General features: G+C 32.4%; 3 protein-coding genes across 4 annotated transcripts; 1 reads left to right on the forward strand and 2 right to left on the reverse strand.

Moving 5' to 3' along the window:
- Positions 1–23,350: 23,350 nt before the first annotated feature.
- Positions 23,351–114,737, forward strand: LOC124539273 (protein wingless-like). 2 transcript variants are annotated; one of them, XM_047116598.1, is made up of 8 exons: positions 23,351–23,800; positions 100,913–101,060; positions 107,747–107,867; positions 110,848–111,005; positions 111,765–111,872; positions 112,272–112,418; positions 112,945–113,072; positions 113,709–114,737. In XM_047116598.1, exons 1-8 carry the CDS (start codon positions 23,733–23,735, stop codon positions 113,908–113,910), a joined length of 1,080 nt encoding a protein of 359 aa, XP_046972554.1. In that variant the 5' UTR covers positions 23,351–23,732; the 3' UTR covers positions 113,911–114,737. The 2 variants fall into 2 exon arrangements, with proteins under 2 accessions (XP_046972554.1, XP_046972555.1); XM_047116599.1 differs by lacking the exon at positions 23,351–23,800 and adding an exon at positions 100,511–100,794.
- A 940-nt stretch (positions 114,738–115,677) lies between these two features.
- LOC124539272 (chitin deacetylase 8-like) lies at positions 115,678–118,153 on the reverse strand. Its single transcript, XM_047116597.1, has 6 exons — positions 117,945–118,153; positions 117,539–117,851; positions 117,200–117,467; positions 116,763–116,949; positions 116,270–116,407; positions 115,678–115,808 (listed from the first exon to the last, which is right to left on the reverse strand). The coding sequence occupies exons 1-6, from the start codon at positions 118,107–118,109 to the stop codon at positions 115,734–115,736; spliced, it is 1,146 nt and encodes a 381-aa protein (XP_046972553.1). The 5' UTR covers positions 118,110–118,153; the 3' UTR covers positions 115,678–115,733.
- An 8,719-nt stretch (positions 118,154–126,872) lies between these two features.
- Positions 126,873–130,074, reverse strand: LOC124539441 (chitin deacetylase 8-like). Its single transcript, XM_047116837.1, has 6 exons — positions 129,859–130,074; positions 129,111–129,423; positions 128,553–128,820; positions 127,899–128,085; positions 127,233–127,370; positions 126,873–127,006 (listed from the first exon to the last, which is right to left on the reverse strand). The coding sequence occupies exons 1-6, from the start codon at positions 130,027–130,029 to the stop codon at positions 126,932–126,934; spliced, it is 1,152 nt and encodes a 383-aa protein (XP_046972793.1). The 5' UTR covers positions 130,030–130,074; the 3' UTR covers positions 126,873–126,931.
- Positions 130,075–144,179: the final 14,105 nt, after the last annotated feature.

Raw genomic sequence — 144,179 nt, forward strand, 5'->3', positions numbered from 1 at the left:
CCACACTACACCGGACCTCACGCGTAAATATTTGACAGGACATACCCAAAGAAAATTTCCGAAACATTTTTTTCCGAATGTAACAAGACATTTGAATAAACATGGGCATGAGAAATTTGCCCAATTGCATATAAAAATATATTACCTGATTACATAAATCTTAGGATGCATCATGCATGTTGTCGGTAACTAGTGCGAAATATTTTTGACTCGTATAAATACGTTGGAATTCTTGAAGCTAGCGTGGCTAGCTGTTAGGTACGCCTACACATTTTATCTATCATTTAGAAAATTTATTTCACTCAAGAACCCAATGAACGTTTCCGTTTCATAGCTGATAGCAGTGATGACCGACTGCGATGTCTAACATGTTTCTCAGTAATCATTTTGTTTAATAATACCTAATCTCAGAAAACGTTCAAAAATATTCAATTCTAAAATTTAAAATACTCGTTACCTAACGTTTGTGAGCACACCCTCGGAATGAGAAGATTGTTTCCAGTTTGATATCAAATAAAGAAAATATATTTATTGTCAGTGTATGATAACAATTATTGTAAAATATGACATTTAAAAATAATCTCCTATTTTTTCGCCGATTACTCTCAGGTCCGAGGTGTTTATTTCCGAACAGGTGGAAGATTTTTGACTATCAATGAACAAGTGATAAGCAGGTGTAACACTTCTATATTGAATAAAGATTTTTAGCTTTGACTTTGTTTATAGAAAATGGAAATGATTATTTATAAAAAAGTCTACGAATTAATTGGTAAGGCATTTTGGGAGTTAAATAATCAGGCGGTACGATTTTGAATGGAAAAAATATCTGAACTGCTATAGATCTTATTCAGATCTCAAATATTTGTCTGTAAGTACCTATTAATGTCAGTAGCGGTCGGAATGTTGGTACTTAAAAGTATTTGCAATCGCGTATCTCGGAAAGCACTTACAGACGTTTGGCTTGATTATTAGAGCGAGCTAATGAGTACCTGTGTTTGCACACGCACTTATGAACTGTAATTTCTTCTGCGAGATTGTATAGTCCCCTAGGATTGGTCAGCAAATCGGTCATGTGGACTTTCAAATGTCGAAAATCAGAAATAATTTATTTTAGGCTTTAAAGTAACATAACAAATACCGTTTGTGTCTACTCTTTTATTTACCTGTCAAATAGCTGGTGATACTACTACTATGCTATGCAATGGTGATACGAAATATGCTACAGATTTTTTGATTTTAAATGTTTCCCACTGCTAGGCTATTGCCTCCATTCCCTTTTAGGAGAGGGTTTGGAACATATTCTACAACGCTGTTTCAATGCGGGTCGGTGAAATGCACATGTGGCAGAATTTCAATGAAATGAAACATATGCAGGTTTACTCACGATGTATTGATTCCTTACTTTATTGTCCATGTATTTTAAACCAATACATTCCTCTGGATCTCTATCTAATAAAAAAAACTGCAACAAAATCCGTTGCGTAATTTGAAAGCAGCATACATAGTGACAGACATCGGTTAGCGACTTTGTTTTATAGTATGAAATGATGATGGTTTCGATAACACATCAAATATACAAAAAACAATACGAATAAAATCGAAACATCAATTATGAATTCCGATTACATGGATTCGTATTCGTCGCTATTCGATTAGGATCAACATTTTTTATTCAGAGTCGCTTTGGCGTGTAATTTTGTCTGGAATAGTTTCATTTGAAAATAATTTAACGTCGCGGACAGACTTGCGAAACATCTACGCTAAATTATCGTCGTGCATTAGAGAATGACGTTCGTCCTAATAAGTCAAAGCGTGCGAGAGATGATTGATGTATGAATAAACACCCAAAAAAATACAACTTAGGTTATATTAGTAAGGTTAATTTGAGTTGGTGGTCTCCGTAACTAAGATGATTTATACACGACTCAATACTTCCTTCTTTCGCCCTTTTCTGATCGGACAATTGGTCCGGGATAGTATTAAACCGCAACCTCATTCACATTCGCATAAAGCTTATTTGCACATTTCAGACGTCGAAAAGTTTTAAGCATCTCTATGTATCCTAAACACATCTAACTATAATTAAAATTAGGCTGATGATCAAATGGATCATCGCCGCCCATAGACAATGACGCTATGCTATTAACCACTCCTTACGTCGTCAATGTGCCACCAACTTTGGGAACTAAGATGCCTCTTGTGCTTGTAGTTATCTACACTGTCTCACTCACCCTTCAATCCGCAACACAACAATACTGAGTAATATGTCTGATGAGTAAGTGATACTCACTGTCGCGTCGCAATATATTTACAACAATATTATGTATATTCACAATAACATTGATCACTTTGATAAAATCAGTCATAATCATTGTATGTGCACTAGGAGTAAGGATAACCTTATAACGCCAAGTTTCCGACTCCGCAAAGTCAATCAATCCTTCTTGGGGCAAGGTATCCATTTCTATAATAAAAATCCGCAGAAATTTTTAACTTTGCCGTTTCGTAAATTCAAATCGTTTGTAAAAAATACATTGGTGGAAAAAGCTTATTATTCGATACAAGATATTATAGATGATAAAAAAGCGTGGAGTTAATACCTGTTGAATTCCAAGCAGGATATATTAATTTAAATAGTTGTATTTAACATGACTGTATTTTTTAAATGTTAAAAAAGAGTAACTACTGAGTTTCTTGCCGGTTCTTCTCGGTAGAATTTACTTTCCGTACCAGTGGTAGCTTCACTTAATTGTAAAATGACGATTCAAAAGTGCTTGTAAAAGCCTACTTGAATAAAGTTTATTTTGATTTGATTTGATACCTACCCAGTCCGCTTAGCATAAAACCCTACTAGCACTAGGCGTAAACTATTTATTACTATTTTTATTGACATTCGGTTGTTTTTATAACGAGGCGTGTACTTGTAACGATATCTACAAACAAACAGGACGTTCCTTATTTTTATGTTACAATATTTGTTAGCCGACTGTCGCTCACAAAATTAATAAGTAGGATATTATTTTTTTCTCATTTAATATTCCTTTTTTTAGTACTTCGATCGATTTTGGTTGAACTGTCTTTCCATTTACATCAATTAAAAACGATTAATAATATTTCTAATATGGTAACACATATTGGATTTACATTTTTTCAAATTGATTAAACGCCAGCTACAATTGTCATCGCTTTCGAATTGGTTGATAGAAATAAATCGGATTGAGTCAACTTAAGTAACCAATCATAGAAAGTATTCTTTGAAATATCATAAAATAATTAGATCTACATATACAAGTCTCTAAACCTTCTTGATTTAAGTATAATATGACTTATAAAAGGGTGTGTGTGTGTGTGTGTGTGTTTATTTTTGGTATAAAAACTGAAACTAACCGAAAAAAAGCTAAATAAATATACATACCTAAAAGTTATATCAGAAAACGCAGCGCGTGTCTGAGTGAATCTTTTATAAATACTAAATACCAGCTGTTGTCGTAGTATACATTTTTAGTAATTGTAATTAATATTTAATAAATTTACCAAAGAGTTTTTACTTAATTTATTAACTTGGTAACGATTTATGTGTTTATAGAATTCCTGAACGTGTCACGGAATCACTTTTCATTGTCGGCGGTTTAACGTTATCGCTGGACAAATATTTGTTCTTTACATTTGTCGGAATGGATGAAATGCATATCGTATACAATGTCTTGCAGTCTATTTACTTTCTTGTAAATAGTTAAACTTAACATAACTGTTAGCGTTTAACGAGTATCCGATTTAACCGAAATTTTACAAAAGTTACACAACGTGTACTTGGTGGTAGGGCTTTTTGTAAGCCCGCCTGGGTAGGTACCACCCACTCATCAGATATTGTACCGCTAAACAACAGTACGCAGTATTGTTGTGTCCCGGTTTACTTAAAACAACACAACTAAACAAGGATTTACAATATAACTATTGATGATAGTTGTCAAAACAAAAAAAAACAACATTTTTTGGTATGCTTTTTAAAATGTTTTTTTTTTTAACAGTAAAAGATATACCTTTGTAATAACATTTTATTACACTTTTCTAAGGTTTAAATGTTTGGTAAGATGGGAAATAAACAAATAAAATTTATAATTTTTTTCATTTTTATTAAGAGGTAGGTACACTGTTTTAATGCAGATGACACACTATGATTTATCCGACACAGAAAGATTTCCTCACGATATTTTCCCTCATTGACGATTAATAAACACAAATACACACACATTGAAAAGATCAGAATTGCTTGAAACCGTAATCATTTGTTCTTTCGCTATACCTCGTGTTAACACAGTGCTGTCACAGAATCTCTTCATTAATTATTATATATATTTTAAACCGAAACTATGTACTTATGTCACATAATTAAATATAAAATAATTATCGTAATTATTTGTTTAATAATTAAACATTAAAATTGTGGCATTATATTTAAGATTGCCACACTAACGTATTATTGATTTTTTTTTAAACGAAGGATCTGTCATGATCTGTAATTATATGATTGCGTATTTAGAAAAATATTTCTTGAAGAATTACTACATGAATATATTTTGTCATTTTCATGACCTCTTCTAAAGATAATATTAATTCGCTTTATAATATAGCAGGGTAGTGTAGCGTAGTGGCTCGTAGGACACAATTAGCATGTGAAATTGTTTAATAATTAAACTTATTCAAATTGTGGCATAATATTTAAGATTGCCACAATACCGTATTATTATTATTTTTTTTTTAAGAAGGTTCTGTCACGAGCTGTAATTAGATGATTGCGTATTGAGAAATAAATTTGTTTGAGAATTACTTGAATATATTTTGTCAAACATAATATTAATGTATTAAAAAATAAATCGTTTTTGAAATTTCGCTTCATAATATAGCAGGGTAGTGTAGCGTATTGGCTCGTAGGATACAATTAGCATGTGAAATTGTTTAATAATTAAACTTATTCAAATTGTGGCATAATATTTAAGATTGCCACACTACCGTATTATTATTTTTTTTTTAAATGAAGGATCTGTCACGAGTTGTAATTAGATGATTGCGTATTGAGAAATAAATTAGTTTGAGAATTACTTGAATATATTTTGTCAAACATAATATTAATGTATTAAAAAATAAATCGGTTTTCAAATTTCCCTTCATAATATACTAGGGTAGTGTAGCGTAGTGGCTCGTAGGATACAATTAGCATGTGAAAACATTCCGCCGTCCCGCCGCCGCGGGCGCCGTCTAATTGGCCTTGTGTAAACTCGTCCTGTTATCGGGACGCCCCGGGCGACTGTGATACGTGTGGAGGTGGCTTATATTACAGGGAGGATATTTAATCATATTTATTTTAATTAATAATAATAACACAGTTTAAATGCGTCTTAGTAATAAGTACAATTGTGTGTGCAGACAGGAGCTATACGTAAGTTGGTTGTCCTGTGCTAAGGATTTTTAGGCCTCTAGGATACTAACACTAGGACAAAACAATTTCTATTTGACTTCACATAAATTAATTGAATATTCTGTATCAACAAATATATTTCACTATAATATATTTGTTGATTATTATTTTTAATAATAACTAATAATTTAATGTTATATAAATAATTTAATAATAAAATCTGTTTATAGTCTATTAAAATAACAAAAAGGTCAAATAAACAACTTAAGCCACGTTCATGAAATAAGTGATCGAGATTTAAAATCATTTATGGTTTTCAATATGTATTCGTGAAAAAATGGCGTTATAAATATTTGGGGTATACCCCATAAACCTATCTGGTATTGGAACATCCTAGAAATGTTATTATTACTATATACATTTTTACTGCTATTTCTGCAAATTGTTTACTTATCGCAACAGTATGAACAACTCAATATAATATAATTAATGAAAGTAGCTATAGTTACATAAGTAATATAAATAAAAAAAAAATAGTAACTAGATTTTAAAGTTATAAGTTGAGGGGCATTTTAACATTTTAATTCGAATGAGAAATTATAATTCCCTGTTTTTTATTTCCTTGCATTAAATTATTTAAAAAGAGTATTTTATTGTAAGTAAATGCGTCGAATTTAATTTACAAATCTGTGGTAACTTTTTATTTAGTTATTATTTTAATTAATGGCAATTCAATGTTCAAACGCTTGCTACTTGAATAAGATATTTACATATCCCGGATGTTATATAAGTATATCCTTAATTGAAGCAAATAAATAGTCACTGTTTTGGTCGATATAAATACTAAATCCTAATAAGTACTTCTTACAATAATACTAAATACATACAGAGAATTACGTGGATTTAATTGCTGCTTTCATTTTGTGATATATGTGATAGTCAAACAAAGCGTAGGAGTGACACTCAACTTAAAATCTTGTTTAATTTTATAAAACATTATAAAAGAGTAACTACTGAGTTTCTTGGTGGTTCTTCTCGGTAGAATCTACTTTCCGAAACGGTGTTAGCTTCACTTAAAATAGTTGTTAAATGACGATTTAAAAATTCTTGTAAAGGCCTGCTTGAATAAAGTACATATATTTTGATTTAGATTTTTTATCATCCATATCTAAATATTGTAATGAATATGTATTAAAACTCAGGGAATGGAAAAATTAAAAAAAAATACTGTTTTAAATAGTTACTATAAAAAGCTTTCTCCATACAAAAATATCCTTGTCAAATCCGCCCGCCCAGCGCTAATATTGACTTCTTATTACCGCACGGTAACCGCACCGATCGTGGGCACTGGCGTATCACAACAAATTTCACTACCCTGCCAATGACAACAACAGCCACATAACGTTCTATACACAATACACACTATACATCGCTCGCACAAAAGTACAAATGCACAGGAGTTTAATATAAAACCAGCAATGTATTGAATGGTTGGTAAAATTTCCGATATTTATAGTAACAGAGTACAGGTAGGAATAGTAGACAATGGTTAATATCGTGAAGTAGTCGGAGATAGCGTCCGGTAGTTTAAATATAGTGCAGGGTTTAGTGTGGCTGCTGTCACAGTTCAGAGTTCAGTCTGCGACGGTTACGGTGAAATGAAACGACTGAAACTTTAAACGTAACGATATCACGTTGAAAATCATATATTGGTTAAACTTATCTTAACTATGGAGGAGTAAGGGTTCTGCAAGAAAGTACAATCTTATTTTATATGCCGTAATTATAAGACACTTCATAAAACATCAAAAGTTGTAATGGATGATGAGCCAGTGTAAATACAGGTACAAGCGATGTGAAATATTATTTCTTAGGTTAGTGACGCTTTGACGATGTGGAATATGGTCTATGGCCTATGGTTTTGTCCACTAAAAAGTGGTCCATCAATTACCATCAAATGGCCCATTTGCCTACCTATATAAAAAAAGTCATGAAATTAGGAATGGCACAATACAATTATACCTCGTTCATGACATCATCGTCATGGTTAGTAAACAATACACATGATGTTTATTGGTAGGTTATCAGAGGCATTCGTGCATAGGAAATGGTAAAGCAATCTACCTCTAAACAATACTTTGTATTGCTTTGAGAGAGTTTAAAGAAAGGAGGGCGAGTCAGTGAATACTATAGCACAAGGGATGTAACATCTTACTTCCCAAGGCTAGTGATGTATTGGAGATGAAAAAGATGTTTAATATTTCTTATTGCATTAATGTGTCTGTGCTGATCCCTACTTATCATTTACTTATGACAAAAGCGGTGTGTGACACTCGATTGGAATGATGTTGCTTTCTTTTATTAAATGACAGGTACGATGGAATATGTGAATGTTTGAGAAAAACTGAATTAATAGAAATAAAAAGTCCGTGCGAATTAAATTATGGACAAAATATAAGTTTAACTAATATTAGTTGTCATAAAAAGAGATAGAGATAAAAAGAGAAAGAGAGTAAAGGACGTCTGGTCGTCGATTTCTGTCATTTACTGCCAGTAATGTTAGCCGATTGTTATTGTTTTACTAAAATCTTACATAATTTTACTGAAATCTTAACATAGGTTGGTGAGATTATGAGAGTACCTGTCACTTTGTCATCGTTATTTTATATTTTGTTTTTTTTTTTTTTTTTATAATTAATCTATTAGACTTTATTAACAATGACTATAAGTTTCTGTTATTCCACTTTAAATTTGACTGAAACTTTTATACTCTGACCCAGATAATGTAAAAAATATTAATATTATATTTATTTAATCCCTTATTAATTATCATCAACATCCCTAATTAGAATAAATTTTACATAAAAATAAAATTAGCAAAAAATTAAACTGTTAAAATGAATGTATCCATTCCTATGACATTATATTTAATCACAATTAAAAAAAAAAACATTCCCAAGCACATTAAACGTCATCATTGAAAGATATACCGAATAGCGTGGTGTCTATTTATAATGCTGTTATTAAACACCAAATTAGCGTTATGGTGCTTGATTTTCATTCCCCCATTCAATCGAATGGATCCTTTGTTCTCACTATGGGTTTCAAAACGCAACCCGATGCAAAATGGCGTCTTATAAACGTCATGTACACAACATGGCGGACGACGGTTATTGTTCTAAACGCAATCTAAACGTCGAGTGCTTCGATGCTAAATAGTTTGAACAACAATATACTCGAAATTAAATCCGATAATGTAATTTATTATTTATTCCTTTACTTTTATTAATGCAATAGCTTTTTATTATGACGTAATATTATTTTATGTTAAAGGCAATTGTATAAATTTGTCTTATTTTAAATGTCTATTCGCACCACAAACGGACATAAGTCAAATAAGCAACATTGACAGTTTACCACAGTCGAGAGCTTTATTATCATTAATCCTTACAGATTTGGGAGAAAAATTAGTTTTAAATGTCAACAAAGCTGTTCTTTTAACTGAGGAAATAAAATAATAATAGTGTTGTGTTATAAATAAAAAAACATTAATAGAGAAATGCTACTCTTATATCGGAGTATGTCGGAAACGGGGGGATGTGAGGAGGACATCGCCTCACGGATCGCCAAAGCCCGAGCTACTTTCGCGCAGTTGAGACCTGTTTGGCAGTCACGACAGCTGACCCGAAGGATCAAGCTCAAAATCTTCGGGTCCAATGTCAAAGCCGTACTGCTTTACGGGTGCGAGACGTGGAAGGTCACAAAACTCATCTCACGCCAAATCCAGGTCTTCGTCAACCGATGTTTGCGCCGTATTCTCGGAATGTACTGGCCCGAGACCATCTCCAACTCAGAACTGTTGGAGAAATGCCGCGAAAGCCCCATTGATCGACAGATTAAACGCCGCAAATGGGGATGGATTGGCCACACACTCCGAAGGGATCCCGACCACATTCCCAAGCAAGCCTTGGATTGGAATCCTCAGGGGAAGAGGAAGCGTGGCCGTCCTCGTCAAACCTGGCGTCGCACTGTGATAGCTGAAGTGGCGAGCATCGGTATGACGTGGAGCGAGATGAAGCATGAAGCTCAAGACAGATCGAGATGGAGAACCTCTGTGGACGCCCTCTGCCCCATCTAGGGGTCATAGGACTTTAAGTCAGTCACTCTTATATAATAAAGCCGAGCTATTAGAAAAATGCATAGAATATTTTAACGGGGAACTTTATCATCAATCGAAACTGACTTGAGAGTCAAGGTCAATAAATATGACATTAATAGTATAATTATATGGAGCGCGGTTGTGCCTTTGTGTCATTTATGTGTGCAGATGATATATATATGAACATAAACTTGACAGAAACAGCTATGACGATGTAAGCAGTGCTCTGTCACAGGTTCTTGATTGGCTTGACATAAATAATCTAGTCTACATTATTTTCCCGCCAAATATTAGGCTTGTGTTCTATCACAAGACAGATTGAACAATAATTGTGTTATATAATAAGATTATTGTAAATCTATTTATTTGTAAGGAGAGACTATGCAAGTTTCTTGCCGCTTCTTCTTGCTGGCAGCTGCTGTTGTAAATTGAGGGTAGGGAGATGAAATACTTAAATAATAATTAATAATGATTTCAAATTTATTAACTGGCAACATTAAAAATGGTAATGAACAATCGCAGAATGAATTAACTGAATCGTTCTCTTCATTCCTTGGGCATGTTCGCTAATAAATCGCCTCGCTATTAAATTTCTAGCCCACCATAACATATATTCCAGAAGTTTAGTTACGGTTTTTATTACAGCCGTAAATTAGTCAGCTAATAGAGTTAAACATATTAAAATACAGTTAAAATGTAAAATTTAGACGTTCGTGTTTACACTCGATTTTATAGAGACGGATGGTTCTGCCTCAAAGCGTTGAGTGATTTGAAAATACCGCGATGATTGAACACTGATACAAGCCAGTATATTGATAAATAAATAAAGGTTTAGTGATGGCGGGAATAGGGTAAATTATGGACGAAAATATTAATGTAGTCGATATTATTTATCATTAGAGATATAACTAGTTTTCAGTCTCAGTTTTGCCTGTATTTTTTTGGATAGGTCTTCGTGATAAATTTAATCAAATTCCGAATGATGATTTATTTATTATAGATAAAATAAAATATTATATTCGATTTTTAATAATAAAATTATGTTATACAACTTTCTAAAAACTTAAAAAAAATGCGATGTTTATATCTTTCTATACAAAGCTGTGGTATATTTTTAACCGACTTCGAAAAGGAGGAGTTTATCAATTCGCCTGAAAACACGAAATTAATCTCCAATTATGTTATTACAATAAATTGACGATAAAAAATACGCAATGAATATACATAATATATTGCTTAAGGAGCGTCTTATGTCCGTCCCGAAGCAATAAAATATTTAAATGCATTTAAAATGTAACCGTTTCATATGTTTCATGGATAAAATATTATCGATATCGATAGTCGATAGTATCGCGCACTACTACAAATCAGTACATGTAAACGGTGCAAGTTTACCTGAACGCAATGTTTTTATTCGGCCAAGCTCAACGGGCGATGACGTTCGCGCCAGGCCACCGTGTGATCAATTTAAAAAGTATAAAACGCTAAATGGCGCCGTATCCGCTGACCGCGTTCCTTTTTCAAATGTTTGACGTCTTTGACATTTATCGATAATTTGTTTTGTATTTAAGATGACTTGAATCTTTTACCTTATTTAGTTATTATAAATTAAGTTTTAAATAAATATAGTCACGTCGAGAAAGTTGTTCAATTTATAAATTTTTCATTTTATTTATCACTCGTTGATAGTTAATTATTATTTATTGGGTAGAGGTTAAATAAATGGGGTAATTGTCGCTTATTGAGTGCATGGTTACTCAAAAACTTAGCTTATTATTATCCGATTTTAATAATTTAATAGACTGGCAATACCGTTAATATTATGAATAAAATTCAAACTATAAGTCCCACCTATAAAAGCCGGAATATTGTCACAGAATGTGATTCTGGAATCACGGGCGGTTTCGCCATTTTATCAAAAGAACTTTTACAATCCCTGTTATTATTCATTCATCCTTTCATCATTAACTATATAAGATGGGTCTATTCAAATCAAATCAAATCAAAATAAACTTTATTCAAGTAGGCTTTTAAAACCATTTTTGAATCGTCATTTGACAATAAAGTGAAGCAACCACCGGTTCGGAAAGTAGATTCTACAAAGAAGAACCGGCAAGAAACTCAGTAGTTACTCTTTTTTAACATTTAAAATATTCAAAGTCATGTTAGTTAAATACAATTATTTAAATTAATATATCCTGCTTGGAAGTCAACTGATTCTACATTACTAACATTATTAAAATAAGAAGTCTTATAGCATAACTACAACTTTGAATGATGAATGTATGTTTGAATGTTTGTACGAAATTAACATTACGTATATCAGTTTAAAATGATGAATACAGCCTACAGTTTTAAATCGAGCTGAATGAATCGTATGTTATGTATCAAAATGTTTAATCTTTCATCGTATAAACGTTTATCATAATATATAAGAGTACAATGCAACAATAAATAACGTACGAATAAATTTATGTTCCTATAATGGGCCAATATTGCTTGCGAAAGTAATTTCTATACTAAATATTGTATCAATATTTATTGACCACGTTTTACTTATTTATTATACTATTGTTTTTTTTCTTCATTTATAAGATGTATTTTTATTATTGATTGTTATAATGAATGAGTTTTTATTACAGTAATAGTGATGTGCAATTACTCGATATTTCGAATTGTTTTTGCACGGAATAATCGACGTGATAATCTTGCAACATTATATATTGAGTTGTGAGGATGTTTAAATGTAAAATGCTTGTATACATAATAGGAAGCAATCAATTAAAATAAAGGAAACCTGTTTGTTGGTTCAGATTCGTAATAAGATTAATGTCATCATTATTTTAATAACTTATCTGTATTAAAAAATGAGGAGACGTTTTACTGTGTTGCCTAACCAAAAAAATACTTAATCATTATAAATAAAAAATAAACACAGCTTTTTTCGGTGAAGATTTTAGTTGACTCTCTGCAGATGACGTCTGTCGACGGTTTTCCTTGTCTAGAATATTTGATAAAGTATTTTTTTTTAATCTTATACTTAGTACTAATTTAATATTTCATCATCATCATCATCATCATCATCATCATCATCATCATCATCGGCCCGTACTCGTCCACTGCTGGACATAGGCCTCTCCAAGTGCACGCCACTGTGGTCTTTCTCCGGCTACTCGCATCCAGCTCCTGCCTGCCGCCTTGCCTAAATCGTCACTCCACCGTGCCTGAGGATGTCCTACAATACGTTTGCCGAATATTTCATAATAATCTATAAGTAATAACAGGGTATTTTTTGCAATGTTTATAAAACATTTCACACTAAACCGAAAACATTTAGTCCTTTGTCTAAGTAATGAAAAAAAAAACAAAGTATCAATGTTAACTTCACTGCTCGAGTAAACAAAGGAATAAAGATATGTGTTCTATGAATAAAATAAAAATATCATCAGATAATATCGTCGCAATGAGCTGAGTATGGAATATGCCGACTTATTATACCTACTCTAATAACAAGATCGTATTAGCTCAGATAAAGACTTACAAATGTATTAGAGAGGCAATTAATTTTAAATATTTTTTAGCTTAATATTTACTTGTTATTTAGAAAATCATTTTGCCTAATTGACTATAAACTTTATTAACTAAATATGTATTTCTGCTTATATTCACGACTCACCGTAAATTCGAGATTGTTATCGTTTTTATTAGTTATAAATATCTTATAAAGCTATGTGCACATTATACATGGTGCTTCACACAACAATTCCGTACGTACGTAGCAGGATTTCGTTGTTGATGTCTCAATAGCTCTATGAAGAAGAAAAATCGCGTTCTGTTCTTGCCAATCCTTCAAAATATATGAAATTGCTGTTTTTTCTGTGAATCAAAGTTGCAAATTGATTTTTTAAATAATTGGATTTGGATGAAGTAATGGAATGAAACACCTGTCATACATCTGATGAAATACCTTAATCTCATACAAAGAAAAATTTCAATCTCATACATAAGAGATCATGGTCTTCCAGTCCCTTGAATTCAACTCCTAATTTTTGGGTATCTCATAATCTTTGTAAATAAACCATTGAAAATATTCTAATTAAGGAGAATATTAATTAAGAGATTTTCAACAAAATAATTACTAAGCGGTGGATACATTAAATTGTGATGCGTTAGTGGTAATGTACGTAAAGGATTTTGTTTATACAATTTATACATTGCGGTTCGGCGGTGCGGCTGCGGTGCGGTTGCGGTGCGGCTCGGAAAGTCATAGCCTCCTTTAATGTTCTTTAGGTACATTTTATGTAAGAGTAAAACTAATACTTTAATGTAATCATAAGTACTGGAATAATTTAATTACAGCGCTGCTGGTGGTCGAATCATATTGACCATTAGGGAACTAGCATCGTTCGTGGGCGACTTTAGTCGATGAAGTAAGATACTTGCTTAACTGTGGATCGTTTCATTTTCTAGAATTAACTTTATTAGAAGTATTGGAATATGAGTTTCAATCTATGTGTCAATAATACTGGTTATAGCCCGCGGATTCGCTCGCGTTTTAGGGGTGAGTTCTCAAATGTTAGGTTCAAAAAAGTATAGCCAATGTCCTTCCCTGAAGTTCAAGATTTCTTTACACCGAATATCATTAATTTAGGTCCATTGGTTTGGTAGTGAAAGAGTGAAGAACAGACAGTCCGACAGAGTTACTTTCACATGTATTATTTTCGTATAGATTGACTAAACTTAGTTGTTATCATGATAGGGGAGGGTAGTAGATAAAATAGTACAACCTTTTTAATCAGTCAGCACGTGGCCACCGAAGTCATATAATCCATTTTGGACATAATTTTTGCGATCTGGGAATCTAAGTCACTTGTGTCTGTAATTAGGCTGGGCCCCGCCCCGATTCAACTAACAAATAATCGAATCGACACGTAATAGTCACCCTTCGGTCTGGCCTACAATCACAATGACCCAGGTGAAGTTTCGTCAAATTTGGAACGGATTATAATCAGAATAGTTTCGATTAAGCTCAGTTTAAAATTCTTGGATCATAACAGAATCAGGTACGCATCATTATCGTTATATTCAATAGGCTCATCACTATCGTCTTGGGACAAACGTTCATTTTAAATGTTTCGTTTTTTTTTATAAGTACATGAATAAAGTTTTTACTGTATTAGTTTATCTATATATATGAGATTTGGAGGAGGAGAGATGGAGATTTTATCTCCTGCGTGCACTATCGTGTCAGTAGAACTACACTATATAAATGACTTCGCTTATTATTTCATTTTTTGTTTAAGTAGGACAATTACTGTTATTACCTAATATTAACCTATCCTAACATTGCCAATGTGAAACTATGAGAATAAAGATTGTATGTCCGTGTTGCTGTGACGACCTGAGATAGCCCAGTGGTCAGAACGCGTACATCTTAACCGATGATTGCGGGTTCTAACCCAGGCAAGCATCACTATATATGTTCTTAATTTTTGTTTATAATTCATCTCGTGCTCGGCGGTGAAGGAAAACATCGTGAGGAAACCTGCATGTGTCTAATTTCATCGAAATCTGCCACATGTGCATTCCACCAACTCGCATTGGAACAGCGTGGTGGAATATGTTCCAAACCCTCTCCTTAATGGAAGAGGAGGCCTTAACCCAACCGTAGGAAATTTACAGGCTGTAATTTACTTTACTTTGTCCATGTGTTAGGCTCACCCTTCACCCTTAACAGAACAATAATAAGTATTATATCAGCGGTAGAATATGAATGAGTGGGTTGTCTACCCAGAAGGTCTAGCACAAAGCCCTACGACGGAGCATATAAATAGTGCATTTTATGTGATATATAATCATACTAAAATTGTAACCTTGCCTTCCCCGCTTCAATATAATTAATACAAATTGTTTCATTAATAAAGTTCGAACATATATAATTATACTGATTAACATGAGATTTATGCAAATGTAATCAAAATAATGCAATCAACATTTTATATTCATAAAATATGGAAGAATTTATTTTTTAATTGCAAAATTAATTGATTAAAACTGGTAACAGTATTGAGATTACTAACACGATTCATATAACTTGATCTGTTATTAGAGCTATGGAGACATTTTTGAATTGTAAAAAACATGAAATCATAATCGCATGTGAGCAAGCATTCATCGCATAAACTTACTATTTAAACAGAACCCGTATCGAGCTGAGATGACACAGAGGTTAGGACGCGTGCTTTATAACGGATGACTTTGGGTTCAAACCCAGACAAGAACCGCTATATATATATATGTGCTTAATTTGTGTTTAAAATTCATCTCATGCTCGGCGGTTAAGGAAAACATCGTGAGGAAACCTGTATGTGTCTAATTTCTGTTCTATTGAAATTCTATTCTATTAAATGAAATTCTGCCACATGTGCATTCCACCAATTGCAACGGCGTGGTGGAATATGTTCCAAGCCCACTTCTTAATGGGAGAGAACGCCTTAGCCCAGCAGTGACAGTTACAAGCTGTTACTGTAGTAGAGGAATTATTAACATTGCTTTATTTTTCTTTAATTATTAAATCTAGTTTATTCATCATTTTTTTAAACAGTTTCCCTATCTTAATTAAACTGATGCGTTGGTTGGTTAATAATGTATATATTATATGAGTAATTGCTTGTATTGGTGACAGGAGGCTGGTCCGTTTTTTGTCCAGAGGATCGGAATTGCGATTCAACGGGGAAATGCTGCTAGCATTCTTGCCAACATTGAACGCGGTCGACATTTATACAGTACGATTTTTAAATCATATTTTTATATATTTAGTGATTTAATGTTAATTAAGAATTCTTATACTACTATTATTGGAATATGTCTGTATTTTGATATCAAAAAGTACTATATTTATAGATAAATTTACCTAATACATATTAATAAATAAACTACAAATCTATCCAGGTAATATATACTTTTTAATTCTTATGGAAACGTCACTGACAAAATTACCTAGTTGCGTATAGTTCCTTGGGTCGTTGACGTCATAATAGGGTAGGGTATAAATTGGTAGAACATTTATTTTATTACTTCAAGGGCTGATGAGCCAGTCAATTAAATATATTTATGGCGCTAAATTGTCACTAACGTTAGGAATATAAACCACTTATTGACACGGTTTTTGCAAAACAACATACATACATAAATATGAAAGTCCTAGTTTAAAATGTATAGCTATAGCACTAACAAAATCGTTAAGCGTCAAAACAAAATAATAGGCTGATTTTTCGATTAAATAAATATTTGCCACTTCTATTCCCTTCGTAGGCTTTATTATCAATGTCTTTAAGGCATTTATAGATTATTCATTTGTATCTCGCAGTATCGATTCTTTTATGTTATTGTTTGGCTGTCGTTTTGTCTACTCTTCGGATATGAAACGTAATTGCTAGACAAGGATTACAAACTGGCTTATCCAGATAACAACAATCTTATATCTATAACAATAAAGTCGCAATTTCCTTGTTTGTTATCCCGTATATATTTGTAATAAGCTTCTTGCTTATGGTACGGAGGTTGTATTACCTATTTTTTATGTTTCTCATTTTGTAAGGTCAATTGCATTATACATTTTTAATATTAGTTACATATTTTTTAATGTTGACAAGTATTTATAACGAAATAACGTTAAGTAAAATAACGTTATTTTTTAATGAACAACGTTTTTTTTATCAGCATGTGTTATTTCCTATTTAATTTTAATAAGTTAATTATATGTCATATCGTACTGGTTAAAAAAGTTAAAAAATGAAAATTTAATTGTGATATGCTTATTTGTATTCAAAGTTCATGTGTTCCATTGTGGTTAGAAATATGTATTGTCATTTTTTAATTTTACATTAATTACGTAATGAAGCTCTGATCCCGAGTATAAGCTCTTAACTGAATAGATAAAGACCATTTTCTAGTAGTGTTAAAACAAGTTTTTTATTTTCCATTCTTTAATTAAAAAATAATGTGTTATCATGAATTCGTAATATGAATAAAATTACATTATAAATCAGCAATTTTCAAGTCATTGGGCTGACTGTAGCACGCATTCCACAGGGATACTAAAATGGCCACGCATTCCACAGGCACACACAAATCACAAAATATGACGCAATATTTAATTTCTGAAGCCTACATCTATTCTGAAGCCTAATGAAATAATGTTCAAAACAATTTAATATCATTTGTACATCTTGAATTGAAGACAATGACTACAATTGAAACTATTTGTGGGAATCTCAGCATGTCTAATTTTAGAATTAGATTGATAATTGCTTGATTGACTAGACAATAAAGGATTTAAAAAAAATCTGATTTATAATTAATAAATGGACCTCCTTGCTTGTACTTACTAATCTCTCAATTAATAGTTACTATAAGAGAGTTACACAGCTGGATGCGAGTAGAAGGAGAAAGCCCAGATGATAAAAAAGCGTGGAGTTAATACCTGTTGACTTCCAAACAGGATATATTAATTTAAATAATTGTATTAACTAACATGACTTTTTAAATGTTGAAAAAGAGTAACTACTGAATTTCTTGCCGGTTCTTCTCGGTAGAATCTACTTTCCGAACCGGTGGTAGCTTCACTTGATTGTAAAATGGCGATTCAAAAGTGCTTGTAAAAGCCTACTTGAAAGTTTATTTTGATTTGATTTGATTTGAGTGGCGTGCACTTGGAGAGGCCTATGTCCAGCAGTGGACAAAAACGGGCTGATGATTATGATTATGACGACATTAAAATTAAATTAAAACTACATTATATTTCCACCAACCCGCATTGGAACAGCGTGGTGGAATATGTTCCAAGCCCTCTCCTTAATGGAAGAGGAGGCCTTATCCCAGCAGTGGGAAATTTACAGGCTGTTACTTTACTTTATTTTACTATTTTTTATTTCGATTGTATTTTACTATAAAATGAAATCGCCTACGCGCTGTTTGCTGAAGCGCATTCGCTGTATATGCTCTAATTACTGAGTAAGTGATGTCCACTTACGATAACGACTGAATGCGGCGATTGCGTTTTACTTTGAACTTACGAACAAGAGGCTGACCGAAAGTGCTGTACTAGACTGAAGTATCGTGTCATCGTATCGTAATTCTGTCTCTGTCGTTGGTCTCACGGTTGCCAGCGCATTGGCATTTTAAGGGTTACATCTGCCACTGATACTATACTGATACTAGTACTAGTAGTATTTTAAGGTAGAGCGGGAAAATTCCTAAAATGTTCCAATAATAGGAAAAATTTATTGAGTTATCAAAATAGTATAAATAATCATACTAGTAGTCGCCCATTGGGTTCGTTCGCGTTTTGCGGTGTTTGTCACGTGTCAGGCAAAAAGTAGCCTGTCCGTTGTTGGAGTTCAGAGCTCAGTTTGCTTACCAAATTTCATCATATTCGGTTCAGCGGTTTGGTCGTAAAAGAGGGGCAGACATACAGAGTTACTTTCACATTTATAATATTCATATATATAATTATATTCAATATAGATTCGTGAAAATAATTGTGAAGTTATATTAAATTTGATATAAGGCGTTATGTGGAATAGTTCCCACAGCTGGGCTAAAGGCCTCCTCTCCCTTTGAGGAGAAGGTTTGGAACATATTCCACCACGCTGTTTCAATGCGGGTTGGTGGAATACACATGTGGCAGAATTTCTATGAATTTTGTCACATGCAGGTTTCCTCACGATGTTTTCCTTCACCGCTGAGCACGAGATGAATTATAAAGACAAATTAAGCACATGAATCAGTGGTGCTTGCCTGGGTTCGAACCCGCAATCATCGGTTAAGATGCACGCGTTCTAACCACTGGGCCATCTCGACGATTTTTTTCATTATAGTGACTAAGAACCAGTGACCGTATAATTACAGCTAAAAGCGCTTTATAAATAAAAACTCAGTTGGAAAAGGATTTGAAGTGTTTGGCTGAAGCCGCTATATATCACACACTAGAGATATTCTATAATAAAAACCTCTTAAATCAGGTAATGTAAAAGTGTTATGCGAAATTGATTGTAATAATAATACAATTTAAAGGATATACGTGTCAAATTAGCGTATTATAAGAAATGGTTTTTCAAAATTAAGATCGATGCGTCAACTATCTTAGAAAAAGACATACTTCACATAATTTCATATCTTGCATCCTTGTTACACTTTATCAAAGAAGTATGCTGTCTTGCTCTAAGCAGAATCAAAATATACTTTATTAAAGTAGGCTTTTACAAGCACTTTTGAATTGTCATTTTGCAACTATATTAAGTGAGTTTCGTAGACTCTACCGAGAAGAACCGACAAAAAACTCATTATTAACTTAATTACAATTATATATGTATGTAATTTATCCTGCCTGGTAGTCAACAAGTATTAATTCCACGCCTTTTTATCGTCTGCATAATCATGTATTGAATAATATGCCATCTGTACCAATGTTTTTTTACAAATTATTTAAATTTACGAAACGGCAAAGTTAATTTTTTTTGTGGAATAGATATAACAAGTTATTTATGATATGTTTATTGTTTTATTACAGTTAGTTTTTTTATTATTTATGGCTACAAATTGGGTGTATTGTTTAGTAATCAAGGAAAAAATCCCAAAAGAAAATGACCCTTTTTTACATTTGACTTCTTAAAGGTAACTAAGTAACAACTACTGTATTATTAGTTATAACTATGGAGTACTAAGTGTTATCCAATAAAAAATCGTGGTATATTTCATAAATAAAACCTCTTTTTAAAACTCATATATTTGATACTAAGTGTAATAACAACTTAAATCATAATATTATACTTTTGATGGATTAAATGAAATCACGGTGAAATAAAAAGTGTTAGCTCTGAATTTGATTGTTATAAATAACTTTGTCAATTGAAAATCAACCTTAGTTCTAGGCATAAAAGTTCATATTAGTTTGATGATTTCGAGAGATGTGCAAAAAGTGCATTAGGCTAGTACAGTTAACAGATAAGGCTGCGTGCATACCTGGCTTGTAATCATTTGGATATATAACATATTTTTGGTATAAAAATATAAAAAATATTTTTTCTTATAAAAAATGTTATATACCGTCGCTTGTATGTATGTAGATGTGCTTTAGAAAAGAGTTCAAATTAAAATGATATTATATTTATTATAATTTCTATAGAGATTTATGTATTATGCATTCGTAATTTGCTAAGCATGCATATAATAATAAATAAATAATTGTAATTATTAAAAATTATAAAAAGGTGATGTCATCAGTCAAATAATTACCGATGACGACGGTTGGCGGCCATTTGAAAGAAGTCTAGCCAACGCAGGATATTATACACCAATGATTGTTCCAACATTGGCGCACTATCTGTAGCTATATACGCAATCCACTAGAGTCTAGTGACTAGACTAAGAAAGCTTTCAAAGCTTACAATCCTAAGATACATTTATCGAGCGGTTTGGTCGTAAAATATTATTCAAATTAAATACAAAACCGATAACGATATCTCTCAGTACACAACCACCTTAATAATCGGTCGGTACGTTTGATCTGTTGCAATTACAGTTTTACTGCGATCGTAAACACGACAGAATGCCAGGTAAGCCCTATTGTTGCCTATGTTTTTACCCTCGTCTGTGAATACAGGAACATTTAAAAGTTTAGCCCTTATTACCTTATCGATTAGGATCAATTTACTTTAAACATTCAAACGTAAACTTATTTCGCTGACCATACAGCCGATAAGTTTATTAATTCTGCTAATTTAGTCCTTATTATCATGATATATGGTTTGTTATTGTGTGTAGTATTTTATAATTATGAGGGTACAGGATATATTTTAAAAATTCGTTACATTCGTTTGTAATGAAATTAAAGCGTGATGTGGAGAAATTGCATCTCCTTGCGACGTTACCTGTCTTTATTCATTATAGAAATGCATTACTTAAATTTATTCTTTTATATATATAAGACTTCGCACGGGTGCAATACTGATGCTAAATATACTACAGAATTTGTTTATTTACGACATCACATTAAAAACTTCTAAAATGATCGGTGTTTCTTTACTATATTGTCCATGTATTATATACGAAAACCTTCCTCTCGAATCACTCTATCTATTAAAAAAAATCGCATCAAAATCTGTTACGTAATTTTAAAGATATAAGCATAGGGACAGACAGCGGTAAGCGACTTTATTATATACTATGGAAAGATTATTAATTATTGTGTTTGTAGTTCAGAGTGTAAGGTATGGTAATAATATGCTCAAGATAACATCTTTGATCCTGTAGCGTATTAGTCTACGGGCTCGGCAATGTAAAAACTCACAGGTTCGATTCTGACCTGATCTAATACCCTTCCCAGCACAAGTTAAAGCTTAATTTGATTGGTAATTAGGAATATAAGTAATTCTTTAAAGTGGGGTATTGTAACTTACTTTTATGTGATTTTACGATGTTAGTACATTCTTAGTGTGCTAGAAGCTTTGGAAGATAAATCGATTAAATAAATTGATTTTGATTTATTAAAATAAATTATATGTTTTAGGCAGTAATTATTGCATTCTAAATAAATAAATGTACGATAATAAAAATTTTGGTTATTAAGATTTATGTATGACTTGATAATGGATTATAAAGATTAGAGTAGCATTTTTTTATTGTCTTGCAATATAAATGAAAATTCAATTATATTTGATTACATATGCAGTTTGTCAGAATACAACTGTGTTTCTTGTTGATTCTTCTCGATGGAATGTAATTAATCTTGTAAAAGAACTAATCAACGCAGCTTGTAAGAACCTACTTCAATAAAGTATATTTTGATTTAGATTATTGTTTAGTGTTCCTATTTATTATTTACTTAAATTTCTATGACTGTAATTTATATAAGAATTCATTTTGGCTCTACCTTAATATTTAGTATAATATTATAGATACTTATATTGTTTACATATAAAGATCGTTAGTTCGATCCTAATTATGGACGCTATTCTTTTTCAAAAAAAATATTGCCTATACTATATCAAATACTGTTTCGATATTGTTTTGTTTTATTCTCTTTCTTATTTTTAATGTTTTTTCTTTTTATATTGTATCGCCTTAAATTGACAAAAAGTAATATCGAATGCTGCGAGTATAGATCAGGTTAAACGAGTAAATATGTCATAGTCTTATCTTAAACTTAATGCAAATCTGCAGTTACCTCCACAATAAGTACAACGGGCACAATAAAGTACATTTCTTTCGTTTAAATTTAGCCTCTATACCATTGTAAATAAGATCTATGCGCCAACACTGGACGTCTGTATAAATGTATGTTTACTGAGATTAAATTATTATTTATGAGATCACTTGACCACTTAAGTATCGGATTTTACTGATTTCCGTAATAAATAAAATTATGCTAACTCGACAACCGTTCACCCTTAATCTCGCTTCGATCAAGCGATCAATTTGAATGTAATATTTTTGCATACAACCTCTTTTTAAGCCGTAAGCTCACAATTGATTATCTGTGGTACATATATTTAAATTACGTTGGTTTTACAGTTTTTTTACGATTCAAAAATCGAATTTTAATGCGTCCAAGTTGAGTAGGCTAGCTGATGCTTATGGTTGGTAAGGGTTTTGAAGGATGAACTAGTGCAGTATTGCATTTACACGCCCTCCAAAGCGACCCTTCCCCTTACAGCGAATCCTATGGAATACTTACAAACGACTTAAAAGCAAGCCAGTCTGGTTTTGTATTTCCAACCGCGCGGATCGCAGGCGCGTCGTGAGCCACAACTATTAATCTTTTCGAATTTCATAAAAAGAACGCTTTCATTGTATACGAATTCCGCTAATTCGATACGCTTCTAAATTCTTCGTAACTATTCTCTGTCAATAGGAACTTTTGAAAAAGTTTGTTTTAAAAAAGTTTTTACTTATTTTTTTATTTGTTCGAAAAAATATATATATGTCGTGATCGCATTATGTTCCTGTTCAGTTCTGTGTTTATGTTTTAATTATTTACGAAATGTCAATAATATTTTGGTTATTTTTTAAATTTTGTCGTGTTGTGAAGTGTTAAGTTATTAAAATATTTAGAGAGGATATATTTTTGTGATTTCGTTTTACATTTTGAGCAGAATGAAGCTTTTTTGGAAAGTTTTGTTTTCTCTACACCTTCTGATAGAGACTGTTATGGGCAACTGGTGGTAAGTAAATAAGTCTTAAGATTAGATTTTTTATATTAACTTTGTATTTAATTTCATCTCGTTAAAAAATAAATACTCAAAAAAAATGTAATATTATTGAACTTTCTATGTATTTTCTTAGTCTCTACGATTGACGTTTTATTAAAAAAAAAAAGTTATAGCACTTTTTTGAATAAAGAATGCTTGCATGTATCGTTCAAAATCCACGAATAGGAAAGTCAATGAAGCTTCTTGAACGTTGAAGTAAAACTACAAGTGATTTCAAGACGAAAATAGTTGGCAACTTTTTGGGTTATCTAAAAATAGTGTTTCCGATGTAAATAATAATGTTTACATTTCGCTAGTGCTTGTGTTTGACATGTGGTTTGTGAACCAAACAGGATTTATTATACTTGCAACACGTGTATTTCGAAATATCAATTTAAAAAAAAAAAAACGGTCAACCTCGCACATTGGTCAAAGTGCCTGGATTTGATTGCTGAGTTGGATTCGTCTTCGATGCCAGCTTGTGACAATCGTATAGCTCATCAACATATAAACATATCGTATTGATATATTACGCGTAGTCCCATAACATTGAGTTATTCTAATAAATATATTGCATCTTTTTGATATTCATAATGTATTTATCAAAATTATATTGATTCTTTTTCGCAATAAGTACATAAAATTTGTATGCGAAAACTACTCTACATTTTAATTAATTAAAACAAATGAACGTTACAGATGAATAATTCTTATAAAGATTCGTGTTTGTCTGTGTGAGTTACACACTAAGATAAGATTAGTGTGTGTATAAAAAGTCGATAATGTTCATGATTTATATTAAAATAGGTTAATAAAATATTGATACAGCAACACTAAATATTAATTATCTGTTACATATATTTTAATACAAATTCAAATGAATAGTAATACCTACTTCAACTTGAAATGATCTGGAATCTCGCTTTTATATGTTACTTCCAAGAGGTATATAATTCGTCAATATATACCTTGTGAAAGCACTGAATAGTTTTAGTTATTATGTGTCTCGTTTGTGTGGGACATCGTAAGGATGCATGGGTAGGGTGAAATTTTGCGCCATGTGTCTCTTCTGAGCTAAGATAGCCATCTCGATTAGAACACATACATTATCGATGATTGCGAGTTCAAACCTTAATTTGTGTTTATAATTCATCTCGTGCTCGGCGGTGAAGGAAAACATCATAAGTAAGCCTTCATGTGTCCAATTTCAACGAAATTCTATCAAATGTGAATCCATCAACCCGCATTGGAGCAGCGTGGTGGAATATGCTCTTAACCTTCTCCTCGAACGGAAATTAGGCCTCAGCCCAGGAGCTGGAAATATACAGGCTGTATATGATGTGTAACTATATAAACTAAACCTGAGGAGTGCATACTTTTAAATATATGAGCGTACTTTATAAATGATATACAAAGTTATTTAATGGTAGATATATGTGCAAGTGTGTTGCACACACACATACATGATATATTCTACCGCCAAACAGCAATACTTGTATTTGTGTGTGTAATATTACGGTTTGACTGTGTGAGTGTGTTAATACACAAGGGTCATAGTATAGTCGTTTCAAGATTGGCGGTGCATTGGCGATTTGGCGTGCATTAAGGAATTGTTAATATAACTTACAATGCCTATGTGTGGTAGTGACCACACAGTAACCATCAGGTGGCACGTTTGCTAGTCTACCACCATTGGAAATAAAATGTATAGTTTCTTACTTTGAATTAAAACGATCTATGTGTAATAATATATTATATGAAGTGTGTTTTATGTGTCTTTGTTTGTGTGCGTTTTCTAATTTATATAATTGTTTTTATGGAAAACAATATAACGCACGCAGTCACTTTGATATGCGTCTCTGTGTGAACATTATTTGCAATTAATTTCTTCTGTATTTTAAAGTTAGAGAATTGTTATATTATAAAGAATATTAATAATTTCAGTTATGATTATTATAAGTTATTTAAGTAAGGAATAATTATATCGTAACGCATGGGTCGAACCTGTGACTTATCGTTAGACACGTTTATCTTTAAGCAATCTGTGCTTCAATATACATATGGCTTCATACACAAAATTCAATAGGTTATATAAAAAAAAATTGTTAGTAATAACTCCTTTCCTTAAAAAATAACTCTGTCCTAGATAATAACTTTTTTTTATTTTTCAACGCAATCTTCGTCCAACGTATGTATAAACTACTGCTGGAAGTACATACCTGAAAACTACTATTTATTCTGATAATGCACCGCTTACTGTAGAATTGCATAGTATGTTCTATGGGCTTGTAATTACACTGGCTGACTTGCCCTTCAAATTCAATCACAGAAATAAACAATTGGACAACATCACATAAATTAATTTCTCTGATCCCAATTAAAGTAACTAAAGCACTTGTGTTATGGAAAATCAGAAGTAACGACGGTACCACAAACACCCAGACCCAAGACAACATAGAAAACCAACTTTCTTACATCGCTTCGCCCGGGAATCGAACCCGGGACCTCGGAGCGGCGTATCAATGAAAACCGGTGTACACACTGCTCGACCACGGAGGTTGATTTAACTGAAGATTGTGTTAATGAGTTGAGCTTGTATAAAATACGACCAAAATAAAAATCTAGATATACCTTAGAGAAGTAGACTACTTTAGGTACCTTTTAATTAAATCAGTTAGTTTACCTATTTTAGAAACCGTGATAGCCTAGTGGTTTATTGATTCTTAACCGTTTGAGCCCAACCTGTGTTTTATGTGCTTAATTTGCGTTAACATCTTGATCTTCGCCGTGAAGCCAGCCACGTGTGTCAAATAGCTTGTAATAGAGAAATGTCGTGCAGTAACCAAATACCTGAAACTTTTAAACCAGGATATTATCAATCCATACATATAATAAAATTGGAGTGTCTGTTTGTAATATTAAAATAGCCCTTTTTTACTCAATACATATGTACGTATACCAAAATAACACTTTTTACAACTCTTGTCTGTGTGTTCCGGCTAATGTCTGGAACGGCTGGACCGATATTGACGGGACTTTCACTGCTAGATAACTAATATAATAAGGAGCAACTTAGGCTACAACTATTTTTTTTTGTTAAATTCAAAATCGTAAGATGTCGCGGGGACAGCTAGTGTAGCATATAACTGTATTTCTAATAACATCTTATTAACGACATTCTCCATCGTTCAGAGTTAGCTACATACTCAAAGCGGGTTCAAAGGGATGTCATGCCTACCTCAGTTTACTTAAGGCGTGTGCATTGTTTTAAACAAATCTTGTCCAAATACCAAAGTTAACTCTCAACTTATAGAAATGGTCACGTCTCGTACGCGCCGCACACGTAGTTGAAATATACATTTAATTTTAAACATTCGAAATTCAAATAGTTTAAAAATAAATATCTTTAAGTTTTTAAAAGGAGGTTCATTTAATGAGGTTTTATGTTAATAGAGTATTCAAGGAATGAATACACTAAAGTAAAAAGTAAAGTAACAGCCTGTAAATTCCCACTGCTGGGCTAAAGGCCTCCTCTCCCTTTGAGGAGAAGGTTTTTGGAACATATTCCACCACGCTGTTCCAATGCGGGTTGGTGGAATACACATGTGGCAGAATTTCTATGAAATTTGTCACATGCAGGTTTCCTCACGATGTTTTCCTTCACCGCTGAGCACGAGATGAATTATAAAGACAAATTAAGCACATGAATCAGCGGTGCTTGCCTGGGTTTGAACCCGCTATCATCGGTTAAGATGCACGTGTTCTAACCACTGGGCCATCTCGACTCTCAATATGAGATAATGATGAATAATATGAGATAATAATGAATACACTAAATAATATATTTTAGTAGTAAGATATTAAGCCTATATATTTATGTTATCCTAGTAACTAGCTGTGATGGCTCAGTGGAAAAATTGGAGTCTCGGACAGGGATTCAAATCCTTGTAAGCGATATTGATTAGTAATGCTGTTTCTCTGTTGCTCTTTCACGGTCAAACCACTAAACCGATTTTGATAGACTTTTGTATGAAATAAGCTCTAAGGAAAAGCATATATGTATACCTTTTTTAACGAACATCTGACGATCAAACGCGATCATCGTGATCATTTGTAAAAATTTCAAGCGACTAACTTTCACAGTTCATGAGATACAACGGTGACGGACGGACAGATGGATGGAGAAAGGAGTCTCAGTAATTGGGTCCCGTTTTATCATTTGCTTACGGAACCCTGAAAATCGCCGGCGTTTAAAACAATTTGGCAAATGTGACGTAAATGATTCATAGAATTCTGATATTATAGAATAGAATATTTCGAGCGTTACACAGAAAACACGTTTAAAACATAAACAATTTGAAATATAAAACAATATTCAAACAACCTGACAAGAATATCTTCAATTACTTGGAAAGGGTAGATTCAGAGAACATACTTTAATACTATCGACACTGTATTTAATGAAACAATATTCCATAACCGTTAAAACCAATACTATGGTTTTTTAAGCCACTCCGAGGTCCCGGGTTCGATTCCCCGGCCGTATCGATGTTGAAAAAGTTCATTAGTTTTCTATGTTGTCTTGGGTTTGGCCGTTTGTGGTACCGTCGTTACTTCTGATTATCCATAACACAAGTGCTTTAGCTTACATTGGGATCAAATAATGTATGTAATATTCAGATGAATAAAAACATATAAAAATCACTGATTGTTTGGGACTGAATCCGCAATCTTCTGTAAAGGTAACGCTTTAACCACTGTGCCGTGTAGTTGTAATATAAGCGTTTAACATAAAAAGTCATAATAGCAAATTAGTTCGACACCTAACGACTAGCTTACTCCATGTTTGTCAACCATTCTTTGATGTAAGCGATTTCCGCGCACTAAAATTATTTATACCCAAGCGCGAACACAAAATAACTTCGAACGGCTTTTGTTAACCATTTTGTAAACAACACCATGTTGAGTTAAAATTACACGATTTATTTTAAATTGCAGTTAAATTTTTGTTTAGAATGTTTTATAGTTTTCGCTGCGTAAATAAATTTTGAACGTTAGTAAAGAATTGTTGAATTTCTTAGCGGTTCCTTTCGGTGGAACATTATGATGGTAGCTTCACTTGATACAGTTTGTTAAATGACTTCAAAAGTGCTTGTAAAAGCCTACTTGAATAAAGTATATTTTGATACATATATTCCTTCTCTATTAATATATTCATGGAAACGTTTTCGAAAATCGAAAAAGGTCATTCACCTTTAGATATTTAGTGCGTCTGAACAAATACTCAACAGATATTCTACCGCCAAAGAGCAATTAGTATTGTTATGTTCCGGTTTGAAAATAGAGCCAGTATGACTACACACACAAGGGATATCATCTTACTGAGGTTACATTTTTCTTGGGTGTCGTTTTGTTCCTGTCTGGGTAGGTTCACTCATCAGATATTCTACCGCCACACAGCAGTACAAGAGTTTCGTATTATTGTGTTGCGGTTTGGAGACCGTGTGAGCTGGTGTAACTATAGGAACTAAGGACTATCTTATATAACAACGTTGGTGACATATTGGCGATTTTGATTGGTTAATATTTCAAAGCCAATGTCTAACGGTTATCGATCACTTATCAGATGGAGCATTTACCAGCTGAATGAAATCAAACTAAACTAAAAGGTAAACTACGTCACGGATAAGAAATAGCTTTAAATAAATGAAGTGTCATATAATCTGCGTCAAATGCGCATGCGCCTTTGATCTCCCTCTGCTATTCTCTGAGTTGTTGTTTCTTAATTACGGGAAATTATGTTGTTGGTCGCTTAAAATATGGTCTAATTAGTATGGTCGGTTTGCGCGAAACGTCAGCTGTGACTGAATGATATATTTGCTATGTATACCGATTATTTTGGTTTCTTTTTGATTGAAGCAATATGCGTATGTGTAGACTATATATTACCACTTTCTATTAAATTATCAAAATAAGCTGTTGCTTGTAGTTATATATATAGATACTTTTATAAATAGTATTGATGTTTGTAATGTACATATATTCTTGCTTGCATTAAGAGCGACTATATATGCAATGAATTCAAACGGCGTTATATTCTGAGACGTCATCATATTCTCTCTCTCGCTCTCAACATACTAATAATAAAAAATTGATGTTATTGAAAACAGATATTTTGTTTCGAAGATTCGTGAAAAAGAACTATTTTAAACACTAGGTTAAACAATTTTTGGATAACCAAGCTAAACACAAGCTATTTAACATTTTGCTTTAGAATCGGTTTTTACAACTACAAATTTAAAAGAAGCACTAAAATTTGATCTCGAAGATTTTATTTTATCTCAAAACATATGTAACCTTTTTTCATAATTTAAATCTAACATAATGAAAGTTACGAATTATAACACATAATATACTAGTGTGCGTGCTAACTCAAATGATTCTTACAACAAAATTTGTTGACGTTAAAGAGAGCTATTACTAGAAATTACCAAGAAGTTTTTATATGTTTCTATGATTCCAGTATCTCAGGAATTAATTCAAGCGATAAAACGAGGAAAGATTAAAAAATTATATAACAGAATTGCTTTCATATCAAGATTAATACTAAGATCATATTGGTGTCAATGTCTTAATCCATTAAAACGACAGGGCTATAAACTATGTCTATGGTCTTTGTATTCGTTTATCAAACTTAGAGCTACAAGTTAAATTGAAGAGCTACGTGCTTATAGAGATGGCATTGAATAATTTGAATTTCGAACATCTGTTTAAATTACATAAAATGTCGTTGTTTTATTATAATATAGACGAGTATATGTACCCACGTATGGTATAAGTGGTCATCATCATCATTGGCCAAACAACACCATTTCGCCACTAAAAACTTAACGTAAAAGTACTGAGTATTGTTGTTAGGCGGTCGAAAATGTGATCAGTGGATGGTACCTACCCAGACAAGCAATCATCAATTGCATGACAAATAAAATCCTAAACCAAGTAAAGATGTTAATTATTTCTAGACAAATTTTTACAAGTGCCTCCTCGTAACACAGTGAGGATAGCGAATCCAACCGGATATGGTTTTACTGGCATACCAAGTAGAGGTGTAAACACTGTCTATTGATAAACTCCGGGGTGCTATTGAATATTTATCGACTGAAAAACTCAACAACTTTTTCATTGTCTTGACGCAGTATGATCCTGAGAACTGTCAATGTAGACACTAAACAACACTAGACAAGTCAGTATTTTTCATACAATATGTAGAAAAATATATATTGGAAGCGCATGGTTCACTAACGCCTAGCGATGTAAAAAGACCTGACACCTTGGGTGTCGTCCCCACCCCTATCATAAGTGATAAGTGATGAGGGGTAAATAGGAATATTAGTACCTTAATAAATATATAATAAAAAATTAACATGCCACTTCTATCATTTCGTGTTCTATGTTGATAGATGAATTACAGAGTAGTTATAAAGTATGCTACATTAACAGAGACATGCGTTCAACACGATACATGAATGAACGCTAACAAACTCGGTTCTAGTTTAGCGCTTGTGTAAATAATGAAATCACTGAGATTATCTCATCGAAAAAAATAAATACATAGATATATAAATAGATAGATAGGTACAATTGATTGTTTTGCATGCAAATCTGAATAACTGTAAACATCTTTATTATTGTGAAAAAAAAAATTAAACTAAAGTTTTTATAATATCTATGTCGAGGTGAGCTCAGTGGTGTAAATACCTATTCTTATATCCTCAATGATCGTGGGTTCAAATCCAATTTTTGTTTATAATTTTGTGTCATGCTTAATCGTTATAAATGCATGTGTTTTATCTCCCAACAGAATTAGGGCTGCTCGTAACTTACGCCTCAAACTGCGAGCCCTAAGCCCAGCAGGGGTGCTTGCATATATTTCTGTTAATTAGTCTTTAAAGATACATATCTTAGTACTTCATCACGAGGTAAGTTCTTGTATTGAGCAATTAATGTCTTCGATTTATTTGTTTGTTAACTATTCTTAATTGTTTTATTTCTTTATATGTCATAGTAATAAAATTGATTGCATAGAACCGTAATAGTTGATTAAGTTATATTGTATAACTAGCTGTGAGCTTGTACGTGTTTGAATTTAACAAAAAGTGTATATTATTATACCCTAAGTTACTCCTCATTGTATCAGTTATCTGCCAGTGGAAATCACGTCAAAATCGTTCAAGCCGTTTCAGAGATTAGCCGGAACAAACAGACAGACAGAAAAAAATTGTAAAAAATGTTATTTTGGTATATGTATAAATACATATGCATTGAGTAAAAAAGGGCTATTTTAATATTACAAAGAGACACTTCAATTTTATTGTATGTATAGACTAGTGACCTCTCTCCGGTTTCGCACGGGTGTAATCACAGATAATACATATAGGGTGCCATGCTGATACTAAATATGACAGAATATCTTAAACGTTCACAGTTTTTCGATCGTCAGACATAGTATGCAATGTAAGCGAAAAAAATGTGTTTATTTACTTTATTGTCCATGAATAATATATTAAAACCTTCATCTCGAATTACTCTATCTATTAAAGAAATCCTCATCAAAATCCGTTGCGCAATTTAAAAGATCTAAGCATACATAGGGACAGACAGCGGTAAGCGACTTTGTTTCATACTATATAGTGATTAGCCTATTTACAGAATCAAGAAAGCAATGTCAAAATACGTCTACATGAAAATTGTGTGATCAGTAAAGTTAAGTATGGCTGATCACAGCGTAAGAAAAAGATCCCTTAAGTAACTCCAATAATAAGCGATCATAAAATTGTCTTATTAATTATTCGTAAACGCTATCGAAACCGGTTAATTAAAATTGTATTTTGGTACGAAGAGGCGGTACGGTAGGCGTTAACGATCATGTGTAATGAAATATGCATTGTTTTCGTTTATTTGACTTTTTACTTTTGTAAAGTAAAGTAACAGTCTGTAAATTTCCCACTGCTGGGCTAAGGCCTCTGCCATTAAGGAGAGGATCTGGAACATATACCACGCTGTTCCAATGCGGGTTGGTGAAATGCACATGTGGCAGTTTCGATGAAATTTGACACATGCAGGTTTCCTCACGACGTTTTCCTTCACCGAGCACGAGATCAATTATAAACAATTTAAGCACATATATATAGTTGTGCCGACCCGTTTGAATCCGAAATCATCGGTTAAGATGCACGCGTTCTAACCACTGGGCCATCTCAGTTCATTTATTGTTGTATTATTATTTAAAATTGATTTAGTCTTGTGTGTGTCTTTCTATATATATTAAATATGCTCTAATTTTCAAAGATGTGTGTGTAGTGTTTTTAAATTTGGAATAAGATAGGCATGCAAATGTGTGTGTGTATTGTCAATGTGTTTGTGTGCAAATTTGAGAGTAATAAATTTATCTTTACAATGAATTGTGTATGGATTTGAGCTTGCGTTCTTTAGTTAAATCCATATATCTTATCCGCTTGACCACAGCGGCTTATGAAATCATTAAAATATGTTAAAATATTTTTACATTCATGGCATATAGTTAAAATCTATTAAGCTATACGTATATATTTATACCTACCTACCTCAAACTTGGAGGCCTTAATTATAATTTTGCAATAAAATTTATAAACATATAATTATGTTTGCTATAAAATTGAGTCATGATTATTACCGTACATTATGGATTTCACGGTTCTATGTATAATGTTATGAAATAAAACCGTTATAGTTAACAGATGTGGAAAAAAAAGTAGAGTAACAGCCCGTAAATTTCCCACTGCTGGCTAAGGCCTCCTTTTCCATTAAGGAGAGGGTTTGGAACATGTTCTACCACGCTGTTTCAATGCGTGTTCGTGGAATGCACATTTGGCAGAATTTCAATGAAATTAGACACGTGCAGGTTTTCTCACGATGTTTTCCTTCACCGCTGAGCACGAGATGAATTATAAACACAAATTAAGCACATATATATAGTGGTGCTTGCCTGGGTTTGAACTCGCAATCATTAGTTAAGATGCACGCGTTAACCACTGGGCCATCTCAGTTCTAACAGATGTAGACTAACTTACTAACTTTGAAGATGGACAGTTCTAATTTTAATGTACATTCTAAAAGGAAGTATTATCAGATCACTATTTTAGCGATAAGGTCGACTCTTGTGCATCTTTCTTAATTGTGTCTAAATGATTTATTTATTGGTGTACAATAAAAAGTATTTTGATTTGATTTGATTTGAAGTGTTATCATATAAGTCCAATAGATAGCTGGACAAAGATTTCTTCCGCTTATAAGGATGAGATTTGCTTGCCATCTTATTTTTTTTTTTTATATAAACCTCGTCGTTTAATTCATATACCGAGTATACGTAGATATGTTACTGTAAGGCGGGTTGATGTGCAAATAGTATAATTTTAGTAATATAAGACACATGCCATACCACGGGTTACCTTAAGAAGTTTCTCTTCAAGAGATGAATTATTAATACAAATTAAGCTTATGAAGCTGTAATCATTCTTTAAGTGCATTGGTTAATTGCAATCAAGTGCAATTGCAAAAAATGCATATTAATTCTAGTTAGGCATCTTCATTCTCATCATTTACTTGCTTCTATTTGGTGTTGGTCAAGTTGTTTGGAAATTGGCCCAACGCCATTGTCTTGAGAATGCTATAGCTGACATATTCGTTTTTCATCACCAACAGGTGGATAATACTTAAAAATGTCTTAAGTCGACTCGACTTGCCACACGACACTTACTTTGACTTGCTTATATAGAGCAACAGAAAAAGTTTCCTACAAAAATAACTTATTACTCATCTGTTTAAAACGAAAACGCCAAAATATAACACTTAAAATTTAACCATAACAATATTAGAACAAGCAGATTCTTGTTTTAGTTTAATGGTGTTCGAAATTTAAAACTTGTGTTTTTATAATTAGTCAACATTTAAAAAAAAACTGCCAATGTAACTGCAAAAGTTATAGAATAAAGTTGGTCCAATATAAACCAATGTTTGAGCCAACTTTGATCAAATGTTATGTTGGAGATTCTATAATGATATTAAATGCAATGGAATAAAGGCTATAACAGCGTCTATATAATGTGTATAGTCTGACTAAATTGAAAAGACACCAGATTGTTCTATTTTTAAATGTACTAACGTACTACAACCCTTGCCTCATTATACGAATAATAACCATATTACATTGGGGAGTTTGAAAGCACATGTGTTCATCATATCGTTCAGATTGCGACCAATTCAATTTTCCAAAGTAATATTTCACACAAAACACGCCGGATAAAATCATTTATAAAGGCGTCACTAAACATTTACATATCGGTGCTCGTTTGAGGGTTGTCGCGTTCTAAATTCAAAATATTCGAATTTATTTGATGCCAATATATTTATATGGAATTATGACGTAATAATATCCGCCCGAGGCTTCGTCCATGTTTGTGGTGAAATGGGAGTGTAGGTATAAACAAAAAGTAAGCAATGTCCCTTTCTTTATTTGACTATAATGTATTTCTATGCCATTTTCATTCAGATTCGTTCTGCTGTTTTCTCTTGATTGACTAAGAAACATCGTTTTTTTTTATAATGTTAGTAAGATATTATGATGGAATATATCAATAAACACAGTCGAATAACAAAAAAAGTACGTAAGTACAAACTTGAAATTTGGCAGGTGGGTTTCAAAATTCATCCCTAAGGGGATAAAACAGGCGTTAAAATTTTGTGTTTCATAAATTTCGCGCGGGTAGAGCTGTAGGTTCAGCTAGTATTTATTATTATTTTCTTACTAAATCGAGGTTTATTTACGTCATTTTAAATTGAATAAAATAGTTATAATTTGGTAAGTGGCAACCCTGAAACAGCCTAAGGGCTAGTGCACAACGCTCGGCTAATTTGGTGATGTTATACAAGTCGCCTCACTCTTTACCCTGTCTATTACGATATTGGACTGCCCTAGTGATGAATATATTTAAATCTATCGATTAATTATTAAAATATTTGAGAATACATTGTTTTATAATAATTTAAATGTATTCTTTTTTCAAATAATGTTCTAAATGGAACCTGACATGTTTTAGAGAAATAAACATTGATGGCGAAGTTAAGAGTTTGAATTATTTAATTGTGTGAGTATCTTTATATCTAAACATATAATATTATTTAAAAATAATTTCTGTCTGTCTGTCTTTCTATATATTAATCTTGCACGGCTAAACTACTGAACCAAAATTGATGAGATTTGGTATAAAGCAAGTTTGAAACCCAAGGAAGAACTATCTCGGCTATTTAGGCTATTATTTATACGGAACACTTGACGACCACGGATCAACATCTATAGCGCTGGCCAAGAAGTTACTTATAAAAAAATTATACTCATAAGAATAAACTATATCAATGTATCGTTGAAACAATGTCAAATTATCTGTTATTATCGATATAAGGTACATCACTAACCATATGAATATTTAATTTCACCCCTTTCGTGTTTATTTATTGGGCGTATATTTCATAGCTCGGGGTGATGTGCATGTTCAGTTGAAACAGCTGGGGTGTTGCAACTGCGTATTATAGAACGGGCTGGTTACATGCGATTAAAACAAATCTAAAAAAAGTTTTAATTTAAAAAAAGAACAGACAGATATCTTACTAAAAATATATTGATGCTGGATGCAACGTTCCTATGTGACATGAAAAATTTCTGACACTAAAATTAAATTATGTCATGACATGAATTATCAAAAAAAAAGTAATAAAACATGTCATTGTATGCAACGTTTTTATGTAACATTAAACATTTCTGACACAAAATTTAAATAATGTCATATATTTTTTGTGCTTAACAGATAATATACAGTGTCAGAGGTCAATTTTTTTATAAATAAATGATAGTATTTTTTTCTAGTATGTATAATAGGACGATTAATAACAGTTTTGCTATAAATAAACAAGTAAATACCGTTTAAATACAAGGCAAAGTAAATACTGAATATATATATATAAAAGTTATACTAAAAATATTCTGTGAGAATGTGGAATATTTCGAGCATCAATATCGGCTTTAACCGACTTCTAATAAAAGGAGGTTATCAGTTTGACATATACGTGTATGTAACATTATTGGAATTGAATAATATTTGGGTATTATGATCTATTTAGGCTTCCTAGCACGTGTGCTTTCGTATACTGTATGTTTGTCCACGAATTTCTCAAAAACTAAAAATCGTATTGACATGAACATTTTTATTATAAGTTAGGTACACTTTAACTTAATACTGTTCCCACTGTATAAGTTACATAAAAATCGGTCTAGTAGTTTCATAGCTATATTTTTTTTTATTTCTAGTTGTATTAGCTGCTTCTTATTTTGTTTTTTGAAGTCGATTTAATTGTTTTATAAATTCCTTATTAATAAGTTATTGTTCTGTATGTATGTATCTGTAGTAATATGATCGTTAACGCAATTGTGCATCGTTCCGTTCACACGCTATTCGTAGAATTTGTAGCGCTTAGTTATATTATAAATTGTTAAATTTTAATAATTGTGTAAATATGCTATAAGTGTCAACACATAGTATATGTCTTAAAATATATATATATGATATTTGCGGAGCGTTTAGGGCTCGATTATGTTGTTTGTTAAATAGGATATAACATACAAGTATGTTTGATGTGTTATTTTCTCTTAGTCGAATGGGAGTAATTGGTATTATCGAATAGAGTTTATGCATGGAGCCAAGGACTAAGGTACACATTGCATATCGAAACATTGCCGTCTTCCAAACTCCTATTCTACTGCTTTGTGACTTAGTGTTACTGCTGCAGCAATGGATGTAGCATGTTAGTGACACATTGACGTTGGTTCCTGTCCCAAGTTCCAAAAATTCCATTTTTTTTTTATTATTTATAAAAGACAACATCACATACATTACTCTGATCCCAATGTAAGTAACTAAAGCACAAAGCACTTGTGTTATGGAAAATCAGAAGTAACGAGGTAGCACAAACACCCAGACCCAAGACAACATAGAAAACTAATGATAATAATCTACATTGACTCGGCCGGGAATCGAACCCGGGATCTCGGAGTGGCGTACCCATGAAAACCGGTGTACACACCACTCGACCACGGAGGTCGTCAAATTGTAATCATTTATTCTATACCAATTTTATTATGAATATATATCTAATTTTAATAAAGTATACCTGTATAGTGAACAGTCATTACTATTGAGTAATGACTGTTAGAAAGAGGTAGCTTATCGTTGAAACAACTTGCGAAAAAGAGTTACCGAATGTATAGTTTCATAGGAATTGTGGATATTGGGCTTAAATTATAATGGCGTGGAAACTAGAGAATTAAAAAAGCAAAGAGGTAACTAAAGAGTTGTCTTGATATCCATTGGACCTATTTGTTTGTTTTTTTTTTTTATTTGTGTTTATTTGTGTTCAGCTTCATTGGTGTGTTTTTGTAATTTTATTTATAATTTAAGTGTATTGTGAACTGTTTGTGCCTTAATAAAGCAAAATAAAATAAATAATAACTAGCCACCTCTCTAAGTTTTAAATGAAAGCAACAGGAAGAGACTGATACGTGACTGAGGACGTTGATAATAAGATTAAAAACAATTAAACTTGCTATTAACCAAATCAAATCAAAATTAACTTTATTCAAGTAGGCTTTTACAAGTTTAGTACTTTTGAATCGTCATTTTACAATTAATTGAAGCTACCACCGGTTTGGAAAGTAGATTCTACCGAGAAGAACCGGCATGAAATTCAGTAGTTACTCTTTTTTAACATTTTAAAAAATACAAAGTCATGTTAGTTAAATACAATTATATAAATTAATATATCCCGCTTGGAAGTCAAAAGGTATTAACTCCACAGTTTTTTGTCATCTATAACATATTTAGAAGCAGAAATTCAGGCTTTATTAATCGTCGGTGAACACAAAGACTCATTTGATCGTAATAGAAATGTTTTTGCAGTTATATGAACGCTGAATTTTTAGCTCCAAGGAGGTTTTAATAAACGTCGGTCTTTTGTAATTCAAATCATGCCCTTATGTGTTAACAGCGGACAAAGAAACAGAATGACAAAAGAGTTGCATAGACAGACGCGTGTCTTTTAATGTATTTAATTGATGAAACTAATTACAATTTACACGACGCTTTTTAATTTGCGAAAGTTAAACATATCCTGTTTCAACAATAAAAACAACAACAACAATAGCCTGTAAATTTCCCACTGCTGATTTAAGGCCTCCTCTCCTTTGAGGAGAAGGTTTGGAACATATTCCACCACGCTGTTCCAATGCGGGTTGGTGGAATACACATGTGGCAGAATTTCTATGAAATTAGGCACATGCATTTTCCTCACGATGTTTTGTAGTGAAAGCAAATGAATATTCAGCGGTGCTTGCCTGGGTTTGAACCCGCGATCATCGATTAAGATGCACGCGTTCTAACCACTGGGCCATCTCGGCTTAAATTAAATGCACAATTCATGTTTCAGACCCTAATTGAATGCATGTTTGTAATTTTATCATAAACTGTACATCATATGCCCTATACAGCGACATATTATGTAAAACGAATTATATACATACATCATAATATTATAATTTTTATTACAAGTAATTAATTGTTATGTTATTATTATTTTAATATTTATTAAGTGTGTTTATTTTGTTAGGGTTATTTTACGTAAACCCCTTTCGTAAACAAAACAGTGAAAATCTTCCTTTATTTTGGACAAACAATGGTCAAATCATCTCATGCTATGTAGACCATATATATATAAAACATATCTTACATCATCAACTTATCACCAACATTGGCAACTAAGACGTTATATTTTAGTCTGTAGTTATACTGACTCACTCAATCTTTAAAACGCAACACAACACTACTGATACTGGCATTAATTATACGATGAAGGGTTGATTGATAACTTGCACAAAGTCCTAAAACTAAATATTTTAATCTAAAATTATTATAATTTTAATAGACATCGTTCTATTTGACACCTTGTCATAACATCTATGTTATAACCTTATTAAGAGATCACCAAGTTGACCGTTTAATTTAAGCCGTATTAATATCTTATTTGACATTTAATTAATTAGGTAATTGACTTTTGATATTAATATAATGCACTGAATTAATTTGTTATACAGTCCACACCTTTAGCAAATTATAAATGCAGTGGGACATAGTAGGTTTCTTACGTGTCATTTTGTTTGTGGGTGCCTACCGACAAAAGTACACTTTACATGTATTTCACCTGTCTTTTCCATGGTTTTTCATGGATCATATGACTCGGTGATACAGTGGCATGTATAACGCTTTGGAACATGAGGTATTACGATCAAATCCAATTCTTCGCATGTAGAATGTATTTTTCGAATAGTTCTAGAGGATTACGAGCATTAGGAAATATAGTAAGTAGTTGTGTTTATGTACTTATTTGAACATATCAATATTTCTTGCACTAGAAGACTTGCGAAATTGGTAAAGAGGAAATTATCTCCATTAAATAAAAAGTAATTTAGATTTATCATGATACCGTAAATTGTCTAAAATTATATTATAAATGCGAAGGAGCTTTGTTTATTTGTTGCTCTTTCACGCTCGAACTACTGAACCGATTTTGATGAAATTCGGTATGAAGCATGCTTGAACTCCAAAGAAGGATATATACTATCTGTCTATGATTAACACCCAACAGCTGTTCTAAGCTGCGGACAAATAGTTGAAAATAAACTTGGTTCTGATATTTCCCTTGTCGAATCAATTTTCGATGAAAATATTTTTTTTTTTCGAATTTTAAAAATCGAACTTTAAATGCGACCAAGGTAAGTGAAACGCATACGGAGTCCTATTAGCCGATCAATTAGTATGAGATTGTGGTTCCTGAACGAATAGAATTTTTAATTGAGCTTCATAATGAAAATTTAAGCATTGTTTCATCGTCGACACGTAAAAAGGAATGGAATGCCGACGCAGGCCCGGCTAAGATATTTAGAACCATTACATACCGACGATTTCTGAGGTTGACTTGCAATGAACCAACACTGGTATAAGCCAACAACTGATATTGTATTTATTCGGCTCAAAAATTAAGCTAGCCCTCCACTAGAGTATATTATTCTATATTGTTGCTTAAATTTTATCGTCTGTCTCTTTTCAGCAATAGATGCCCAATCGTCTGTCTCTTTTCAACAATAGACTGATGATTGATAAATACATAGCTATCTTATTAATGAACGAGCTCTGCCCACGTTGTACGCTTTTGAAATTAACAAATACATATATTATTGTAGCTTAAGTTATTCCTTATAATATCAGTTAGCTGCTAGTGACAGTTCCGTCAAAAACGGTCCAGCCGTTCCAGAGATTACCCGGAACAAACAGACAGATAGACAAATATTGTAAAAAAAATTATTTTGGTATATGTATCGTGTATGAATAAAATACATATGCATTGAGTAAAAAAAGGGCTATTTTAATATTACAAACAGACACTCCAATTTTATTATATGTATAGATTACATCGCAATAATTGTCAATTGGATGTTTTTTTCCTGATACTATGATAGGAGATGAAGACTACACGGACGCGTGAACGGGGGTGCGGGGTACGGGGTACGGGGTAAGTCAACTTGAAAATCAATTATGTAATATATTATGGTATATCACAGTAGTGAATAGCCGGCTTTAGGGTTTGGCGACAGGTCCATAGTGCCTTATGGGCCTTAAGTACAATGCCCACCGCCAAGTGAATAAAAACAAGCAATTCGGACCCTTTCATATTTGAAATTTTTAACCCCCAAAGGGAGAGTGTTGTTAAAATTGTCAAGTATGTCTGTGTGTATTTGGCCTTCGGATTATTAAGATGTGTTTCGAAATGTTTCAACGTTCGACTAGGTATTTTAGTTGATTAAAATTGTTTGTGTTTTCGACTAAATACCCAAGTGAATGGGGTTACATGTGCATTATGAATTTTATTTGTAGAGATTTTAAAACGAGTATTATTTTGTTATAAGTAATATTTCTTTTGTTGACATTTTTCGTTGTTTACATCTGTTACAAATTATTAGAAAGAGTAGGAATGATATTCAACTAATTACTAGTTGTACAAAAAAAAAATTATTTCGTTCACCCAAAAGGGGTAAAATATAAATAATACAAACTACTTTAAAACATATATTAGATGATACTAAAAACATCCAATAAACCATACCAAACCATCATATTTCCAACAATTTAAAGATAAAAATGTTATTTATAATTTGTAACCATTTCGAATAAATAATCTTAAATGTATAATGCTTAAAAATTAACCAAAAAACATACACAAATGCTCTTGTCTTATAAAAATATATAAAATCATATCCAGTAAAATATGTGAGCGAGTCAAAATGGTATCAATTAAAACGATAAACATTTTAGGGGCCAGATTTCAAGGGAAAACGAAATTGTTGAAACGATTCCATTATGAAGGTATCAAGTATAATGGGCTCCCGCCGTAGATAAATTCCAACTTTTAATTACTTACATATTTCACACGATAAAATATTTAAAGGACGTCTCATGAGGGCATTAGGGCGTTTTTTTTTTATTTTGTTACCAAAAATGCGTAAAAGGTGGACCACCTCTGACTCTGGTAGCACAGTATGGCACGACCGTAATTAATTTTAAACCACGGCAGGTGTTGTCAACAGTTTCTCATCGAATATACTTTTTGTTAATAATATTTTTTAGTTATTTATCTGTTTTGATTATTGAGGTCTCGGATAATAAGATGTCAGGTTATTCGTGTGATAAATCTTTGTTTAATGATTTATTTAATACGTATTAATTATTTTTTGTAGCAGTTTCGAACCGGTTTTTGCGTGAATTTTAGCAACGGACTACGAATGAGTTAGGATGATAACCGCCCATAGATATTGGATGTTCTAGGAAATGGAAAAAATTATAATAGAAAAACCGTTGCTTAACAGAATAAAACAATCAATTAAAAAATATTAATATTATAAATGTAAAAGCTCTGCTTGTCTGTCTGTCTGTTCCGACATGTTTAACAATTGTCGTTCTATTTCAACTTATTTACACAAAAACCTTCCTCATGAATAACTCTGTCTATTAGCGAAAACTGCATGAAAATCCCTTAAGTAGTTTCGGAGTTTATCGCGAACATACAGACAGACATACATTGAGTCGAGATGGCCCAGTGGTTAGAACGTGTGCATCTTAACCGATGATTGCGGGTTCAAATCCAGGCAAGCACCTCTGATTCATGTGCTTAATTTGTCTTTATAATTCATCTCGTGCTCAGCGGTGAAGGAAAACATCGTGAGGAAACCTGCATGTGACAAATTGTGTATTCCACCAACCCGCATTGAAACAGCGTGGTGGAATATGTTCCAAAAACCTTCTCCTCAAAGGGAGAGGAGGTCTTTAGCCCAGTAGTTCCCACTACTATTTACAGGCTGTTGTGGTTATACAGACACACAGACACGGTATGGGACTTTGTTTTATAATATGTAAAGTTTCAATTTGGACTGGCACGACGTTCTAGCACAATTATAAATTCTTGTAAATCTCTTATTTTATCAAAAGCGCTTCGAGCGCTAATTCTCATATAAAAAAAATACTCAGACGCAACTTTATCGTATAAAAATTATAATTCACTTAAAATATCGTCCTCGTCCTATCAGCGATGGTTTTTTTTACATCTTTTTTATATAATTTTTCATTAAAGGAACCAAAGAAGTTATTATGGCGATACGATCGACCGTTCGTATACTTTGTTTCTTGTGAATTTTCAATCCTTAATTTAGCCATCGAATATTTTATAACATTTTTTTTTGGTATCGTAACTTCATGCAATAATGAAGATTAATATTAAAAGGTTATACATTTCTGTCTTTATATGGTAATATAAGGAGTTTTTGAGGACTTAAGTCGTTTCGTTTTGTTTATTTATTTTAGACGAATAATATTTAGTGATATCATAAATGGTCCAGTATCTGACTGTCTGCTCTTTCACGATTCAACCGAATTTGATAAAATTTTGTATGAACTTCAAGTTACTATATAATTTTTGTATTCTTAAGTAATGATAAAACGCGAGCGACGACGTTAGCGAAAACTAGTTAGTATATATTTTGATAACCTCCGTGGTCGAGTGGTGTGTAAACCGGTTTTTAATGGGTACGTCCCTCCGAGGTCCTGGGTTCGATTCCCGGCTGAGTCGATGTAGATTATCATCAGTTTTCTATGTTGTCTTGGGTCCGGGTGTTTGTGGTACCGTCGTTACTTCTGAACGACAAAACTGAACTGTTTGTTACTACATAACACAAGTGCTTTAGCTACTTACATTGGGATCAGAGTAATGTATGTGATGTTGTGTCATTTCTTTTTTAAATATTTATCTTTGTGATTTTTCTGATATATATTGTTTGAAGTTTATTTTGCGTGAACTTGCGGTAATGAAATATAAAATCAAATAAGCACACGAAAATTCAATGCTTGTTCGGATTTGAACCCGCATTCTTCTACTATATTTCGAGATCTGACCACCAGGCTTATTACCTTATATCGTTAATAAATATATTAACATACCACAACGGTACTTATTAAAATGAAGTTCTTATATCCTTACCAAGATGTTATGATAAGGATCAAGCTATTTAACATATATTAGACATTTAACGTAATCATCCGGTGTGGTCTTTCGAAGAGTACAAGTCGATACTTTTTTAATTTAAACGTCAAATATTATGGCAAAGGGATGTGTTTTTGCAGCCGGACCAAGAATTTCATTATCAATGTCAGATGTGATATTGATAATGGAAAAATTGTTGAAGTTCTATTTTGTATTTTATTGTACGGATGTATTAAATGCAGATTTAAATATTTCCTTCTAATCAAACTGCTATACGAGATAACTGAGGTTCAGTTAGTGTCTTATAATTGAGTCCAACCCTTTGCTATAAAGCAGCTGCTAGACTAACGATGTAATCAATTAATTTCCAAAATATCAAATAAATAGGAGTAGTGTGCACAGGTTTTCATGTGTAAGCAACTCTAAGATCCCGGGTTTGATTCCGAGTCGATGTAGAAAAATTTCATTGGTTATCTTTGTTGCTTTAGGTCTGGGTGTTTGTGGTAACGTCGTTACTTCTGATTTTCCATAAAAATAGCTTTAGCTACTTACATTGGGATCAGAGTAATGTATGTGATGTTGTCCAATATTTAGAAATTATACTAAAATTCCAAACGTTTAATTACACTTTATTAACTTTGCATGTTATAAAAATATATATCTCTTGAGTAAGTAATAAAAAATTAAAAAAAGCGACTGTCTTATCGTTGTTTGTTATTTTTTGTTAATTAAAAGAAGGAGCACGGACTTGGATGTTTTTACGGAATCACCGAAATACCTTTTCAGAAACTCGTAAAATATTTTAACTTTATTTACACAATTAATATTTACCTTGAATCGTTTAAAGAGGCGAGATGGCCCAGCGGTTAGAACGCGTGCATCTTAACCGATGATTACGGGTTCAAACCCAGGCAACCACCACTGAATATTCATATGCTTAATGTTCCAAACACTCTCCTTAATGGAAGAGGAGGCCTTAGCCCAGCAGTGGGTAATTTACAGGCTTTTACTATAAGTAAGTAGTATCTAAGTTGGAATTTGTACTTCGATCATTTAAGCATTCACGTTTTCTCTCCGTTAATAAACATTAATTGATATTAAATAATTATATTATTTTATATCAAGATAACATCAAATGTAATTTGAAACATGTTTGTATTCAGCCATAAAGATAATAAAATATATTACGCGATGTAAACGCCACAATTATCTTGTAATATCGGAGGAGAGGCAATTACGCCGTAATGGAGCCGAACGCGGTGTATTGTGATGAATACATTCTCTCATTTGATTCATATAATTATTGAATCATTATAGAAAGTTGACTGAAATCAAAAGGTAATAAGATACCTATATCTTTTTTTAATTTCCCACTGTTATGTAAATGCTAACTCTCCAAAAGATCAAAATCAAAATAAACTTTATTTAAGTAGGCTTTTTCAAGAACTTTTGAATCGTTATTTTACAATTAAGTGAAGTGTCGGAAAGTAGATTCTACCGAGAAGAACCGGCAAGAAACTCAGTAGATACTCTTTTTTAACATTTACAAAATACAGTCTATAATAGTCATGTTAGTTAAATACAATTATTTAAATTAATATATATTGCTTGGAAGTCAACAGGTATTATCTCCACGCTTTTTTATCATCTATAAGGCTTTGTTTCAAGATACTGCTTTTTCAAACTGATTGTCCTGACGTCAATGGCGGCGATGGCCAAACTCAATGGAGATTAGCCAATGAAAGACATAATACAAGTGTGAACAAACACGGGTAATCTCTTATTCCTCTTAAAATCCGATGGCACGGCAAAATCCGACAATTGGAAAGAGACGATACCAATGACATTACAACCTTACCTGCGCGCGGCACTGTACACACTTCCAACTCAAAAGACGTCGGGTTGTTAATAACGTTTTTTTAAATTGAAAAACCCATTTTTTTGACCCAAGACCGCATAGCCAGGCCGACCGTCAGGGTGTCATGGTAGCATGCGAAAGCGATCCCGTGGCGCCCACCGAAATGACAGAAAGGGTACCGCTGGTTATTTAGTGGGCATTCCGTTGTACTGAAGCCCACTAGGCGTCTTGGGCTGATGAGTCCCACATACCCTGCCTCATTTCCACGTGGGGGAAAGATTTTTCCACTGAAAAAAAATACGTTGGGTTTTATGGCCATATATATAGTTGTTAGCTACTACACCTATAAGGAACGGGATATGTAACTAACTGCAAAATCACATGAACTAAAGTATGTTTGCGCGGACTTGAAACCTTATTCCTTCGTCAAAATTCGAGTCTCCCAGCCACTGAGCCTTTACTCAAAAGAAACATATTTAATTCAAATAATTTCGTGAACTAAATAAACATACAAATACAGAAACATCTTTGAATATCTATTAATTTAATCAAATGATTGCTTAAAATCCATTTGGCAAAGTTAAATTAAGGTTAATATTTAGAGCTGGCGTCGTCTGATAATCGCTTCGTAAATTAAATTCATTGTGAAACAAGACGTTGCCAGTTCTATTGATACGAATACAATATTTTTAAACTTCTGTTGTCATTTTAGGGAGCCGATATGGCCCAGTGGTTAAAACGCGTGCATCTTAACAAGGTTCAAGGTTCGTTACTTTAAAATCTCGATTCGTGTGCTCAGTATGAGCGATAATCTGGTTTACCGATTGAGAATGACATATTGCATCGCAATGATTTGTTTAGATTTAAAAGTTACAAAGAGTCTAAGACTTGATAAAGGAATGAATTTGGAAACTGATTTACTTATAGTACGACACAACTGAGATGTATTATCGACAAATTAAATAAAACCGATTACTGCCGATTTATACAATCAATAGGAATAGCTTCTTATCGCGCCATTCGACGCTATTCGTCGCTATATATTCTCGCGTCAGTTCAACCAGAGAAAGCAAGTGCATGTAAATCGACGTGTCAAATTGACGAATATATTAGGTCATATGATATTACAAGTTATTACGTTTGTGTGAAGGTCATATTCACATGAGAAATAAATATTGATAATTTGGGATAGCGTACTTAATTTGGATGTGATCGGTTCTACGAATTTTGCCGATGCTACTTCGAAGTTGTATCGTATTATACTCCGACCGTACAGACAGATTCGGAAAACCTTCGTCACTTTTCAAACTCATTCCTTTATTAAGTATTAAACTCTTAGTACCTTTTGAAAATAAAGCACTAAACTGACAACTGGAAATAAAATCAAACTTACCTAGTATTATAACTTGGTTCAAAATAGTGTAACATCTTTGGAATACGTCTAGTTTTATGCCAACGTGAAATCTTTTTAATGGCGTAATTAGACATTCCATATTCAAATTAGATATGATATCTTCTACTGAACTGTCAAAATATATCTGTCAGTGTCATGTATGCTCGATCGGTAAAGCAGATTATCGTATACGAAAATAGATCTTAAGGTGACGACATTTTCTTACCCCGACTGTACATAGTATCGACGTGGCTGGAAGGTATGATATGAAATTTTGAAGGCATAACTTTATTAATAAGCAAGAGTTTTTTGTCAATGAGCGACGTAGGACTAGACGTGCTTAGTTCTATACTGCGAGTTGCCCGCGCTTGGCTGACGACAGCCGATAAGCGGAGTGCACTATTCTTACTGATAGGGTTGCCAGCTATGATTTTTATATAATTGAAAATAAATTTTACACGAATATTCGTGTAAAACAAAGTGCTTTTATATAAGATTTTAAATTGACATGGTTATTTTTATTACTAAAGTTATTAATTTCGGGATATTTATCATGTTTTATTTTTGTTCGGTGGAGCTCGATATTTCGACATTGTTTACGAATGTCTTGTTCACGAGACTGGTCTCGTGGTAAATATCTCGAAATTTAACTTTAATAAAGTACTTTTTATATTGAAATAATGTATGTATTGTTTGTCGAGGTATAAAATATTTTGGAAAAGAAAATATCACGATTTTTTTTTCTAATTGTTAACAATAGTTATATTTCCAATGCTCTACAATTTATTTGTTTCGAAACTATATAATAAGTTATTGCAAACGTTTATATACTTTTTTTATTTTGTTAACTGATTTAAGCGTTTATACTGTGAAAGTGATGTTAAGGAGAAGATTTTTGAAATTAATTTCGCTTACAGCAGGGCTCTCGGGAATACATAATTTGGCTTTGGTATTTGTATGGAAACTATTCCGAAACGAGCGGTTTTCTACGCGATGTCATATTTCGATTTCTAGCTTAAGATAATGCAAACAGAAATAAAGCAAGTAAATGGTAATCATGTTTGCTTAGGTTTTAAGAAGCGATGTTTGTACAAGATCTGCCTATTACACTCTGTTTCTTTGTGCAAGCCCGTCTGGGTAGTTACCACCCACTCATCAAATATTCTACTGCCAAACAACAGTACTTGGTATTGTTGTGTTCCGGTTTGAGTAAGCCAGTGTAACTACAGGCACAAGGGACTTAACATCTTAGTTCCCAAGGTTGGTGGCGTATTGGCGATGAAAGAAATGGTTAATGTTTCTTACTGCGCCATTGTCTATAGACGGTGGTCTATATACTCGTCCACCAACCGACAGCATAATAAAAAGTAACAGAATAATTCGGCTCTCAGAAAATATGTATGTAATAAAATTTTACATCAAAGTGACAACCCTACGGCGACTTCGTACGAAAACTTGAAACTTGCACGCGTCTTCATAACGGGTGCTTTGTGTATTAGAATTTATACTCTGTTGTCGCAAATTGAAACTGTTCGGCGAAAAAATAAAACCCAGAGTTAACTGCTTACGCTGTGTAAACGTCGGTCGTTTTAGAGGAAACTCGGTATTTTTACTGAAAAGAACTCAGGGAAACGTACTTTGTTTCATTTCTTTTTATTATCGTGTATTAATAAAATGTGTACAACAAATAATGATAAATGTTAAATTTTATTTTAAAGTTCGAATCTTCTATTTTCAAATTCAAAACTATAATAATTTCGAAAATCAAACTGATCGTTATACAGTCTTTTGTATTAATGTTTTTATTTTGGAATACGCAAACACACCTAAATAAATCCGTACATAATATATAACTAATACAATTAAAAAGGTTAATTTATATTGTAGAGACAAGTTACTTCAACAAGGATAGAGAATATTAATTACAATACTTAAAAATTGGAGTGTCTTTTTGTGATATTAAATTAATTGCTTTTAATTTAATTCGTATGGCCACGGTACATATTCTATTAATTTTTATCCGTCTCTCTGTTTTTTCCGGCTAATCTCTGGAATGGCCGCATCGATTCACTGGCAGATAGCTAATTTAATATGAAGTAACTTAGGCTATATTTACTTTAGAATTATATATCAAGGTTCAGTTTACTTCAAAGGCAAGCGAATCCGCGGGCAAAGGCAGTTCAAAATAAATTTTGTATATTTGATAGTAAATAGATAAAATCATAATTTAACACATACCAGATAGACGAAAAATAAAATTACGTTGATGACTTTTAAAGAATCTTATCTGTCTAAATCCTGAGACGTCTTTTATCTTAGTACAAACGATATACCCTCATATCACCATACGTACAATAGCAGAGAAGACCTGTGAGTGTTTTTAATTTCAAACGTGGAACACTTTTACTTTCAAATCAGGAAAAAGTGTTCCATTTTTGAAATCATCCAGGTAATAAAAAAAAAGAAATATGGCCAAGGTTTATCCACGAAGTAGTATTTAAGATATTTTAACTAACTAATGAAATCTACATAGGACGTAGTAATAACAAAAGTTTTTTTAAGTACTCGAGTCGAAACATTCGACAGCTCTAATTAATAATTTATAACGCGCGTTGGACTTTCGGCGGCGTCTCGACAATCCTGCATGTCTGAAATGAGCATGAGGTTAGGGTTGCCAACTTATAAAATAAACATATTAATAATAACTGGTCATTAAAAACTATTTGCATGACAGCCTCTTTGGTTATTTGGATTGCTTATAAGCAAATCTAGAGGCCTTGTGTTTAAAGTTGGAGCAATAAAACGCAGTGTATATTTGAGCATTGAATTTGATATTGATAATTTTTCAGTATTTCACGTCAAGCTATTGGTTCTGCTTCTGAATAAAGAGAAGGAGATAGTATGCACATTAGATAATAGAATAACCGCCATGATTAAAACTGACTGGTAATGTATCACCATCTCTCAAGTATGAGATTTGAAGTTTGTTTTAATTTGGTGTTTGAGCCAGTAAACTTTCTGTGTAATTAAATGATAAATTATGTATTTCAATTACTTTCTTAGAACCTATTTGTATGATCTTTATGTCACTAACATCGAATGGCACGATTTCCCGACCATCAATTTCGAACTTTTTTTTTTCTAAATACTAAAAATTTTATGTAAAGATGCAATATCTAGTACTAAAATAATACTCTTAAGATACTTTAAAATTTTATAGTTAGATTTTTTCTAATTTTAGCAACCCTGTATCTGGCTAAGGTTTGTGTTAAGGCAGCGTGGCGGTATCATGCAAGAACGTGCGATATTCGAAATGTTGCCATACTAATATATAATAAGTTAGTTTTCTTATATGAATTAAGATAATAATATTTACCATAATAATTCGCTTTCAATATTTATAACATGATTCACTTAATAATATTTAATAGGATGAAATATGTTGGCAACATTATTAAATGTCAATAGCTCAATCGATATTTAATTCAATATTTTTTTGTACAATATTTGTATTAATATTTCGATCTGGTGTATGTATTTGTTTTCTTGTTATAAACTGTCCGTATATTAAACTGGGCTCCAAGCGTTAAATCGAATTGAATCGAATCAAACAAGATTGTTTTTTGTTTTAAAAATGGCAAAAGTAATTTTTGGCCATGGGAACACCATAGATAAGCCTTATTAGAAAGTCAATGCATTACCAATCTTGGGTAAGTAAGATTAAAACATATTTTACCTTGCGCCTTTTATAACGCTGACAAATACAAAAAAAATAACTTTAAAAATGTATGTATTTATAAATATTGTTTAGGGAATGATAAATTAAAGAATATTCTGTCTTCTTTTTTCGAATGTCAAATCAATAATGACAGAAAGAGAGAAATGAGTGTGAAACTAAACACCCGCGAAACGTTTATAAATAAGGCCGATTCTCATCGGATTTACAAACATTAGAGTATAAATTGTATTTATAATATCTAAGTTTTTAGTTGTTAGCGAAACGCCGAATGGATTCACGCCTTTGCCTTGATATACATTTACTTTTTTAATTGTGATAGATGTTTTTTTATTATGCCTAATAATCTATAATTTGATATTAATTTTTCAGTCAATTAATGTTCAATATAGATAATAAATTTAATATGCAATCTATATATAAATAGCTTGGTTGGATATGTATGTGTGCGTGGTGAGAAAAACTTGTTATCAACCAGATTGCAGTCAACTCTCCCGTTTGCGTAAAACGAGTCATAATTTCATACTAACCAATGAAATCATACGATATTAACATACTTTCAACTCTTATTTTCCCACTACAAGAGATATTGATTTATAAATATGCATTTTTATCATTATAAAGATTATATACGGCGTTTCGTGATTTTATTGCACAGACTCATAATGAACCTCCTTGATGAATATTACAAACTATTTTTACAAACATTCGATTCTAATTATGAATTAAATTAGATAAATAATAATGTATTTATTTTAGTATTATGAACGAAGTATTATATGTAATTGTATTGTATGTAATTCTATTTTTAAAACATTCGATTCTAATTTTGAATTAAATTAGAAAAATAATAATGTATTTATTTTAGTATTACGAACGAAGTATTGTATGTAATTCATTTAATACTACTATTCGCCCGTTTTAGCGTGTTGGTTGTCATGCGTTGGGCGATATGTCCTTTTGAAGTTGAAGTTTGTTTCATACCAAATTTCATCAAATTCAGATCAGCGGTTTGGTCGTGAAAGAGCGACGGACAAACCTTCACATTTATAATAATAATTTTATATATGAATTATTATTAATTGAAATTTACTTGGTGGTAGGGCTTTGTGCAAGCCCGTCTGGGTAGGTACCACCCACTCATCAGTTATTCTTTCGCCAAATAACAGTAATCAGTATTGTTGTGTTCCAGTTTGAAGGGTGAGTGAGCCAGTGTAACTACAGGCACAAGGGACATAACATCTTAGCTCCGGAGTTGGTGGCACATTGACGACGTAAGGATTAGTTAATATTTCTTACAGCGTCATTGTCTATGGGTGATGGTGACCACTTACCATCAGGTGGCCCATATGCTCGTCCGCCAACTTATACCATAAAAAAAAATATAATGTCATAAATTTTACATATGTCTTACTTAGAGCTGGTGGAGTTATTCTGTAAGCACGAATTCGAAACAGCGAATTCGATCGTGATATATCACACTGTGACATTGACTACGTTGATTTAAATATCACGCATAATAATAGCGTGTCACCGTGAGTTGGTTTCCAACGTATTACGATCGGGTCGAGCGTCGAGTGTCAAATATCTCTACATTATTTATTAGCTTTGCTGTATACAATGCTATGCTGTGCTATTATTATATTTTAAAATAAGAATCATGTACATAATTTTTAAGGTATATAATTTGATTTTCGAATATTCTAATTTCAAATATGATAAAAGTTAAAGTAAACTAAAGTAACAGCCAATAAATTTCCCACAGCTGGGCTAAGGCTTCCTCTCCCATCAAAAGGGTTTAGAACATTCCACCACGCTGTTCCAATACAAGTTGGTGGAATGCACATGTGGCAGAATTACGATGAAATTAGACACATGCAGGTTTCCTCACGATGTTTTCCTTCACTACCGAGCACGAGATGATTTATAAACACAAATTAAGCACATATATATAGTAGTGCTTGCCTGGGTTTGAACCAGAAATAATCAGTTAAGACGCACGCGTTATAACCACTGGGCCATCTCGGCTCAGTTTCATAAAAATTGATGAGCAAGTATGAAACAGATATATGACTATGCTGACTTAAAAATGGAAATGATCTTATTACTAGTAATCGCCTGCGGCTTCGCTCGTTTTTTGTCAGCATCAGACAGAAAGACAGAGTTACTTTCACATTTATAATATTATTATATTTATAAGACTACTATTAATACTTCGTAAAACTTCCTGGAGAAACTTCAAGATAAATAATTGTTAAAAAATATAGAATAACGCTGTTATTTATAAATATCATTATAACTCCTATATGAATAAAATAATTTGACAGTTATCTATGACGTGACTACACTATTACAAAAAAGTTTAAAAAGTTATATTAATTAAAGATTGCATATTACCATGATTAATTTATTATTACGTTTCGAGTCTACCCGTGACCACGAACGCTGTAAAGTGCTCGAAACGTCAGGATGTCAAAAATAATTAATATACGCGATTCAAATCCGTTATAACTAGTTTTATTTCAATGTGTAATAATCGAGAAAATTTAAGACAAATTACAGAATACTTTTTTTTCGGTAATTATTATAGATAAAACACGAATGTTTACTAACGCAAGGTTCCGTAGAGTACATTTACTGGATAGCGAGGTTCACGTGAGAAATGAATGCTTCAAATAGCTTGGCGGGAACGAAAGAATATAGGAATTCGCTTCGATTGCGCGGGCATTCCTAAAATGTACGATACTAACGAGACAATTTTATTGCATCTCATTGACAAGGACAGAAAAACAATCGCTCTGATTTACCCTTTTATGATTAAATTTATTTAGAACTTACTTTAATTTATCACCGTCTTATTTAAATCGGATGCAAAACTGGCAAGCGTGTACCAAAAAGGTTTTATGTAAATTTAGAAATTACGTTCCTTTATACGTTTTTAATACATGGCCAAGTGGTTAGAACGCGTGCATTTTAAGCACCACTATATATATGTGCTTAGTTTTTGTTTATAATTCATCTCGTGCTCGGCGTTAAAGGAAAACATCGTGAGGAGGTACATGTGTCTAATTTCATAAAAATTCTGCCACATGTGCATTCCACCAACCCGCATTGCAACAGCGTGGAGGAATACGTTCCAAAAACTCCTTAATGCCTTAGCCCAGCAGTGGGTAATTTACAGTTACAGTTACTGTACTGTATACGTTTTACTTAAAAAGTAAAGTAACTTTTTGATGTAACACTTCTAGGTCGAGGTCTCGACGCTTTCTGTCGTGTTTTTGAGGTTAATTTAATTCCAACTATTAGATACGATTCTGTGTATCAGATTTTCATCAGATACACAATAACATCCATCTCAGCTGAAGAAAATGATAAATTATCGTTACAACATTAGAAGTATTGGCTTGGCTGTATCGAAAACTTACGATTACGATTCACGTATTCGAATACCAACGGCTACTTTTTTTAAAAAAGAACATGTTCCAATTATTTTGAAAATTAGAAATCCATATAATTACGATTTACGTATTCGAATACATAAGATTAACGACATTTTTTAAAAATAGAACATGTTCCAATTTCTATAAAATTACAAGTCCATATAAGAAAGGAATTTATTTTTGATTGAATTGAAATTGTGTGCAGTTGTTTTTGGTTTTGGTGAAGGTTTCAAAACAATTCAATTAAAGTGAAATAGTTTAATAATTACTTATAACAAAAAGATCGTAAGTGAAACACCGTTCCAATAATACTAAAGACATTTTGCGATTAAACTTCAAAAGTCGCTTAAGGATATTTTTTTCCAATATCCTTGATCCTTATGCTACCCACCTGAAGGTAAGTATTCATCATAGAACATAGACATTGTTTAAATAAAAATAGGAACCATAATACCGCTAATGTGCTACCAATTTTAGGAACAACGTCCATTGTCCCTGTAGTTACACTGACTCATTCACCCTTTAGAACGGAAATCGGAACACAACAATACTACACTATTAACTATTGCTGTTTGGCGGTCAAAGTCACAGTCAAAGAATATATGATAAGTATGTGTTATCTAAATATATATTATTTTATTCTCCACAGATATATGTATATCTTTTTTATTCGATTCATTTTGTGACGTGCTAGTATGATTTTTCAGGCAGCTTCACAATCGGAATGTCAGAAATACAATTTGTAATCGAAATTCGTTTCCGTTGGTTGACTAATGAAAAATATAAATTAATACTCAATATTATTAATAACGTCTCGATATAAATATCGGTATTGGCGGTTGAACTGTAGGTATTGGCGGTTAAACGATAGATATGCTGAGTGCCATTTTTTCACCGATTTTCCGCGCCAAGTCCTCAGACACGTCGGTGTAATACACAAAGACCCGATCATATTTATGTATGTGAACTTTAACGCGATGCGTTCCCAATTAGGTAACAAACATCAAAGTAAAAATATGACAAGCAATTTTAATAAAAATGATACTTTTATATCCATATTTCATCAGACTTTATATAAGAAAAACCGCCTTTGCTATCATATAGAATAAACCCGCTCAATTATAATACATACACAGTTTTTATAATAAACTACATTGTTAGGTACATCTGACATTTGCCATCCTTATACGTGGATTAATTGAATTCAAAAAAATATTGAACATCAAAGTTTAATTGGTTGAATTATAACACATAAAAATTTAAGTATTTTCGATTACCTTTTTAGACCTTTTAAAGCTTAATAAACTCTGTACCTCTGTCGGTAAATATAATTGAATGTACGCATAATTAAATGTTTATAAACCACGCCTCTGTGCGACAGAGACGGAAGATCATCACACTGGATCCTTATTAAGTGTAAAACTTCTGTCCTTTTCTGGCTTTGTATTTTTTTTTATAACCAATAACAAGACGTGAATTTTTCGATGTGTCGTCGTTTTCGACATCAGTCAAGTACAACGAACGAATACTAATTATTTATTAATTGCGTTACACTTATTTGGAACGTTTTATGATATGAATAATTAATACACACATAAAACTATGTAAAACTAAATGTTTTTATGTGTGTGTTGTGGCTTTACGTATGTGTGAGTGTCGTGGGCGCAAATATCAAAAGAAAGATTATTTGTTTTCATCGAAACCTTCAAATTGTGTTATTTATAAAGTACAATATACAACCTTCTTTGGTATTGTTCGAAGAAGAAATTGAGTTAATTATTAGTCAACGTAAACAGTTATTTAAATTAAAAAAAAAAGTATGGGGCCTTCATTACGACCAAAGAGTATCACCTGCATTTTGTAATTAACTATTAGCTATTAATGTATTGGTATAAACAAATATTTGCATTTAATTCGGTTCGATCAAAGCTAGATAATTATTAAATATTCATTTCGACATCTTTCATCCGTTCGTAGAAGGAATTGAGAAATTTTTAATTATTACTAAACTAAAAATTAATTATTCCTCATTGTAATTAATGTAAGCAATTATTGATATTATGATGATTATTTAAATACTATACACGAACGTTTATAATAAAAATATGTATGCGAAATTAACTTTCTGTCTGCTAGGTTTTACGTCTTAAATGCTGAATCGAATTTAATTTGGTCTGAAGCGAGCTTTAGTTCCAAGAGAAGATATAGGCTCTATTTATATCTAAATCTTTCGGCTTTCGCCCGCGGCTTTGGGGCGAAAACTTTTAATATACTTATATAACAATATAATGTATAAAAGAAGTAGCTGAATATTGAAACCTTTTTTAAATAACTATAGATTCACGTCTCTGGGTAGTATTATATTCTTTAGCGTTATCAACTGTACTTATAAATTAAAACAAACATATTGATATATTTTGAGATAAGCGCTTTTAAATTCTCAACTTACTAATTGCCTTTGCAAAACATTTGTTAAGTCATTATTTTTTTTTATAAAAGGAAGAAGTACGTACTTACAACAGATTATATAAACATACTGTAAGGTTTTCTTAGTTGAAAACGACTCCAAATATAACAATAATTATAACTACATTGTATAATCGTAAATCGACTTTTAAGTAGTCTAATATTTTTTATTTCATTTTACTTAGGACTCTAAAAATATTTTGAAATGAAATTATTTTTATTACTTTTCAATGCATTTTAATTTGTTTTAAAATAGTTTTGGTTTGATGTCGGTTTTTGTTTTAGTTAAAATTTTTATTTATTTTAATAGTAACGACACATACATGAAAATGCCACAGTCATTTTTTATAAATAGCAGGTTTTACCGAATTTGCCGATCCTACATCTAAGCTGTGTCGTACTATACTATAGTATATCGCGTCTAGTCGGCTATTTCGTTGAAATAGAAACCGTGAAAAGTCAGTGGAAATTTAAACTTTACTAAATTTGAAAATCGAATGTGTCAAATAAAACTATTCATTTGATATAAAACAAAAGTATAAAATAGAATTGCTTTACAAACTCCAAAACGATTTTCGAACGTCAACTTTAATACTCTTTTGTAAATCTACTTTCAAAAATGAAATACAAAAGGCTTTTTTGCATTTAAGCTTTCCAAGTTGACGGTTTAGAGATCAGTCACGCCTGTACTGATATAGCTGTTAAGTATAAAGCTGAGTTATACGAGCGATAACTACGCTAAAGAAGCTGAGAAAATATACAACGCGGTTACAATTATATACATAGTTGAAAATGTTTTGCATTCACGATATTATTCAGAGTCTAATTTGCTACTTGGAAACCTATATTGCACGGATAAATCAGCAGATATATCCAAATAAAATCACTACCTACATAGTATAAAACAAAGTCGCTTACCGCTGTATGTCCCTATGTATGCTTAGATATTTTAAATAGATAGAGTGATTCGAGAGGATGGTTTTTGTATATAAAACATGTATATTATAGTAAAGATACAAGAAATATTCTGTAGTATATTTAAGATCGGCATTGCACCCGTGCGAAGTCGGGGCGGGTCGCTAGTATGATATAATTCAATGGTAACATCATATTGATATTATGTTACTTTATCGATAAATAACTGATAGACCATACATAGTATTTTTTTTATTAAATTAAAACAAAAAAAAAACACATAAACTTTTTCAACGTAATTAAAGAGAATATTAAATATTAATTCGTATTAAATAAAATATTTCGCTACACTGCACAGATTAAAAATTATTTGGCGATATTCGATCAATATTTCTAAATTCTTACCTCGTATTTGAATACGATACAGCAAAAATAACGGACTCTACAAGAATGTTTAAAACTGTAAAAAGAAAAAGATCAGTGCATCCAACGTAACGTCGCGCAAAAAAGACCACTAAAGTAAAGGACATACGGGCGATTATTTCTTTTTATATAAGCTAAAAATAGGTAAGGCAATTCGAAATGGTCGTATTGTGTGGAATATGCTTCCATAGATGTTTATTTAGACGGAACAGGCTTTAAATTTTATTCTAAGACTTTCGAAATACGTCAACTATTTTATTTGCTTTTAGTGGTCAATTGTTTGCTTTCAGCCCTTTGTGAATTATTCACATTGATTATTTGTATTTTCAACGAGTTTTCGTTGATTTTGCTAGATAATAAAATATATTTAAATGAATTATATGCATAAGGCACAGTAAAGAGTTTGTTTGTTGATTTTAACCAATGACATTTTAAATGACATCTGATCTACCAATCACAGGATCGCTGGGTACCCTGTGATTGGATGTTAGTTCAGTAATTTAAAGCGATGAAGGATGTCTTAAAAAAGAGGTTACACTATAAATGTCTCACTGCTTTGTTTTGTAAAACCTTGGAGATAATTCGGCTGTTCCATATTTGAAATGAATTTCTGCTTATGTTTTCCGTCATTGAAAACATTGCCGACGAAAGGAAAACGTAAATTAATCATATAAAAACTCAGTGTTTTTGTCCGTTTAAACCCAAAATCCTTGCCCAAGACTTCGCTTTATTTTGTCCTAATATAAAATATTTACAAAATGGTACATAAGGTACATAAGGTTACTTGACATCCATAGGTATTTCATAACAATTTATATTTAAATTACATAACCTTAATATACAAAGGTTATGTCAAAGCTATCTTGTTACAAGTAGCAGAGGTCAAATGGCAATTACTGCAAGTAATAATTGTTAACCTGATATGTATGAAATGTTACTTTCCTTGATAATTCCGTTGAAGGTTTGAAGGAAATGTAAAGAAGTAATTGCCTATATACAATATACTTTTGCAGAATAAACTTCAAAGTCTCTTTTCAAATCGAGTCGAGATGGCCCAGTGGTATTAACACGTGCATCTTAACCGACGATTGCAGGTTCAAACACAGGCAGACACCAATGAATATTCATGTGCTTAATTTGTCTTTATCAACTCTTGCTCGCCTGTGAAGGAAAACGTTGTAAAGAAACCTGCATGTATCTAATTTCATAGAAATTCTGCCACATCTGTATTCCACTAATCCGTATTAGAACAGCATGGTAAATTATGTTTGATTTCCCTTTTCAAAAAAAAAAAAAACGGTTATTATTTGAAAATGGAATGAATTATTTAAAGGTTCTGTTATTGGAGCTGTGTTAAATTCCTCTCATTTAATTCGCAGCTAATTTTTTTTGATATATTTCCAAAATTTTTATATTGTAAGATTTTTCGTTTAATTTTAATATGAAAGACTTTAAGTAAAATCGCTATATACACCAGTGGCGTGTGTTGCAATGACTTCCTCTATCAAGCTTTAAAACCTTGCATAAAATGATGGGCTATATTTATGCCGTTTATTATCTCGAGATTATGAGATGACGGAAGATCAATTAAAACGGTACACTTACTTGCGCGTGCGCAAGTGAAGTCTGATTTACGTTGAAGAAAGGTCAGCAGTTGAGTCTTGAATTATAACTGGGGTGTATGAATGTTATTTTGAATATAATTTAATATTTTTAAAGTTACTCATATAACTTGACATAAAATTAATAGCGCTTTTTCTCTTGTATTTTTTTATTATTGGTAGGTTGGTGGTTATGTGGATCATTTGCTGGTCACCATTAACTGCTCATAAACTTTGGGACACTGTTAATGATGAGACACTGGTTATTACTGTTATTGTTAATTGAGATTGATTCAATAATAATAAGAGCTGAGATGGCCCAGTGGTAAGAACGCGTGCATTTTAATCGATGACTGTGGGTTCAAATTCAGGCAGGCACCACTATATATATGTGATTAATCTGTGTTAATTTTTTTTATATACATGGACAGTATAGTAAAGAACTGATAACGACTGAAAACTGTGAATGTTGTAAGACATTCTGTAGTATATTTAGTATCAGTTTTGTACCCGTGCAAAGTCGGGACGGGTCGCTAGTTATAGGAAAAATAAATACAAATTAGATATTTTTTTCATGTTGTTTGATTATTTTACCTGAAGGGGCGTGCCTTAAAGAGTGAACCAATCTATTCTCCAAGAACAGTGGGTCTAAACGTTGTACTTACTTCATATTCAGAGAACGACAAGCGAATAATAATGTTGAGGGTACTTGTACGCATAATAATATAGAAAATAATTTCGCGAAAAGAGTTTTTATTCGAAACATTTTTTTATACATATTTATTTAAAATATGACATAAGTTTTGAACGCTACTTTTTCGTATATATTTGTTTCGTTATTTGAATAAACTTGAATAAGATAAGCGAATTTACATTTGATAATTTGATAGTTTTACCCATATTATTGAAAAAAAAAATATATTTAGTTTTGTAGTTAGAAATCTCAGCTAAAATATATTGCTATGAAATCCTATGAATATTGTCTCTGACATATATTTTATTTTTTAATTAATTAAAATAATATATGTCCTCGATTTTATTTTTTTATTAGTCATATGAAAATAAAAAACTGTTTGCAAAATTGCACACTTGCTGTATCATTCAATTTAGCAGCACAAAAAGGAAACGACCGCGTTGTTTCAAATTGAATCACATCAATAAATAAAACAACTAAATTACCACAATAGATCTTTTGTAAACAAACTGTTTTTATTTTTATTTCCACCACAGCGCTGTTCCAAAGAGTATGTCATTCATGTTTATGTTTATCTGTTGCTTCATTGACAAGTGACGTTGCGTTGCGCGCCAATTGTTTTGGCGGGACGCGACGGAATGCGTTTTACGCTTATTGCTGGCTGTATGCATTTTTACCTTTTTTAATGTACGCTGTAAATAGAATATTGTTTGAATTTTTGATTCAAAAGAGGAAATTGTTTTGTTTTATTTTTTATTTTGGCGTTCATTCATTTGGATTATTGTTATCGTCGTCGATAGCGTTAATTTAATTAAACTTATTTCCGATTATATATGTAATAGTAATGAAATAATTTTGCGTTAAACATAAGTTCAACAATTAAAAAAAAATAACATATAAAAACTCCTTTCTGATTATTTATTTTAAAAACAATTTAATCAATGATTTATTAAGAAATATTAAGTTTGTTTCTATTAAGAGCTTAATCGAACTCTATAACTAATTTCCTTATTATTTAACGAGGCGTTTCCCGCTAGTGTATTTATGTTATATCACTAATAATGTAAAAGCGATGTCTTCCGATTTAGTGACAGTCAAGGTGACTATTCTTAAAATCCTACTGAGTCAGCATTATAGTATATAAGCATTAGTCTGTAACACACGTGTCTCACTTTAATAATCCAATGACACTGCAACCAATAGCGATCTGAAAGAGTTCAGGCGCTGACCAACGGGAGTGTCAAATTTAAATTAGAGAATTTAAAAAAAGAACAAGAAGAGATTTAATTTTAATTGGACTATCCCAATATGAACTCAGAAGTATGATATCTTCTATATATAACTAGTTAGTCTCAAGATCGAGAAAATTGAAAAAAATAAAGCTTTAATGATCATTTTTTTTATTACATAGTATAAAACAAAGTCGCTTACTGTTGTCTGTATGTATTCTTAAATATTTCAAATTAACGGGTTTTGATGCGGCTCTTTTTAATAGATGGAGTTGTTCTAGAGGAAGGTTTTTTTATAAAATAAATACACAATATGGTAAAGAAACACACAGTTTTTTTTTATTATACGTATTGTATCCGTGCGAAGCTGGAGCGGATTGCTAGTGTGCCATAAAGTGTACAACGTCTCTCAAATTTACTAACACTCGTAAATTTATCATGAAAAACAAACAAGAGGGCTTCGAAAGATCACTGATCTAACAAACAGTAACAAGGGCGACAACATGCTCCCCTTTCCGAGATCCTTTCTTGAGACCCCTAATAGTATCAATTTAAGCTACAAGAATAACAAATCGTATCACATTGAAAGCAAAAGTGTCCATTAGCGTCTTTGTACCACAGACGGAAGTTTTAAAGCCCCGTATGATTTACTTTCACTTCAAAATGACCCTTTATCTGTTTACACATTAGTCGTTCAAATGACAAAGTACACAATATAGCTTAACCAGTAAAAAAAAACCGGGATATTACATTCAAGTTCTTCGAAAAAAGAGGTCTTTTAAAAGCGGTCGCGGGGACGTCTACACCTTTTCCAAACAAATCAAACGCCTGGAATTATTTGACATGTTGGACAAATATTGGGCCAATATTAATTTATTTTTACACGGAGGAAAATCAACCTTATCGGCATGAAAATAGAGTTGTTAGTTAATTGGAGTTTGGATATTGGAATGAAGTTGGGTCGGAGATAAGCGACGTTTCAAAGGTGACAAAAGCACAGCCTACTTTATGCATTTTTTGGGATTTTATCTTCAAGTAATTATTAATGGGAGAACTTAAATCGAAGTGGGTAATTAATTATGCTTTTGTTGTTTATATTTTGTTTAAAAAAACTTGATACTTCGAAATGTTTTGAAGAACTTAGTTTTGTGTTTTGTTTATTTTTATTTTTTTAACAATTTTGGCCAATTAGTGTATGTGTCATAAGTATTGTTATATTATCTATCTCGTGATATTGTAAACAGACTAAAGCATCATGCATCTTAACTGATCATTGCGGGTTCAAACCCAGGCAAGCACCACTATATATGTGCTTAATTGTGTTTCATAATTCATCTCATGCTTGGCGGTGAAAGAAAACATCGTGAGGAAACCTGCGTGTGTCTAATTTCATCAAAATTCTGCCACATATGCAATCCACCAATCCGCATTGGAACGTGGTGGAATATGTTCCGAATCTTCTCCTTAGTGAGAGAGGAGGCTTGAGCCCAGCAGTGGGAAATTTACAGGCTGTTATTGTACTGTACCTACTGTAATATTCTGCTTACATTTAATACATTTTATTGAGAGTTGAATCACCGTTCACTAGACATAAATTAAACTATAACGGTATTTACAATTTTACGGTGTTATATGTTAAAGATTTCTTACTATAGATAAACATTTAAAACAATTTTATTGGGTGTATTCCTGACTGTTTGTTCACGGCGTCTTTCTTAAGTTAGTCTAGATAACTTTGTAGAACATATTATTCTACATGAGTGTGAGAACAACACATGTATTTCTATACTCACTCACTTAATGAGATGTCAATTTGACAACCAACGAGAGATTAGATCAATGATGCTATATTTTTTAATATAGTAGAGTCACACTACCGCCATTTCAACTTCAGATTTTCATTGAGAATTTCGTTTCAGAAGAAAAACAATCAGTTTTATAACTTACTGACTTAGTTTTTCAATTTAAAGTCTAAAGTGAAAAACTAACAGCCTGTAAATATCTGCTGAAGTAAAATCTACAATTTTATGCGGTTAATGATAATGTGATTGTTTTCAACAAACTTGGGTTTCCTTACGACGTTTTCTTTCACCACCGATCACGAGAATTACAAACACAAATTAAGCACAAGAAAATACTAAGGCACTCGCTCAAGGATGAAACAGCTCTTAGATTTTATGAGCAAATTTTTTACTTTACGAGTTAATTACAAAAGTAACGTATATTCGATATTTAAAAATTAACGTACATATTAATCACTCGTGACACAATTCTCATTATTCCATAAGTAATAATTAACTTGTAAAAATAATGTCAAGTATAATAGAAATTTTGATGTACAATGATTGCGGTCGCAATGAGCAAGCTGTAATTATTGCTTTAATGACATAAGGCTATGTTTACATGTTCAACATTTTTTAAACTTTTTTTTCCTTTGGAAATATTTTTTATTTCCTGTTAGTAGATATAACTAATTTTAGTTTAAAATTCGAGACAATAGATATAAGATAGATATTAGTAAGCAATTTGGAGTTTGATCATTGGCAATATTTTAAATACTCCTTATATCTTAAAAAGTTTGTAAAACATTTCCTGTAAATTTTCCCCGGGTGTGTCACATTTCTGGACAAATATTAGATATAAATATTTGACAAAATATTTCTACGCAAAACGTTATGATTCGTATAATAAATAAGTATTATTAAATTATTAAACATTTTATATGTGCAGTTAATAAAAAAATCTTTATATTATATATTTGTAAAAAGAATATTAAGAACGATAATTCGAATTTCAAAATGTAAACGATCATGCTCACATCAATATCTGTGTAACAATTAAATTAAAAGATAATTGTAAAACGAACGTAAGAAAAAACATTCGAAATTTAAATTTAAAAAATGGAAAAAGAGCGTAAGAAAAAACATTCGAATTTCAAAATTTAAACAATTATTCTCTATGTTTTTCAAAAAGATATTTTTTTCAAATATCAATCAGGTTGGGTCTCGCCTTTACGCCCATCGTTGTTTCCAAGTGATAATTAACAAGCACACGAACGAACGAACGAGTTTGAGCGATAGTCTTAAACAATCACTTGTCATTCTCTTTTCTAGATTAATAATTATTATCTTCATTAATATTAAGTATATACTGAAATATTAACAAATTAAAAATAACCGCCTACAAGGACGATTTTAATAAGAGATTAAATGAATGCTTGAAACATGTTCCGGGTATACAATTATACATATACGTTTAGTAATAAATAAAAATTTAAACAAAAAAAAAACGGACTTCAAACAAAACACTTTGTCAAAACAAATTAATATGCACTAAAAAATAAAAAAAAATAAAAATTTAAAGAGTTTCCAAGGTAAAATGTTATGAAAATTATTAGACTACTTAAAAGTCGATTTACGATTGTATAAATGTTATGCAATTATTGTTATGTTGATTTTTCGAATCAACACTTCATTTTTATAACAATTTCAAATATATAATAGTTATTCTATATTTATAAAAATATATAATTATCAACTACATATATAATTGCACTAGCACTTTTGAATCGTCATTTTACAATTAAATACAGCTACCACCGGTTCGGAAAGTAGATTCTACCGAGAAGAACCGGCAAGAAAATCAGTAGTTACTCTTTTTTAACATTTAAAAAATACAATGTCATGTTGGTTAAATACGTACAATTATTTAAATTAATATATCCTGCTTGGAAGTCAACAGGTATTAACTCCACGCTTTTTTATCATCTACAAAATCTTGTGTCGAATAATATGCTTTTTTTACCAATTTATTTTTACAAACGATTAGAATTTACGAAACGGCAAATTTTCAAAATATAACAAAGCATAGTTCAAGATAATCTAGAAATGATATCATTTTCCTTGCATCGTTCAAATAATCTTACATAACATATTTTGAAGGGCTATTTAAACTTACTAGCAAGCGGCGGTCGGGTCGTGACTGTGCATACAAAATCTAGTGGTCTAAGTTATAAGAGAAACCACATATATACACAAGTTTTACTATTTACTTTTAACAACATGCGTCATTAATGAATTATGTGTTAATAGCTGTCTTAAAAATCATACAATTTTCTTAAACAGTAGGGGAGAAGTGGCATGAAAGATACAGCTTACTAAGCAGATCTAAAGAGTATACTTATAATAAAAAAAATGTTTATACTTTTTTCTTTAATTGTTATCAATGGTGTAGATATCGATTTGAAAGGTGATTGAGCCAGTGTTACTACAGGCACAAGGGACATAGTGTTATAGTTCCTATGGTTGATGGCATATTAGCGACGTAAGGGTTGGTTAACATTTCTAATAGCGTCAATGAACTATGTGGCCACTTAAAAAAAGAGTTGGGTCACTTTCGTTACGTTCAGAAACGAAATTGGTTTCATGATGCGACTGCTTCACTTCGTATTGGATTTATAGTCTTACCTATATCTGATTTAGGTAGTAATTGAATAGGACTTCGACTAGGAGTCGAGATGGCCCAGTGGTTAGAACGCGTGCATCTTAACCGATGATTGCGGGTTCAAACCCAGGCAGGCACCGCTGATTCATGTGCTTAATTTGTGTTTATAATTCATCTCGTGCTCAGCGGTGAAGGAAAACATCGTGAGGAAACCTGCATGTGACAAATTTCATAGAAATTCTGCCACATGTGTATTCCACCAACCCGCATTGGAACAGCGTGGTGGAATATGTTCCAAACCTTCTCCTCAAACGGAGAGGAGGCCTTTAGCCCAACAGTGGGAATTAACAGGCTGTTGTTGTTGTTGTTGTTGAATAGGACTTACGATTGAACACATAGTAATGTGTTGTAATATCCAGCACAAATAGCTAGTGCCCCTTGAAGATGGTAAAATCATTTACGACTCGAGGTACCCTACTCTGCATCGCACTTTAATATTTTACAATACATAAAATACCGAATACAGAAATACAAAATACAATCTGAATAAATAATATACATTAAGATTTTAAATAAACATGGTTATTTTTATTATTAAAGTTATTAATTTCGGGATATTTACCATGTTTTTTATTTTTGTTTGTTTGATTGTTTGTCTCGTGAACAAGACATTCGTAGACAATGTCGAAATATCGAGCTCCACCGAACAAAAATAAAAAACATGGTAAATATCTCGAAATTCAGAACTTTAATAATATACATTAAGTCTTAATCTCTTAACTTGGAGCATAAAGACCCCTGAAATTGTGCATTACCATCATCGTGCTATGACCCCCCTGCGCATATTAAGGGGACTCTGACCCTCTCCAGGTGAACATTAGGGATGTCTGTATGCAAATCATCAATTAATTTATAATTAGCGTATTGTCGTTTCGTTATAACAGGTTAATAATTATAGTGTATCATTATGCTGTAGTATGTATGTAATTTAGATACATATTTAACTTGGTATCATTTTAATGTAATCGGCGTTTCAGTGCGATTAGTTCAGCTTTGTCAGGACTATAGTTATTGTAATGTTATTTTTTACTATTTAAAAACGTAGCCTATGTCCTTTCTTGGAGTTTAATTTGCTTCATACCAAATTTCATCAAATCGGTTCAGCGGTTTGGTCGTGAAGGAGCGACAGAGTTAATTTCACATTTATAATATTAATATAGCTGGCAACATTTTGTTCCTGTCACTAATACGTCAAAATAAACTGAAAGCCGTTAGGGATGTGATAACATTTATCTGTAGTCTATTTCAACCATTAGACAATAGATAAATAAAAAAAAATTACGTCAAATTAAAGCGATACCATTTGAAAGCTTGAATAATCGTTGATATTATTTTTTTTTACTGACCATTATGCTCCTTATCCGAAATGAGGTTTAACTTGTTTTATATTTTCTTTATTTGATTAATTGTATATGTAAATGTCATTATAAATGTCGAAGACACTTTCAAATTAAAATTACAGTTGATATAAGTAGTTAAGTGGAATATTTTTGTTTTATACATAAATGTACATAAACAAAATGGCGGATTAATGATACAATATTAATATAAAAATAACATGATTGTATTGATTGTTAAAATTTATGAAGGTTACTGAAATAAAGATAGTGTTAACTAGTGAGCTTCTTTCCGGTTCTTCTTTAGAATCTACTTCTCTAATCGGTGCTAGTTTTACGCTTAATTCAAGATTGAAAAATGATAGATTCAAAAGTGCTACTTATTTAAATAAAAAAAAGGAATTTGGTTGTTCTAAATTCAAATAATTTATAAGTAACTTCATTTATAAGTCACTTACAAATTATTTAAATTAAGAACAACCAAATGCAAATTCTTTTTTGTAATTAGGTTCGTAAAAGAAATTTTCAATCGTCACTTTACAGTAAAATAATTTATAAGTAAATTTTACTCATAAATATTTAATTTTTAAATTAATATTCTTTTATAAGTTCTAAATGGCTCCTATTAACAACGTAAATGTAATAAAAATCTTTTGTGATATAGTTATTGTATGTGAATTGAAATATCGGTGTTAAGTGGTCCCCACTTCAAATCCATTTGCACCTTTTTAGGAATTTTGGGTTTCGGTTCGTCGGTGGTTTTGAAGAATTTAATTTAAAAAAAAAGGTGTTAAACATACTTAAGGAAAAGATATATTTATATTAAATTCTTGTAATATACAAATCAAAATTTTAAATAGATACAATAAGAAGCATGGCGGCTTTGAGTGACAGGAATGCTTGGAGCATTTCATTGTTGAATCGCTATTTCGATGATCTAAACCAAAATTGACCTCAAATATTTCTAAACATAGTATGATTTAAGCTATGTAATGTGTTGTGTTAAAACGTATAATAATATACATTTTACTACTTATAAATTTGTGCTTAACCAGAGTTTAATCAAGGTAAGTATCAAGACTATTTATCCCAGCTACTATGATATATAATGTCATATTTTCCAATTTAAATTACTTAATTTAAACATCTAGATAAAATAAATTCAAGTTTCTATTTTACTAATTAAAGTTTTATCGCGTTTCAATGCTTTAAACTTGTAAGCAATTATTCAAAACGACTAAAAGTATTCTCAATAGTTAAACTGCAAGTTGATTTGCTGTGGCGCCATCTAGTGAGGAGTTACAAATAAGTTAATATTATAAAAAAAAACATTCTTCATCCTTTCATGGTAAGCAGTGTCGTGTTACAAACAGACTAACAGATATAATGACATTCATAAATTTTAATATTATACTAGTTCTGACCCGGGGCTACACTCGTTTCTGAGTTTGATAGGTGTGAATCCAATCTTGCTTCGTTCAAAATTTCATTAAATCCAGCGGTTCCATAAACGAGCAACTGACAGACACACAGACAAAATTACTTTTATATTTAAAATATTAGTATGAATAAATATAATATATATTTTATTTTACAAAAGATCGATTATAGATTTTTTCCTTTATAATCTATTCTATAATAATGCATTTGTTTCTTTGTTCCATCCCTATACAACTAATGCCAGGAGCTACATACATAATAAACCATTTATAAAAACTACCCTTAACGCTTAGTCTATGAAATAAAGTCTCGGCAGGTAAAGCACAAAATGACAATACAAAAAACAGAATAAACAATACGATAACATGCAATTTCACATGTAAAACTTATATCCGACTAGCAAAAATTACTGTCTATTTAAAATTAAAAAAAAAAAAACAAACTCTCAAAACGAATGTCTTCGAAAATCAAATTTGACATTTCAATTCGCGCGTGATATACACCGATAATACCTTTAATAGCATGAAACAACAATAAAGTTGAAGAAACCGAAACAAAACCCAGTAATTGATTAAATATTCATTCGTAATACAATAAATATTCATCAAGAAGTCATTAGATACAAACGGTTGTGCTGAAATAATTCGACAACCGATAAAATAAATAAATTATACAACGAGGACGGTTTTTAAATTTGAAAGCCAATTTTGAAATTTCAAATTTACTACAGGTGTAGTGCACGTCGATGTGTCTTGATACTTTACTCGTTTAAACACGGGTGTAATACACGACAAAACTGATATTTGTTTATGTTATGAGGTGACTTTTAATAGTTTTTATTGGAATTATTCGTATAAGTTAGTATTTAAATAATTCATAGGTCTTAAAGAAAATAAATTTATTATCATTAGGGAAACGTAAAGTATCAATCAGGAATATGTTTATGTAAAGTTAATCACAATTGAATTAAAAAGATTTAATCTTGACTTAACTTTCAACGATCAAATGTGCTCGATCGCTCTATAACCATAGTGGTCAAAGCGGCGATTGTCACAAAAAGTAACAAAACGCACCGAAACTGACTCCCCTTCCAATATATACCATTGTGAGCCCCGGGATAGCTATTAACAGGTAATAATGCGGTTTTGTAAATGTAATAGATGGAATTTATGTGTTCGAATTATTAGTTTTTTCCTAAAGTTGCTCCTTTGTCGCCCCACTGTGCGATCTGTCTCATCCCATTAATTGTAATCATTCGTCAGTTGAGAACGATGAGTTTTTACTGTATTTAAAATCGATGCTATAAAGTATTTGGTGGAGTATCTTATTAATAATTTATATTTTAAGAATTTATTGTGTACCAAGAAAGTGTTACGGTTTTTGTTTTAATTATTTATTCTCTTGTTGTACGAGTGCGTTTGTATTATTATCATAACTAATAATGCTGATGCGTTCGCTTTGGATAACCGTCAATGGCTGATGTGTCAATAAGTTTTCATAATATTATTTTTTGTTTACAATTCATCTGATCAAGTCTACGGAAAAACTCAATTTTCCATCCATGAACCATTTGAACCGCCTTATGGAATAAGGTGCATATATCCTCTTTAGCAGGAAATCTTTAGTTTAGTTTTGGAACATAAAATGTAATTATACTTTTATTGATATTCTTATAGATTAAAAGCAATATTCATATATTGATATAGGATATTTTTATTTAATATAAATATACAACATTAAAACAATATCCGGCTCCGAGAGGATACAGAGAATAAGATTTCCTTCCTAGAGTATGATATATTCTGTGCTAAAATTTTGTGGATATTTTTATATCTACAAAATTAAAAAAAAAAACTTGGATAATGATTACATACACACACACACACAAAAATTTCGTCGAAATTAGTCAAACAGTTTAGGCGGAGTTCAATCATATACATATGGACAAAGAATGTGTTTTATGGAAAACTAGCTGTCACTACAATATAGGGCACATTCAAGAGTTTTTGTTACATTTGTCCGCGAGTCTTAGGCATATAAATAGCCTATATCCTTTGAACTTTCAGTCTACTTCAGATACCAATTTCATCAAATTCGACGAAGTGGTTTGGCTGTGAATCAGCACTATACACACAGAGTTACTTTCTCATTAATAATATTAGTATGGATAATTTATATAACTAATTATGTTAATGTGCTGGCCCCACTGTGAGACATAGCTGGTTATTCTATAGTCAATGAACTTCCCCAATGAACGGACTATCCAATTTAAAAAAAATAAATCCGTGCAAATAAAATAACTAATTTATCAACGTTACATGTTACTACTTATAGTCATACTAGCGACCCGCCCCGTCTTTACATGGATGAAATGCTGATACTAAATAAACTTGGTGGTAGGGCTTTGTGCAAGCCACTCACCAGTTATTCTACCGTACTCAGTATTGTTGAATTCCGGTTTGAAGGGTGAGTGAGCCAGTGTAACTACAGGCACAAGGGACATAACATCTTAGTTCCCAAGCTTTGTGGCACATTGACGATGTTAGGTGACCACTTACCATCAGGTGGCCCATATGCTCGTCCGCCAACGTATAACAAAAAAAAAACTACAGAATCTGTTTATTTACGACATTACATAAGAGACTTCTAAAATTATCAGTGTTTCTTAGCTATATTGTTCATGTATCGTATACCAGAACCTTTTACTCAAAACACTCTATCTATTAAAACGAGAAGTTATAAGGCGGCTATCATGGTATGGGCATGTAATGCGGAGGAATGAAGAACAAATTGTGAGGAAGGCCTTGAGCATGGATGTGGATAGATATAGAGGTAGAGACCAAGGAAACGATGGATGGCTTGTGTGAAAGACGATATGGCTAGAAAGAATGTTACTTGTGAGATGACGTCTGAAGCAGTATGGAAGGAGAAGACATGTTGTGCCGATCCCAAATAAAATTGGGATAAGGGCAGGAGGATGATGACTCTATCTATTAAATAACGCATCAAAGTCCTTTGCGGATTTTTAAAGATCTAAGCACACATAGAGACGGGGAGCAGTAAACGACTTTGTTTTATAGTATGTGATACACAGGTGTTGTTATAACACGTTGAACATGTCAATAAAACACAAAGTGTATATTTTTAATTAGTATATTTTATTAGCTATTAAATAACGTTGTTTTATATCAAAATTAACGAACATTAATATATAAAAAAACGAACAATTTGTAATCGATGCTTGTATAATTAGTGCCCTTGTTTTAATTGGATTTAAACCGGTTTTACGATCTGGTTCGTTTGTTCGATCGCTTTGATTGATAACACGTAAAAGATATGTTAAGTAAAAACGCTCTTAACTAATACAAAATTAAAACTTTTCTTAGTGGATTTGTACGAAAAAGTAGTGGTATTCGTAACATATATGACTAAACAGTAATGTTTAGTATTGGTGTATTTTGGTTTAAAGGCTGAGTGAGCCAGTGTAACTAAAAGCAAAATGAACATAATGTCTTATTTGCCAAGGTTGGTGTCGCATTGGTGATATAAGGTATCGTTTATATTTTTCAAAATTTCAATGTTTGTGGGAAAAATATATTTTAAGGTATGATACGACAAAGTTGGTAACGCTTGCCAAGATTGAATGAATGTATTACTATATATATGGGCGATAGTGGCAACTAACTGTTAGGTGGTACATTGGAAAGTCTGCTATTTAAAATCTACCAAAAAGTACGTAGTATATAAGTAGACTAAGTAGACTAAGTAAGTCGTAAAACGTACGTTATATATTATGCGATCATAATTTTGTTTTTCTTGAATATTGGAACAGCTGATCCAGTCATGACCGTGTCGTGATTTGCAAAAACAGACGATATATAATATAGGCGACATTATTAAAGAATCTTAGCAGCAATAAATTTCTCACTGCCATCATGAAGCTTTCTGCCTTATTTCACTGATAGCTGATTTTAGCACAAGAACATTATCAACTAAAACTTATGAGTGCACGAAGAGTCGAGATGGCCCAAAGAGTCGAGATGGCCCAGTGGTTAGAACGCGTGCATCTTTACCGATGATTACGGGTTCAAACCCAGGCAAGCACCGCTGATTCATATGCTTAATTTGTCTTTATAATTCATCTCGTGCTCAGCGGTGAAGGAAAATATCGTGAGGAAACCTGCATGTGACAAATTTCATAAAAATTCTGCCACATGTGTATTCCACCAACCCGCATTGGAAGAGCGTGGTGGAATATGTTCCAAACCTTCTCCTCAAAGGAGAGGAGGCCTTTAGCCCAGCAGTGGGAATTTACAGGCTGTTGTTGTTGTAGCTTCACATGTGTGTCCTCACAATGTTTTCTTTACAAAGGTAGGAGTAAAATACATATAAAATTATAATTATGACTCTATATACAAAAAAGATAATAAACGCATAACAAATAATATGATTGTTTTTTTTTTTTATACAACATATATTAACATATATTTATTTCCTTCACTTTACTCGTAAATTTGATTCGAACAAAATAAAAATCAAAATAATCTTTATTCAAAAAGTCTCATAGAAGCACTGCTGAATTGTCATGTTATAATGCTGAGTTAAACGTAAAACTACCACCGGTTTGGAAAGTCGATTGTAAGAAGAAACGGCAAGAAACTTAACAGCCCTTAAATATTTCTAAGCAGAGGGATTACACTAAAAGGCCTGTCCGGAAGATTCGCTTCGCTCGGTCGAAGGAAGGCTTATTGCTTTATGAAATTTCAAATCAATAAAGCTTATATTGCTCGAAAAACAGCTCATTCGTGTTTTTATATTCTATTTAACGTTCTACTAACTTTTTTTTTAATTCTCACGGAAGGGTATTTTCTCCAAAATATCATACTAAGCTCAACTTTACGTTCATCGTTCATTTCGTTCATACATTCATTCATGGTGGTATAGTCAGATAAGAATTACTGTGGAACACCTTCAACAGTAGATATTTTTAAATGTATTTGGTTTGACACTTGAATAGATGAAGCCGATGTGTAGTGTAGTGGGAGCCTATAGATTGCTTCATACCATCAGGTGGCCCATTGTCTAAGTACAACAGTAAAAGAGGTATTTTTATTGTTCACTACTATTATCGAACCTAACACTTTCTTAAAAATCGTACGTAAACAGTATTTTTTAAATGATGCTCAAATAAATTAAAACCTTGATTTTTATCGACGAACACACTAAATTAAAATCAAAATATTCTTTATACAAGTAGCTCATAAAAGTACAAACAGCACTTGAATACAGTATGGAATAAAATGTAAATCTTTTTCCAGTTCGGAAAGTTTATACCAAGAACCGAAAAGTCAGTAGTTACTCTATTACGCCATTGAATACAACATAATTACAGAGTTATCTCAAGACCGCACTAATTATACATATCTTGCCTGGAAATCAATAAATAAGTCGTGATGGATAATACTGCTAATCCTGAAAAAATACAATTTAAATGAACCTAAAAATTTCAAAACAATGTGCTCATACGAATTCTTATGGAAAACCAAACTGGTCCCAATTATCCCAAAGCGCTCTTAAAGCTATTAAATGGGGTAATAGCTATCATTAAATGTAATTAGGGCAAAAAAAAAATTACCGAAACGGTATTGTCCGACAGTTTATCTTGATTGCAGTTAAAGCAATATGCTGACTGAGTAATTTGACCGAATAATAAAAAAGGAACAAGAATTTTAATGTTCATTTAAATTTAGCGTTTATAACGACGTATGTCAAATTTATCTTAAATGAAGATATAATGGCATATATGCCCTTTTTCATTTTGTAGGTTTTTTTATATAATCTTCGTTGTAACTCAAAGCTAGATAGTTATCAACTGCATACCGTTGAACTGATCGCATTATAATTATACTAGCGACCCGCCCCGGTTTCGCACAGATGCAACACAGAATTTGTTTATTTACAATACATTAGAAACTTCCAAAATAACCAGTGTTTCTTTATATTGTCCATGTATTATATCAATATGTACCATGTATTATGTCCAAAAATATCAATTGCTCTTTCTATTAAAAATAACCGCATCAAAATCCGTTACGTAATTTGTGGTAGCTTCACTTAATTGTAAAATGACGATTCAAAAGTGCTTGTAAAAGCCTACTTGAATAAAGTTTATTTTGATTTTTGAAAGATCTAAACATACATAGGGACAGACAGCGGTAAGCAACTTTGTTTTATACTATGTAATTATGATAATGATTGATAATACAAGTAAATAATAAGCTCGTAATAAATCTATTGTCCATAGATTATATACAGAGAAATTTCAAAGCTATGTATGAACATGTCAAAATAATGTACGCTATTTTTCAACGTAGCCGGTTAAAAAGATTTATTCTTACAATAGTTTCAGAACAGAAACTGCGCAATTTGTACGTCTACCATATCTCATAACCGCAGCCTCCCCACTAATAAACCATTGATAGCCAAACCATAGTGTAGGTTCTTGTATCGTGGGGTAAAGTTATGTTCTGGGGTTGTTTTACGAGTTCTCTACTAGGGAGGGAATAATACGACGGAATTTAGGAGTAATGTCACGAACGCATTAAGATGTACCAAAGATATAGATCATTCAAACGACGCGCCCATCTATATAAAATCGGCGTTTATTAAAAAATATACCTGAATTAATATTTTACTATCTTTCTTATGTTTTTCATCTCACGCACACAAATATATCTTGTATGCATGAGTGTCACACATATGATAATCACGCTGTTAATTTAAGTTTGAGGTTGTATCGCTAGTGAACGGATATGCTTTTAAGCAAATTATAATATTCTCTATTATTTATTAAAATAATAAATTCGATGTTTAATTTTTTTTTCTAAAAAAAATATTTTAATTCAGATTTATGACCACTTGGCATAAGTGCTCCAAATCTAATATTCAGTGACGGATAAAGAGAATCCCTTAAAATTCAACTTCAAATTCAACTAGGCTATAAACATCTTATAGCATTTCACAATATAATATTAAAATCATAATCAATATTCTATCTGAAACAGCCAGCAAGAAATACAATAAATACTCTTTACTGTGAATTAATTAACATAGGTATATTTCATATGACATCGTGATATCTATGTCATCTTATAATGAGTAATATGCATTTAAAAAAGTTTTTATATAAGATTTAAAATGTATTGACAATGTTAAAAGAAATAATATGCAAGAAAATAGTCTTGGTGTACCAATTCTCAAATCACATTTATCATCAGACGACTCGTATCAATCTCTTTATCCATTAAATGTAAGTATATTGGACAACATCACATACATTACTCTGATCCCAATGTAAGCTAATGCACTTGTGCTATGGAAAATCAGAAGTAACGATGGTAACACAAACACCTAGACCCAAGACAAGATAGAAAACTAATGATTTTATTCTACATCGACTCGGCCGGGAATCGAACCTCGGACCCATGAACGGTGTACACACTACTCGACCACGGAGGTCGTCACAATAAGACTTGTCTTGTGAAACAATTCCAGTCTCAAATCATTTCCTCGTGAGATCTCTAAAAAAGACAATCAGTCACCATCGAAGACATCACTATGTAGCAATGAGACCAATTATTGTTGATTGTAATGTCATAATGTTTTGTTTTGTACAAAATTTCGTATAAAGAAAGAAATTTCTAAATCGCGCTAACGTTGTATTCACCGAAATGTATATAAGCTCGGTCGAAGGTCGTCATTACAAGACCTGTCCTGTGAAACGATTCCAGTCTCAAATGATTTCCTTGTGAGACCTCTTAAAAAGACAATCAGTCACCAGTACGAATTACTATTAACAATTCAACATTCATGAGAAGATATACCATCCTTGAAAGCCCTTTAAATTCGATTTTAATTGCAGACAGAATTAAAAACGTATGGCTTACGTTTATTCCAAATCATCAGCACTGGCTATCTAACGCATGAAGGTATAATCAAGCGTGTTTTATAGTAAGGGTATAATTTGCGTGAACCCCACATTCAAAACGTTGAAATGCAACAAAAAATCATCCCACTATCCAATTTGAACTAGTGAAAAATGAACCTCTACTATCCTTACTAAATTATTATAGAACAACCCCTACTATTTGTTTTATTAAATAAGAAAGTGAAATCATTGCGAGTTTATTCGATCGTATTCAATAATATCAATTCTCAGAATACCATGTCAGAAATAAGATAAGGCATGCTTGTTATGATGTTAATTATTCTAGAATCGAAACTTTGTAACAGATTAATGTGTTGGATATGTAAATAATAACGGAAGTTCGTTATTAAAATTGATCGAATAGATATTAATTAACGAGACAGGTTACCGATTTAAAAATGTTTAAAATTTTTATATTATTTATTTCATAAAAAAAATTGATTTGACGTTATTTATTAAGTGTTGCCAGAATAAAAAATATATTTATTTATAAAATAATAAGTCTTACATTTAATATTGTTTGTTTGATTAATCGTCGACTGTTTCCATTCTGCGATCAACGTTGTATTTGAATCACCAATAGTAGGGGCTTGGGCCAGACACCGCAACTTTACGATTTCAACTTTACTGCAATGGCCCTGCAACGATGGGGAAAAAATAAATTGGAATCCGCGCCCTCCGATGGAAACGTATTTTACGATGCGTGTGTATCTCATACATGCACTATCCTTAATTATAGACGTGTATTCGATTACCGGGCTTTCTTACTTTAACATGATCGTAAATCTGATATCCCTTCTATCGCTTCACACACAATCGCGATGCATATATATGATTAATTGGTATCAATGTGTGCGCGAATGTTTTATTTTTGTAGTGTTCTAAATTCAAAATTTTATTTTATTCGTGACGAAACATTCCAATGGTAATATTTTTTTTATTTTGAATTTTAAGTGACCAAGGAATCCTTTATACATCTCATAGATTATACAATTTTTTTTTTGTTATCAATACACGAGTTTTTAAAAATGTCGAGTCAGGCATTTTTTTTTTATTTAAGAACACTAATATTAGTTTTATTTGCGAACTACTAATAAACAAAAAAGAGCAACGTTGCCATAGCAACATGATAGAAAATCCCATCAACATTGTAATTTATCCACTTCAATTAACCGGCATCACATTTATGGTGGCTTTAAACCAAGCATTAATTCGGCTGTAAAACGAAGCAACAATATAGGTTTGAGTGGTTTACCTTGGTTAATCGGCGGTACAATCTCAGATATAATTGCTAACCGCTGTTTTGCTGACGCTACTTTGTAAATGTTCGATATATAAATTAAAATATTTTAATCCTGTCACTTGGAATTTGAATTCGGAATAAAAATTTCTTCGTGAAAATTTTAAGCTTCTTAAATTATTTAAAAATAGAAACATAGGTTAATAGTATAATTATTAATTAACTGTTATATAGTCGAATTTACAGACAAACATAAAAATTATTAATATAAGTTAAATTTAAACTCCTTTATATGAATCAAAGACAAACTACTTTTTTACATGACATTCATTATAAGTTTCATTATAAGCCGCTTTAGTCATTAATGTTTTTTTCTAAAAGTCTGCCAAAATGTTTATTCCACAGATAAAATATTTTAATTTATGAAATAAATCGATATACGAAATGATCATTCGATTCCATTCGACATGAATAATTCTCGGTTCGTAACATAAATAATTAGTATTTGTAAAGTAAAATATTTATATATATATTATAATTAGTGCCGTTTTAAGCAAAACAAGTGAGCGCGCGAGCAATTTTCTGGCGATCTTCCCTCAAAAAAGATTTTAGGGATACCTTCTGGGGTGCCCCAGCGATGGTCCAAGGCTTGACCATAATGGGCGCCCCCCAAAGCGCGGCGCCAAGTTTTTTGCATATGCACCTTGGCTTAGGACGACCCTGCTTGTATTTGCTTACAAATGAGAAAGCTTATAAAGCCTAGAAATACATACTTTGGGAGACATCGCTATGTAGCAATGAGGCCAATTATTGTAGCTTGATATTGATTGTAATATTTGTATAAAGAAAGAAATTTCTAAATCGCACTAACGTTGTATTCACCAAAATGTATATAAGGTCTCAACATTTCAAATAGAGTTTGTTTTGAATGAACGTTCGAGACTACAATTTAATTTTAGAATTAATATTTAATAACATCCTACTAATATTATAAATGCGAAAGTTTGTGAGGATAGATGTATGTATGTGTTTTTTACTCTTTTGCGAATAAACTACTGAACGAATTTGGATGAGGTTTTACTGTAACATAGGCACATACATCAAAATAACATATAGACCACTATTTATAATTATTTTATGTAATTCGGTCATAATGTAAAGATTAATATCAAGTACCCGTGCGAAGCCATTACGGGTCGCTAGTATAATGTGATAATTATAATATTACGAAATGTTTTGTTTTGTTTAAAAAACAAATTTCTAAATCGCGCTAACGTTGTATTCACCGAAATGTATATAAGGTCTCGTCATTTCAAATATAGAATTATAGGAACATACATAGCATTAATAATAGTAAGTTTTGATCACGCTTGTACACTATATCTAGACTTAATCTAAGTATCAATATTTAAAGTTTCATTATAATTTATCCAATAGTTTCATCACGGTACACGAAACAGCGTAGAGACGAATGTTACGAAAATTGTCTATGTTAACGTTAAGATAAAGGCCTCGTGATTAATGTACGAATAACATTTCATACACAACGAGTTGCTTCCAGTTTAATTGCATCATTGATTTAAGGTGTAATTATTATCTTTTTAACATTCGCAGATTCAACAAGGAAAGATACAAGAGGTCATTGAACCATGTTTACAATATTTGTTTTTTTAAATGTATTTTGGACAACATCACATACATTACTCTGATTCCAATGTAAGAAGCTAAATCACTTGTTTTAAGTAAAGATGGTATCACAAACACCCAAGACAACATAGAAAACTAATTAACTTTTTCTACATCGTCTCAGTCGGGAAACGAACCCGGGTCCTCGGAGTGTCTTACCAGGACCAGGGAGGACGTTGATATGGAGTAACATCCTGTAAATGTGTTCCCTTAAAAGAAGTAAACTTCTCAGCAGAAGACTTTTCTTTTAAGGATATGTTTTGAAAGTCATTTCCGAATGTTCCAGTGAGAGATAGTGGATTGATGACATCAATGTGACATCTTACATTATGTAGGTTTCTAATGATTTTTTTCTACAGTCCACTTGGTGGTAGGGATTGTGGAAGCCCGCCTGGATAGGAACCACCCACTCATAAGATATTCTACCGCTAAACAACAGTACGCAGTATTGTTGTGTTCCGGTTTGAAGCTGGCTCACTCACGAGCCAGTGTAACTACAGGCACAAGGGATATAGCATCTTAGTTCCCAAGGTTGGTGGCGCAGTGACGATGTAAGGAATAGTTGATATTTCTTACAGTCATTGTCTATGGTTAATGATGACCACTTACCATCAGGTGGCCCGTATGCTCGTCCGCTAACCTATTCCATAAAAAAAGTCGAGATATAAATATAACAAAAACAAGAGAAGTATATTATCGAATATTTATGTGTATGTGTGTATGTGCTTGCTTGTAGAACCCGCGATTTTCAGGGTAGATTTATCAATAAGGTTAACATGTTAAGAAGAGTAATTCTGTGTTGAAGTTCATGAATTTCAACATTTTTATACATTTTTGAAGTTCCAAGGTTTCGCGAAGCTTACGTATAAAATCATTAAGTACACTTATAGAACTTTAGTTTAGTATAGGTGCATTTTGATTTTAAATATATAATTATATATGATATCAATCAAAATCAAAATAAGCTTTATTCAAGTAGGCTTTTACAAGCACTTTTGAATCGTCATTTTATAATTAAGTGAAGCTACCACCGGTTCGGAAAGTAGATTCTACCGAGAAGAACCAGCAAGAAACTCAGTAGTTACTCTTTTTCAACATTTAAAAAATACAAAGTCAAGTTAGTTTAATACAATTATTTAAATTAATATATCTTGCGTGGAAGTCAACAGATATTAACTCCACGCTTTTTTATCATCTATAAAATCGTGTGTCGAATAATATGTTTTTTTTTAAATGATAAATATAATTTATACTCTTTCTACAAATGAAAGTATTTTTAGAATTCAAAGATTAGTGTTGGAAATTACCCTGTACATAAAAAGAAACAATTTTACCTCTTCGTTATTTTAATAAGTATAAAAATAGTGTTTACTACATACTACTAATAAGTATGAAATAAAGAAGTACATTCAGAAAGTAAACAAATCACAGAACAGGAAATGTTTTTTAATGTCAAACAATTATAGTTAATTGAAATGTTGTGAAATCAACTGTGTTTGTTTTTAGTAAAATAAAAACAATTTCTACCTCTTCGTACCTCGAAGTTAAACCCTAGTTTAGTAATTAGATGACAATAAGTGATTTAGTGTTTTTTATGCGCAGTAGTAGTAGTAGTTTACATAAACAATGCCATAAGACAATATAATGTCAAAATATGTATTAGGTCTTACAAAATGTCTTACGTAATTTAGTGTCTGTGAGCTGAGATGGCCCAGTGGTCAGAACGCGTGGTTCTAGACCGATGCACGCGTTTAAACCCAGGCAAGCACCACTATATATATGTGTTTAATTTGTGTTTATAATTAATCTCTTGCTCGGCCATGAAGGAAAACATCGTGAGGGAAAATGCATGTGTCGAATTTCATCGAAATTCTGCCTCATGTGCATTCCACCAACCCGCATTTTAACAGCGTGGTGGAATATGTTACAAACCCTCTCCTTAATAGAAGAGGAAGCCTTATCTTAGCAGTGGGAAATGTACAGACTGTTACTTTACTCTTTTACTTTAATTTACTGTCAATGCAGTTGGCAGTATAGATTTTTTATTTTTTTGTTTTACGTCAGTTGTTTTCTGGCACGTTCTCGAATATACAAGAATAAAATCCTTCAAAACCCAACGGTGTTTGAATTTTCCATCATAAACCTATCATATTCTAAGAGAGAAGAGTTTCTCAAATAAAAACTAATTGAATAAAGGAATTCGAACTATTTAATCGAGGAATACAATCAGATTTGGAACGAATGGACGCTAAAAAATTATGAAACCCGATCCTTGATATACAGAGCGATCCATCAAGTTTATGACAGACGAGAATAATTTCTATACCTTTTGTATTGGCTTTGAGAATGTTTTTCGATGCAATGAACTCTATAATTAAAAAAAAAAAAAGTCTTTTGTAAACAACTTATTTATATGAATCAACGGGTAACCGTGACGTTATGACGTCATAGCGGTATGTTTTTGTTTTTTATTGGGTTCATTATATAGGCTTAAGTTTGACTGCAATCATATCTGATGAGAGATTTGAGAAATTTGTTTAATACGGAATCATCAGAATCATATTACTTACAGAAATCCAGATTGTAATACTCAGGATATATGTACATATTTTGACGACCTTCATGGTCGAGTGGTGTGTACACCGGTTTTCATGGGTACGCCGCTCTGAGGTCCCGGGTTCGATTCCTGGCCAAGTCGATGTAGATTACCATTAGTTTTCTATGTTGTCTTGGGTCTGGGTGTTGTGGTACCGTCGTTACTTCTGATTTCCATAACACAAGTGCTTCAGTTACTTACATTGGGATCTGAGTAGTGTATGTGATGTTGTCTCATATTTATTATTTATGTTTATTTATATAATATGTTGAAAGGACATACTGACCTAACGTTTTAGAAATGATAATTTTATAAGATTGTGATAGTAAAAATGTTATAGTATTACAGCAAAGTTAAGAAAGTAGAGTCATTAGTTAAATTCATTTAAGTAAAATAATGTTGATTATCATTGAAAACGAAGTCATTATGTCGTATTATGAGCGGTGATTTGATTACTTTCGCCCATAAAAAGTGGCCGTAATAAATAATTTTATAATTATATAGAACCTTTTTTCGTAGCAATTTTTAATAAATACATAAATTTAAATTTATTTGACAAAGAATCGAATGCATTAAAAAGCAATGTAAAGGATTTAAACGTCTTATTTTTTTTAAATATTATTATTCGAAATTTGAAATTAGAATATTTTTATTACAACTGAAATTAATGTCTGATTTCAAATTTCGAATAGGATTTGACAGAACTGACGTAAATTTATTACCTTGTATTATGATTGTATGCAATTCGTATAGTTAGAATGTGTTACACGGTGTAAGTTGTATGTAAAATATGAATCAAATATTCTAATTTAAGCCTTATTGTAAACATATAAGGCTTGTAATGGCATATAAATATACACTTCAAAGTGACCGCTCGTACGTTTGCAATCGTGTTATTGAAAGAACAAGCTAGTAATTTTCACTTTAGTGCAATAAATATCAATTTGAGTTCATCAAATTATAGTATTCATTTCAACGAAGCCCTTAAGGCTTGTACAAAATTACAAATATTTTTTTCAAATTTAATTTTAAAGTGAAATGGTCCAAATTTTAGTGGTTTATAAAAAAACGTGACGTCACGTGATCAGTCCTGAATACTTGGGGTATTGTCGTACCAATCCTAACAAGCTTCAATTTTATTTTTGAGAGGTAAATAGGAATATTAGTAACCCTTACAATGGGGCTTGGCTTCTATTAAAAAAAAAACTGCACTGATATTTCAGTCTCTGTATTAAATGTTGAAAACATATCAGATCATTTATCCTTTGAAAGTTATTTGGTCATTTCTTACGCTTTCCCGACGCGACTAAATCAAACTTGGTGACTTCAATTTGGTTACAACCTCATATGCGGACAAAAACTTTTTTTAAATAAACTATAATTTTATATAACAATATATGAATATATCATATATCATTTATTTTAAAATTGTGTGTATTTTCTCATTATATATGTATGTATTATTTTTACTACTTTATTATATTTGTATTCTAGTACACCTCCACCCAAAATTTATTTGTTATAATGTCCTATGCCAACCGGTTGCCTGGAATAAGGCCGCCGATTGTATACTCTATAACATTGTGTTTCTTTTTCTGTTTTAAAATTTTATGTACTTTCCGTGGTGTACAATAAAGTATATTTTATTCATTCATTATATATAACTTAACAACATTTTTTTAATTCTCCAGATCTTTATTAAAAAACCCATCACCATATGTAGTATTTATGTCGATTTAAAAAAATTTCATTGACAGCATAAAATAGTAAATATCACAATAAAAGCTGGCAATTATATCTAAAAAGCTTTAAATCACTCGACGTTATGTTGAAAATGATTTAAGTCATATAATGCCTAATATTTCGATACTATTTTGATGAATCGTTGGTCGAATTTGTAATTAAATACTGGGTGTGAAATTCAACGCTATCATAAACTTTATTGGGAGGTTATTTTGGATGATAAATTATGCAAAAATATGCCTTTGAATATATACAATTAGCTGTAACGTACTAATTTTTTATTATTTTGTGTGTGGATGTTTTTTTTTTTTGTGTAATATGTAGGTTTTATGTAGGAATATTTTTACGTTTCTTCTGATGTATTTTTTGTAATATTATATACATATACCTATGTATCTTTATAAAAAAAGGTCAACAAAAAAAATATTATAAAAAAATTAAAAACCTGTTACAAAATTTTTAATATTGTCGAAATTAGTATCGAAAAGTTGACACGATATAACTAATTAAAGTTATTCATTTCGGGATATTTACCATATTTTTTATTTTGTTCGGTCGAGCTCGATATTTCGACATTATCTACGAATGTCTTGTACTAGAATCTTCAAGAGATTCGATTACATTTTTAATAATAAAAATAACCATGTTAATATAAAATCTTAATAACGATATAACTAAGTTACGCATAAGATATAAAAACAATTGTGACCAAATTCGTGCAAAACCTTTAAATATGTAAACCTGCAAAATATTTCTTTAACAAATATATCGTATATTGTAACATCACTATCGATAAATAATCACAACATCCCATGGTTTAAACTTTTAAATAACATTACAATATTTATTTACGACTTTACTTGACGCAAAATTAACGTGACTTAAGAAACAATACTTCCTCGAGCATTTCAATACGTTTCAATACCAATAAATAATACAATATATCGGCAAGCCATAATTTAGACATACCGTAATCTTTAGCCTGTGACACGTTTCGTACAGAGTTCAATCTTGGGTAGGGTTTCCATATCAACTTGGAAAACAGGACAAGACGCGCGAAAACCACGGATTTTGAAGTCCGAAAGCCGGACATATTAATAAGATCTTTTAAACATATTCAATGTATTAAAAAACAGTTGAAAATATCATAAATCACCTTTTTTATTCATTTATTTTTTTAACAATAGTAAAAAAAGTAACAGTAAAAGTAACAGAATCATATTACAATTTGTTGCAAAATTTTTGTATAAATCAGCTTTTTAAATTCTTGTAATAAGAAAAAAGAACCTCATGAAAATATTAAACAAAAACATACATTTAATGAATTAAGGTCTACAAATGAAACCTTCCCCGGACGCTTCCCCGATGCCAAAACTAGGACAAATCCGGGGAAAACCCGGACGGATGGCAACCCTAATCTTGGGACACAGTCTGTTGATAGATTGCGAAATGTCGGCTTTGTATTAAAACGTAGTCATAAATTATCATAAATATTATTATATAAAATACTTTGATATATTTATACAGACTAAACAATACATTGAAAGTTTACGACACTTGGTATCATACCATTTAGCTAAATGAATAAATAATTTATATTTTAAACATTAATTTAAAGTTACAATATTATTAATTATTTAGTTTATTTCATAAGTGCATCGATTGCTACTAATCGATTAATACTAAAACTCGATATTTCGATCAAACTCTGGAATCGATTTTAATAATTCGTTCAAAAGAAAGCTAACTTTAGTTTTGCCCAGTATCGCTTTATAAGCCTGAAATAATTCTTATATTTGTAAAGTTATCTAGTTAGTTATCTTATATAAGTTACCGAGCTAACCAATGATGTTCTAGTAAACAGATGTGTCATTAAAGCGCAAAAAGTGAGGACTAGAAAACGTCCCAATTGCGACGTTTGCCTTAGTCGTTTTCATCATAACTATGCCAGTAATACGTTATAATACATCATAATTACGTGATAATATGTTTTGCGCAATTAAAAATAATATCCCTTTTACTTACCTATTGTTTTTATCAAGTTATCCGTTTTACTTGTAACGAAATGTCAAATAAGCGGTCCCCGGCGCGGCACAATTTTTTCTGTTGTTTAGTATGGGTATAACGTATCTGTTTATTAGAATATCATTGGAGCTAACCGCGTGCCTGTATGTATGTCCGTACACTTGTAATTACCGACAGAATACCACGGGAAGCATAAGTACGGCCGTAGATAATAAGAAATCGTAGACTTAGCGTTTAATTAGTTTAATTTAAAGCAGGACAATTAATTTGTTTTTAATACTAAATTCATAAAGATTTTTTTCAAAAGGGTTAAGTGGAAGGCCCACCTGAAGGCCACCCATACTGTCTTGTGTCGGAAATTGTACAGCTTACCTTGCAAATCGGAACGCAACAATACTAAGTATTGCAATTTGGCACTTAATGTCAAACATTTAAGAGCTATTTTTTTTAATAACATGTAATTACTTATTACCTTTTGATTTCAGTCAACTTTCTATAATGATTCAATAATTATATGAATCAAATGAGAGAATGTATTTATCACAATACACCGCGTTCGGCTCCATTACGGCGTAATTGCCTCTCCTCCGATATTACAAGATAATTGTGGCGTTTACATCGCGTTATATATATTTTATTATCTTTATGGCTGAATACAAACATGTTTAACTACCATTTGCCGTTTCCTAAATTAAAAAAAAAAACAATTTTCGAAAGTAGAACTTAAGGCATATAGAAATGCCCGCGACACCGTGCACGTTTGCATTTAACAAAAAAAAAAATTGTAGACTATGTTACTCCTCATTTCATCAGCTATCTGCCAGTGAAAGTCCCGTCAAATAAAGTAAAGTAAAGTAACAGCCTGTACATTTCCCACTACTGCGATAAGGCCTCCTCTTCCATTAAGGAGAGGGTTTGTAACATATTTCACCACGCTGTTTCAATGCGGGTTGGTGGAATGCACATGTGGCAGAATTTCGATGAAATTAGACCCATGCAGGTTTGCTCACGACGTTTTCCTTCACGGCCGAGCACGAAATGAATTATAAACACAAATTAAGCACATATATATAGCGGTGTTTGCCTGGGTTTGAATCCGCAATCATCGGTTAAGATGCACGCGTTCTAACCACTCGGCCATCTCAGCTCGTCAGCCCTTCAAATAATACTTTTAATACCAAGAAGTTACTTATGTAAAATGACCATTCGGAATTACTCATAAATTTACTTGAATAAAGAAGTGATGGTCTTCCTTGCTCAAAAGGTCAAGCCGAGTACGGGTCTCGAGGTTGCCCTCCTCACCCGGGCTGGTCCTCCCCGGTAGTGTTGTCTACCGCGTTCTTTAATGCGTAGGGTCAGGGTCTATTTGGCCCATTGGTATACTTTCTATTTCTGTCTTGGTGTCTTATCCGATGTCGGGTTTGTCATGCCTGCGACAGACATACTTTATTTAGTTTTCGTATTTTATACCAAAACTGTAAAATTAAGAAGGTAGTAAAAATATTGCTTACTTATATATTATAAGAACTTCTTATCGATTAGGATTTTTGACAGAACACAGTCTTTATTAATTATTTCAGTTATAAGATTACAATTTACAATGAGTTGCATGAGCTTATCGGTAGGTTTATAAAGAGTTTTATTAAACCGTAAAAGAATTTATTTTCGTAAAGCGCCATCTACCGACCAGTGGCTGCACTTAACGATATTTACACACTATATACTTTTATTAATCGTAAAATCTATCTTCACGAGATTTTTTATTTTTTTCAATAAACCGTTTATAGGTCTTTCTACTTTATTGCGAAGATCGCAGAGTTTATTAGACATTTAACTATTAATAATGTTTATTTCGTTGCGAACGTATATATGTATAGTTTATTTGTGTCTTTTATACTTTCATATATTCAATCATTTATTAATTTTGACAAAAACCGGTTTGAACCGGTTTAAAAGTGTTTTTAATGACACGACGGTATAATAAATTAAATTGATGAAAAATTGCATCATTACTCTTTCAAAAGTGTTTATTAAGATAATAGAGAAAGGTTTTTCATATATATTTTTTCACAAATTAGAAAATGAAGTAGAGATCATACAAAAATATTCTTTGTTTGCGAATGGAAATTAATTTCGCACTGGAATTGGTTCTGTTGAAATTGGCCACCAATATTGATATCATACTACATCATCATTTGATTGACCTCTCCTCATGCTGTTATTTGAGGCCACTGAGATCATCACAACTGCTTTACAAAATCGCAAGAAAATAAACATCATCCACTAAAGACCTGTAATTAAAAACGATTTGATTCCACATCTGATACCTCATTATTCCGTAAAAGTTCCGTCAAAATCGGTCAAGCCGTTCCAGAGATTTTACCACAGATTTTTTTATTTTATTATGTGTGTATGTGTGCACACACACATATATATGCATGTAGTAAAAAGAGATTATTTTAATATTACAAAAACAAAACACTACAATTTATTATATGTGTGGTTATAATAATATATATGACACCACGATACATATGTTCCGAGCAACATCTAACGAGCTTGAAACCACACGCATCTAGGACTTGAAACAGCTGACTATCACGTATTGTAATAACCTCTTGACTCCTCATTAAACCGCCCTCAAATACAATACAGAACTCCATGTATGACCAAGAAAATGTAAGTTTCAACGTACACTCGGTATAATAGCGGAGAGCAATCTTTGCTCAACAAGATTGTAATGGCTCTCGGCAACTTCATTACTAAGTTTTATGAATGAGTGAAGTATAACGAGCGTACGCAAGTCGGATTCAATTATTTTCTAATCTAGGCCAGTGTGTAACCTGCTTAGGAATCGCTAGCTTTCGTCATAAGTTTCTATGCTTCAACTCACTAATAATAATTCACTGTGCTTGTAGTTAGAAATAATATATATTTTTCTTATACCTTATTCATATAACTTCCTCTCGAATCAATCAATCTATTGATAAAAACACCATTTTGAACTATCTCGTAGGGTTCAACCAGCATTCACAATTTAAGCAGAAAAATGTGTTTATTTACATCACATTAGATGTCATATTTATCAGTGATTCTTTACTATATTGATCATGTATTATTATATACAAAAAAAAATTCTCTCGAATCACTCTATTTATTAAAAAATAATTTTAAATATCTAAGCATACATAGGGACAGACAGCGGTAAGCGGTAAGTATTTTGTTTTATACTGTTTAACGGTGATAAAACAAGAAAATAATGAAATAATAATTATTATAACAATATATTAAAGTTTAGAAAGGAAATGGAGCAAAAAATTTAGCCGGCGATATATTCATTGACAAAGATCACTCTTACCATTACGCGCTGGTTTTTATGTTTTGTTTTGTTTTATTCAATCAAACAAACAATTTCTCAATCCTGAAATAGTGTCAATAAATGAATATAATTAACCGAGCTCAGCCCTTTCCAATAAGGCAAACAGTTAGCATTCATTGCCCAATATCGTGCAAACAGGGGGTGAAATTACTATGAGTCAGCGGTGACGAATATTGAAAAGTGAAAAACCGCCTCTATTACCTTCGTTTGAAACGATTATGGTTACAGTCATACACTTTTTACACTGTGATGAATTTCAATGGAAGTTTCGAACACTTTCCTATTATTCTAAACTAGGTCCCCTCTTTCTCGGTAGTTTTTTTTATTAGGATATTTGACAATGCGAAAAATAAATTGTGATTTATTGTAATCAGTGTATATTATGAGTTTAAATATGGTTATTTACTAACGAAACTTGAAAATAATACTTAATTTATTTAAAAATCAATAAATAAAAATGCATTTTTTCAAACATTTGTCACGTGACACAAAACGCTCCCGATTGGCCGGGCTTATAATGATGTCACTTTCTTGTAAACCTTGCTTTTCTACTATATGTACCACATATTAAAATACAGCAAAGTGACGTCACCGACCCATTGCAGCGCCATTTTGTCCAAGTTGCGTTTTCGCGCGTTATTTAAATATGATATTTTTCGGCAAATATGTACTAGAAATAAAAAATCAACTTTTAAAGGGTTCCTTAACCTCTACTAAATAATATAAAATGGATTTTAAAAACCAGTCATATAGCCTATTTTTTATAGCATCATCATCATTAGATAGTATAAAATAAAGTCGCTTACTGCTGATTATCACCATGCATGCTTAGATCTTTAAAATTGCGCAACGTATTTTGATACGGTTTTTTTAATAGATAGATTGATTCGAGAGGAAGGTTTTTGTGTATAATACATGGACAATGTAGTAAAGAAACACTGATATTTTAAAAAGTTTCTAATGCGATGTCGTAAATAAACAGATAATTTGTAGTACATTTAGTATCAGTATTTTACCCGTGCAAAGCTAGTAATTTTATAAAGCTAAGTGGAAAATTTAATAGAGTTTATAAACATTAATGAATTAGTCCACAAACCATCTACTCAAACCTTTTTTAGCCCAACCATGGGACATGATAATTGACGGCGGTGGATTTTATTATATCTACTACCGTCAATTATAATTATGATACATGATATAACACAAGAGGCGCGTCCGCACGCAATATATTTTTAATTTTTTAGTTTTTTTAACATACAATATTTTAAATACTCTTTGCAGATTTTACTTAAGACTTATTATATATATATATATATATATATAAACTCTATAACGTAATAATTATTAAAAAAACAAAACATAAATATCTTGGATAACGCATTAGCGGTGTGTACTGTATATACATATGTGTGGTATCAGAAATTCACTTTCACTTCATCATATAAAAAAAAGTGCTTGTCATTATTTTTATGCCCTGGTATGTGATGCACAAGAAAAGTCAACACGTATAATAATAATTTCATAACGTGATAAGCCTTATCTACATTTCAATATTGCGAGACGGAACACACTTAACGTATCCGTTGATAAAAATAAACATTTTAAAAATTGCTTTAAAATTAACCAGAGACTCTACGGATACGTAATAAGGACATAATACAACAATTTTTCATTTCTATACCCAAGAAGCAATATTGTTGTGTTCCGTTTTAAAGGGTGAGTAAGGCGGTGACTTAAAATTTTATTTCCCAAGGTTAGTGGCGCGTTGGCGATATATGGAATCTAATTTAATCTTTTCTTGGTGGTAGGACTTTGTGCAAGCCCGTTTGGGTAGGTACCACCCACTCATCAGTTATTCTATCGCCAAATAACAGTACTCAGTATTGTTGTGTTCCGGTTTGAAGGGTGAGTGAGCCAGTGTAACTACAGGCACATGGGACATAAGATCTTAGTTCCCAAGGTTGGTGGCGCATTGACGTAGTAAGGAATAGTTAATATTTCTTACAGCTTCTATGGGTGATGGTGACCACGTACCATCAGGTGGCCCATGTGCTCGTCCGCCAACCTATACCACAAAAAAATATATAAATGTGAAAGTAACTCTGTCTGTTTGTATGCTCTTTCACGACCAAACCGCTGAACGGAATTTGATGAAATTTAGTATCAAACTTGAACTCCAATTAAGGGCATAGGCTACTTTTTTTGACTGAAACATGAATCCGCGGGCGGCTATTAGTGATTTTACGAGTACGACTTTGGGCGGTAGTCACCACTTTTTATGACACTTTATTAGCTGTCAGATTGTTCGATTTTTGAAAAATATCGGATCAGGCGTCTCATACTCATATACTCATTCACTCACGAAGCATCGCCCTCCACGACGTATTATTGGCGTGCCTGAGTACTTACAAGATATCTTAGTGTACGTGATACGATGAACGAACGCATGAGTTAAAATAAAAAATAGATTATATTCGTAATCGCTACACGATAATTTAAGTTGTAGTGGCGCGCCTTCGCGAGTCAAACGATCTGTAGCTATTTAACAGTAATTAAAAAAGTTGAAAATAACATCGCAAACAGCCTTGGAGTTCCTATTATTCCAGAAGATGAATAGTTCTGAATACAAACTGTTCATAATATTTATAAAAAAAGTTTAAGTTTTTATATGTTATATAATGGATCTTCAGACGACACAATAATAGTTTATTCTTTATATATTAACTAGCTGAGCCCGAGTTTGAATTTAACAACAAAAAAAATATAGTATTGTAGCTTAAGTGACTCCTTATTATATCAGTTATCTGCCAGTGAAAGTCTCATCGAAATCGGTCCTGCCGTTCCAGAGGTTAGCCGGAACAAACAGACAGACGGACAAAAATTGTACACAATTTTATTTTGGTATATGTACCGTGTATTAATACATATGCATTGATTAAAACAGAGCTATCTTAATATTACAAACAGACACTCCAATTATATTATATGTATATAGATTAAACATAACAATATTTATTATTAAAATAATTATAAATAACATTAAACCTGTTTAAAATTAGAACTGATGGCTGTTTAAAATCAGACCGAGCCCTCTTTCCACTAAGAATTAATCTTATACTGGCTGAAGGAAAACATCGCTTTGAACATCAAGCCTGCGTGTTGGAAGGGATGCTGTCTTGTACCTGCAAACATGGGGAACAATATATCTCCTGTTCTATATAGCCGACATGGTTCAGTGGAAATAAAGCTTTAGATCACGTGATCTAACACGAGCACGATCACGAGTTAAGAAATGGTAAAGACAATCACAGTGAGAAAAATGATGCCTTAGATGCTTTTACCTAGCCGTGGAATATGGCTTACTTATCGAGCTGATGATGTCTTTAAAGTAGTCAGATTACCATCCCATCGGAATATAGGAGTGAAGTGTTAGTGTAGTTGCGTCTGTGTGTGTTCAGTGCGCATACATAGACATGTAGTACGGTTAGCGCAGTTGGGAGTCCGGATAGTTGAAATCAAGATTTCATTTAATGAAAAACAATTTTTAAATAAGAAATTCAGTAAAATGGTTTTAAAATGAATTATTGCAATTTTTTTTTTTATTTCTTATAAAACGCAGTCATTCTTTATCAGCTGATCAAAACGATCTTTGCCCTGCAGAGGAGTTATAAAGGACCTTAAATTGTCAGTTACGCTTGTGTGTTAACCTCCAGGATGAAAAGTTCAACTTCAGACCGTCTTAAGTCTATACAATTGAAATGTCTATTTTGAATATTAATAATTTTGACGACCTCCGTGTTCGAGTGGTGAGGACACCGGTTTTCATGGGTACGCCACTCCAAGGTCCCGGGTTCGATTCCCGGCCGAGTCAATGTAGATTATCATTAGTTTTCTAAGTTGTCTTGGGTCTGGGTGTTTGTGGTACCGTCGTTACTTCTGGTTTTCCCTAACACAAGTGCTTAAGCTACTTACATTGGTATCAGAGTAGTGTATGTGATGTTGTCTCATATTTATTTATTTATTTAATATATAACTACTTTTTACTAAATGCATACACATACACGGTACGTATACTAAAATAATATTGTTTACAATATTTGTCTGTCTGTCTGCTTTATTGTTTGTTTGTTCCGGATAATCTTTGGAATGGTTGGACAGATTTTGATGTGATTTCCACTGGCAGATAGCTGATGTAATAAGGGGTAACTTAGGCTACAATAATAACTTATTTGTTAAATTCAAATACGTGCGAAGTCGCGAACACAGCTAGTTAAAATATAATTATATTATAAATATATGAACAAAACAATGACTCCGTAATAATTGTTTCGAGGATATGAAATATAATCAATTTCATTATTTATATTATCCTTTATTAAATAATCAGTCAGTCAGTCATAGTAATTGGTCAGGATCCAACCAGCAGCTTTAACATCACTACGCGGCGCGATGAGCTCTTGCTTAAGCTTTTACATAATTTCACACTAACACTCGCCTTCCTATAAAGATAACATATTTAGGCTAATTACCTCAAAAATATGTCAAATTATTACATTTTAGTTTTGTATATTGTAAAGACAGCTTAAATATCTTGGTCAAATATCAGAAAACGAAAATACGAGCTACTCTTGATACATGTTAGATTCAAAACGAAGTATAAACATCTTGAGTTTTTACCCAAGATAGCTAAACCTAACCTAGCTACCTATACGTACGCCAGTTGTACGGAAAAAGCAATGTTTTTTTATTCAGAGCTGTGGCATGGAAGATACAAGTTGCCTTCGAAATAAGATAGCACTTTAAAAATAGACATCATTTTTATTTAAAGCTGATAACACTTCTAGGTCCTCTGAAATTTTTGTAAAGAGCTAATAAAATTATATGTCATTAAATTGCTATATAAGATGGCCCAGTTCGAACGTTTTTAACTGATGATTGCGGTCCTAGCTAGCGACAATGAATTACTATGTAGAGAAGTTAATTTGTGTTCATAATTCATCTCGTGTGGAGGTGAAGTAATCTGCCTAGGTCTAAATGGAATTCTGAATCTACCAACCTGCTCTGGATTGGAACCTAGTAGAAAAACTCCCAACCCTCTCCTCAAAAGAGGAAGACCTAGCCTATCAATGGGATTTTAACAGCTTGTTACTTTGGTAAACTTATTTTAAGTCTTATTTAAATTACTTAAGGTGTAAAGTTGAATGGTTTCAAAATTATAAATGTAATTTAATTGTAAATAATTCATGTAATATGCGATAAAACGTGACAATTGAGGAAGGCTTTGTTCCAGTCGACAGTATATCAAATGCAAAATATCAAGACTTTCACTCGTGGCTGTAATTATGTAACTAATGTCTGTTTTGTCAGTCTGTACAAGGTTCAAAGTGTCTGATCCCACAATACATGATAAAATGAAGGGTTACTATTCGTTGATTTTCATTCGAAATATAAATTTTAAATAACATACTCATGTTACTTAATTGTTGAAAAACTACTAAGATTTTATTAGATTCTATTCAATAATATCTTATGGAATGAGAATTCAAAAATATTGTTTTATCAAGTGCTGTGAAAGTTCTATAAATAGACATTCTGTAGTATATTGCGGAGCTGGTGCGGGTCATTTCGGGGGAAAAATCTTCATCAACAATTAGGTTGGCGCATTCGTGGACAGGTGTAAAAGGAATAAACAGTATAATTTGATTTATCGTAGCGTTGATGTTGTAAGTGTCTAATATACCAAAAATAGTAATTTTCAGAAAAAACCGCCTGAATTTAGAATCAGGTCTAATAATAAGAATCCATCACAGGACATTAATCATTCTCAAAAACAGCATTGTCAATCTGTTTATTTGAAAGGAGCACATATGCTATATTTTTAAAAATCTTCAAAAAATTGAGTTACGTTATGTCGTTTAGACTACAAGCAAAATCTTCATTTTAAAGCGATAGCATAAATAAATTTCATTAACTTAAGAGAAATAGTTGTGAAATGTTCAATTCTGAACACTAACCATTTCTTTACAAAAGATGCTAAGTTCAAAAGCAAGACAAATAATAAGGAAGTTTTGACGGACGCACCTAACGGTTAAGGTGTGTGTACACAAACGGACCAAGAAATACATTATGTTACAACCTGGCGTTTTGCTAAACGATTGACAGTTATGCTATGTCATTTATGGCATGTGATAATAGAACTTGTAGCTGTTATATATATTCACTCATTTCAAATTAATTAAGGTTTAATAAAATACAATCTAACCACAACTTACTCGGTGGTAGGGCTTTGTGCAAGCCCGATTGGGTAGGTACAACCCACTCATCAGATATGTTACCGCTATACAACAGTACGCAGTATTGTTGTGTGCCGGTTTGAAGGGTGAGTGAGCCAGTGTAACTAAAGGCACAAGGGACATAGCATCTTAGTTCCCAAGGTTGGTGGCGCATGTTAAAATTTCTTACATCGTCATTGTCTATGGGTGATGGTGACCACTTACCATGAGGTGGCCCATATGCTCGTCCGCCAACCTATTCCATAAAAAAAACAATGTTTACTGGTTGTGCGTCAGGTCCTACATACTAAAAAATAACCTATATCCTTATTTTGGATTGAATATAACTTCTTACTTCACTCCATCAAAATCAAAAATCAATTTTTACTAAAACATGCTCATAAAACCTCTTTTACATCATCATGTCACAGAGCTGAATTAAACGCTTATCGGTTTAGAAAGAATATTCCACCAAGGAGATTTTATTGAGAATTACTTTTCCACTATTGTAATTACCGCATATGATTGTGTGTTGGTTTGTACGGTGTGGCTGAGACTTACGATGTCAACGTTTATGCGTGTTAGACCACTTCATCAGATGAGACAATTTGCCTACATGCCTTAAAAAAATAATCTATTACATATAATAAAATTGGAATGTCTGTTTGTAATATTAAAATAGTCCTTTTTTACTCAATGCATATGTATTTAAACACGGTGCATATACCAAATGTTTTTTTTACAATTTTTGTCGGTCTGTCTGTTTGTTTCTGCTAATCTCTGGAATGGCTGGACCGATTTTGACGGGACTTTCACTGGCAGATAAATGATATAATAGGGAGTTACTTAGGCTACCATATTTTTTTTTGTTTAATTCAACTGCGTACGAGGTCGCGGGCAAAGCTAGTTAATAATAAAAACCTCAGGCTCACGTCACGGTCGCTTGGTTGAGCAGGTGTGTTCGGCCTCTAAGAACGGCAAGATTTTAAATACAATTTTACGCGTCGCGGCATCATAAAAGGCCTTTCGCTTTGGAACATTTTGTCACGGTAGGGTCCTAGGTAGCTGCGTCTTCTAAATAATTTTCGATCGAATGATTTTTAATAATAAAAATTTAACTTGATTTTTTTCATATACATCTTTTGTATTGATGTAAACATATTGAAAGACATAAATCCTTATAAAAAAAGTTTATCAATTTATGTTTATGATTTTAGAATTTGTATTTTGTATTGTACTGTACTTAAACGAATAGATTAATAATTTACTATTGAAGAACAAACCTATAACAGTTTATTTAAAAAACTAATAATTTAATTATAAAATAAGATATATACTCGTATATCTGAATATTTGGTCTGTTATATATTTGTATAGCTATATCCTTGCTTGCTTGCCTGAGGTAATTCAGTACTGTCTGTTTAGATTCAATACTAAGTTATATTTGGTTTTAAATAGTTTTTCTCAGTGATAGGACTTTGTTGTAGGGTTCTAGGTGAGCCAGTGTAATTATAGGGGACATAAGTGTTAGTGTTTTGAAAGTTGGTTAATATTTGTTACAATACTAATGTCTGTGAGAAGTGGTGACCACTTACCATAAGTTAACTGATTTGTCAGTCGTCCTACCTCATCATCGAATAAGTTTAACTTTACTATGGGTACCTTTATTAACATCATTTGATTGTATACATTTTTATCTGTCTTAGTTTATATTTTATCTTTGTTAATTTTTAGTCTTTATATTATTATTATTAGTTGAAACTTAGCTTATGTATTTATTATGTTAAGAGTCTTATCTCATTTTCTCTTTTTAAAAAAAATACAGTAGATAAGTAATGCTGTCTTATTCTTTTGAATATCAATTCAATAATGAGAGAAAGAGATAAATAGTTCTTACCCAATGCAACTACTAAATTAAGTTTACAAATAAGCTGAATAATTTTAACGTAAACATATTGCTTAATATTGACTTTTTCAATAGAAAATCTTCAGTAGTCATTCGTTAAAAAAATTTACCATTAGCGTCAATAACCGTTTTGCCGCTTATGGGGGTCAGTTTTTGTAATATTCACAAGTTAAGATAATCAAATAGAAGAATGTTAAACGATTTTAAACTTTATGTACAACAGTTATAAGGTTTAAATTTAAAAGGAGATGCATTAATATTTTCACACTATGATGCGAATTGAGCTATAAACGATCGAATGCTATGACCACAATATTTTCAAACGTACCGTATTTTATACATATGTGGAATTTTACTTCAAACTTTGATTTATACCATCTTAAGAAGATTAGAGAACATTTTCAAAGGTTCAAATCCGGCTCAACGCATTACCAATACTGTGATTTGGTCCTTCTAATGCAGTGTTCACTAAAGCACAAAAACATTTTCATTTTTAAATCATCCATTCTTTATATTAGTTGAGCCAAGATGGCCCAGTGATTAGAACGCGTGCACCTTAACTGATGATTACGGATTCAAACCCAGGAACCACTGAATATTTATTTGCTTGATTTGGGTTTTTACAATTCGTATCATAGGCTCTCTAGGCTCTAGGCGGTGAAGGAAAACATCGTGTGAAAACCTGCACGTGTCTAATTTCTATGAAATTCTACAACATGTGTATTCCACTTCGCATTGGAACAGCGTGGTGGTATATGCACTAAACCTTTCCTTCAAAGGGAGAGTGGCCTTGCCCAGCTGTGGGAAATATGCAGGCTGTTGTTGTTTTGCCTGATGTTAAAGTTACTCGTACTAACAGCATACATATAATTCATAATGATGATCGAGAATTTAGCCTGCGCGATTTAGAAATGTAAAATATTTACCGCCATCTATCGGCATAACATACATATTATTCTTGTATAACAGATGTTTTTTTTATGATTACAGTAGGCACCGGTGATCTTTGAAAGGTATTAATCGGTAGGCGTTAAGTGGGCAACAATTACTCAGGGTTGCTAGGTTATTGCCTCTCAACACGCGACTATTTAGTTTTTATTTCATGCAACACTGATTGATTGTACAATATTCTGTCATTACAACCTCCATGGAAAGTGGTCGTTAAAAACAACTTAGCTCTATTGAAAGTAGTTAGTTCTTAATTATAATGTTCATGTACCAATAAATAAACTTAAGTAAATTTTTAATTATTATAAATTCAATGTTCAATGTTTAAAATTAAAATTGTATAGAAAGAATACTTGTTATGAATACTGAAAAAGTAATGTCATAAATTTAATACGTGAGCATGATTTATTAAAAAAAAAAAAACGATACTCTTTTGTCGAAGATTCTAAAAGTCGTAGTCAAATTATTTCGGTGAATCTTGATTGCAGATAGACATTGATTAGTGTAATTTGTGGTCGAGGCGATACTAGTCTAAATTATAGTTTAATCTGCTATAAATGAACGCACACTAACAACAACTTTATCTTGAGAAAAAACAAACTGAACCGAGCAGAAAAAAATAGAAAAAAATACGCGAAAAGTGCTTAAGCATTGTAACTATGAAAAGCCACTTAATTTTAATTGACCCACATAATGAATCTAGGTAGCTGCGAGACAGCCATACAGAAATATTACGCTGTAACCCCCATCTGACAAGATGGATGACATAAACAAGACTCCTTCTCCCTATTTAAACAAGTTGAATGCGCTTCCCCGAGCCGCAGCCTCTGCACGTGCGGCACTCAAGGTCTCACAACCCTTTACACATCCTCTCATGTTTGCAATTAAAACGAAAAACCGAGCGGAACAGACATATATCATCTTCCTTGGACGAAATGAGACAGAACGCCTCATTTACCCAAGCACTTTTTATTTCCACTTGCACTCAAGGGAGGTCGTCGGCCAATCAACGTACTGTGGCGCGCCCGTTCCCATTGGCCGGTTTGAATAGAGAATTTTTTCAAACAAAAGCGGAGGGTAGGTAATAGCGAGTTTTGTTTTCTTCGAGTGGCATTTCTCATTCGAGTGCCGGAGTTCGTACGAAGCGGACGTCTCGAGACTAATTACCTTAGCTTACATGCATTGTTTACGAGGGTTCTCTTACTAAGCTCTCTTCATTTGAATTGTCGGACGATGATGTTTTAACATTGTTATTTATTGTACGGAACTCGTTCTTGGTTCTTGAGCTGTTGGAATTGCAGAACAAGCAAATTAGCTATGTTTATTTCACTAACAATCATCCTGTCTACAATGTTTGCTAAGAACCGGGATGCGGTGTTTGCTTTCGTTCAAGTATAACGAGATACATTACCTACTTCTAAAGGTATCTCTTCATGTAGTAGCACTGTGTTTATTTAAATATTAATTTTTGTCGAGATCTTTAAAACTTTAGTAAGTTATTCTTCAAGTATACTAATTGTTTGTTTTTGCTTTTGTTTCAGGAACTTAGCAGCCCCAGTCCGACCCGTTCAAACATCCAACACATCTTTGGAAACGATTATAACGCTGCATAAAGAGAGCTGTCAGCGATTGGATTACCTCGTCGAACGACAGAAACAACTTTGCATGCTCTCTGATAAAATGGTACAGGTATGTATCAGTTGATTAATCAAACAAATTATAAACTATTAATGTGAGAAGTTCCTTTTAAATCTAGTAAGTTATGATGTAGTTTGCCTATATAATGAATAAAACGGATTCTCCTAATTGTGGGGAATGTGATAAAATTGAAGATGTGTATCATATTGTTATGGAATGTATCTGGAATGAACCTTTACGTAATCCTTGGTGGTAGAGCTTTGTGCAAGCCCTTCTGGGCCACCTACTCATTAGTTATTCTTCCGCCAAATAACAGTATTCAGTATTGTTATTTGGCAGTATTGTTATGTTCCGGTCTGAAGGGTGAGTGAGCCAGTGTAACTACAGGCACAAGGGACATAACATCTTAGTTCCCAAGGTTGGTGGCGCATTGACGATGTAAGGAATAGTTAATATTTCTTACAGCGTCATTGTCTATGGGTGATGGTGACCACTTACCATCAGGTGGCCCATATGCTCGTCCGCCAACCTATACCATAAAAAAAATGAAATAATTATGTCCAATGGTGTGATTAGAGAAGACGGGGGATTAAACTGCGTTCTGGAATTTCCTTTGTCCCCTGGTGCCTGGACGCTTGTAAGACTGGGTTTGAGGGTAAGATGATCAGATCATCATGTCTCAAGCCCAGTTTTAGGAAAACTTATAGAGTGCTTAGTCATTTGTGTGACTAACTCTTTAAATAAAAAATTAGAAAATAGTTATGATGTAATTCTGGTCGGTGTTTTGCTTATGCTGTGCAAACATATACATGTCTTTGATAGGTTTAGCATCGGCTTTTTTGAGTTTTATTTTAAGTTAAAATTTAATCTCAGGAAATATTTAGCTTTCATCCAGTGAAATAAACTTAAGAATTGGACCAATAATTCCGAAGATTATACCCTACATACAAATAACATATGAAATGTCATATGTTAGTATATATAGTAAAATTTTTCTTCAGATTGGAGACCACTTACAAGAAATTCGGCAAGCCATACAAAATAATTAATTCCCCGATTTTATTTTAAATAATATTAAAGTTAGCATATTTTATTTTGATGGTAGGGTCTTGTCTGGGGAGGTACCATCATTCTTTAATTTCATCTATCAGTGGCTTGAAGAGTCAGTGTAACTACAGGCATAAGGGATATAACATCTTAGTTCCCAAGGTTGATGGCGCTTTGACGACGTATGTATGGAATGGTTAATATTTCTTATAACTCCATTGTCGATGGGTAGTGATGCCTGCCTACAATCAGGCAGCCATCAGTCAACAGCTTACTTGATATATAAACAGATAAATTAAAATCAACAAATAATAATCATAATTATTTGTAATAACAAATGTAGATTGGTTTTGATAAGTTTTGCCGTAACTTGATACAATATGTTTCATAATTACACTGAATATTGTTAATCTCAATCCGCCAAAGCGCTTTAAAATAGGAATTTAAGCTCTGATACAATGTAGTTAATACAGCATTTGTAATTTGAAGCACTTTAAGCATTCCAAAGGAAGTTACATTAAACATTTAACGTATCACGATTACCAACCGATCATTAATTAACAAAAACAACAACAACAGCCAGTAAAATTCCCACTGCTAGGCTAAGACCCCCTCTCCTTTGAGGAGAAGGTTTGGAATTTATTCCACCACGCTGTTCTAATGCGGTTTGGTGGAATACACATGTGGCAGAATTTCTATTAACTTAGACACATGTAGATTTCCTTATGATGTTTTCATTCAACGGCGATCATGAGATGAATTATTAACACAAATTAAGCACATGAATATTCAATGGTGCTTGCCTGCGTTTGAACCCGCAATCATCAGTTAAGGTGCACGCGTTCTAACCACTGGGCCATCTCGGCTCAGTAATTAGCGGATATTTTAAATGGAAGCGCCTCATTAATGCAATCAACTAGTAGTAATAATGAAATAAAAACTTTATACGCTAGACTTTAGTTCAAGAATGCGTGAGCGATAAAATTCCTTCAAGCTATTTGCTAAGTAGTCTTGGATTCGATTTTGCATTAAGCGATAATACTTTGATATTTTTTTATTTAAAGTATTTTTAAGTAAGCTTACATTGTTGAAGGCATGAGTTTAAAGGTTTATTTAATTTCGTCTTTATTCTAAGAATTATGCGACAAAGAAAACATTTATTTGTAGGGTTGCCATTTTTACTCAAGCAAAACGGTGTTTACCTTTTTTATATATTTAAATCTTTTTGTATCAGGGAAAAAAGTAATTCATCAAGTAGGTCTTATATACATATATACAAAATCTAAAACCAATTCTGTTGCATATGTTTTCGATGGTACATATTTAGCACATGCAAATTCAGTGGCGCGAAAAATAATGTTTGAAATTCTATTTGGTAGAAAGTTGTCATAATATATGTAAAATTTATTTGTATTGGTTACGTGATACGAGTTTTTATTGCTAGTCATATCGTTCGCCGCTAATTCTGAGTAATTCTTTATTTTAAATCAAAGGTAAAAACTTGGTTCTCATCCATCAATCCGATCGTTTACTAGATTTCACAGAAAATCAGCAACTTACATAACGATATTTTTCATAAACGCATATTTTACTACATACCCCGTGCTTGATGCATCTAGTCAGCTTATAAATATTTTAATCAAGGCAATTTATGCATACGCCTAACAAGAGACTGAAAGGCAATAATACATCTGATAATGGTCAAAGCAATATGTCATTTGAAATTTTTCATACTTAACTATTTTCTGCTCAAGATAAAATAGATAGCGACTAAAATAATGTAAACAATAAATCGTATGACAAAGTGGGTCTTTTACAATCTTTTTTATGATATCGGTATGTCACAACACAACCCAGAGGTCCATAGACAATGGTGCTCTAAGAGATATTAACCATTCCTTACATCACCAATTTGCCACAAAACTTGGGAACTAAGATGTTTTGTCCATTGTGCCTGTAGTTCCACTAACTCACTCACTCAAAACGTTATACAATAATATTGAATACTGTTGTTTAACAGTAGAATATCTGATGAGTGGGTGCTACCTACCCAGACGGACTTCTTAACTATACATCATATAGATACAGACACATATATATAAATATATTGTTAGCAGCAACAACAACAACTACAGCCTGCAAATTTCCCGCTGTTGGGCTATGGCCTCCTCTCCCTTAAAGGAGAAAGTTTGGACCATATTCCAACTCACTGTTCCAATGCATCTACTTGGTGCTAGAGCTTTGTGCAAGCCCGTCTGGGTAGGTACCACCCACTCATCAGTTATTCTACCGCCAAACAACAGTACTCAGTATTGTTGTGTTCCGGTTTGAAGGGTGAGTGAGCCAGTGTAACAGGCACAAGGGACATAATATCTTAGTTCCCAAGGTTGGTGGCGCATTGAAGATTTAAGGAATAGTTAATATTTCTTACAGCGTCATTGTCTATGGGTACTGGTGACCACTTACCATCAGGTGGCCCATATGCTCGTCCGTCAACCTATACCATAAAAAATGCGGGTTGCGGAATACACATGTGGCAGAATTTCTATGAAATTTGAACCCGCAATCATTGGTTGAGATGCTCTAACCCCTGGGCCATCTCGCCTCTCAACACGCATACCATAATCATAACATCGTATAAATACAACCTGTATGATCGAAATGTTTGACTATATTTGTCACGTTGATCACTATAGTTTGATTTATTATGCTCTCTATATAACTGCTGGAGTTATTTAAGGACACCGCACATGTTCCAATGAAAACCTTATCTTTCTAAAATTTGTCCCATTCTTCTTCCATTCGTACAGAATCTTTTTATCTCGATGCAATACGTTTATAGAATTAATTATCAATTTATTTAATACTGGCTGTGCCCGCGACCTTGTACGCCTTTGAATATAACAAAAAATGTTTTTATTGTAGCCTAAGTTACTCCCTATTATATCAGTTATCTGCCAGTGAAACTCCCGTCAAAATCGGTCCAGCCGTTCCAGAGATTAGCCGGAACAAATAGACGGACAGACCGACAAAAATTGTAAAAAATGTTATTTTGGTATATGTAACGTGTATAAATACATATGCATTGAGTAAAAAAGGGCTATTTTAATATGACAAACAGACACTCCAATTTTATTATATGTATAGATCATTGATAAAGTACAAGTTTAGTAGCTTAATTAATATCTCTGCAATGTATTTTTGGTGTATATGGCTTTGTATCTCGAGGTCTCTTCGTACATCTCCGGCTTTTTCTGTTGATTCTCAGTTAGAGCCCGAAGTCAGGAATTTGACATAAATTAAATTTGTTATAGCGATACGATATGGAATACAATTCATATATATTTCTTGTGAGTATTGACATATTATGTTAATTTGTCTACACTAATATGTACGAATAAATAATAATTGTTGGATCTTTGTACATCATGTTTCCAATAAGAGGCAATTTATTTTTGTTACTAAGAAGGTTTTATTAAATAATAAGAAAATGATAAATATTGGACAACATCACATACATTACTCATATCCCAATGTAAGTAGCACTTGTGTTATGAAAAATCAGAAGTAACGACGGTACTACAAAGACCAAGACTCAAGACAACATAGAAAATTAATGAACTTTTTCTACATCGATTTGGTCGGGAATCGATCTCGGGACTTAAGAGTAGCGTACCCACGAAAACCGGTGTACACACTACTCGACCACAGAGGTCGTCTAAAGATAAAAAAATAACTTAGTCTTTCTTTATTTCTAGACGGGATAGGTAAAAAAATAATTATTGACTGACATATTCTGTAATTAAAATGGCAGAAATAAGTTACTATTGAGTTTCTTGCCGGTTCTAATCAAAAGAATCTACTTTTCGAACCGGTGGTAGCTTTAAATTTAATTCCACTCTATAACATGACTATTCATTTATGAGGCTACTCAAACAAAGAATATTTTGATTAAGATTTTGATAGTTGTTTAATTTACGATAAGTGAAATGGGCGGATATATTCAGTAAACATGCATATGTTATGCATGTTAGTTGAGAAATGCGACTTCGAAATCAAAGGCGACGATTATTCACACCGTAAATAGATCTGTTCAAGTTCAGCTCAGATGGCCCGGTGGTTAAAACGCGCACATCTTAACCGATGATTGCGGGTTCATACACCACTGAAATTTCATGTGCTTTATTTGCACCCAGCAAAAATCATCACGAGGAATCTTACATGTTTATTATTTCAACGAAATTCTGCCACATGTTAATTCACCAACCCGCATAGAGTCACGTGGTGGAATATGCCCCAAACCTTCTGCAAGGGAGAGAACCTTAGCCCAGCATAGGGAAATTTACAGGCTGTACATGTTGTTTGTTCATATATCTTTTAGTAGAGTATCAGGGATTATCTTATTTTTTTTAATAATATGAGGAAAACAACGTTCTTTTAGAAAGAGAATGACACAAGATCCAACTTAACTATTTTGGTGTGAGTGATACACTTGACGCTTTTGAGTGTATGATTTATTATACCATACTGTATTTTACTAGTGTGCGTGTATATTTGCGGGCCAATTATTGGTCAATAGTTTTTCGAAATGTTCTCTGCTTTGAGATGTACATATATGTATAATCAAAAAGAAAAAACTAGAATAAAAAGCGGAATTAAAAACTAGCGGAAATGTAGCTTAGTAGGTACTTATTACTATGTATCCATTCATTAATTCATAACCAATGTGCCACCAACCTTGGCCTTGGCCGTTAAGATATCCTTGTCTGTAGTTACACTGGGTCATCCATCTTTCAAATACGAAATAATTTGCTGTTTGGAGGTAGAATAATTGATGAATTGGTGTATTTCCAGATTTGCTTGTAAATACCCTACCGCCATGTAAATCGGTATTCCAAATTCGAATTAGACCAATTAAATTTATTGTGTTTTCAAGACATACAGTAACCTGGTCGGTTAGTTGTTAGATAATGATTTAGTAAGCACGTCAGATTGTTGGTTCTGCATCTGATCTCTCTCCGGACATGTTTGCCTTTTCATGAATCGAGAAGGTAAAGCGAGATCACTAAAATATCTCTGTAGTTGGCCCGTTGGAAGTTGCCAACATCTAATATAGTATATAAATGCGTATGTAGAGCCGAGATGGCCCAGTGGTTAGAACGGGAACATCTTAACCGATGGTTGGGACTTCAAACCCAGGCATGCACCACTAAACGCTCATGTTCTTCGACCTCGTGAGGATACCTACGTGTGTCTAATTTCATAGAAATTCTGCCACATGTGTATTCTACTTACAGTTTACACGCATGCGACAACGCAACCTAATGTTTATGTTGTATTATGTTCTAAACCTTTACTCCCCAAAGGGAGAGGAGGCGTCGGCCCAGAAATTTACAAGCTGTTGTTGTTGTGTTGTTGTATTTAACTCTATCTGTTACCCCTGCAAACTTAATTCGTGGAACTTTATTGATACTACTATTGAGCTTCGTTGATTTAAATGAAATTTCGTAAATATATATTTCAAGTACGATTAAGATATGATTATGGAAATAGGGTACTTTTGCCAATTCTCCCTCAAGAGTCTAAAATGTTGGGTAATGTTTTGTGTACCTACTATGTGTTTATTAATTTTGTGCAGTGAAAACTGCAGGTTTAACTATGATTAAGTAATACATTAATCATGTTTCCAGGTTCTCCAAACTGGAGCCCAGCAAGCTGTCGAAGAATGTCAGCACCAATTCCGTAATAGCCGTTGGAATTGCAGCACCGTTGAAAACAGCACTGATATATTTGGTGGAGTGCTGAAGTTTAGTAAGTATCGACATTCCTACATTTCTCATATTTTTTATTAATAATTTAGAGTAAGTAAAAAGCTTTAATGTAATTTGCATTGCATGGCTGACGTTTACCTATTTTTATTACCAACTAACATTGCATAAATTCTATTGTTATTCTAGTCAAATCTATTTTAGATTTAATGTCCCGTATGAGGGGACGGCCCGTTCAATAAGTTCTTAATTATGATTATATATTAGTGCAAGTCATGGCATAGCATTTTATATTCTTATCACATTGATGCGCAAGACATTATCAAGTGTCGTTAGTCGTTAGATTATGATCAATCTCAATTCGTAATCTATCATATGAAATATTTTTTCAAATAAAACTTTTTTTTCGTAATTTTGATTTACTTGAAGCTAAATAATTTCAAGCTATATTTAAACGTAATAATATTATTTGACACATGTTGGTGAGTACAACAGATAATTATGGTAATCACTAAACAGGAAACCAGTATCTATCAATCTATCAATACAATTTTCGTATTTTTCAGCGATTACTTCTTTGAGAATGGAAAAGCTACTAAGTTACATTTCATAATTTCAGCATTACGTAATTATTTAAAAAAAAAATAGTCTAGTCCTAACATGTGGGACAGTTACCTTACATTTCCTTAATACCTTCTGAATAAAGTTGAAAATAGAACTAAAATTTAGTACCAATCTAACAGACATGTTACGTTTTTGTAATAATTTCCTGCGATATCGGAATCCATTGACGCATATACAGAATATCGTCGTAAAATTTAAAATTTCCGTTCCGTACTCGATTCAAAGCGAAATGTTTATACTTAAATAACAATCGGTTGCCTACAATCCTTTACCTCGTCGCAAGTTCAAAGGATATGTTAAGTGAATCGCACGTTCTCTTTGATGTTTTGTACGGCTTTCGAACGATCTCGTTCGTCAGGGCTGTTTATATTTGAATCTTAACTCTAGATTTACTTGATGCTAAATAACGTCTGAATCAGCGTTAATCATTGTTCCAATTTCAAATTGTTTCTGCATCGCATCGAATTGCTTCGGCTGCATTCGAAATTTAAAATAAATAAAAAAAAAATTATAGAGTTTTAATAGTTTTATACATTTTTGAGGATTGTGTAAATAATAGTGATATTGGTATTTTTTGGTTATTTTTTTATCGAAAAATTGAACGAAAAAATTTATGTTTAAAATTGGAACTACATTTTTGAATACATACTAGCAACATTGATTTGAAAAATGATTTCAAAAATCGAATATTATAAACAAATGTGAATGTGAAAAATATCCAGACTACGATTGATGCAAAGATTCCTTCATTTAGAAACGATTAGAATATAAACAGCTGTAACATCTGTCTGTCTGACGTTTTTGTATAAATATATTGTAATATGCAATCCATTAAAATCGTAGCAGACTTTAAAATGGGATTTAAATATCCGATAAGATTATTCAAATTCAAATGTTCTGGTTTTAAATGTCTTATTATAAACATATGAATGTCAGAGTTTAATGTCGACACCTTTAATTTAAATGTCTGCAAAAGTTACATAAATCATTTCAAACTGCTTGTCAATGTTTTTTTTTCTGTCGTTTATTCTTTATTTAAACTGTGGACTTAAGTAAAAAGCCCATTATAAAATAGTATACAGCCAAACATCATAATTAGTATGGTCGAAGGGTAAGCTAATATAACTAGGCACAATAAACATATCTTAATTCCGAAGAATAGCAGCGCATTGGTGATGTACGGATATCTATGGGCAGTTACAACTACATATAACTATGAGCCCCATTAGTATGTAAGACTATAAAAGATCTCGTAATAAAACATCGATAAAAGGGCATGATATTATTATTACCTGTTTTTCATACAGAAAATAATTATTTAAGTGTGTTTGGTTATAATATATATAATATTTAAATGAATATTTAGTTAAATTTAATTACATATGATGATTCAAACATGCTCGCATGAACCTATTTGTTAAAGAACGAAAAAGAAGAATATATTGGTTTCTATTTTTTGTGACTTATTCTTCATCGATCATATGCATGTATTTAAATTTAAAAAGTTTTTATGGAACCGAAAATAAATTTTAAAACAAGAAGTAATTAACGTCACTAAAATAAACTGTTTATTCTAAATACGCCTTATGAACTATGTTTCATGTCAGACATATTGGATAGTCCACTTCAAGATTGTGTTCAAGGAATTTCTTCTCTTCATGTATCTTGTTTATTTTCAAATGTCGATTACTGGGATCACGTGTGTACTTGTTGACGGAGCCGCTCAGTTTGTTTAACATATACTACTAATAACATAACCAGCGTCGATTGAGCCATGGTGCTCTGTATGGTACGAAGATTCGTTGATTTTGTTTTACCTTAAAACGACTATGCAGGGATCTCTTTCACTGGTCTAGTCCAAATACGGTCGGTCACTGAACTCTACCCTACAAGTCTTTTAGTTGAAGTCTTGAAGCCATATGTCAAATATATTTGTTGAGAGCCATTCGTTTCAACGTTATATCATTTGAGTATATCAGGAAAATTGTTCTAAAACTATCTACAAATTTACTCGTAAGGTAAAACAACAACAACAGCCTGTAAATTTCCCACAGCTGGGCTAAGGCCTCTCCCTTTTACGAGAAGGTTTCGAACCACGCTGGTCCAATGCAGGTTGGTAGAATACACATGTGGCAGAATTTCTATGAAATTAGATATATACAGGTTTTCTCACGATGTTTTCCTTCATTATAAATACGAATTGAGCACATGAATATTCAGTGGTACTTGCCTGGGTTTGAACCCGTAATCATCGGTTAAGATGCACTCGTTCTAATCACTGGGCCATCTCGGCTCCATAAGGTAAAAAGTAGAGCTTATTAAAAGTAAAAATCACGTTGGTACAAAAGAAATATTATTAACTCGTCAACGATACCTAAATTAAAATTATTACGTTACAGAATCCCGTGAATCTGCATTCGTCCATGCCCTCTCGGCGGCAGCATTGGCCCATGCGGTGGCGCGTGCATGTAGCCGAGGCGAATTAAACGAATGTTCTTGTGATGCCCGCGTGAGAAAACGCACTCCTCGACATTGGCAGTGGGGTGGATGTTCTGAGGTACAATACATGTCATATAAAATTAAATAATATTCCATAATCTATAATAATATTCTGTCATGAAAACTAAAATGCCGTTATGTGACATCTGATCGATTTTCAAATAAATATCGATCGTCATATATTTGGTGTTTTCTGATCGACATTGGCAGTGGGGTGGATGTTCTGAGGTACAATACATGTCATATATAAAATTAAATAATAATAAATAATCTATAACAATATTCTGTCGTGAAAACTAAAATGCCGTTAAGTGACATCTGATCGATTTTCAAAAAAATATCGATCGTCATATATTTGGTGTTTTCTGATATTTTGATTAGTTTTGGAAAAAATATATGGTCTTAGTATCGATAAGTTACGTACATTTTACATTGTTACTGCGTTTTTTGCATAGCTCATAATTGAGTTTAGATAGATAACGGCATTATAGATATACCATGGCAGTATTATGAATGTGAAACTGACTCTGACTGTCTGTATGTCTGTCGCACTTTCACGACCAAACCGCTTAACGGAATTTGATGAAATTTGATATGAAGCAAATATGAACTCCGAGACATGTGCTACTTTTTTCCTGGCACATGACAACCAACTCCCTAAAGCAGGAGCGAAGCCGCGGCGAATACTAGTATTAGATATGGCACCGATCTTACAAGAATTGGATCACCCCACTTTATTAACGTTGAATCTCTAAATGGATTATGAGTATTAGAAAATTAATTGAGTTTTGTTAATTTGACAATTATTAATTTCCAGGACATAAGATATGGCGAAAAGTTTAGCCGGGATTTCGTAGACGTTAAAGAGGACAAAGAAAGCGATGAAGGAATAATGAATCTACATAATAATGAAGCTGGTCGCAGGGTAAGTAATTGAACAATTTAATAAATATTCTGCTGTACCTTCGTATAACAACAACAACAGTCTATAAATTTCCCAGTAGGCTAAGGCCTCCTCTCCCTTTGAGGAGAAGGTTCGGAACACATTCCACTACGCTGTTCCAAAACTGCAATACATATGAAATTAGACACATGCAAGTTTCCTCGCGACGAATTATAAACACAAATTAAGCACATGAATATTCAGCGGTGCATGGGTTTGAACTCGCAATTATCGGTTAAGATACACGCTTTCTAACCACTCGGCTATTTTGGCTCGTACACCGATTAAGTTTCTTGTTAACAACAAGCGGCATCATTGTAGAGATAATAAGCCCATAGTTTTCTTTTTTCATCTGATCTCATTATTGGTTATTAACGGCAGGCTGTTCGTGGTCGAATGCAACGTGTCTGCAAATGTCATGGTATGTCCGGTTCATGTTCAGTACGAGTGTGCTGGCGTCGTCTCCCACAACTAAGGATCGTGGGTGACTCTTTAAGTACAAGATATGAGGGCGCTTCGCATGTTAAGGTAATTTTAACTTTGCTGTTTCGTAAATTCAAATCGTTTGTAAAAAATACATTGGTAGAAAAAGCATATTATTCGATATAAGATTTTATAGATGATAAAAAAGCGTGGAGTTAATACCTGTTGACTTCCAAGCAGGATATATTAATTTAAATAATTGTATTTAACTAACATGACTTTGTATTTTTTAAATGTTAAAAAAGAGTAACTACTGATCTTCTTGCCAGTTCTTCTCGGTAGAATCTACTTTCCGAACCGGCGGTAGCTTACTTAATTGTAAAAGGACGATTCAAAAGTGCTTGTAAAAGCCTACTTGAATAAAGTTTATTTTGATTTGAATTGAAATTTTCATCACTTCAGTTTGCTTTATGATATTCAATATTGTTCTTAGTTTAAATATTTTTGAAAACTTTATTTATGTATCATTTTTAAACAAGTGTCTCTACGCTTTTTGATTTAGTATATGTATGTCATTTTATATGATAAGTATTTTTTGATAATGTTTATGTAAAAATGTTCGTATGTTTAGATTGTAGAAAGAAAAAGAGGGAAGAATATCAGGAAATTGAGACCAATCCACGCGGATATGAAGAAACCGAACAAAACTGACTTAGTTTACCTCGAGGATTCCCCTGATTATTGCGAACCTAACGATGAGTGAGTAATTACTATGTATTTTTTATAAGTCTTTATTTGCTATTACGATCAAGCAAACTTAATTGAATAGCAATTGTATTTTCGGGGGTTTTTTTATCTTCGTATTGAAGTCAATGTAAATCGTAGATTATTATTTTCTTTACTTGTTTGTAGAAGGGAAATGTTGATATTAAATATCATGACATTTAATTCTTATGAAAAAAGTCTAATTGTATAAGAAGACAAAATTATGTATAATTACGGCTACATGAAGCCTTATATTGCAATTCAAATATAAGCTAATTCAGAGTACTGAAGGTTTAAGGTTCATTTGACGACTCCGTGGTCAAGAGGTGTGTACACCGGTTTTCAAGGTCATTCCGAGGTCCCGGGTTCGATTCCTGGCCGAGTCGATGTAGATTACCATTAGTTTTCTGTGTCGTCTTGGGTATGGGTGTTTGTGGTACCATCATTACATCTGCTTTTCCATAACACAAGTGCTTTAGCTACTTACATTGATGGATGGGATGGATGGTAATGTTTGTGATGTTGTCTCATATTTATTATTTAAGAAATGGCAAACGAAAAAAATAAATAACGAAATGTGAAATCAGGTGTAATAGAAGATCTATAAATATATCCATCATTTATTTACAGACTCGGAATTCTCGGAACTCGTGGAAGAACATGTAACAGAACATCTGCTGGATTAGATGGCTGTCGACTGCTATGCTGTGGACGCGGATATCAGACCAGAGTCAGAGATCACGAGGAGAAGTGCAGATGTCGTTTCGTATGGTGTTGTCGAGTCCATTGCGAGATATGTCGGTCAAAACGTGACCACCACGTTTGCAACTAAAGACTAAGTAGGTGATAGTTATTGTGACATTTAAGAGGCAAGACTTGATCTGCGATGGTAATGTGAAATTGTAAACTATTGGGAACTAGGATATATATGTCTCTGGTTTAACTTCGTCAGATTATAACGCATCGAAAAATTGGGTTAATTGGTTATTATTATAATATGTTCGAAATATTTGCCGTATCTGATATTGGAGAAAGATGATATCTCTTCATTCCAAGAAATGTTATCATATCGATAGTACATAAAATTTGTGCCAAATTGAATCACGATTGGATATAAATATGACTAAAACCACGAAGACCGAAGTGCTTGACTAATTTATGTATGACAAAAGTGCAACTGTACCACGTACTTAATTATATAATGTTATCTGATTATACATTTTCAATTATCTGATAAATACTCCATTAAAATATATTCACTGAGTGATTTAAATCAGTGCAACAGTGCAATTGTTGATATTTATCATTCGAGCGATCGCAAGATTATCGTGTAACGCGATAGAATTAATTGCAAAGTTATCAACGGACTGATGTATTTAGTTATTTATAATTTTAATTGTTTTCTGATTGTAAGCTTTAAAATTTTTTTACAGTATTACCAACTAATTTATTTTATTTTACGTTTTATATTGTATAAAGTTGTAAATAGTAATTTTGTTATAGGTTATTTTAGTTTTTAGTGCAAACTGTTGAGGTTAATTGAATACATTTTCTTTTTACTGTATTCCTAGTAATGGGACTGGATAAACGTAATATTTTGTTAACTTAACATCAGAAGCATTAGAATCGGTGCACTTATTATATTCCTTTTGAACTTGACAACGTATTACTTTTATCACGCGCAATCATTGATTGTAAATAGTGACTACGCACTAAATGTACTTATTAGACTTAAATTATTTTTACGTTCTACCTCAGATATGGAATCTTTTTAACCAGCTTCATCAATGAACGCAAGGGAGGCGTAAGACTCTAGTGAAGTGAAGTCTTCTAGAATTATTTGTTGATGTAAATAAATTTCGATATTAAGTTAGTAATTTATTGTATTAGATTGTGATAGTTTTATATAAGCTAAAAATTTAACCAATCGAAATGTGTAGTATTTCGTAATTTATAAAATTTTCCGATTCTATAGATTTTTAGAAATTTCCAGTGTAAAATGTCCATAGTAATAATACCACGGAATATACATTTATCAATGGCGAATCATTAGATTTATATAAAACTACTTGCGTATTGTCTGTTTCTAATATTAAGGATAAGAGGCTTTTTGATAAGACAACTATTTGGGCTTAGCGTAACTAATGAAAGAGTGCTTCTAGGTACAATACATGGCCCTAAATTATTTAACCTTTTTAAAATCGGAACTCAAATAAAATGAAACGGTTTCATAACAATTCAAGGTCAATTAAGTAATTTAACAATAATTTGAACGCATTAAAATTAGAATGTAAGTGACCTAATGGGTCCATACCAAATGTTAATGTTTATAAGTAAGAATGATAGGTGTACAGTCGACAATATTTGTGGTATTGTCTTGTTATGACTGCTCACTGTACACTTGTATGGAATATTAGAATCAAGACCTCTAGCATAATCTCTTTAAATATGGAATAGTTACTATTTGATGTAAAATACATAAATAAATGTATCATAAAATTTATTGTTTTAATTAACCTGTCTTGTCCTTATATATGCTAAGTTGTTTGAATTGTTACGTGTGATATATCAAATCTTAGTATAGGGTAAATAAAGTGCCTTCTTTGTTAGTCTGTATTTATTTATCTTAATACAAAACTTAAATTTAACTAATTCCTATTCTCCAAGAGGGTTGTTCAGCCAGGGATACTCATTCGGACAATTAGTGCAGACATTCAAGTAGTAGATTTTCTGAAAGAATAATAATAAAAATTAAAAAAGCTCAAGCAATAACCAGCATCATTTGTAACTCGCCCCCATTACAACAACAACAAAAAACAACAACCTGTAAATTCCCACTGCTGGGCTAAAGGCCTCCTCTCCCTTTGAGGAGAAGGTTTGGAACACATTCCACCACGCTGTTCCAATGCGGGTTGGTGGAATGCACATGTGGCAAAATTTCTATGTAATTTGTCACATGCAGGTTTCCTCACGATGTTTTCCTTCACCGCTGAGTACGAGATGAATTATAAAGACAAATTAAGCACATGAAACAGCGGTGCTCGCCTGGGTTTGAACCCATCCCAACCATCGGTTAAGATGCACGCGTTCTAACCACTGGGCCATCTCGACTCACTGGGCCATCTCGACGCCCCCATTAAAAGGTTAGAAATTTTAAGTAAAACCATTGAAATATAGAACGTTTAATTTACCTCTGTATGATTGGCCGTAATAGCATTGCAAGCTGTTTGTGTGCACTGAGTAGGAGTCCAGCTTTTGCACTGTCTACTGGCATATTGATCGACAGGGATGGGGTTTTTCACCCAGTCGATGACTTCATTGGCATTTACCTGAAATGATAATTAACCTTAGTATGAATTATCAGTCAATTCTAAATTTCGTTCATACACATCGTTTATTATAAGAAAACGTTAAGTAACAGCGCGTATAGATCTAATGACCAAGATCATAATTTAATCTAATGAGTAAATTTGTAGCTTATTTGACAAAAGTGACAAAATTTCATTAACAAATCGACCTAACAATAAAACATTTTAATATCGCATTTATATTAGATAACATTGAGACATATACTGTAATCGTCCTCAGATATCGATCTTCTCTCGTAGAATTATATATTACAAAAAGTATATTTTTTATTGGAGATACAAAAAATATTTGGACAAAATATAAAATTATATTTACCATAAACACATCATTTAGGTTGTTGATCATGTCCAAAAAGCGAATTAATGCTCTGTGTAGTCCTGGGTTTATATTAACGTACCACTCGTGGATGTAAAAACCGAAAGGAGCTCGATTTTTGAGATAATGCCTTTCGAAGTTTTTAAGAATGAGGTTAAACCACCCCTCTTCATTATCTGGACCTGGACTGAAAATAAAAAGTATAATAACATCTGAATTGTAAATTATGGTGAGTAAAATACGTCAGATCTTAAGAAGGTCGTATGTACAATGAGTTTCCAATCTTTTATAATTGTCAAGATATTTGCGATCAAATGCCCGAAATTTATATTTACCCACCACATACACTGAACGGTAGTGGAAACATATCCTTATCAGTCTCCTTTTATAAAATAAATTATTCAAAGATACGTGGAATAACTTTGTATTTTACTTACTTGTAGTAACAAGTGTCTACCATTGAGCAGGGCACTCCTTGTAAGTCGGACCATGAAATCATGGGAATGATCCAAGGACCAGGAAGAGAAGCGGTGGGGCAAGGAGGAATGATGCAGTCTTGAATAGATTGGTAATGGAGAGTATATGGCCAAAGACCAGGATCAGTGTATTCGATAGTGGGCCAACTCAAGTCGTAAGTAAGACCAGCGCTTGACATCATTTGATAAGTTGTATTACCGGACATCTGAAGGAACGGACTTCGTAATCCTGGAAAATATTTGAACATTAATTAACTGTAATTAAGCAAACAATGAAATTAGAAGTAAATATTTAGTTACCATGAATAGAATTAATGGGTATGTTTGCGAAATGAGCAACTTGACGTTTCTGATCACCAATTTCTAGCATGAGTGTTTCATATGAAGCATCTCTCCAGTATTCTTGGTCGGCTTTATGGGATATCGAGTGCAGAGCGATCTCGAAACCTCTGTTATATAATTCATTTACCAATATATAATCAGTGTATTCATGAGCTAAGAAAAATGTAGCGCCAATGGGACAATTATTTCTATTTCTTCGATTGTACAGAAGTGATCTGTATGTGGGTACATTGCTGACAGTGATCGCATCGTCAAATGTTAAAGTGACAAACTGTAATTAAAGAATATCATTGAATAAAAAAGCAGTTATGACAGATTAAATCGTAAAACTTAGTTATGTTAAAATATATTTGTCTGAATTTACCTGAGGTGTATCCCTGGGTGCTAATCCTCCTGGAATATCGACAGAGGAACATCGGCACATTGGCGCTTTACAGATATCTTCATCGCATGGTTCGGCCAATTCAAGTTCTCTTGCGTAAACAAACGCAACAAGCGTCAAAAATAATGCAACAGAAGCGAGCTTCATGTTGGTATATTATGTTAATAATTGACAAAAATGATGATAATCAACATTTTATCGTATTTATAGTCATAAACTTTATCTTTCATAATTTAATCTTATAATAATGAAACTGGATTGATAAATTAGTTTGAACCGTTGTCCACTGCAATAAAACCTATTTAGCTGATTTTACCTGGCTGGTTTGTCTTGCTTAAGTTTTTCACCGACACCACAATGAATTTTGAGTCATTGTGTTTGATAAAAAACGTTTAGTCTGATTTTATAAAATCCACACGAACTGCATGAAGAGCATGACAATGCGTATGTTTATTTAAAACTGCGGGGTATTTGTTAATGACTAGCCAATCATATCAAGACAATCATTCTTGTGTTGTTATAAATGAAATTGGAATTTATCATTCATCATCATCATCAACAACAGCCACTTTTTTCGTCCACTGCTGGACAGAATATATTAGAATTCTTGAATTTATTTAAATTTAAAATATCTTAAGTTACCACTTAACTCTTATGTAAATGAAATCATCAAAATAATTATCTACCGATAAACTGATTTCAATTAATCTGTTATCTGTGCTGACGACCTTGTTCCTAGGGCCTGGTTATAAAGCAATGGATCCCACGGTCCACGATTGAAAATCCATGTCAAATAGACAAAAAGGTTTTTGATGAGTCTGAAAGTTGGAAGGCCTGCTGTTGAAATCTTTCCAGTTGTGTGTCAGATCTGCCGTCCAATCCGATTATGAGAGTTAGGGAAAAGAGATTATTAAAGACAAAGTGTAATTATAATTAACAGCTTGTTCAATTATTGTAGGCGTTTTCTTTGGTCAATATATAAAAAATAGCGTTTGTCACATATGAAACAAATATAATACTAGATAACACCAATTAAACAAGCAAAAGACTGGATTAACCATGTTATAGCTTGGCTTTGGCTCAATAAATCTACGCGACTGAAATAACGATACAAAATTTTGCAGCTGCTTATATTATTATTCCTTACAAAGTGGAAGTCTGTTCAACATAAAATGCATGTAGTTGTCAAAGGCGCATAGATATTGAAGTTAGATCGTGGTCTCTGTATGTGAACCAGTCGAATAGTTTTGCCAATTAATAATAGAAAGTTCAATGTTGGTAGTGAACATCGAAACCTAATGGAGCGCAGTTAGTGTAGTAATGCGTTTCAAAGTTTTTAAGGATAAATTTAAACCATATTTAGTGTCTGAACTTGGACTGGATCACAAAATATCATTACAAGCGAGAATCTTAATACCAAAATGTTAGCAAGTTTGTCTTGCATTCTCTAAGTTATGGTAAGGTTTTGTGTCCACCTAAGTAGGTACCACTCATTCATCAGTTATTCTACCACAGCAGTACTCTGTATTGTTTGTACTCTGCTTTGAAGGGCAATTGAGTTAGTGTAATAACAGGCACAAAGGATATAACATCTTAGTTCCCAAGGTTGGTGGAGAATTGACAATGTAAGGAACGGCTAATTTAATAATTCTAACAGCCCCTATGTTTATAGCCGTTTTGCCATCCAACCTACCTAATGTACATAACATTAATTAATATATACAATATAACATTACATATAAATTTTTGCTTGATTGAAATCTTAGTATTAGAGTTTTTCTTATCTTTTAGTTTTTATTCAACATTTATCCTTATTGGTATTGAATTGATTAAATATGATTGTTTATTTATCAACCGACTTCAAAAAGGAGGAGGTTATCAATTCGTCTGTATTTATTTATTTATTTTTTATGTTTGTTACCTCATAACTTTTTACTGGGTGGACCGATTTTGATAATTTTTTTTTTGTTTGAAAGGTAGTGCTTCCCGTGGGGTTTTTTTTTATTTTTTTCCGATGATGGTATCCGTATGAAAACGACATAAGTCTTAAATTTGCATTATGTATATGCGCGACAAATAGGTGAATAACTCAAAATCACGTCAACCAATTTTGATGATTCTTTTTTTATTATAAAGGATATACTTTAAGGGTAGTTTGGTGAAAGTTTGGTAAGGTTCTGAGCACAGGATCCATGACAAATTAAGGGAACGGGAGGGAACGGAACAATTCTGAGGAGCACGTTAGCAATACTCGGTCGAATCTTTTATTTATGGGTTACTTGGATATTTGAATCACCTTCCGGAACGTGGTTATGTTCATGTAATTGTCATAATCGAATATTATAATCAACTAGCGACCCGCCGACTTCGCACGGGTGCAATACTGATACTAAATATACTAAAAAAATGGTTTATTTACGACATCACATTGCAAACTTCTAAAATTGTCAGTCTTTCTTTACTATATTGTTCATTTATTATATACACAAACCTTCCCCTTGAATTACACTATCTATTAAAAAGAACCGCATCAAAATCCGTTGCGTAGTTTTAAAGATATAGGGACAGAGAAAGCGACTTTGTTTTATACTATGTATTGACGGAACTCCTAAACGGCTTACAGTTAGGGTGCGATTTGGGGCAGAATTTCTTTCTGTCTTTAATCAAATTTTGTGTATATGATGTGATGTCATATGATGTACGAAATAGCATACGAATAGCTCTTTTGCAAAGTTTTTTTACTGAGGTCGATTACAGCTCATTCGAGGATGGTACCTTGTAGTTTATGCCGCATGACGTATTAAAGCTGCATTTTCGAAAGTCTATTTTTGCTTTATTCGAAAGTTTCTTTTGAAATTGTCCCTGAAGTAGTTTCTGATTAATATAAACGGCACGCTTTATCTATCCATATTAAGAAAATAATGTTAGTCTACATCAGCTTTCGTTAAAATCAAAAAATAAATAAAATTTTAACAAAAAGAAAAACCGACTTCAAACAAAACAGAATTTTAAAACAAATTGAAATGCACTAAAAAGTAATAAAAATAATTGCATATTTAACACATTTTTGAGAGTCCTCCTAGGTAAAATGAAGTGAAAAATATTGACAACAAAAATATATGACACCGGCTCCAAATATAACAATAACTATAACTACGTTATATAATCGTAAATCGACTTTTAAGTAGTCTAATATTTTTCATTTCATTTTACCTAGGAGGACTCTCAAAAATGCGTTAAATATGCAATTATTTTTATTACTTTTTAGTGCATTTCAATTTGTTTTAAAATACTGTTTTGTTTGAAGTCGGTTTTTCTTTTTGTTAAAATTTTATTTATTGAAAGTTTGTTTCTAATTTACTAAAATATACCGAAGAATGTGACGAGTTCCAAGGTAAAATTTTGTTTATGGAGACGTATTCTGAGGAAATAATTCTATTTCTTCCAATTTTGCCATGACAAATGAGAAATTGGTCAAGTTTTGAATCTCTATTGATAGCCGTCTGAAGCTTCAGTCCAACTTCAATTATCAGAATATTCCAATACTCATTCAACGCTTACTTAATAAACGCAATGCTCACTAAAACTTAGAAAGCAACTACTTTTTATTGAAGCTATCTGTATATTTCTTCTAGATACGCTAATTGCTGTCTTTTTTACCCTTTTTCATTTAGAATACCCTAGATTTTGTAAACTGCAAGTCACTTATCTACATTTGGCACCAAAATTATAAAACCTTATATAAATGACTTTTTTTTAAGTCAAATTTAATATTCGTTCTGTTAGAATTGGAGTTTGTCGAAAGCTTACTTTAATTTCGGTTCGGGCTTACTCTATTAATATGAGATATAGGTATTTAAATATTGACAAATATTCATTTTTTAATCGTTTTATAAACACACAAGAAAAAAAAACTGTTTTAATTGATACTTTTTTTAATTAAATTTTTAAAGTTGCATTTTTTACAATTTTTGAAAAAGCTGAAAAGCGGGATAACTCAAAAATGGTTAATTTTTGCACCATGCAAAAATTAACCATTGGGGTTCAAATTATAGCAAATAGTCCCTCTGACCTCTTAATGTATATACGTCGAATTATCAAAAGATAGACCAATGATAGACCAATAAGAAAGACCAATGATTGATTGATCATGAATTCTCTGAAACTATACTACCTATAAACTTGAAATTTGGCAGGTTGCTTCCTTATGGGATGTTTACATCCGATAAAACATCCGGTAACGGATTTTACGTAACTCTACTTAAGGGCGTAAAAAGGCGGTTGGAAGTTTGTGTATTATAAATTTCGCGGATGTAAAGCTTCAATTAAGATTAAGCTAAGGTTAAACTGAGGTTTAGCTGATTAGTAGATATAAAACAAGCGCAATGAAAATAGCGCAGGATGTTACCCTTGGTTGTACTTCTCGTTTTGCAGGGAATGAAGAAGTAATCATCCCAAGTGCACATGCCATTTACAAACGTACATCGATACCAACGGTTTTAAAAAAGGAACGATCCGTACTTCTTACGCGTTTGCATGGTTTGAAGTTTGAAGTCCTGTCTTTCACAAATCTATATTAATCTATATTTTTAATATTATAAATGTGAAAGTAGCACTGTCTGTCTGTCTGGTGCTCTCCAAAATGCCGAAATGTATTTGATGAAATTTTGTATGAAGCAAACTTAAAATCCAAAAAAGGGCTACCTTTTTTGGAGTTATACATATATATTACTACCACTACCACTATACACAATATATATATATATATATGCTTAATTTGTGTTTATAATTCATCTCGTGCTCGGCGATGAAGGAAAACATCGTGAGGAAATGTGTCTAATTTCATCGAAATTCTGCCGCATGTGCATTCCACCAACCCGCATTGGAACAGCGTGGTGGAATATGTTCCAAACCCTCACAGGCCGTTACTTTTACACCACCTACCGCAGTTTCAGAAATTATATAAAATTGATATATCACAAGAATTTGAAATATTATGAACACACTTAATACGGTTAATGGTCTAAATATAAAACATTTTCCAAAATGTGCTCTAATTTCTAATTATTTTTTTTAGCGGAGCGTCAATGTTTCGTTTATATTCTTATTCTATATATTCGTTTATATTATATTCTCAATATTCGTTTGATATTCTTCTCGATTAACCCCATATACATTTTATGGTGATTTTATTTTCATGTATATATAACAACGTCTTAAATCGTTTTCCAAATCTCGTTACCTATTGTTACGAGATATTAAGTATATAACGATACGACAAACTTTAAAATACGACAGACATGATGATACAATATATACAATCAAGTCACAAAGTTTCTGCTTTTATTTTAAATCCTTTTATAGTCATTCAAAAATTCAAAAATACCTATATTTGAAAGCTTATTACGGTTGTAAAATTGTTTGGGATACTGTTGCAGTTAGTCAACCTTATTTTTCTAAATTAAAATTCGTCTGAAACCAATATCCATAGACAAGTGCATTTTGTATCTATGTGTGTTGAATTTGTTGCTGAGTACGCCCATGTGACATGGCCGTAGGCAGGCGGGGGTTTTGGGGTGCAAACCCCCCCGAATTTTTTTCGGTAACCGCTATCGTATTATCAAAAAATATTTTGCGCTAATTAAACAAACAAAACGTAAGTATTTATTAGTTTCTTCAGAAAATTTAGCCATTTGGTCTAGATACGACAACAAATCTAAACAAAATGAATCAATTTACGCAAAGACTAGAGACAATAATAATCATACCGTTATTCACATTTTATTAAGATCCTAATTTTTGATGACATAATGTCATCATGTTAGTAATTTTAGTAACTAAAGAAGATAAACCTTTTACAGAGTGCCATTACAGTTTGAAATGTGTAAGACAGATTGTAAAATTTCTGATATATCCTATATATATTTTATTGAGGATATTCATACTAGGTTATTAAAAAACGGATAGTCGGGGCTCTTTACCGAATAGTCGCCTACTACGGTAGCAGCCGAACTCCTGGAAGACTACTTTGGTGCATCCTATCCTTAAAAAGAGCAACCGCCCCGACCCGTCCAATTATAGTCCAATAGTCATCACCTCATTGTTACGTTTCCGTCGGGGTTGCTCAGCCAGTGATCTTCTAGATTACCTTAGTCATATGTAGGTGGAAGCAGTTGAGAGCAAGGGGGAGGCATTGGCGGCCAGTCTGTACATAGCGAAGGCCTTCGATAGCGTATCGTACAAAGCGCCTCTTTCGAAGCTTCCTTCCTATAGATTCCTGGGAAATTATGCAATTGGATCACTAGATTTTTGGCAGATCGGAACATTAAAGTCGTTATATATGGTGCATGCTCTGATTGAAAATTCGTTAATGCCTGTGTTGCACAAGGCTGCGTTCTATCTACCCACTCTTTATTTTATTCTGCATAGTTATTTTTTTTTGGCAATCTGTAACATTCATTGCTATGCAGACGATAGTACTGTAGACAAATTATACACTGGCCGGGCTAATATTGCTCGGGAAAACGTCGGAGATAACCGAAACAAACTTGTGTCTCAAATCGAATTCATTAAATAAAGTCTCGAACTGGGGCCGGCTAAACTTAGTCCATATATGATTGCTTTTTTGCTATTAAAATATCTGATGACGGGGAAGTACTCTCCCATGGTAGTCCCTTAGGCTCACTTAGTAGCTTTGGATCTCCCGCCGCTAAAAAAATTACCATTTCTCGTATCAATTGCCATCATAGCTAGTATTGAAATTCTTGACGTGGATATTTCGAACCTCGTTTAGTTCCGCGGTCAATTGGAACGCAAAGCCAAATTGGCACAAAAAAGCGCGGTGTGCTCAGCAAGCCAAGACAGTATTTCACGCCGGCCCATCGCCTAAAACTATACAAGGCGCAAATTGAATCCCATATGGAATATTGCTCACACCTCTGGGCGGGTGCTCCCCAATACCAACTCCTTTCATTTGTCCGTATCCAACGCAGATCGGCTCGAATTATCGACGATCAAGCTCATTTCGACCTACTTGATCCTTTGGCTTTGTTAGAGATGTTAGATCACACTGCATCAACTACCGAATATTTCACGGAAAATGTTCGGTGGCATTGTTCGGATAAATCCCGGCTGCTGAATTTCACCTTCGGACATTTCGTCAAAATACAAAGTTTCACCCTGGATTTTTGAACATTAAAGTGGTGCCTTAGTGTTCTAAAATCCACAATAGCACGATTTTTAAGACATTTTTTACCTTGCACAACCACTCTGTTGAACCAGCTTTCGCCGACGCTTTTTCCGAACCGATACGACTTCGGAACCTTAAAAAGAAGAGCGTACTTTTTCCGTAAATGCCGGTAAATCTGCAAGCCCCACAGATGAGATTCATGGGCGATGGTAATCACTTTCCATCAGGTGAGCCTCATGCTCGTTTGCCCCATGTAACATAAATTGTCGGTTGCCTTTTAAATAAATGTGTATAAATTATGTATAATTTTAATATATTTATGCTTATTTTAAAATAAACGTGTTGCTTTTCTTCCTGGATCACGAACCTACACCCCCCCCCCCCCCGAAATGAAATCCTGGCTACGGCCCCGCCATGTCATAACATATTCTACCGCCAAACAGCAAAACTTGATGGTGTTATTATCCAGTTATTAGGTGAACCATAACCCGTCTCTTTGGCTTTTAAAAAAAGAATGTCTACAGCTGTTACCAGTGTCAACCAGTAAAGGTCCACTTACGTAAGGAGTCCAACAGCTGCCTTTGCTTCGTATTTTTTAATTTTTTTCTATATACTTCTAAAATTCTATTTACTATTCTAGGACTTAAATACTGTTAATCTCTGTGATTAAACCTAGTTTTATAAATATTGTTATGAACTTTTGTTTTATTATCTGTTAATGTATTAAAGATATTAATTATCTTACCTTACAATTTATCGCGTTAATCGAACTATACTCAAAATATTTAATGTTTGCTGGTATTTAATGATTGCTAGTTCCTATGTTGTTTGCAAAACACGACTATTTAGGTTCTTATTGAAAATTGTCTCAATTATATGGACTTCTCAACAAAAGACAAAATAACTAAACTTCAACTGAGGGAGGAGATTCTGTAGTCTTGTTGTTGTTTTATTTAACGTCAGATGTGTTTTAGAGCAGGTTCTAAGTATTTTAGACCCAGTGTCAATGTTAGTATACAGGCAGAAGGACCATAACATCTTAGTATCCAAGGTCGTGGTATATTGGTAATGTAAGGATATTTCTTTAGGGCACCAATAGACTTTGATGACCACACACAATCCGGTATGGGCATTGGGCAAGTCCACCAACATATTCCAAAAATGTTCCATTTGAATTACACAATATTGCATAAGTTTTAAATTCAATTACCCCTCAACTAGATTTCGATGACAGATATAATATCTTAAAATCTACTTCGGGGTAAAATTGAAGATAGTGCCTTGATAGGTCGATCATAATCAATTAATGTAGGCAATCGTAATATGCTAGATTGAATTCGAGGTAATTGCGTAAGCATGTTGCACCCATTGCAAATTTGGAAGCTCGTAGCATCTATCGTACGATACGAATGAAGGATCCTTGGTAATAAAACATAAGCCTGGATACAATATATTAGGAATATATTCAAGTCAAAATCTCATTATCTTTGATTCGAATATCTTCAATTAGTATAAAAAAAAGTTACTTTTGTATGGTCAGAACTAGGCAACGATTATTAATGCGATTGTCATAAATACACTCCGAAGGTTGATTCAAGATGATGGTGAATGCTGAAATGCTTATTGTTTGATTGTTGTACCATATATGAAAAATAGGGATAAAAGAGAAACAAAGCTATTACTCAACTTAAAATCAAAGGAGGTTAATAAAACAAAGATGATTATGTTTGTAAGTTACTTTATTTTCAAGAATGTTGTCGTTATTTACCCTTTAAAGAAATTATTCTCCGAGGGGGTTGTTTAACCACGGATATCTTATCGGGCATCTGTTGCAGATTGTCATGTAGTAAGGCGTCTGAAAAAACAAGAAAAAATAAATTAAAACGTAAACAAAAATCCATATAAAATAGAAATAGCACAAAAATCATCATATATAAAATAAATATCTGATATCATTCCGGACATTGCATTTTGTCTTTTATTTTGGGAGTCGAAGAGCCATTGGGTTAATGCCCATAGACTATTAGAAAATAAACATATCCCAACATTCATGAAATTGTAATTTAATTTTTCCAACTTACAGGGTTGTGGTCACTTTGGATCGGACCGCAGGTCGTAGGTCTGCAGGCAGCTGGAGCTAATCTATTGCACTCTTTCTTCAGGTATTCGTTAACCGGGATAGGGTTTTGTACCCAATCAATAACATCGTTGGCATTAACCTGATAACGTAAAATTGATTATTTGTGTATCTTAAATTGTAAATGTTACATGTAGGACATAAGTAGATTTAGAGGTTGCCATCGAATTTTTGATGTTATTACTATTTTATAAAAGTATAAATGAAGTGGAACCTCCTTTGCTTCATGTAATAAAATTGCAGGAGATGATTCTCGTACAACGCTTCTCCAACATTTGTGGAAGCTTTTATCCCACATATGAAGTCATTAACTACGTTTTTCTCTACCGCCAAGCAAGATGGAATTTATTAACAAAAGTACATGAAAAGCCGATGGTAAAAATTCACGTGTTTTAGTTAAACAAAACCATCTCATTAATTTTAAATGCTTTCGTTTATATTATGATGGATACGAAATTAATATACTGATATGAATGGTATTTAAGCTAATAAACGGATCATTTGTTTTTTGAAAGACAGGTAGTGAGCTACTAGAATATGCAAGAAGTAGTCACTAAGTTTCATGTCAGGCACATATTGAATTGTTTAATCTATCTGATACAACGCTTACCATGAATACGTCGTTAAGATTGTTGATCATATCCAAGAAACGGATGAAGGCTCTTCGTAAACCAGGGTTCACGTTTAAATACCATTCGTGAATGTAGAAACCGAATGGAGCGCGGTTATTGAGGTAGTGCCTTTCAAAGTTTTCAAGGATAAATTTGAACCATCCGTCTTCGTTGTTTGCACCTGGACTGAAATACAAAATATCGTTACAAACAAGAGTCTGAATACCAAAATATTATTAAGTATGCCTCGCATACTTTACTTTATGACAGGGCTTGGTGCAAGCACACCTGGGACGGTACCACCTGCTCAACAGATATTTTACGGCGACAGTACTCAGTATTGTTGTATTTTAATTGGCAGGGCGCGTAAGCCAGCGTAATAACAAAGGACTTAACATCTTTGTTCCCAAGGTTGATGGAGCATTGGCGATGTAAGGAATGGTTAATAATTCTAACACTGCGATTTTGTTTAGGCGATGGTGTGCACGTATGCATGTATTTATTTTAAATGCAATAAACGCACATCACACACACGAATACAAAAACGATTATTAATACGCTATTTTTCTATGAGCCTACCTAGTATTTATGCTTTAGTAGTGTTGCAAGCATATTTTAAAGTTTGTTAAAATGATTTAATAATAAATACTTACTTGTAGAAGCATGTGTCTACCATTGAGCAAGGGAATCCTTCCAAATCACTCCAAGCAACCATGGGCAATATCCAAGGACCAGGGATGGATGCGGTAGGGCATGGAGGGACGATGCAGTCTTGAGTAGATTCATAGTGAAGAGTGTAGGGCCACAGACCGGGGTCAGTGAATCTAATAGTGGGCCAACTTAAATCGTAGCGGAGACCAGCACTATTCATCATTTGGTAAGTTGTATTTCCAGACATTTGAAGGAAAGGACTGCGGATGCCTGAAAATGAGATTATTGGGTAAGTTTTAAATCTTTACATATGTAATTTAATCTTAGACACAAAAAAATAAATAAGAATGAGTTAAATGAATGGCCGATATAAGGCTTAGTTAACATCTCATTTAAATATATTAATTTGTTATTGAAATGTATCAGCAATATCGCTGGTACACATACATTTTATCATTTATACGACTTGTGTTCTAATTACTGTATTAGCGAATGCACAATTATCATTAAAATTTATCATTTCTATAGTAGATAATTAAAAAAAGAAGTGAAGTATTTACCTTGAATGGAACTGATTGGAAGATTTGCAAAGTGAGCCATTTGCCTTTTCTGATCACCGAATTCGCTCATCAGAGTTTCGTAAGAAGCTTCTCTCCAGTATTCTGTGTCAGTCTTGTGACTGATTGAATGTAGACCGATTTCAAAACCACGGTTGTATAGTTCATTGACCAAACTGTAGTCCGTGTACTCATGGTTGACGAAGAATGTTACTCCAACGTTGCAACTGTTCTTGTTGACTCGGTCGTAGAGGAGGGAGCGGTAAGTTTGAATATTGTTTACGTTAACACCATCGTCAAAAGTGACGAGGACGAACTGAAATGTGGGGTAAGCTATGATTATTACACAGTTTTACTTTATGGAACGCAAATGCGTGGAATCAAAGCAACATTATAACAGCTTATTAATATTATCCTTAACAAATCTCTTTTTTTGAATTAATTTGGTTTGGTACTTATTCCACCATTCAGGTACTTATTCTTACTATGTGGGTTTCCCCGAAATATTATATGGAACAGCCAAACAAAAACGACCTGACATTGTTGTATTGTTGCTTTTAGTCGATTAGTATAAAAAATCTGGTATAGCTCATTCAGATGTACATACCTCCAATATTATATCTGTGCATTTTTGGCACAAATAAATGCCACAAAAAAGCAACACTGATATTTGAAATATGTTCCTATAGTTGGACATGAATGTGACCTTTATTATGACCAAAACTATAAATGTATATTATTATCAACTAACCTGAGGGGTATCTCTGGGCTCTAAATCTCCAGGGATATCGGCTGATGAACATCTGCAGTCTGGTAGTTTGCATGCTTCTCGATCACATGGCTCTGCCAACGTTAATTCTTCACCTTTGGTGTAGGCGAAGGCAATGAGCACCAATGAGAACAAAACAGATGCAGTCCTCATGTTAGCTGCCTAATTTTCCATCTATCAAATATCATAATTGATCAATATTTTCGTCTATTTATACTCCATATCTATTATTTATCTTATCTCAATCTACTAATATGCTGAGATTTAATCGAAATGCACATGTTTTATTTTGAAACTTTATCAGTTTAAAATTAGATATATTCTTTACTTGGAAACGAGAAAAGACTAGTGTTATTCCATGTGTGTGGCAAAATCCAAATTTACGATTGTTGTAAAGTTTCATTTAAGAAAAACTTTTGTGTCTGTAAAATCTGTATTTTTTTAATTCTTACTGTAAGAATTTAAAAAAATACAGATAAACATTAGAAACGTTAAACAATAAGGTCCACCGAATCCTGTTCTTTTTAGCTTAGGTATCCATTCCTGCATTTCAAATTTAAGATCGTAATTAAACGACTTTTGAACTATATGAGTTGAAGTGATTGAAGATTTGATTAAAAAATAAAAACCAATTGATATTATTATTAGTTGGTCTTAAATTTGATTTTTTAGAATATGAAATTTTTTTGACAGATAATTTATCTACAAGATAGTTTTTTTTCCAACGAAAATATTGATTTTGAATTGAACCTCGCGTATAAAATCATCGTAACGATATACTTTCCTTCCTTATACCACTATTTGATAAAGGGAGAGAGCAGATTATTGATGATGAAATCATATTATTTGTCACACAGTATCGTCAGATTAGGTATATCATATAGCGTATACTAAAACCTTTTGGTACCTTCTACCTTTGGTGTTTCTTTTTCCAAAGAAATAAGGAACATTGACTTTTATTTTTTGATTAAATTTCTATCGTATTTTGAATATCATTTCAAGATCTTTTTCATTTATTTCCGTTTAAGGTCATAATATATATGGGATACATATTGTTGAGCAACAATTAAAATATTTATTATTTTAAATATATCAAGTATATTTATGATAAAAATTGCATATTATCAAATTATGTAAGTTTCATATAACTTCGATAAGTGGATTTTCCGAATTTTTTTGTGAAATGCTAACTACAAATAGGTAACTTTTTTTGGTGGGTATACCAATAATTTTTAAATATTGTTATGTATTGGAAATGTTTCATAGTTTGTATAGCAAGTAAACATCTTCTTTAAAGCTGAACTCCCATAATAGCTCCACTGATAGTTATCGCTATACGTATAATCAAGTAAAGTAAACACAATTATAAAAAATATATATCATATAAAAATATGCAAGTAGTCCTTTGTGGAAAAAATACGGAATCTAAATTTTTAAGCTTAAATTTCAACTTGCCTGCACGGAAAAATGATTTTTTTTTCTATAGGTTTGTTCCTACATCTAAGATCCTTATCGTACTGTTTTAACGTATCGTAGTCACTGTTTACCAGTGAAAGTACCGTCAAAATCGGTCCAGTCGATCCAGAGATTAGCCAGAACAAATAGACACACAGACAAAATTATAAAGAATGATAATTTGGTATATGTACCACGTATACATACATCTTATAAAAAGCGATTTCTTTAATATTTCAAATAAACACCATAATTACGTCATATATATAGATTGAGATGCGATGCGTCAATTCAATGACAAAATTGTTTACTGTTCTTGTGATTGGATAAGACTACAACTATCATCTTATTTTAAATGATTATTTTGATGTTATATAAAATAAACGATATATTCTTAAAATATTTAAGCTGATTTTATTCCGAACGTCAAAGTAGATCAATAAAAGCACATATACACTCTTATATTCCAATTAAACAGCAGTGACGTCACCGGAATGATTTGGGCACGACCGCAGCTTGTAGGCCTGTTCCTTATAGGGTGTAGACATCCATTAAGAATGGATTTTACTAAACTCCACATCTAATAGGTAAAATATCAAAATTGCATATTTATGTCTTGTATATTTTGCAAACATTTACAATTTTACTATTATATTTAACAAAGAATATTATTTATACGGACCTGAAATAGTAAAGAACCCAAAATTGATCCTTTTGGAACTCCTATTCTTAGTAAAGATTCAGATGTATATTTCTTTACTAGAATATTAGATAGCCTTTGACATTAACTGGGATATAAGATTATAAGATTTAATCATAAGATAAGAATTCATCATTTGTATATGTCATCAATATTATGAGTGTTTACTATCTACTAAGTTATGTTATTAAATAATAGGACACACTTTTACTATTAAGATTATGTTAGATATGCTATTAAAATAAAAACAGATAGTTATCTCACTTTAAATTGATTTATAAAATTCGTCGAATCTATTTATAACAATAATATTATCTTAAAATTTACCTAGTTATTTATATTAAAAGAATGTAACTTATTCTAGTATTATATATATAATTTTACCTTCTACTAAACAGCAATGTTTAGTGAGCCTTTTCTTTACAAGGGTGAGTGAGCTATTGAAAATATCTTAGTTTACAAGATCGGTGGCGCATTGACAATGTAAAGAATGGTTAATATTTGTTTCAGTATCCAAGCCTGATAACCTGATTGAAATTGGAAAAAACTCTTCAGAAATATTAAGAAAAAACTGACAAAAATGATTTTGGTGTAAACTCTAAAAGTACCTTTAGTAAACAACATATTAATGTAATTTTACAAAAAAGAGGTTTTATTAGTAAGTCGTAAGAATATTTTCGTTTACTTCACATAAATTGATATATAATAATTGAGATGCTTAAGAATGATATGGAGTTTTAATTATTTGTACAAACATCGCTTCAATAACAAGGAAAGGCAAAAACTTTAAGCAGCGAGTTTGTTGACTGTTTTTTAGTCGAATGCGTGCCATAGCGGATCTGTGTCGGCGTTTTTTTTTATCGATTATAACAATTATCGTCCATTGCTGTAATGCTGTTAAATTTTACAGGACCTGTTAATATCGTTTAATGTGTAATCAGAGGGCCATTCTACTAATTAATTGTCACAATCATATCATCATTATATGTAGTTTCATTGAAGAAGATGAGCTGTTTGGTAGAATTTATCATCAGTTCCCATTCAGTGCTGATCCTTCAGGTGCGATTGATTTGGTATACGATTATACGTGGTGAAGAATAGTCAGAGGTTTTTCGTAATATAGTCAGAAACAAATTATGCGTCACAAATTGGTAGAATTTGGTCTTTAAAAGTCATAACGAACTTAGTCATACGAATACATTTTTTGGTCACCCCATATTGATTTTTCTTTGAGAGATAACGAAAAAATCAATACAATTAAAATCGGAGACGGATTAATTTTCAAATAATTAGTTTTTTATCAAGATATGCTTACCTTATCACTTTTCTACGGAAATTAAATATATAAATCAACAACATGATTCCCTATTATTGGGAATCATGTTATGCAGATTATATCTTTAAAATATAAGGCCACAAATCGAGATAAGAAGTCAATGGGTTTTTCTGTAAAAAAAAACAGTTCTAGTCTGAAGTTTGGAAGTAAGAAGTGTGTGTGGAGTATACACACATCAAGCCTTGGACATTTTGAAGATAATTGCTTATTGTGACAGATTCGCCGTCCCTTTGGACGATGAGAGTGACACAGAGAATCAGGTTTGAAACCTAATATGTCCCATAATACGTCTTGCGTTATTGGCGCTTGTGATTGGATATTGCCAGTTAGGACATCATCATCTTAGTCGAAAATTTATGGTTCAAATCGGACTTCTACTGTCCTCTAGTGTTGTCAAATAATTATTCCAATTCACTTGCAACCATCAGGTCAGTCAACAACCTCTCAAAGTTTCAATGGAATGAATCATGAACGATATAGATGTGGATGAAGTCGTTCCTTTTTCAAACGAGATAACTCAAATCAGCTCTATATCATTGCTTAATGCATTTATCACTAGTTGCTGTGATTTTATACCATTAAATAACGCTTCATATAAATTAAAGATTATCAAGTTAGATATCTATACATAGTGTAAAACAGAGACTGATTAGTATATATAGTTATATACAGACTATTAGTATTTTCTCTTCCTGATTCTAAACCAATTAATGAATTTTGATACGGTTTTTACAAAACGAGCAAAGAAGAAAGTTTTCTTATAAAATGTTAAAACATTTTTGAAATAATTGAACTATGATGTTGATTTATCCTAAAAACTGTTTTTGGGCACTTTCTAGATCAAATCAAGTCAAATAAATTTTATTTAAGTAAACTTCAAAATGAAGCGTTTTTGAAACGTCAATATTTAAATATTACCACCGTTTCGGAAAGCAGTCTTCTTGGAAATGAAACAATAGCCTCTCAATAGACATACAAAATTACATTGTAAAATCAAATGTTTAATAAAAAAAGTATTAAAAGAAGAAAAGTCATGTAGAGCTTATTTCGTCGATTTATCTTTGGTCTGATGTGTTTCTTTTAAAACTTCTGGCTTCTGTACTGAACGACTTTTGATTTGTGATGAGTGATCTTTATACCTCCAGGTGCAGTTTATGTTCCCTGCCCTCCAGATCCTCATGACTAAGCAAGTGATTTACCTGTTTGGAGAAGCAAAAGTAAAATTACTCATCATAATTCGTAGAGTAGTGACGACAGGTTATAATATATGTTTAAGGAAAGAAAAACACTCTTAATCTCACTTGTTGAGTATCAAATTAATCTCTATCACCAGTTCAGAAAAGAAAATATCCTGATCTGAGACGAACCGGCGAAAGCTACTCAGTGTGTCTTGTGTGTCAATGATTATTCACAAATATTTAATATCAAAAGAAATAGCCAGGATTCGCTCGTTTCATTTCCAAGGTTTTCCACAAACACACACACACACACACACACACATACTTTTTAACCAAGAACTTACTATTTTTTATATATGATTTAAATTATATATAATATAACTATTGTTATAACGGCAACAGAAATACATTAACTGTGAAAATTTCAAGTGTCTAACTATCACGATTCGTGAGATACAGCCCGGTGACATTTGGACAGGCGGATGGACGGACAGGGAGTCTTACTAATAGACTGCGTTTTACCCTTTGGTTACGGAACCCTAAAAATAAACTACATGTTGAAGATAAAATGTAATCAATTTTTCTAACTGTAGATGCATGCCTCCATTATACGAATAGTTGAAAAATACAAAAAAGTAAATAAACGATATGTACTTTTTTGTATTTTTCAACTTGATTAAATTTGAAAAATAAAGGTCTTAATCTCGTATTATAGTAGGTTTTGATAACATGATAACACTTCATTGGTAAAGGATACAATCCATAAAATAAATGAATAAAGTAAAGAATATTTCTTGGTGGTAGGGCTTTGTGCAAGTCCGTCTGGGTAGGTACCACTCATCAGTTATTCTACCGCCAAACAACAGTACTCAGTATTGTTGTGTTCCGGTTCGAAGGGTGAGTGAGCCAGTGTAACTACAGGCACAACGGACATAATATCTTAGTTCCCAAGGTTAGTGGCGCATTGACGATTTAAGGAGTAGTTAACATTTCTTACAGCGTCATTGTCTATGGGTGATGGTGACCATCAGGTGGCCCATATGCTCGTCCGCCAACCTATACCATAAAAAAATATATTATGAAACCGAAAACTATCCAGAAGAACATCCCGGTGATATAGAAAATGTAGACTTAATGCTAGAGACATATTTATAGTTAATTATCAAATAAAAGAGGATCAATATCAGGAACGATCATTTATCTAGTTCAAAATAAACTAAAGCACGTGTTATGTAATTTAGATATAATAGCTTTAGTTTCACTGATTAACTGCTTTTAACTTAAAAATCAATATTGTTTAATAACAAATTTCATCAAAATCGGTTTAGTACTTTGGCCATAAAAGAGTAGACAGGCATACCGAGTTACTTTCACATTTATAATATTAATATACATATATAATACATAAAGTACGTCCTGAGCTCCTATTTTAATATGTAGACTTTGCTGTTCCCCTCTATATCAGCCAATACTTGTAAACAGTAATACATCAAAGAGGTTCTATAATTAAACAATAGTATTTGATTTTATCTTTAACATAAGTTAGTACTTAAAAGTATATTCAAATTATCATAAATCACAATTGTAATCACTTCGGCTTTCATTGAAAGAATATCGATATGTTTCGTGATTAGAGTACTATGGTCAAGTAGCGACCCGCACTGGCTTCGCACGGGTGCAATGCTGATAATAAATATACCAGAATGTCTTTAGATGATAGAAAAGCGTGGAGTTAATACCTGTTGATTCCAAGCAGGATATATTAATTTAAATAATTGTATTTAAGTAACTTGACTTTGTATTTTTTAAATGTTGAAAAAGAGTATTTACTGATCTTGTCGGTTCTTCTCGGTAGAATCTACTTTCCGAAACAGTGGTAGCTTCACTTAATTGTAAAGTGACGATTCAAAAGTGCTTGTAAAAGCCTACTTGAATAAAGTTTATTTTAATTTTATTGATTTTTTATATAAGGTTCATAACTACATATTTGTCATTAGACAATAAAAATCGCTATATCCTGCATTTTGAGTTTGTAATATCTTTTCAAATATACATGAAAATTAATTGCTGTTAAAGGCTATATTGATTTATATTAAATGTATAATGTATTTAAGATACTTAATTGGCTAAGGATTAATGCTGAATAGCTCATAAATAATCGATTATTTCTCATATAAAGTAAAGGATAATAAATGGTTATTGTGGGGCTATCCCTAAGAGATAGACATAATGTACCATCGCGGACTTTGTAAGGCGTACAATAGTGTCTATACTAAATATATTATTTTGCAATGTAAGCGTAAAAAATGTGTTTATTTATGACATCACATAAGAAACCTCTAAAATTATTCGTGTTTATCTACTAATACCTGTTGACTTCCACGCAGGATATATTAATTTAAATAAATGTATATATTTAACTAACTTGACTTTGTATTTTTTAAATGTTGAAAAAGAGTAACTACTGAGTTTCTTGTCGGTTCTTCTCGGTAGAATCTACTTTCCGAACCGGTGGTAGCTTCACTTAATTGTTAATTGACGATTCAAAAGTGCTTGTGAAAGCCCACTTGAATAATTTTATTTTGATTTTGATTTTTCATTTTGATATTGTACATGTCTTACATATATAAGCCTTACTCTTGAAGCACTCTATCTATTACAAAAAAACCGCATCAAAATCTGTTGTTAATTTTACAGATTTAAACATAAACAGGGACGAACACTTGTAAGCCACTAAAATAATGCCGATTACCGCGGTTTGTCCTTATATATGTGACGTCGTAAGTAAACAAATTCAGTGGAATATTTAGTATCAATATTGCAACTGAAGCCGGTACTAGGAATTAATTAGAGCCAAAGAATAGCCAAATAATATCTATAGATTAAATAAAAGTATTATATACAACATAATTCTTTTATATGCAGTTTCTATACTTTTCATACATATTTGGGTTAATGTAAAACTTCTCGTACGAAGCGGTGATATTATTAAACTTTACATATTGAATGGCATGTACGATGGAGGCAATTTTATTAATCCGTTATGTTACGGGATTTTTTTTTATTTACGACATTATATTAAAAACTTCTTAATTGATCAGTGTTTCTTTACTATATTGTCCATGTATTATATACAAAAAAGTTACTCTCGAATCACTCTATCTATTAAAAAATTGTATCAAAATCAGTTGCGTGATTTAACAGATCTAAGTATACACAGGGACAGATAGACAGCGGAAAGCGACTTTTTTTTAATATCTTGGAGTGATAAATTTCTCATTGCGACGTGATTTCGTCGCAACGCTCACTGGGAACTGGATACGTCTTGGAACGGGAGGTATTTCCGATATGGTCTGTGTGGTTATTCCCGTAGTTTCTTATATATATATTTTAATTATTGGGCAACATCACATACATTACTCTGATCCCAATGTAAGAAGCTAAAGCACTTGTGTTATGAAAAATCGGAAATAACGACGGTACCACAAACACCCAGACCCAAGACAAGATTTTTTTTTATGGCATAGGTGGCAAACGAGCAGGAGGTTCACCTGATGGAAAGTGCCGCCACGAAAACCACCGCCCATGGACATTTGAAACACCAGGGGGCTTGCAGGTGCGTTGCCGGCCTTTAAGAAAACTAATGAATTTCTACATCGACTCGGCCGGGAATCGTACCCGATACCTCGGAGTGTCGTAGCTATGAAAACCGGTGTACTCACTACTCGACCACGAATGTCGTCAAAGACCGACGAAAGACGTAGATTCAGTTACACACTCTAACATGTTACACAGACAAGGTATGACTTAGGTACCTACTAAATTAAGTTCCTGTAGTGATCTTCCGTAGAAGTTATTACGAACACATCTCATACACACGCTTCATTCATTCACACTTCATTCACACACGAAGATTGAAATAGGTACTACATAAACAGAATCATCCTCTGTTGATCTTGATAGATTATATTTTATGTTATTACGTTTACATTTTATTATGTTTTTACATTTTTTAATTAACTGCTATACGTGTTACCGGTTAATAACCCATAAAGGATAATACGTTTCATTCTTTTTAAAGTGCCAAACCATATGTAAATAGAGTAGGTACTTAGCTAATAGTCATATTTAACAATAGTCATACTTATTTTGTATACTCATATACTACATATACTCATACATAAGTTTATTTCGTAATATTTCTTTTGCACCAATAAATTATTATTATATTTTCCTGTCCGATTTGGAAAATAGTCAACTGAACAAAATATATGACAATGTACAAGTGGGCGTATAATGTTTAATACAAGCGCACTTTGAATTCGTTCTGGATACAACAGAACAGGATGGATCCTACATGATTGGAAAGAGTACAGACAAAAAGGCTTACGATTTGCGTATAGGAGACTAAGCGCTGTTAATTTCCAGGCTCGAGGATGCTTCTGAGAATTTAATAACAATAATACACAATAACTTTTTATCAATTCCTCCCGGAGGAGCTGAATGCGAGTAGCCGGAGAAAGACCAGAGTGGCGTGCACTTCTGATGATTATGATGAATTCCAGCCGGAGTTCCAGCCCAGGGAACTTGGGATCTACTTATACTAGTCTGAAGAACATTTTCGTAGGATTTCATGACCACGTCCGATTTCTGCGACCTTAGGATTGTTTGGCTTACAAACATGTTTATAAACTTACTAATTGAAGAAACTGTATTAATGTTGATAGAGACTCAAAAGTATAATGTTACATTTTACATTTTATGAATAAATAAAAATTAACTGTGTCAAAACTTTAAGTGAGTAATAGTCTTGTTATGTATATATAAAGTATTTAGAAAATTTAAGACGAAATTGTTAATAATTTACTTAAGTATGAAAATTTTATAATACATCGATTATTTTATAAACAATCATTAATGATTTTAAATACTTTCGAAAACGTACATATAAAAACTTGTAAACAGCGCCATCTGTTGTCAGTTGGATAAACTACTTTGTAACGTTACCTTACCATGACATAATACAGATATTCTGAGATAATGTTGCGTACGATATATAGATGTCGCTACTTGAATTATACTGACATTTTATATTTTATGTTATAATATATATTATATCTATTACATTATATTGAAAATAAATAGCTTCAAAATAATAAAAGATCAATTGCTTATGTCGTTATGTTTGTTAAAAAAGGCATTTAAGAAGTCTTCGTTTGTTGATCTTATGAAATAACTCCAAATTAATCCAACAAATTGCCGCATTCTATAAAATCGATCAATACTCGATCTCGCAACAAAAATCAAATCATTTTTTTTTCGAATTGAATAGCACAACTTAATGAAAACATCAAAATGTACAAGTCAGTCTAATTCATAAATTTATGTTTGCCAAATGATAACATAACCTAACAAGCAGGCAAGTTTTCGTTTTTTACATAAAACCAAATGTTAGACTACATTTTTTTATTTCTATCTTAATTTTTTTATACTCTTTGAAGGAACTATAGCGATATATATTACTAGACATACACCCGATATCTATCTCATTGCAAATCACTGTACGACTTTCAGTCTCTACTTTCTCTCTTATTAACATGAACGTAAATATAGATTTTCATCACCAAAGTCAAACACGACATAAAAATGTTCATCTTTTCTATTTTTTTTTAAATCCTCTTTTGGTACTAAGTATTTGCACTTACGTTTCACAAAATTCCCATCCAAAATTTTATCCTGTCACCATCTAATTAGGATCTCCGTTGTATGCCAGTCAATCATTTTAAAATAATATTAAGTCAATACAGCAGTTGCCATTAATGTTTCAAAAGACATACTACGCTTCTTTAATTTCTAACGAGGTGGGTTTTCATTGACCGATATTTTTATTCCATATATTCCATCCATTATATAATAATATTATATAAATGTATTCGTGTTAAGTATCTCGTTACTGGCTTCGTGTAATTCTGATTCGTGTAAAGTTTAGGTGCCTGGTAACTGGTAGAGATACCTTTAGGCATTGTGTTCGCCTTTTGTTCGAACAGAAATTTTACTGGTCAATATAGGTTTTCGAAGTAATAAATAAACTATTGTATATTATTAAAATAAGTAGCATACAATAAACATTCTTTAGCAGTTTGTAATATATATTATGTGTATTTGAATTTCAGTGGAAATTTGGGCAATAATTTACGTTGGCACATAGAGAATGTATGGAATGTGAATGGATTTGAAAATATAAGCAGTGTGTTACATTAGTTGTTGTTTTCATACTGGACTTAATCCAGGAACGGGGTGCAAAAACCTAGGCACCGCACGTCCGCCACGGTAGCATGCGTAAGCGATCCCGTGGCGTCCGCCGAAAGACGGAGAGGGTACCGCTGGTTTTTTAGTGGGTAAACCCGGTGTGCTTGAAAGCACTCGGCGTTCAGGGCTCCGGGGAGTCCCACACGCCCCCCCCCACTTTCCATCACGTGGGGGAAGCGCGTAATGCATTTTTCCATCGAAAATAAAAAAAAAGCACCACAAGTTGGGGACGCTGATGGTGGTCAAGTTGTGGACCCTTAAAATCTTTTTTGCGACAGAGTTACCAAACTATTATTAAATGTATATTTGAAAATTGAAACAAAATGAAAACCTACAGCTTGAACTAGAAATGTGGTCATTTTTTAAATACTATTTTGCGTTTTGATTGTATTTAGCGTTTTGTTAAAAAAACACAATCAACAATTATGCCATCGATAATATTTAATTACCAATTATTTTAAACGATTACGCGATTTAATCATCAATTAGGAAATGCAAATTCCCGTAAAAAGGATATACAAATTTGTTCTAACTGGAACCCCTCGTAATCAAAAATTATCCTCTTTCATTGAAATTCGACCAAATTTTTCACTTTACCATTGAAGTATATTAGTCTGATATAATTTATAGGAAATAGTAGAGAAATTTTCGCGAAACTTCTGAAGTGAGTTGAAATTAATATATACATTTGTAAGCAATATATTAAACATTTCCCAAAACAGCCTTAAGTAAGGAATTTCCACAACATTGCCATGTTGTTCCAGGGCACAAAAACGTTAGGTCATTCCGTTGTTTGTGGTCGAAACGCAGGTCGTAATCCTTCCATAATCCTTTCCTTACAGAGCTCAACTAAATGATGACTTTGTTGCATTTTGACCTTTATCACCTCCATTATAAGAGCCGTATTCCAGTATTTTACCCTTTTTAGGAAAACACAATTTCGGACACGAATAACTAAAAAGAGACATGAGTTTTTGTTTTATATAAATTACTCGGTTAATGCCCTCGTGTTAGGTAAATGACTATCCTGTTAAGGCCCTGAAATCATCATGGTATATTTATGACAACTTTATAGATATATTTTCTTTTAAATAATGGCCCAATGGTTGGAGTGCGTACATCTTAACCGATGATTGTAGGTTCAAAAGCAGGCAAGCACTAATAAATCTTTATGTGCTTCATCTCGGCAGTGAAGGAAAACATCGTGAGGAAAGCTGCACTTCTAATTTCGACGAAATTCGGCTAATCTGAATCAAAAAACTCGCATGGGAGCAGCGTGTAATATGCTCCTAACCTTCTCCTCAAAAAGGAGAAGAGGCCTTAGCCCAACAGTGGGAAATTAACATGCAGATATAAAACACAGATGGTCCGTCTTTTTATCAGAACGCAAAAAATTCTCAAAGGATTGTCTTTTCTTAAATGGACGCAATTTTAGTGGAGCATATTTCATAAAGATTTTATATGAAAGTGTCATAAGATTGTTTGATTTTGAATTTTTTGAAGATAATTATCATGTGAATCAATAGAAATAGATATAAAGCCATATTCTAGCTGGTGTGCAATAAATTTCATTCTGTCCAGATAAAAAAATATCTTGAAGAAATCTGCCTCAAATTTCGTCTTCACATATTCTTTTCTATCTACAAACCCGCATTGGAATCACGGACTAAGCTTTACCTGCAAAAGAGAGGGTCAAGTCCAACAGTGTACTGGTCTTTCTTTTCAAATCCAGTACCATATTTTATTTTCCTTTGAGCATGGAACTGTTAATTCTTTGTCCTTTTTACTTAAGACTCTTTACCTGATTACTCTGTTGAGGTTTCAATTGTGATATAGAATTTGTCGTCAAAGGGATGGATTGTAAAATATAAAATAAAGCGTACATCATTTTATTCAGCGTTAAAGTAGCAAAAAGGCGTATTTCGTCCTGTGACGCAGGTCGGGTATGACCGACCCTTAATTATATTTGTCCATTTCTTGCTACAAAATACGAATGGACTCACCTTTTTGGAAACGTTATTATACAAAGTGCTTTATTTATAAGCTATTTGGTATTTTTTATTAGATTGTAAATGTATGAATATTTACTATGTGGTCAGGCTTTGTGCAATCCGTCTGGGTACGTACCATGATAGATTCTTGACACAATCTGTAATACTTAGTAGTGTTTGCAATGGTCTAAAAGGTATGTAGTTGCCATGTTTGGCATCGCATTGGCAATGTTTGGCATATTTAATGATTCTAGCAATAGCAATGTCAGGTGGTGTCCACTTACTACCAGGTATTATTAGTCAGTTTACCTATATATATACTTGGAATGAATTTGTTGGTTTTTGTAATGGAATTATTTATATTACTAATATTAAGCACGACACCGTCTTATAATTTCGTAAATAACCTCCTAGTGTTGCCGCTAATAAATATTCCATCCCAATAATTTATTAACACACTGCGCCTTCCAACTCGGTATGACACACGTCGGAATTTTTTATGTTACACGCCGCAAGTGTTCCGTGAATACTGAATATTCTCGTCACCAAATCTGACATAATAATATTTACGAATATATTCTAAAAATACACGAACCTTTTAACTAAATTTTCCAAAATCAATTATACCAGCGATTTCAATGTTATTTTTGTTTTTAGAACGGGTTTATTTATTAAGTTACATAAACACGCTTCAATTCATGGAAAAGTTATTTTAGGGTATTATATTGTACATACATATGAACTAACCGAATTTGGTTCATTGCGCCCTTTCCTAACGACTATAGCAGTAAGAACAACAACAACAACAACAACAACGGCCTGTGAATTCCCACTGCTGGGCTAAAGGCCTCCTCTCCCTTAGAGGAGAAGGTTTGGAACATATTCCACCACGCTGTTCCAATGCGGGTTGGTGGAATACACATGTGGCAGAATTTCTATGAAATTTGTCACATGCAGGTTCCCTCACGATGTTTTCCTTCACCGCCGAGTACGAGATGAATTATAAAGACAAACTAAGCACATCAATCAGCGGTGCTTGCCTGGGTTTGAACCAGCAATCATCGGTTAAGATGCACGAGTTCTAACCACTGGGCCATCTCGACTCATGTATATCAGTAAACATGTATAGAAGTAAAATTAATTTATAAAATAACTAGTTGTCAGTTTGGTTGTCATGTCTAGGCAAAAAAATAGTCTATGTCCTTCCTTGGGCTTAAATTTACTTATTACCAAATTTCATCAAATTCGGTGCAGAGGTTTAGTGGTGAAAGAGCGTCAGACAGAGTTACTTTCACATTTATAATATCATTATATATATAGTATACACAAACCCG

The sequence above is a fragment of the Vanessa cardui genome, chromosome 22, assembly GCF_905220365.1.
Source record: "Vanessa cardui chromosome 22, ilVanCard2.1, whole genome shotgun sequence".
NCBI classification, from domain to species: Eukaryota; Metazoa; Arthropoda; class Insecta; order Lepidoptera; family Nymphalidae; genus Vanessa; species Vanessa cardui.

Bases quoted from the DNA above. Each gene is read 5' to 3' on its own strand.
- LOC124539272 (XM_047116597.1), bottom strand. From the start codon at position 118,109: ATGAAGCTCGCTTCTGTTGCATTATTTTTGACGCTTGTTGCGTTTGTT. The intron at 117,468-117,538 runs GTAACTAAATAT...AATATTTTCCAG, and splicing joins ACCCATTAATTCTATTCATG to GATTACGAAGTCCGTTCCTT. The intron at 116,950-117,199 runs GTAAGTAAAATA...TTTTATTTTCAG, and splicing joins GTAGACACTTGTTACTACAA to TCCAGGTCCAGATAATGAAG.
- LOC124539273 (XM_047116598.1), top strand. From the start codon at position 23,733: ATGAAGCTTTTTTGGAAAGTTTTGTTTTCTCTACACCTTCTGATAGAG. The intron at 23,801-100,912 runs GTAAGTAAATAA...CTTTTGTTTCAG, and splicing joins ACTGTTATGGGCAACTGGTG to GAACTTAGCAGCCCCAGTCC. The intron at 113,073-113,708 runs GTGAGTAATTAC...ATTTATTTACAG, and splicing joins TATTGCGAACCTAACGATGA to ACTCGGAATTCTCGGAACTC.
- LOC124539441 (XM_047116837.1), bottom strand. From the start codon at position 130,029: ATGAGGACTGCATCTGTTTTGTTCTCATTGGTGCTCATTGCCTTCGCC. The intron at 128,086-128,552 runs GTAAGTATTTAT...TTTGTATTTCAG, and splicing joins GTAGACACATGCTTCTACAA to TCCAGGTGCAAACAACGAAG. The intron at 127,007-127,232 runs GTAAGTTGGAAA...TTGTTTTTTCAG, and splicing joins TCCAAAGTGACCACAACCCT to ACGCCTTACTACATGACAAT.